The 144,179-nt window shown below is 35.5% G+C and overlaps 4 protein-coding genes and 1 long non-coding RNA gene across 13 annotated transcripts; 1 reads left to right on the forward strand and 4 right to left on the reverse strand.

Annotated features, from left to right (window-relative positions):
- Window positions 1-1,142: 1,142 nt before the first annotated feature.
- LOC142972399 (serine/threonine-protein phosphatase 2B catalytic subunit 3-like) lies at window positions 1,143-4,081 on the reverse strand. Its single transcript, XM_076113485.1, has one exon. The coding sequence runs from the start codon at window positions 3,849-3,851 to the stop codon at window positions 2,364-2,366; it is 1,488 nt and encodes a 495-aa protein (XP_075969600.1). The 5' UTR covers window positions 3,852-4,081; the 3' UTR covers window positions 1,143-2,363.
- Window positions 4,082-9,016: 4,935 nt separating this feature from the next.
- On the reverse strand, window positions 9,017-11,058 carry LOC142972401 (protein RER1). Its single transcript, XM_076113487.1, has 5 exons — window positions 10,749-11,058; window positions 10,338-10,442; window positions 9,992-10,088; window positions 9,351-9,574; window positions 9,017-9,259 (listed from the first exon to the last, which is right to left on the reverse strand). The coding sequence occupies exons 1-5, from the start codon at window positions 10,824-10,826 to the stop codon at window positions 9,176-9,178; spliced, it is 588 nt and encodes a 195-aa protein (XP_075969602.1). The 5' UTR covers window positions 10,827-11,058; the 3' UTR covers window positions 9,017-9,175.
- A 1,221-nt stretch (window positions 11,059-12,279) lies between these two features.
- On the reverse strand, window positions 12,280-37,651 carry LOC142972402 (uncharacterized). 9 transcript variants are annotated; one of them, XM_076113494.1, is made up of 16 exons: window positions 31,376-31,563; window positions 31,171-31,282; window positions 26,133-26,207; window positions 22,811-22,939; window positions 20,552-20,661; window positions 19,435-19,473; window positions 18,908-19,127; window positions 18,260-18,337; window positions 17,967-18,100; window positions 17,715-17,850; window positions 17,540-17,620; window positions 16,364-16,639; window positions 15,405-15,635; window positions 14,931-15,254; window positions 14,512-14,627; window positions 12,280-14,328 (listed from the first exon to the last, which is right to left on the reverse strand). In XM_076113494.1, the coding sequence occupies exons 2-16, from the start codon at window positions 31,171-31,173 to the stop codon at window positions 14,259-14,261; spliced, it is 2,022 nt and encodes a 673-aa protein (XP_075969609.1). In that variant the 5' UTR covers window positions 31,174-31,282; window positions 31,376-31,563; the 3' UTR covers window positions 12,280-14,258. The 9 variants fall into 9 exon arrangements, with proteins under 9 accessions (XP_075969609.1, XP_075969604.1, XP_075969603.1 ...); XM_076113489.1 differs by lacking the exons at window positions 31,171-31,282; window positions 31,376-31,563 and adding an exon at window positions 37,259-37,650 and having other exon boundaries at window positions 15,405-15,632; XM_076113488.1 differs by lacking the exons at window positions 31,171-31,282; window positions 31,376-31,563 and adding an exon at window positions 37,259-37,643.
- A 32,321-nt stretch (window positions 37,652-69,972) lies between these two features.
- Window positions 69,973-100,661, reverse strand: tnc (tenectin). Its single transcript, XM_076113498.1, has 7 exons — window positions 100,348-100,661; window positions 85,496-85,576; window positions 82,361-82,402; window positions 81,973-82,179; window positions 81,373-81,645; window positions 71,637-81,234; window positions 69,973-71,481 (listed from the first exon to the last, which is right to left on the reverse strand). Exons 2-7 carry the CDS (start codon window positions 85,560-85,562, stop codon window positions 71,376-71,378), a joined length of 10,293 nt encoding a protein of 3,430 aa, XP_075969613.1. The 5' UTR covers window positions 85,563-85,576; window positions 100,348-100,661; the 3' UTR covers window positions 69,973-71,375.
- A 3,147-nt stretch (window positions 100,662-103,808) lies between these two features.
- Window positions 103,809-108,670, forward strand: LOC142972683 (uncharacterized). Its single transcript, XR_012959467.1, has 3 exons — window positions 103,809-103,938; window positions 104,289-104,333; window positions 105,355-108,670. It is a non-coding gene; the product is annotated as an uncharacterized LOC142972683 (long non-coding RNA).
- Window positions 108,671-144,179: the final 35,509 nt, after the last annotated feature.

Consider the following 144,179-nt stretch of genomic DNA (forward strand, 5'->3'; position numbering starts at 1 on the left):
ATAATAACCCCAATACTTTTCAATAATTTTGATTCTGTCTTTCTATACACATTAAAAACAAAATCGTCTAAGTGCAAGCACCTGTTTAAATAGGTTGGGTCCCCAGTAGAGTAGACCTGTTGAGTAAATTTTTTTCGTCACGTAGGTAAATGTTAAAAATTGGACAAGTGGGTTTGGCTAGTCTATCAGCTAGCACAATATGGTTTGGTCACATAATGTGATCATTTAAGCACCTCAAAATTAACTCCTTGAAACAGTGTTAAAATAGGTCCTTGTTTGTAATCAGGTTTTTTGGTTGAAGTAGGTACCTACTCAATTTTAGGAACAGCAAATTTAAACAACCGTGCTAAGGCTAAGAGTGTGCTGCTGATAAGTTATGTAATTATATCAATATTTACTGTACTCTAACTACATATAGCTACCTACCTACGAGTATAATTAACCCATCGTTAAGGTAAACCAGACTGAATAAATTTCCCCCACTACAGGATACTCGCGTGCTACAATCGATTAAATTGGCTAACTAAATAATAATCACACATACTCTGGTTTATTAAACTAGCACAATTATTTAAATCGTAGGTACCTATTTGATATTTAAATAGCTCTACAATGTGCAGTATAGATGGGTACATCCAGCCGAAATTATACCTATGCAATATCCAAAGTTACTTCCAGAAGTGGCAATACCTCTGGTAATAAGCGTACGGCTATTAGATAGTATATGTTGGTAAAAATGACTAACATAATGTAAATTACTTCAAACGACGTTTAGCATAACAACAGTCTCCATCTACGTCAAGGTTACAACGTTAAGATATTCGCGTTTGCGTTTTAAGATCGTTATTTCTTCATAGCGACTTGCGCAAATGTTAAATATTTCTATCAATAAGAAACATTTCATTGCGCTATTGATTTAGCAATACATATAAAAACCGAAAAAATTGTCCTAATGAAATGCCGTTATTCGACCCAATAAGAAAATATTACTTATGTTGATATTTTAAGTATTTTTACTAAGCACTTTGACGTAGTATCTCACGAAGGACTTATTGAAACCATAATATTATGGAGCTCAATGTTAATATATTTTTAAGGATAAAACAACACTTCCCATGATTAGTACAAAATAAAATTAAATATATTGTTAGTTTTTTACATAGGTAAAATTTATTTAAAAGTACAGAACATATGAAGGACTACACACTGAATTGAGATAAAATACTTAGTTACTGACTTTGAAAATGATGTAAGCCACTTTTAGTATTCACAATATGAACTTATTGCATCAATTAATGATTATTTGGCAGACCAAAAGAGATTTTCCAACAGTGCATAGGTCATTAAACCTTATTATATTATATAGTGAAATTTGGAATAGAAGCTGTAAGAAAATCTGCAATTAGACCAGCCACTACACCTTATATACCGAAACATTAGGGCTAAGAAATTTTAATATGTGATGTTCCAGCATACAAGTTCAGCTGCATGCAGGCAACAAGGGGCCAGCATACACCCAAATATTATTATAAATTAATTTTAAGTAATATTTCATAGATAGTAATTTTAATATATTTTGTACAATAAAATACAATTAAGTACAACTTGTAGCAAAGATATTAAAGAGAGTAATATTTATCTCAAGTGTTAAAGCTGCAATAACGTGTGTGTACGCACAAGGCATATTTACACAGCACACACGCACGGCAACAACACACCATGTGCTGCACACTATAGTACATAATTAATTTTATTACTTAATAGAATATAAAGACACGCCCAAGCTGAGAACTTCTCCACTTATTTTACAGATTTCAATGCATGATTAGCCAATGAACATGCCTGTACTCCACTAGCAGATTGCTATTAAATAATACATTGATCGTCGCTTAATATCACAGCTAATTATGCTTTGAAAATTATAGACATGTCTAATTTTCACTAATGTAGATAACAATGTAGAGTATAAGTAGACAATCTGAATTAATTTACATTACAATATCATGTCTTTTCATATGAAAAATTTAAAATTACATTACCAAAAATTAAACAGTGCAGCGCATTATAAATAAATGTGCATACCTTAATATTTAATTGACTAAATAAATTTGTTGCCTGCAGATCTGACATATTTTAAATATCGAGAGGTAATATCTTAAGAGAAATTTTAACTTCAACTATTGAAAAAAAGTTAAATCCAAATTTAAAAATATTTTGTATCTATTACAATTCCCTTCAAATCCACCTAGTTATTATGAATGTGAAATATCATTCCAAAAGCTGAGTCTCCTTCACACATATTTCACTACCACTATAATCGTGGATCAAAATGTAAGGATCGAAGAGAAATAGAAGCTAGCACTTCACGAGTGTGCGTTGCTGTTTACATGCGGCTTCTTCTCCTGGGCATCGGGTGTACGTTGGCCATCGCGCCTTGGCGGCATACGCTCATTGATAGCATCCAACCCCTTAGCTTCAGCAAATGAAGTGATCTTGTGGTTAGGAGAGAAGCCCTGCAAGGCATTCTTAAGAGATGTTTTGCCACCAGAAAGTGCACCCAAAGGCAAAGCACCTGTGGGGGTGAGCCCTTTAAGTTGCAAAACAGATTCACTTTCCTCACGCAGCACAGAAAACACATGAGCCATCTTGCCAATAGCACGAATCTTGTTGCGAATGACTTCTTTTCTGAGATTTGCTTCCTCCAATGCATCATCTCCTTCAGACATCAGTTCATCATCAGAACAGATATTCAACACATTGACCAGCATTTCGGTAACCTTCTCACCAACAAATGGAAGAGACCAAGTGAAGACATCCATAAAGTTGGGCAGCCAGTACGGGTGCGGAGAACAGTTGAACTGTCTGATGTTCATGACATTGTTCTCATACTTCAGAACAGCAGCTTTGTTATTGTACACGTCCAAGTAGTTGGGTGCGGAGAAGATGGTGATCAGACTAGGAAAACCAGTAGTCTGGCTTTTGCGGTACATCCGGTAGCCAGCATCTTGAGCTTCATGAGCACGTATGATAGATAGTAAATTATTTCTTTGTAGAAAATCACAACAGGCTGCATAGCTATAGAAATATGAACAACCTCTGACTGAGTTGTGCGAGAAATGTTCTGCATTTTTTTCATTACCAAAATCTTCCAGTGGGTCCGACCAAAGCAGGTCACACATGGCTCCAAATGCAGGTGGTTCTTTGAATCTATCTAGTTTACGAATATCATCTAAGTTGTTGATCTCAGGCGAAAGACCACCATGCACACATAGGAACTGCTGGTTCATAAGAGCAGCAAGAGGTAAGCAGTCGAACGCATCCATACACGCATCATACACTTTCTCAGAATATTTGATTTTGCATTCTTGTTTGAAAGTGAAATACTCTGTCAAATGTCGGCATTCATGATTACCGCGTAATAGGAATAACGTCTTCGGATAACATAACTTCAAAGCCCATAGGTAAAGAACACATTCTATACTGAAATAACCTCGGTCGACATAATCACCTAAGAATAAATACTTGGTACAAGAGGGTGAGCCTCCCACCTCGAACAATTTCATCAAATCATAAAATTGGCCATGGACGTCTCCGCACACAGTCACCGGTGAATCGATCTCGATCATAGTTTTTTCTGATCGTAATAAGGTGGCACCATCTTGGATGATTCGTAAAGCTGCATTTTCCTCGATCCGACCTTCTAAGATAAAATGTTGCTTCAACACATCAGGTAGAGGCTTTCCAGATTTTTCATCGAATACTTCCGATACAGTGAGCTTGCGACTGGGAGGGAAAGCAACACTTTGGATCATACGCTGCGTAGTCGACACTTTATCATTGCTCCCGGACATATTTGTCACATAAAAAACACTAGGTCTAATCCATACACGCCACTATTTTCAAAATGGCAGAATAGATATAATACTAAAACAGAATCCCGATTTCACGACAGAGAAACTACTGCGCACTGGAAAACAATGCGCAAACATCTGGCGAGTGGTCAATAAAATAAACAGGGATATCGAGCGCGTTTTATTACCTACTTTTGAAAATATCATTAAATAGTAACACTGGCAATTTAAGGAACAGTTGCCAGTATTTTCTTTAAATAAACCATTGTATCAATTGTATGCAGATAAGGTACACGTATTTATGTAACAAAATAAAACCATCGAGATTACAATACAGTTGAATTCATTTTTAGGATTTTATAAAAATAGTATAATAAAGGTAGACTATCGCCATGGTTGGGACTAAACGGTAAAAATAAATTCGTATGTTTTCACTTTACGCCAAAGGGATAAAAATGAGCTACCAAAAGATACATTGCCTTTTTTTACCCTACCAAAGAATACTAGAAAGTTCCTACATAGGTACCTACTTCATGTTACTAGAAAGTAACAAATATATATATTATAATTCAGCAGTTTAAAAATAGAGGTGGATAAGTATATGAATTAATTTAATATTACAACATGTTTTTAACATTATTAATTGTAAAGTAACATTATATTTCTTAAACGTTTTAATAGGATATTCATAAACGCAAGATATATTCAACTCTGACACGAAACGACGTTCCCGCAAATTATATCTTTTACCATGAATTAGATATCATATTAAAATAAAATAACTTGGAATTATACTTTATAAGCAGATTTATAACTATTAGTCCGTTCAAATTCATCGCAATTGGTATTTGTCATTGGTATTTTGTTTAATTTTCAAATTCCCCGCTAATATTTTCGACATTGCACACCACTTTTCATTGATTTCATTTCAGAGTTATTTATATTTTCCTGTCAAAACTGTAAAACGTTGAAAAATATATTCATCACGGAAAATTATAAATGATTTGTATAAAAAATTTCGTGAGAAATAAGTAGGTATCATTTATAAAATTGTAGCATAGCAGTGGAGTTTTATGGGGTGTGTTTAACATAGCCTGGCAATCATTTTAAGTTTTGGCGCGAATCATAGTTTGTGATCTTCTCCTATTTCTCAATGTTATATTTATAACAGCTTTGTTCTATTTGTAATATTTCCATTCATAAATTATTCTTGAAACTTATAATATCTGATACGATTGTATTTAAATTGAAAAGACTAGGTATTTATTTATTAAATACATGCATCATTTATTTATGTCACTGTTTTCCTCTTTGGGTTTCCAAACCGATTTTGTAACTGGAACAAGTGCCTAATTTTACACATCATAATAGGTACATTTGCAGTTCAAAACATAAAAAAAAAAGATTGTTATATGAAGGCACTATGGGTCAGGGTGATTATGTTGAAAACTCCTACACAAATCATCTGTATTTGCATAATTATTTTATGCATTTTTGTTCAGTACCGTCTATTGTACCTATAAATAATCCAATGACTAATAGATAAGATATTGAAACCATTGACGGTTGACATTATTTTTAACACAGTTGGAATGGTATTAGCTTATTAGCTGGCATGGAAAGTAATTTTAATTTATATCTATCAACAATAGACGAGGTCTTTATAGAAAGGATTTTATGTAAAACGCAACATGTAACGACAACTAATTTATGCGACTAAATTAAAATGACCTACACCTACAATACACTATCAATGCTCATTTTACTAATGTGGGTCATTCGTGAGTACTTGTAGTTCACACTATAGTTAGATATCGGCCTGCTGGCCAAACAACAGCTAGGTACCTACCTACTTACTAGCATATTTTTATCGCTGTAGCGGCTATTTTTACACTTTATTTCAGGGATATATGTATGTATCTATCTATCTAACAATTGCTTTGTATTATTATCTCCTATATCTATTTTAGCAACGGGCAGTGGGGAAGATAATAAAAGTCGTCAAAACTTAACCTCGTTCTTTTTACTTGTAACTACCTACCTGCATAATAATATAGCCTGTGCTTTAGCCATGTACCTCCTTAAAAATTTGACTTAAAAGCCTGTTAAGCCAGTGTAGTACCAGCACAAGTGTCTAGATTATAATATAAAATATTTTTTGTGGTCAAGATCATCCCTGTCTTTTTTATAAAGGCAAGAAATGTTTTCCGACTCCCCGCAATACGAAACCTATCCTCGTAATGTAGAGATTCGGTAAATATTTTTACCGGTAACACTGTCGCCGTAAATTCAAGATAATTTTAATAGGATACTTGTTTTTAAATTATTATAGTAAATACGACCGAATAAGCTAGCTAGGTTAGCACGTAATTCAAGCGACTGCTTACAATTCTAAGCCTTGAATGGAAATATGTTTTATGGTCTGTAACCACCTCTTCGCGATATTTCCTGCATCTATATTTGATACAATCAATTTTAATCCATTACCCGATAAGGGTCCCGGAATAGGGAATGAGTTAGGTTGGGGTCTTTGTATTCCTTCAGGAACTGTGTCAAAGAAATCACAGGCATGCAATTAAGGTTTTATCATGATGTTTTCTTCAGATTTAAAACAAGCGATAACTATCTAGGTACATAATAATTAATACTTTATCAAACTCCGAAAGAAAAGTCAGTGGTATGTTGCCTCGCGTTGCGTGAGAGGCGCATGTATAACCACTCGGCAAGCATTGCATTGATACTTAATGAAATTAATTTCTCGGATCCCCGTAGGTAGCATGATAGCTTATAATCTTTGAACTGACCGGCATTTAAACCCGAGGTTCTACACTGATGCCGCATTTAATTCAATACCGCCGAGGCTGAGGTTAAGATATTTTTTCTTTGAATCTTCGAGGTTGATTTTTATTTTACCTGGACAGCGTCCGTGCGCAACCTTGGGTTGTTGACCGACTCCACACGTGAGAAAATTGAATGTGAGAACGATGAAAAATTTTCGAAGGCAAGCCGAAGTTTACTGTTAGGTGCGTACCCGTAACTACACCAAAGGCTTTTGCAAAATAGTTTAACCTCTTGTGATTCCTCGTGTTGTTGCCGTAAGCTGCAACTCCCAAATCATGCTGCATCTACATTATTATTATTTATCTAGTTTGACCAGCGAAAGCTGCGCCTGAAAAGCCGCAACATATCTTAAAAACAAAATAGCTACATAATGATAGCACGCCTGTATCACTCGAAGGGATAAACAGAGGTGTACGAAATACCCCCGTTTCGCTGTTAACAGTATTAGTACTATAGAGGAAGAGCCCATTACTTCGCACACGGGCGCGTCAATTGTCCTAACTCCATGCTACAACTAAATAAAATAATGATTTCTATTGTTAATACATATCAATTAGAAATAACCAATAGTACTTAGCTTAACCTGGGAATCGAACCAGAGACCTCATAACCAGCAGCCAGTTGCATTACCAACTGCGCCACAGAAGCTCTATATAAAAACGGTATAGTTATATGAACACCAAAAGTGCGGCAAATTAAAAAAAAAACTTGTTTTAAGAAAGCGTTCTAGAATATTACCACTGGTCTGAAACGGATTGACTTCACACGTTAGTGCTCATTCACGTTGACTCGCGGGCGCGGTGGCGGGCGCGGTCGCGAAATATCAAACATATGGCGATGTACCGAAGTGTTCACGTACAAACCGTTCGCGCGGTCTAAGTGCTCATTCACGTTGACTCGCGGGCGCGGTGGCGGGCGCGGTCGCGAAATATCAAACATATAGCGATGTACCGAAGTGTTCACGTACAAACCGTTCGCGCGGTCTAAGTCGCGGGCGAGCTAGCGGTGTCGCGCGCGGCCCGCGTGGCGCGCTCGCGCCAATATCAAACAAGTGAAGATGTTCGTGTGTGTTCACGTCGAACTAGCGGTGGCGGGCGCGATGTCAAGTAAGATCAACCAGTTTGAGCCAGTTTGAGCCAAACGCCCGCCTGGCGGCCAACGTGAACACAAATCGCCACGTCCCCGCGACCGCGCCCGCCACCGCGCCCGCGAGTTCCAACGTGAACAAGCACTAAGTCGCGGGCGAGCTAGCGGCGTCGCGCGCGGCCCGCGTGGCGCGCTCGCGCCAATATCAAACAAGTGAAGATGTTCGTGTGTGTTCACGTCGAACTCGCGGTGGCGGGCGCGATTCACTTGCGACGTCAAGTAAGTTCAACCAGTTTGAGCCAGTTTGAACCAAACGCCCGCCTGGCGGCCAACGTGAACACAAATCGCCACGTCCCCGCGCTCGAGACCGCCACCGCGCCCGCGAGTTCCAACGTGAACAAGCACTTAGACAGTTGTTAAGTTATCAAACAGAAGATCGTGTGTCCGTCGTTTTAATATCCGATGTTTGTCTGTCATTAATTTTTCCTTTTTTTTTTTAAGACATCTCCCGCACTAAGAATTACTGTTGTGTGCAGGGACTTTTACAAACATACAAACTACGGGCACAAAGTATAGCCAGACCCGAATTATTTGTGGATCGCACGAAATAATAATAATCGTTCCGTCCAAGAATGGAACCCACGACCTCCCGACGCAATGGTAGCGGCGTGGCGACCTAAACCACTGCGCCACAGAGGCAGTCAACCCCCACTAAATAGATATGCTAATAAAAACAGTCAATACTTAAGTTTAGGTGAAATAAAAAAACAAAAGAACACCTAGGTCACAGTGCAGTAAGCATTAAACATTTTCTTGTCTAATCTTACGAAAATGTTCCTTTACTACAAACTTCTAATATTGATGATGTTAGGCTCTAAATTGTGGAAGGGAGATTATGTACACCTGTGTATGTTTATCACCATTGTGAAGCACTATTTCTGCACACTAATACAGCTTTATGGTAATCTTAATTAAGTATTTTTTTTATATGTTTAAGATTTTTTTATCTTATTATCTTGCAATTGTGGTTTACTCTTGATTTACAATTTTATCCTGATCCATCAAAATATTGGACCACAAAATTGGTCTTAACATAATTTAGATAAATGTATACTGGAAACATATTTAGTATTTCAAATAAAACAAATACACAGAAACTAGATTGTTTTGTTCATCTGGACTATTGCATGATAATATTGTTTGTATAGTAAATAGCTTCATTTATAAAAAAATATATGCACATGTCACATCATTTACTTAAATTACGATAAAATAACTTAAACTTGAGGAAACATACAATAAAAACTGTATTTCTAGAAATATTTGCATACAACAGTTTTTAAGTTAATTAAACTAAGACTCTTCAAGGTTCTTAAAATATATATCAATGTATGTCGTCAGTTTACAGTAACAGCCGAATCAACAGTTTTGTACTTTGGTTTGCTATGAGTAAATGGTAGATACCGATACTTGATCATATGCTGTGAACAAAAAATAAGGTCATTAGTGATAATATTCTATGAATAGAAATATGGAGTAATGAATTGTGACATAATAATACAACTATCTTACCTTGATTTGTCTCTTCATAGTAATACAGAACAAGGTAATAAAATACATGACTAATATTGGCCAAAATACAGGAATATTGAAGGCATCAATGAATGTACAGAAAATTGCAACTAAAGTGCTCTTGGTAACAGAAAGCCAAAACTTAAATTCTGGCAGTCTTCTTATGAATGGCCTGAATTCCTCAGTAGCTCTCGTTGGCAAAGCAGGACCATTATCATCTTCACCTGAAACATCAGTGCCAAATTATCATTTACATTGATACTGCAAGATTAATAAGATTTTGCAACTGTTTTTTATAATTTATTACTTAAGGTAGGTTTACATTATTTTCAAATTTGACTCATGTAATTAAAAATTATATATTAGATTTTGATATCATAATGTTTGTTTGTAATTTCAGCTCCTCGAAAATAAAATAGGGTTAGCATACAGCAGGTAGCAAAAGCAGCTGGTGACTTGACACAAACTGCTGCAATTATTTTTTTGATGCAAACTCTAGGCATGCAAAATTTTCGAAAAATGAATCAGTGGAGTGCCTGATTAGAAACCTGTATTGCCTTGCATCATAGGTGAATGTCTCAACTCAACTGTTTAATTCAGATTATCTTCAATAAATATAAAACAGTATGAAAAATATTTACCATCAAAGTCCATAGCAGGATCGATTTTTGGTGTAAGGAATGCAATAAACAGGTTTAAATGGTATATACCCAATGCGTAAGTCACAATATACCATCCCTGAAACATAAAAACATATTGATTATTAAATAAATAAATTACTGTTTGACTAATTAGAAACTAATTAGCAATAGTGTACTTTTACAAGTTTTGAGAGAATTTAGGACAGGGATTGGGTATAATTAAATTATTTTAGTTACTATATTTGAGTCTGTATTCATTAAATGGTCCTGGTATAGTTGCCATATTAATCATATCCATTATTACTTCATATGCTGAAAAAACAGTCCCAGTGATGACAATACTCACTTGTTTCGTAAATATTCGAAGCATAAACAGTGCTAAAAGGACAAAACTCCCCACCCATCGGAACCTGGTGTGTGGTGTCCATCTATCTAATGTCCCTTGGTAAACCTGGCATAGGAATAAAAGAAAAGTTTATAGTAAAATATTGAGTAAATAACTTCCTGATAGGAAGCCTTATAACAGGAAGGACTGTTTGTCAGAATAGTGATATGTGTACCTACAGGATATCTGTAGCTGATTAAAGCTATGTTATTCTATGAATATATTTAGTTTTCAATGATATGAATTATAACACGAAACCATAATGCTAGGTTTCGCGGTATGAAAACATGACATGTCACGAAAAGATAGCGCTAAGGAAGTACTGTCATGATGATTACGATACAAGTAAGAATCAACTAGAGATGAAGGTACCTGAGAAATACGAGTCCAAGCTTGTGAAATAATACCCTTTCTTGATGGTTCAGACACTAAATCATTCCCGTCCATCATTTTATATTTCGATTCGTCAAATTGCTACAACGTGAACTGTCTCTAATACTTGAAGTACATTACTGTTACATTAGATTAAATCTGCGGGAGGTTATTATTTACACGTAATGATAAGTTACAAGCTATATTTACATTAGTTAAAACTTCTATTTTATCATATATTTCCCTTTTTCTAACAAACTTGAAAACGACTAGTTGGAACCTAGTTTTTTCTCTGTGGCCAATAGGAATAAGGATGGGACAGTGTTAGAATCGATACTATATGCCAAAAATATATAATTGTCATCGTTTTAGTTAATTCATGTTTTTAGAATTTACTGTAACTTGCTGATATATAAATCCAACGAATAGTAAAACTAGCTAATTAAATCCCACATAAGCCCCTATATAAATATTGTATAGCGTTAATAATTTATCAAATTTCATCAACAAATAATCTAAATATTATAACCCACTGTCATGTTTTGTTGAGTAAAATTCATAATATTTTATGCTTTCGGAAAATCTGCAATAATCAAGATTTTTTTTAGTAAAGTGTATCTACCTAAATAATGAAATAACTCAGTTTTTGTTAGTAGTTAGTAGCTATGAAAATTTGACACATGTGTACAGTAACAAATTGTGTTATCAGGTAAAGGATGAGTTTTACAATCGTATATATCTTTTATTTATCAATAAATAGGCCTCAATTTAAATGCATCATGAGTGTACATGTACAACACTATTGTAGACGTAGACAATAATCTATCCTTCTCTTTCTGTTTCTCGACATCAAGTTCACGGTAGAATTAGTGTTGCCATTTCATATTCTTATGATATGATTAATATAGGTCATTTATTGATAAAAAAGGCAAGGAATATTGTATATATTATATTCTTTTTCCCATTTTTTTATCATAACATTTGCTGGGATCCTCTCTAGCATCATTTTGATATTCATAGTAAACTTTTGGTATAAAATGTATTTTATTTCATGGTGTCGTTATAGTATACTACAGTGGTTTAGCCCAAAACGTGGCAAATCGGTCAAAATGCATAGCCTCTTGGCCACTCTGGCTGGCTGTATCCGCTGGGATCCCGACATGCGATAGATACATTCTTTACAGTGTACCTACTTTATGAAGGTACTACTTTTACTTGGTCTTGGTCTTAGTTCTCTGTGACCAGCACCCGGTAAGGTCAGTAACTGGTAATATAATAACTAGGACTTGGGTTCAATTTCTGGGTCGTGCAATGCAATGCTGTTGGTTATTTCTTTCAATAGTAATTGGCTTGAGTCGGGAGATGTGTCTGTCTGGAATAATATGGGTTGTGAACGACGTAACGTGAGTGTATATCATACTTTCATGTGCGAATACATTGGTAGCTGATGGGCAGACACTTTCTAAAAAATACATTCTATTTATTTGATTATGAAAAAAAATGCTTTTATAGACAAAAATTAAAAAAACCGTTTGCTGTTTAAGAAATTTAATGGAATCACTTTTCTAATTACAATTTATACATTGTTATATTTTACATTTTTTAAACGTAACTTTTATCTAAATAAGGTAGTTCTAATGAGACTACTAAATAAATAACATGAAATAAAAAAAATATGCCTTATGTAGTCTCTACCTCTACGACTATTATTGCGAGTGTTTATTTACAATTACATAACTATATATCATAAGGTATTGGACATACAATAAAACATATTTATCTTAAAATATTATCATCGCTTTGAATACAAAGAAAATTTTGGTCCAGCTAAATCCTATCATACTAAACGCAACTCCTAGAGAAATGGGTAGATATTGCTATTAGGTTCATAATTAGAAATTTACAATGCAATAAAGTGATAAATGTAACTTGCTAATAATAACCGTAATGTAATTACTAAGTTTACGAAAGATACAATACAATCGTAACTTTATCGTCAATATTCATATTAACAATATTATAACTCCACCTATGCGATAGTAGGTGCTAATATTCGAAACTACATCGACGCCCGCTCTATAGCCTCAACGACGAGTTTTATCATGACAATTGTCATTTAAACATTTTACAATTACAATAATAAATGGTACATTTAAAAAATAATAATTTAACATCAACAATACTGCAAAATAATAAACAACAAGTTTAACTCAGTAAAATGCATTGCCGTTCGGAATTCCAAATAGCTTACACTACATTAAGTATGAAATAAATGGAAGTATCCGTTAGCACTCATCAAATGACCATTATTGCATTTAGCATATTATACACTAGTCAAATATGCAAGAATAATTTCACAAATATTTCACCAAAATATGTTTCACAAGTACATCACACACATTTCAATTATATTTCTAAACTGTCGAACATGTTTTATTTAAAAAATGCCTAATATTATATTTCAATCATAATTCTCATCAAACAAAATAATTTCAAATAATGAAAAACAAGCAGTGTAGATAGTTTTACTACACAGCCATCATTTTGTCCCCAATTTTTAAGTATATTTTGAGAAAGTATACACTCACAAATTGTTTCATTTTGCAAATGTATTAATATTAAAATTTTGGCTAATGGATGTCGTAATTCAATCTTACCATGATTCAAAATTATACAACTGGGACACATAATACTATTATTTTGAGAGTTCAGCCTCAATATAATATAACTATATTTATAATATCACAGAATACCAGATAATTTTTGAAATAATATAAAAATGAATACTTTTTCTAAATGCAGGTTTTTAACTTCTCTTTAATATAATGTAAGGAAAAAGATATAAACTGTTAAATGTGAAACATTGTTTGGTGAAGAGAGAGGATACCGTAAGAGTATTATGATATCATAGTCTTATCTACCAGTCCATTATACATATCTCGGGCGATATTGTTGGTTTAAAAAAATAGTTTACTTGTATTCACTACATTATGCTTTTATAATTATAATCATGAGCAAGTACCCTGTTAAAATCAGATACCTATTAACACCAATTTATTCATTAAAAAAAAGTGGATAGCTTTAACATTTCTATCAAAACCCATCATTGATACAAGAAAAATTGTTACAACTATTGCAGCATCCTTCCTATCTTTCAACAAAGTACTGCCCATGGCCTTAAATGTTTATTTCAGTTAAATTACACTGAAGTCCTAAAATACATAGTTTTGAAGTAAAATTTTATTGAAATTAATATTACCTCTAACAAATTAGGCTGAGCCTTAAGAAACTAAATTAATTAGTTAAAAATATTTATACAATTAACATAACTTCTACAAATGAATATATTTAATAAAAACAGATTAATTTTACATTGGTGCCATGCCAATCAACAAGCTTACAACCAAGTAATTATATTTCTTGTTTCTTATTGCATAATATTCATTGGGAAGTTCATATTATATGAGTGGATTAATTCAATTTGATATGTACCTATATAGTTTATCAAGTTTATTTGACTGCCGAGAAGTTTTGAATTTGGTTACTGTTGTTTGATGCCACCCACGAACTGAAGACATCTCTGAAAAGATAATTAAAGTTAATTATCTAGTAAAAATGCAAAAAAAAAATATGAATAATGAAATTGATATCATAGAAAAGAGATTAATTTAACTATTGCAATCAGTAACAACAAATTTCCCTATGTGAATAATAATGATGTAATTAAATAGATAGTTTTTGCAGAAAGTATGAATTTATTTACCTGCAATGACTGACAACACATTCATTAGAGCAATATTCGTCTTCCCATTCACTGTTGGATATGGCAGGATTGGTGCACCCTTGCCTGATGCATGAAGGAACTTGATTTTCATTTTGCTGCAATCATACATTTTATTATATTACTTGTCATTTTTGTAATAGTCTAAACAGAAAGTGTTTTAAAATTTAAAAATACCAGAATGGCTTTGTTTTTTTTTTTTGATAATAGTAATTAGAATGTGTTCTCATTCTAGGTTAATGGTATTATAACATGAAGGATTATTAGAATATTTTTGTTCCTATAAATATTATACATACCATGTCAAGAGCTCCTAGTAAAAATTTGGATTATAAATATTCTGGATTTAAAAGACAAAAATTGTGGGATGATACTTAAGCATGAATAAAATTCATATTTACATCTGATGTTTGTGGTTGAACACCTGAATTTCCATTACTATTGGAAGAGTGTTGTTCAGGTTTTGGCATCTGATTTTGATTAGGTTGCTGTTGTGGTTGTTGTTGTTGTTGCTGCTGCTGCTGCTGTTGTTGTTGTTGTTGTTGTTGCTGCTGCTGTTGTTGTTGTTGTTGCTGTTGCTGTTGTTGCTGTTGCTGTTGTTGCTGCTGCTGTTGTTGTTGCTGTTGATGATGCATCTGTTGATGTTGCTGCTGCTGCTGTTGCTGCTGTTGATACTGCTGTACCTGATGAGCCTGTTGCATTTGCTGATGTGTTTGTTGCATGTGCTAAAATATTTTCCATAATTAAAAACGTGCACCAGGACATTCATTAATCACTACTAAAATGTACATTATTTACTTGAAGTCAGTACTTAGAAACATTGTTTTTTTATTTATCTATATTTTATATAAATTTTATTGTCAGTGTTGAGCTACCTGTTGTGGATGATGGTACTGCATAGCGGCATGTACGTTGTTCATCGGCGGCGACTGAGGCTGCACTTGTCTGTACCCGGGTGGCGACAGAGCTGAGTTAGCTGGGTAGTTGGTGGGAGACTGAGCTGGCTGGTAGTTCCTTGGCGACTGTGCAATAGCAGGCTGACAATTTTGAGGTGATGTAGCCGGATTAACTTGATACGTCTGCGGCGACTGATTGGGTACATTCTGCTAAAAATATATATTTTTTGTTAAATTTTTAAAAATATATTTAGTTGAAAGCTAAAAAAAATACATTTAGTTTTTTCTTTAAATATATTTAGTCGTATAGATAACGAAAAAGGTTACCATCAGGCTACTTACTACTAAGTTACTCAGATAAGTCTATTGAATTTTTATAAAACATGCACAATTAATTCTGGTTACATTATACTATTAGTTGTCTATATGTACCATGTGTAGAATCAAATACTTTAATAGCATAAAAGTAAATTTTAAGTTATTACTGGGTCCCAAGAATTGTCATAATTATTGCCCATTTGATTCTGAACATAACAATTTCAATACAGTATAAATCTATGTATTTCAATAATCTCCAAAGAAACAATTGCAGCATGAGAGTGCATACAAGTGACATTGATTAAATGATTGCAATGCAAGACACAAATAGCTTAATAGGAGAACTAGTTGATTCAATTCCTCACTCTGAGTTGTGAGACAATTTTACATTATGCAATACTTTAACTCTCTTGCTACTTGTACTGTTAAGAAATGAAATCATAAGCCATTATATTGGATTCAATGAGAATACATCTAAGTTCTACATTCAAATTTTTTTAAAAAATACCACTCACTATGTCTCACAGCTTTAGGTAAAGACCAAATATTTTTATTCCATAAACTAAAAAATAATGCAGGATTCCCAAAAGAGATGCATACTATATTTTTTTAAATCTTACCTGGTATGTTTGAGGTGTGAGATTCATATTGCCCTGATAGCTCTGAGGTGACTGCTGGGGGTTAGGTGGGTAACCCTGAGGGTTCTGGGCAGGGTATGAGCCTTGAGGCTGGGTCCCTGTGTAATTCTGTGGAGAGTACCCCTGTGGAGCTTGGTTTGGCACATAACCTTGAGGTGAATGGCCATTTCCATATGTTTGACCTTGGTAATAATTACCATAGGAGGGATTGGCACTATTGGTGTGGTTATACATTGGCTGGGTTTCTTGTTCTCCTCCCTATAAGAAAAAAAAAAGAATTAAAATATCAATATTTTACTTACATATTGATACAGTCTTGATGCTGCAACATATACGATGTGTAAAGAAATATTTGTAGAAGAATTTATACCTAAATTATCAAAATATATATTTAAAAAATATACTGTGTGTATCAATTATTTATTTATTTCATATAATATTTTGTTCCAAAAATAAGTTAAACAAATAATTGAGCATATTATATGTTATCCACAAATAAAATAAGATCATTATTCATGATTAATAACGTTTAAATGCTTAAAATCAACATGTAAACTATTTCCAAACTGTTTGACATTGTGTACAAATAAAGCTCAGTAGTTTATAACCTATAAATAGCCGAAGCTTTGTGCTTTCATACAATTCTTACCAAACTTGAAAAGAAATGTTCAGCCATTGCGAGTATTTTAATTATACACTAGATAAATACATTCTCTAATAAAAACTGTAAGAAACGGCGAAAATAATTTGAATTATAGAACAAAAGACACAGTCAACTGATGCGAAAAGCACAACTTTACCATCTGTCAAGCGGAGTAAATGCTTTAGAAAAGCGCCATCTACTGGTTTCGTGTTGCATTAGGCACGTGGGGCGCACTGGTTATATGGCCGTGCAAAGAGGTATGATATGATTCATCCGACTGAGTAGCAGTCAGAATATTATTTTAGTAATGGCTTTCATTGGATTTAATTCAGTTAACTTTATTTGACGGAACTTGAAAATAAATACGTTACGTCAAAAGATATGTATATATTTTTTCTAGCTGATATCAATTGTTTCAATAATTTTTGTTTGTAAATTCTAAATCATAATATATTATAACAAATTCAAAATCATAAAATATTACAAGCAAGAAGAAGAAACTGTTCATAAATTACCTTCGATACTAAGCTAGCTCTGTAGGCTGCGAGTGCTTTGAGATATTCCTTCTTGGCTACTTCTGTTTTTTGTTTGTATACCTGTTATAACAATAAAATATAGTTTATAGTTTCGATATAATTTATGATAGGGCAATAAAATAGCATTATTATTTTTGAAACTTAAAATACTTACACTTTTATGCTCAGAGTCTAATCCATCCCACATAGATGCTACGATTTTAGATACTTCGCCAAAACTTGCATTCGGGTTCTGGCCTTTGATGGCTGCTTGTGTGTCTCGGAAAAATAACGCGTATGCCGATACAGGTCTGTAACATACACATACATGAAACAAATCGTATAATTTTAAAAACACTATATGTACCAAAACCTTTATTATTTTTTAAAACTTGTCCCATTTTATTTCCTTTAATTTATTACTTACTTTTGGGGTTCATTAGGGTCCCGTTTTTTCTTTTTCTTTTGAACTTTAGGTTTTTTCTGCATTTGTCCTCTATTCATACCATTGTCCATAGGCTCAGGCGATGATCGTTTTACTCCCATATTCCCAACACCAATCTACAACAAATTGTCAGTTAATATTTCCCAAATCAGGAAACCTAGAGAAAATTATATTCTAAAAATACAGTTCATTGGCAACATAAATGTATTATAATAAAGGGTGAATATATTCCTAAAGATATGTAGGTTATGTAAAGCGATAAAATTTGCCTATACCTGATGAAGCGTAGTTTGTTGCTGCCGGCTCGCTGAGCAATAATGGATAGGCAGAAGGCTTTCCGCATCACCAGGCAACTACCAACAAACAACCAATTCATTAGAATTTTATACTAGTGTCACTACTGTTTGATCTTTTTATTTAACTACAAAATAAAAAATGTATGCCAATGAACTATATTTCTAAAAAGAGATATTATGTATAGCACTTAACATTCATTTCTTTTAAACAATAACTATGGAAAGGAAGAAAACAAAAAAAAACTATGTGAAAAAAAGCAATACAAAAAATATACAAACTGGTCTTTTATTTGTTTATTATCCAGATTAAAAAATGTTTAAGGACACAGAATTTTAAAGAACAGTATAAATAAGTTAAAAACTGAAAGGGTTAGACAAGACAAAAGATAATCCATGCAAATTATTAATTGAATCCTACTAAGATTTGAACATTAATGACTGTTGTAAACATTATTTATTTGGATACTGAAGCAACTAGCACAAGTATCTACGGCATACTAATCAAATATAAAAATGCATTGTATTATATTATTGAAATGTAAATATTAAAGCAAGTTGGTATGCTATTCATGCAATGTAATTGGACTGTTCTACAAATAAAATTACATTATAAAAGTAAGTAGTTACCTGTGAATGATGAGAGGGAACACTATCATCAGAGTCATCACTAGTGGTGCCAGGAGGTGATGCTCTTTGTGGTGACCCATACACAGGACCTGAGGGTTGTGTGGGAGTGCTAGGTGTTGGAGGGCCACTCATCACTTGAGTAGGTTGCATCATCAGCAGCCTCTGCTGACCTCCAGGCTGTTGTTGGATCATGTAATTACCAGCTGGTGCACCTGCTCCACTGTAAAACATACTTTTTGGTTATTTTTTTTACTAATTTATAAGGGGTCATTATATGTTTGTATCTGTGCCTTCATGGAATAGATAAAATAAGTTAATTTTATTTCATAAAATGTACATAAGTGGATAAACAATATAATAAATAGCATTAAATACAGTGCATTGTGCAATTTTATTCCACCATGTTTATGTGGTTTCAACCAGTGCTTTGGCACTTTTGTAACTGTTTTAATATCAAGGGGAGCGTGATGTGAAGTACCTATTTACACATATACCTATGTAGATTTTAGCAAAGTCTTTGAACTTACATTTTAATCATGACATTGTCTGTGTGTTTCCATGCTGATCTGAGAATGAAAGAAGAACAGAGTGTACCAGATGCAAACATAATCTGTTTCAGTAAATTACAAGAATTAAGAAGCTGTGGTTTAATTCATAATAGAGGAAGAAGAATTTGGAAAAGAAACACTTTATTCACAAGAAAAATAAAAAAAAAATTGTTTCACAATAAAAGAGTTGTTGTTGGCCCTGCATGGCAAAACATTTGTGAGGCAGAGTTTGTTAAGGCCCAAAAAGAGGGGCCCAAGAAAATACTAGTACAACTTTGCCAAAGCACAAGTTGAAATCACATTTGTTTTTATAAATTATTCATTAACTTTATAATTATACATAATCTTTAAATAGTTAAGGTGTTATTCACAAATATTTACAGGTTATCAATTTGCTAGCAGGGGAATAGAGTAGGTATGCTACATAAAAAGAAATTATAGGCTAAATAAATAAATCATAATTATAATAATATCTAGAAAGCACATAACTATAGCAATTGTTTATTTATTCTGAAGGTAATGAAGAGAGCTCTATAATATAAAATTTTCTTTGAGATGAGTAAATAATTTGATATAGAACATTTCATCATATTATATTATATTGCGTAATATTTTTTAATTAATCTAAGACAGGAATCTTAATCAAGCAATTCAAGAGTCAAGTTAAATTAAAAACTGTTTTAGAATGAACCTGTGACACAGTGTGTAGTTTATGTTTTTAAATACAAAAGACATGTAGAAAATATGCTTCAACATAAACTGCATGAAACTTAAAGTCAAAGACATATGTTAGGAATAGAGGACCATGCACCCAAGATAAAAATAATAGCAGAAGGAACAAAATCATTGTAACTTATCATGTTGCCTGTAAAGTTACAATATTGGATGTTCTTAACAAAAACAATGTGACACACAAATCCAATATATACAAGAAATATTGTAAATAGTTCATTACATATTTAATCCTACTAAAGTTATGTAGGTAGACAACATTAAAAATGTATAGTACTTGTGATCTTTGATCCTAATGATATCATATAAACTTCTCAAAACACTATGCAACTAAGAAATATTAAGATTAGAATAATAATCTTACCTGTGTGATGTGACGGGAGTGTGCGGTTCTTGCAAGTATAAAGGTTGTTGATAAGAGGGAGCGCCCCCGGGCGGTGATAAGCCATCTTGTGCGGGGTTCATCATACCAACCTATGGCCAACAATAATTATTATCATTTCATAGACGTCGTCAGATAAATTATGTAGCCATCATCCAAATTCATTCAATATTGTGAGTTCAACTTGTTTCGACGTCATTCAGTGTTTACAATTCGTACATCAGTTTTGTAGCAGCGTGTTGATGGTTTAAAAGTTTGAAACTTAATTTTTGAAATAATGAAACTACATCAACGAAGAAAAAGTATTTGAACTAAAATTGATAAAATTAGAAGTTACGAATAAATACAAATTTGATCAAGAGCACATTTCAGAATATACTAAGAAAATAAACTGAAAAAGAAATTATACAAAGAAAGACCCAAAGACTTATTCACATGTCAAACTGTCTTGTCATTGTCATTTGTCACTTTACGAGTTGACTAATAAATGTCAAAATGACATAATACCCTGTTTACACTATACAATTACAGTGCTTAATCTAGGCACAGTTATTTGTCTTTGGTAAGGTTGATTGGAAATTGGAATAAGTCGTATGATCGTATTCGTTTTCCATACACGACATATAGGTCTATGTTAACTCTATTCTAAAACTATTTGTTAACCCAAAGAACATTTACCACGTAGATAGATAGGGCTTTTCAGTTATTTTGTATTTCACGAATTTGTAGCTCAGAAATCGGATAGATTATCAATAACTTTATTATTTAGTTTCAAAAACGTCCCTTATGTCCATTAATATGCACTGTTAGTTATTTGGTATAGTCAGTTACTGGTATAAGAACATCAACAGTCCATAGTAATTTTTTTCGAAACCTTCTTATAGCTGATAAAAGTATTCAATTTTTTATTGACTAATAAAATTACATAAAAGGGTTCTGAAACTATTATTTTCTCTGTATAAACTGATCCTAACTTCTGTGGTATGTCTCTGGGTTTAGGTAGGGTTACGGTTCCACGCGAACTTTTAATATACGATGTAGGTATATTAAGGCTTGCTATCAGTTCAGAATTGGATTATCTGCTCGTTGATCGATCTGGTGGCGCCTATGGAGTGGTCAGGGAAATGTGGTTGTTGTCACAGTGCTAGTTGTCAAGGTTTATTCCCCAAATTACATTAATTACTTCATAATTTAGTCTTCCCTCCTTTTTGGTAGTTCACTGTACTCATATCATTTTGTTTCGAGCGATGTGTTGATGCAAGTGTTGTATGCGCTTAGATAAATTTCTAAGATCTACTTGTTAATCGTATTTTTGTATAGTAGTAGAAAAACAGTTATCAACATGTTTTTACTTTGCACTGCGTTAGTTTAAGGCACCTTGAATTTCGGTTGCTATTATTAATAAGTAGGCCCGAACGTGGGGCCCCCACGAGGTAGGATATGCTGTCCGAAAATAAAAATATCTAGGCAATAAAACCGTAGGTACTAGACCATTCTTTACGGCCGTTAGTATTAAATATGGTAATATTTTGATAAGTACCAACATATTATGTGCGTACCGTTTCTGGTATTTTGGACTTTCCCAATTGCACCTATAGGTGCAATTGCACCTACCAAGAGTAAAGATACCTGCTTAATTGCAATAAGTACACCTAATGTAAAAATTGTCTAAGCAGTTATTGATTTACGAGCCACCTCTACTTGGAAAATATGGAATGGAATTCATTGATAGGCAATTCAATTTCAATAAAAACCAATCTAAAAAGTAGGACAGATATCGAACGTTGTGTAACTTGCGGGTTCCGTTGGATACAAAAAATATATTAATATTTTTATTTTCTTTCAAGCCAGAGTTTTATTCGCGAAGACACAGTAGAGACAATTAATTCAATTATAAATAAGTACACGTTGTAGACTGATACATCTCAGTAATGGCCTACATGCCTAACATATTAAGCTTATTCATGATAAGTACAAGCATATGACAATTGAATCAAAGGCATTAATTCCTGTACGCCTATTTTTTGTAGTAGGTATTCCTTCATTCAAAAATAAGGATAACGTAACAATTCTATAAATATCGCAATAAAGACTTCACTGTTTCGGGGGAGCTACTTAAAAATGTTAATAGAATGTGTTTAGCTGTAACATTGTCTTCAGGTAACAAGTTGAAATGAGATGTTAATTTGGATAACGGCTACAAATTTTTGAGATTTTTTTTCAAAACAACATAATACAAACCTGGGGTGCAGAATGGTGTAATTGCGTATACTGTATATGAGAATTTTGCACACCGGCGTTTGTGGCATGTTGCCCGTGTAACAGGGGAATATCGAACTCTTCGTCGCCAAAAGATGGTGTGTGAAATGTCTGAAACAAATGAGAAATATGTTTATTATAATTGTTTTCAAATGATCTTATTACCAAAAATAACTAACTAGAGTTACTTCTGTTAAATCACATTTCAGGAAACCGTAAGAACATACTCGGAATAAAATGAGCTCCTCCGATTAATCTACCACTTAATGCTTCCGCAGGCCTAAAGGTTAGTAGTGCCTAGTTGTTCAGCAGAAACGCAATATCTGCGTAGATCAACAATGGCAAAGGTAGCATCTTAAAACTCGTAGATGAAAATCGCTGAGCATCATGATGAGTTTAGCTTTTGATGTTCAGCATCAAGATTTAAAAAAACCTATAACTTATTAATGTGAAAATGGTGAATACTATGTAACTATAAAGTTTAAAGAAAAGTCATAGAAAGTCTAAAATTACGGATAAACAGAAAATATCGGACTCAAGAGAAATACGAGATTTACCGTACTTCGAGCTTTTATAGTAAAGTGCACAAGGGGATTACTAGAAATACTTAGGTATTGTTAGGTTATATAATTAGTAATTACGGAGTATTTTCATATTGTATATTGGTGGTGTAAACAGAGCTTGACATAGGTACATAGATAGGTACGACTGACATAGTTAGAAGTTTAGAGCACTTAATAGCCGTTGTCACTATTATGATCTCAGATATTTACTAAAACGTTATGGCCCATAATCTAAAAACATGCAGTACTCGTAAGACTATTAGAAACAAGTAGACATGGCCCCATTTTACTGTGAAATTTCAATGTCGGTTGAACAGTAAGAAATACGTAAAGTGCGTGACGAGGGTTTTCTACACCTGTCCTTGAAATATTCGCGAACTTTATAGCCCTTTCTAAGGTGGATTAAAGATTATTGCCGTGTCTACGAGGCTACGGGCCAAATCGATGTAAATACAAACTTCTTTTATTATTTCACTCGTATCTGTATAAATTTTTCCTAAATATTTATTTAAAGTGATCTACGTGTATGAACATGAACATTTTAGAACTTAAATCCGTCTTCGTGCTTTAGTTCTCGGTTTCCAGTTGCTATTTATCTACTATTTATCTTTTTTTTTTTTTTATTTATTTATCTACTGATATACTTATACTACTAATGGTACCTATATACTAGCTATCCATGAACCAGTCTTACATTAAAGTTGAACATTATAAGAAAGTATCTCTGAGAATAACAGAATGTAACAAGAAGTATCCATACAATGTTAATGATTATAAAAAGCTCTCAGTATAATTGTACCATTGTATGAAGTTCTCTTGTCGTCGTGTTGTCTATTTTACTTACAATGCTATTAATTATACTATGAGTGTACCTGACTTGTTATATTCAACAAAGAATTTGTACTATTTGAATACTTATGTGACTTTAAAAGATTAATTGTGTGAGTTCTCATCGCTTTTAATAAAATTAATAGACGTGGATAAATTTCTACATAATGTTTGACTCTGCTTTTAACAAAAGCGATTTTGTGTAATCAGGCATTACCTTTAAATCAAATTATTAACAGCCAGTATTTTAGAGTCCCGCACTTACATAATTTAAAAAGTATAAGTACACGATTTTGTGAATAACGGTAACGTTGTATTAAGATATTCTTTTTTGCTTAAATGGTAAGGTAAATCAACATCTTTTTCATCGTAATGTTAAAAAAACTGAGTGATTATACAGCCCTTTGCCATGGTTTTGTGTGATAAAAACTGACCCGCGTTTCTTAGCTTCGACTTTTTTAACGATCTAACGGCCCTTGTGTTATTCTGAGGGGTAAACTGAATGTAAAGTTTAATGCAAAAGAGTAACAAACAAACAACTTACGTACTTTACAAACTTACTCGTTAATTAGTTTATAATATAAGTAAGCTCGGTAAGATCGAACGATGTTGAATTAATCTCTTTAACATTATTACAAAGGGCCACACAATTACCTGACCTAAAACCTAAACTGAATAAACTTGATCGTAGATCTAATCGAGTGTTTAAAAGTTAATAAATGGTAAAAATTCAATATGTAGCTCATGATTTATTTATTTTACACGTAAGTAGGTTACATTCCTGTGGTTTCTCGGCCAGAAATAGACTCTAATTCTTTATTGAAAGTTTATTAGTTCGTGATTGGTACGGAGTGTTCGCTGCCGAAGCAGCTATGACTGGATCATAACCGTACTATTTTGTTTATTAGACTTCGATAGTGACAACTAAATTCTATAAAATTAGTAAACGATAGATTTACACAAGCGTTGAAATCCATAAATTAAGGTCTAAACGATTTTTTTCAGAAAATAACGCTTATTGCCAAAAGTAGATTATTTTGAGCAGTTGCGTTGACGTTATGAATGATATTTTAATCAAAACATTGAAGTGTCCGTACATTTAGGTACACTTAAAATAATAAGCGTCGAATTAAATACACTCGTTTATTGTTAAGTTGCATAGAAAGCCAAATAAATTCTGCCTACACAGGTTTAAAGCTGGTAGTGAAAATGAACCATATTGTAGAGATTTTCTTCTTCTCGTTTCGTGTAGTCAAGCTAAAGTAAAAGTCTACCTCCAAGTCGCTTAGGATATTTTCATGATAGAATGACAGTTAACTTAACTGACAAACAATTCGGACAGACATATCAAACGCCCACCAAACCCATGGAGCAACAGTCGTCCACCCATGACTTATTCTCTACTTATTGAATGTTTATCAAAAAGTGACAAATGTCTATGAGTGCCCTGATTTGTAGAGATGTTTTGCATTTCTTTTTTCAGTTACTTGCCTAATTTATACCCAACTAATTTGTAATACACTTATTTCGGGCTCTATCAGCGTTAAAACCACATTATGCCGGCCCTTATATTCTCACAATGATTAAGTTTTGGGAGTACGTATCTGCTTGGTTATAATCACTTAATAAAACGCTAATAAATGATTTATAAAGTACGATTTAAACGTTTATTCAAATTATTTGTCACTATGACTAAAAAAAGCAATGTTCACGAAAAGTGATCGCTACAGATTATAAGCTTAACAACTTTAATAAGCTTTTATGTAGATATTTATCGTTCATACGAGACTTGCATAATTTCAAGTTTTCCCAGATGAAGGATAAAGACCATGTAATAACGTTCGTTTCTTTATTCTTTTTATCCCTGATTTCGTATGGGATAACAAAATGTTGTGTTGTTGCGTTAAACTGACCTGATCATTCATAGTGTACACGCTGTTCTTTGTGTCGCGAGGAACAGGCAGCGGAGATTCGAGGTTTTCTGGTCTCTGAAACAATAGAAAACACAATTGAGGGTTGGTTATCCAAAAAAATAAACTTGTTACATTACATTTTAGAACAACTTTCTGTTTTACGTTGATAACTTTCACATTTCTGTTAGATAATAAGATATTTCGTAAAGAATAGACCATAAATCGTTTTACAAAATAATTGAACAGAAAATTACTGCGTAAGTATCTTCATATTCAATATCTTTACTCAGAGCTTTCAGTTTACTTTAACGCTAAAAAAGTGGTTCTCTTTAAAAGGATAGTTTAAACAAGTAGAGACGAGAACATCTAATTTCTCATAATTATAATAGGCAAGTATGTTGTTAGACATGGCCTCGAGAGATGTTTCCTGTGCCAAGATGAGTGGGGCGGGTACAATTTCGCGATCACAAGTATAATACCAATAACCGCGGTACACAACAATCTCGTTAACTTCCCGACATGATAGTTACGATCAATTTTATTGCTTTTTACTTTTTACACAAAATTAACTTTCCTGCGGCTTGCATTGGGTAAATGGCTGATTATAATCTGTATGGGTTACAGGAAAGCAAATTATTCTAAGGCTTAGATTATAGTGTAGCTCAGTTGAAATACCTTGTAAGATATTATGTAACTAACGAAACACGATCTCAATTACTCTCAATAACCTTTTATGATAGCGTTTTACAAATTTGATCGTGCAAGTGTACTGTAGATTATTCAAACAAGTAATAACTAAATTCCTCTTAGAAAAATGGTATTAATATTTATTATTTCGTATTACTTATTGCAGGTCGGTGCGCCAATTCTCGATCCAGTTAGTATTTCTTAACATTGCGATATTGAATGGCGAGAGTTGCGCACACAAATGGCATTCTCTGTCTCGAAGTATTCGTTTAGCTGTGCCACCCATTTATTATAACTGTGATTTTATTTAATTGTAAAGTGTTCTTTGTTTCGCTTGCATTTGGGATATCGACCTTTTTGAAAGTAATAAATATGCCTTATTGCTTTTCGTACAGTTATTCAGAATGTTTGCATAATGTTATTAAGAGGAGGAATAAATTATGAGGTTCATTCGAAAATAGAGTCCTGAATTATTACGTACATTGTTACTTGATCATTATATTTCAAAAGTGTGGGTTGAAGAAAGTGTTATGCATTTTTCTAAATTCTAACTGATAATTTTTTTATTTAATTTATTAACTCAACCGTACTTAACTGATTATAAATGTTTTGTATTTAAAATCTTAATTTATTACGATGTTCAGGTAGAAATTCTCAGTAACAGTTTAAAAATTCAATCAATGAGGAAGAACGTTGTAATACTTATGTAGCCGCATGAAGCGATTGGAATTTCTTTTTGAAAAACTATTCCTTACCGTTTTAAACGTTGTTCCAAAATGCGATTGATCAACATTGTAATAGTACCTTGAGCCACAAGTCGGTCTCATGCCTCTCGGACCGGTTTCTGTAGCACACCGGCTGCGGTCCCATTGGGCCTTTATACACACACCACTATCAACAAGTAAGTGAAAGGACACGCCAATAATTGCTTTCTGTACGATTGGATTTTGTAACAAACCACTAGTTAGTGTTAATAAAATATTAATATGCTGCCGGTGTGTGACATTTCATTCAAATTTTCATCTACCGAGTATTTTCAACGTGCATTTGCGAATAAAGAGCGTTAACGGATAACCGCATCTCACCGCTACATTAATCGAATATTTAGGGATGAAACATAAACATTGATAAACAATCTTCCTAGCGATAATTTCTAAGTAATGGTTGACTATAATGTGGCATCCATAACGATACGATGTTTCTAATATGTTTTTAGAGCGTGGAAAGTAGAAAGTTTTAAAAGTAGGCAAGAAGTTAATACAGTTCGGAAAGTAACTATGTATATTTGTTTAAATAATTTTATAACTTTGCAGGATTTCATACTGAATTTAACGATGGTTATGGTTCTTTAAAGTCATAATTAAACACACATTACGAAATAATATTTAAGTATACGTGCGTGGGTTGCACTGAATTGTGTCAGGATGACAAAGCATCATTGTATTTCAATATTTGTTTTTCAATAGTCTTTTACTATATACATACATACTCCCTATACATTCATATTACTGTTATTACAAAAGCAAAATTATAGCTAGATTTAAATCTATTACTATTGTAGAGACAGACGAGTCTCTAGGAGGACGTAATTGCCGGTCACTGACCTCGTTTTGTTCCTTCCACTAAAATAGCGTTAAATCAATTGATGTTATTACAATTGGAACACAACTCTCATCATAACTTACAATTTGTAGGGACGATATTTTCCAAAATAAAAGAGCAGGTGGATATTTTTGTAAGTCTATTTAAAGAAGTATGTAGTCTTGAATACCGGTTATTTTATTCACACACATTGTTTATTCACGACAACATTTTAAGTTATTTAAACTATATATTATGTAAAAGGATATTACTTTCCAACCAGTTATTTTTTACGATATTCTCTATAAATAATACCTGTCAAAATCTAGATAATTTATTTGTTAGTGGCCGGGGCGAATAGCCGTTATTTGAGTTGTTGACGACGACGCCATCGTAAGGTTTCACCACCTTCGTACATCGGTCTGGTTTTTAGGGCAATGGCTTATATTTTTTGTATAAGGTTTTTAATATTAACATTTATTTTTAAATATGACAATCATCAACGAATTCTTAATAAGAAGTTAATCCCCGAGTCAAAAATCAGGTCTGATATTTCTATATATTCCACTATAAATTTCGAATAATTTTGATTTACTAAGTGTACCTTAGATGTGTTAAGATAATATTTGATAAGTGATAAACATATTCACCTGTCTTACATTTTATGGCTAATTCCAAATATTTGAATAGAAAGGCATAGTTTTGGAAATTTCTCTTTTTAGTTAAATAAATACCTACTTCGCACTATACACTTGTAGGTTTTTTCATTTTTGTACTTTACTTGTTTTTTCAATTTTCAGTTCTTTTACCTCAATTCATTTAGAAAATTCAGATCAGTAGCAGAAAGAATTTAAAATAGCGTTGCGCTACGCTTTTTGGTTGTGTAACGCGACTTTTTTTTGTTAATATGGGTAGTAATATTGATTAAAATGGTATAAAATAATTTGCTTTTTGAAGATTCATGTAGCTCCTGAACCAAAATATTTCGTAGACTAGAAAATATACCTCAACTCTAAATTTTTCCTTCGTTTTTTTTAAAAGGGTAAAAATATAGATGCTTCTTAGTTATAACTCACACACTCTTTCACAGTTTTTGACTTCTTAATTACCAAAAACTCAAATAGTATTAGATAAATGTTTTAGTGGTTTCAAAGATTAATTTTGGGGACATAAAATTAGTTCTTTTTAAATACGCTGAATTAATTCAATGTTTTAAAAATTATCGATTCAGTTGTAGCTTATAGTTGTATTCCAAATAGGTTAAGGCTATGTGCATCATAAGTTTGTTACACGAAGGCATCCAGATTCCAGCGTCTACTTACTACCCAATATTATTTCTTGTTCGTTCAAACATGGCGGCCTGCGGTGGGGCCGAAGAGTGATCTGTTTCAATTTAAAACGGGACATACCTATATTGTTTTGTCAATATCCAAGCATTTAAAATACTGCCTATGTTGCCTATTAGTTTTGTAATACTGGAATTTTAATGAAGATTTTATCGATTTTAATTAATCATAAATATTAATGGTTGTATGTAAGCATCGAGAATGACTTGCATTTAATGTTTTTTTATGCCACGTTTTGATATTGGTAGTTAATTGTAATTTGTAACGTAAATAAATATAAAAGTATGTAATGTTCGGTGTAAAAGTAGGTCGTAAGATCTATTGTTTTTCTATTTATATTGTTTATTAATGTAAGTATACGAATAGTGTAATGCAACACTTGAGTCTGTTGCCGGAAGTTATTTGTGTTGTTCCTTTACGTATTAGGCTAACTAATTGTATATAATTAGCCGAACTAAGTTTTTTATAAATATTACCGTTACGACGTTTAGTAAAATGTAAAGGGTCACTAAAACACACATCTTGTCCCTAAGTAAGTTCGATGTGGATAGCTCCTAGACTATATACAAAAAAGGGTTGTCCAAAATTTACCATATCTTATTTACGAATACAAGACGTAAGAAGTAGAGCTAAGTAAACGTAACCCGCGAGTCGCAACCCGTTTGTAAACTCTACAAAAATATGCGGAAATGCAAGCAGCTGACTCTACATTTCCAAGTTAGTCCGGGAGCCGGTGATCTGTTACTAAAAAATAATATAAATATAAAATACGAGTCATATAATCTAATAAATAGTCCGCATAAATAAATAAAGAATAAATAGCATAATTAAGAACGCCCTACAACTATCTTATCTTTATATCAATATCTACGCTCCAGTTTGCTCAGATAGTGATACCTTCTTTATCAACTACGTAAAATAATATCATAAATATTGTGATCTGCAACTCACCATTAATAACAGAGGTATTATTAATTACAATAATAAATAATGATCAGTTTAACATATAATTATAATACTATAAGATAAGATTACAATGATGAAACTTATCTAACAGTCATTTCACAAGATTAACGCGCACAGGCTAACAAATAAACAGTCTATTTTGTATTCAGGTAATTCTAAAACAGGCTTCGTTGAGTACGATTGTATCAGATTTGAAATTACTTCCGCAATCATTTAAATATGTAGGTCTGAACTACAAACGCACCAAGCGATGTGGCAATTTTAATTATCTTAAATAACTAGCTACAATTATTCAATATTTATTACAGAGACTTTTACAATAAAGCACTGCTACTAACACTAACTCTACATAAATACATGAATGCGACTACTGCAACTACTACTGTTAGAAGTTTCGGTCGTATCGTAACTTACAAATAACTTAAATATTTATACAAGTACACAAAGTTTGTACCTACCATTTAAAAATCTAATTAGCTGCCACAGACATATTCCATCCAGCGAAACGAATTAGGTTCAATAAACATACATTAATTTATACGTTCCGGTCCCATGTAAGATCTAATTAATCTACGGAGGAAATAGAAAATAATACAATTTCAACTTTAATTGATAGAGCACTGAAGTCATTCATTCATTACACTGTATGTACAAGTTAAGTACCGGAACGATGTATCGGACCAGTGTGGTCCTGCACGAAATAGAGACACAATCAATTTCTGTTAATATTAATTTGTTCCACTTGAATATAGAGCTATTTCGAGTTCGTACGGAAACGTTTAGAAGAAGCACGATAGAAAGGCACGCTAGACGCACGTGCGGACCGCGCGGGAAGACTGCGTGGCGGTCGTGGCGCGCGCTGCGGTGGGGCGCCGCGCCGCGCCTCGGCTCTCGCTAGTGCGCCGCACCGCCGCACCACGCCGGTGGCGCTATTGTTCATCCTAAAGCAACACTGCTTTTTTGCTTCTTACTGAAATACGGAACCACTAAATTATTGAGCCTGCTGTCAGCTTTTCATCATGGACTCAAAGAGCATGAAACATGAAACGATTGCATCTCTATACTACTTGTGTTCTCTGTTCCGGTAATATATGATAATGTATGCAATTATTTATTTAAATTTTCTACTCGTAAATATGGAACAAAGTATTCGTTGTAAATAGGAAATTAGTATCTAATTAATGTCTTTGTAGCACAAATCGTAGTCTCAGCACCATACATAAGTTAAGTATATAATTTTTGACGTGAGCGGAAACTATTTTTTGAAAATAACGGCTAAATCATTTCAAAAATCTGATATGCAGCCGTTGGAATTTCAAAACGTTTCGTACGAATTTGGAATTCACTTTAAATAACAGGGAGAATAAGCGCGCATACTTTCAGATTATCCTGTTGTTGAATTATTGTGGCGACTCTACATATATATATTATTATTTGTGGTTTAGTTGGTATTTTCTCATTTTAATTGTGTTTTATTGTAATAAAAACCAATAGAAAATTCTTAGTTTATTACAGATTCTTGTCTAGAAGTGGTTTGTTAGTTCTAACTTTTAATTATATTCGCAAAAACATGTTATAGGGAAACGGTATTTAGACAAAATATTCTCCAAGAGATTAATTAAAAAGCTTACTTTAAAATTGTCAAGTTTTAGTTGTATCTTCAGGCAAAACACTTATATCTTACATAAAATACCACTCCGAGGAAGATGATTTATAAACCCTGTATTTTAAGCGAAAAACTGATAACCAACAAGGGCATAAAACAACGAGCATGATCAACCGCACATTTTGTTTAAGCGTTGACAATATGTACGCGTGTGTCATTCACTAAGCCAAGACACCTCATAATGCATAATTCGGTTTGTATGAGTGTGGTCTTCTCGTCGTCAAATATTTAATTTCATTGGGAATAGTCAAAATCTAGAATGCATGCGGATCCAGACGATATAGTCCGAACCTGGACCTCCAGGAGAGGCTTTTTTTTTAGTAAATAATTGACATATTAGGTCGGGGAAAAAGTCTTTTCGCATTATAGTATTTATGAACTTGTAATAAATTATTTTCTCTACACAAAGAAGCTCGATATTTGGGTACCTCACGAACTCACTGAAGGAAACCTAATGAACCGTGTACTCATTTGTGATGCTTGAAGCCAAAGAGATTTTATTACAAGTTCATACATACTATATAAATGCGAAAAGACTGTTTCTCCGACCTAATATTTCGGCCCATTGTATGACACAGAATACACCTATCTATTATCCCTATTTAGTAATGATAACCAAAAATACTAATTTCAACAATACGCGACTTTATCGGGACGAGGAACATAAACGGATAGATGCGGAGGATAAAATATAATATATAAGCTTCAGGTTCGAACTTTCAATGAGCACAAATAGAATTAACTTTTAGTTTTTTCGATTATTTGCGGTAAATATTATTAATGTATTTAGGAAGGTTTCGCTAGGTAAAAAAAGGCGATCAGAAGAAAACAATTTTGTCTTCAATTTTTTTATTGCAATTTTAAGACACTTAGTCGCAGATACTCGACAAATATCTATAAAAGTGAAGCCAGTCTCTACTGTAATAAAAGTTTTCGAACATTATTTTGGATAAAAGATTTTTCTCATGTAAATTACATATGTCTACAGCTTCATTTATTTTAAAATTCTCTTATAGTATAGTGGTAAAAAAGAATAATTTGTTAATATAAATTTCCTCATTTATATTAAGATTGTACACTATATTAGTTTATTGGTTCTCTTTATGAAAACTGCTGTGTGAAAAACGGAAATTTTTCAACTTTTACCCCACCCTAGTCATATTTTCCGAACCTGCAGGCAAATACGTACGATTCTATAAATTCCTTCACCAATAGGAAACTCCCTTGTTCCAACTGAAAATTGGATACTTTGTATCATGGAAAATAGCCAGAAGAAAACGGTTATTCGTTTCACGTAGAAGTAGCTGTAGTTTTAAAGTTTTTCAACTATGTATGATTGTATATTTTTAGTAAACTTATACGTAAAATATAAAATTAAAAAAAACACGTACTATAATTTTTACACGGAAGCTCACGAAAAAAATTCTGTGGCGTAGAGGTTACCAGCCTAAATGGCATGTGGTTTCCTACAACAACGGTCATTTACTGAGCAATAATCAGTTAAACCATTATGACTGGTCCATGGTCAAACGTTTTTACTATGCAGTCTCAGTTTAAGGACCTTTACAAAGTTCCGTCCATCTTGGTGAACATCCTTATAATGGAGGAAGGTTTATCAAAAAAAGGTTTTTCAACTAAATGCTAAGGTTTTCAGTTTCGTCTTTAACTAGTTATTTCAATAAAGTTATCTTACAATTTTATAGGCTTATATTTTAGTCTTAAAATAATGTACAAGCTATTGCCCGCCTTGTATTTGTGAAATAGATTTCGATAATAGAGACATCGATACTGATAGGGAAAGTTACCGCCTCGACAGAAGTCACCGGTCGGTAAACCATCTATGGGTCAAGTAACGCTAATCGCGGTTGGTCCATAGATGGGTGGCCGCTTTGTAGTATTTGAACTAAGCGTTTCCGTGTTTCAGAGGGCGGGTTGTCGGCTTGAACAATTTTTAACATTAGGTGGACCACTAACCATACGATAAAATAATACTTGTGCTTTTCGTTCATACATACATATAAAGCTAAAGGTTATTTTATGACTTATTTCTTCAGATGTGTGTATGTTTCGTTACAATTTCGATGTTCGTGACGTATCTAAGTATTTTTAAAGATTTAGAAGATTCAAATTTTATTCAAAGCTTAGCAATTAATGAAATCGTGGTAACAAAAAAATTATGTGATGTTTAGTTTTTATTGAATTATCACAATAAACACCTCGTTTAAACTTTATTCTTAAATGAAAATATACTTCAAATTGATAAATAAATACCTATAACTAGAAGCATGTCTGTTGCTAATTATACAAGGACAGCACTAATGAGAAGCGATGTCCCCGTAACAGTCGAGCAAAAAAGAAATAGAATATATTTTACCGAAGAGCTTTAAAATGGCTTTTAATACATCAATGTTCGTAGTATTTTAATTAATTACTACTTCTATTGTATGCAATTGGCATAACTATGATTTAGTTTCATTGCTCTTGTTTAGAAAGTCAGATAATTTTTGTTTGACTGAGTAGGAGTATAAGGGTCAGTTTTACGCCTAATGGGAAAACGTCGGATAATTTATCTGACAGATAAAATAACAAAAAAAAAATCATGAAAACATGTGACAATTTCTTTTAAGCTAATCATTACTTAACGGGAAGTAGTAATGTTGGGCATAAGTTTGGTGGATTAATCCTTAAAATATAGGTTCGAATAGAGGACCGGGTGTATTTGTCTCTGTCTATTTACATCCATACTAATATTATAAATGCGAAAGTAACTCTGTCTGTCTGTCTGTCTGCCTGTCTGTCTGTCTGTCTGTTACTCAATCCCGACTAAACTACTAAACCAATTTGCATGAATTTTGGTATGGAGATATACTAGAAGATAAAAGGAAAGGACATAGGTTACGTTTTACCCCGGGAAAATGACGCATTCCTATAGGAAAATTCAGGTGGCGGACGAAGTCGCGGGTACAAGCTAGTACAAATATAAAATCACACATATGTTCCCATAGGGGCACCTAAGAACACCACTAGGTATGATCCTAACAAACTTCCTTTATTCACATCCACATATCTTGTCATACAGGACCGCCGGTTACGAGTATTCGCTTCTGTCTACTTTATTTCTTTACAAAAAAATAATTAAAATGATATTCAGAAAAAAGTGTTTTAATATAGTTAATGTTATGCTATTTAATTTAATTTAGTTTTAAAATAACAAGGTCACTTTTATGCAAAGCAAATGAGCACATTACACCCGGACCGAGTCTTTGTATAATTTAATTACTAATTTTATAATAGATCTAATTATTATTTTATTATGAAACTTAATCTGTATAATTGGATAAAATTAAAAAAATAATTTATTTATTAATCACGGCGTAATAAGTACAAATATACGGCTTGTGTGTTTTAAAACAAAATTTTAGATTTTTTTTAACAGAACAACTGGTTATTTCTGTTATCGTTCAAACCTGTTTAAATGAACCAAAATTATAATTCTATTTTTAATAAGTAACGAAATTAATTATGTTTTTAATTTAAACCATTTTTATTTTAGGCCAGCCTTATAAATATTTATAAATCTGTGTTTATTTTCTGGAAGATAAAACAAGCGACTGTTCACGAAGTCTCGGGTTTGATACCAGAGTAACTTTCAATAGCATTGTTCTTTGGGGTGACTTTTCAGTAGCATCCCGGAGTTGGGGAACAGTTATCGGCCTGACCTCTATTATGATATTTGAGAATTCAATAGGTAAATGTAGGCATTAACCCTTTCCTGCTTGGGCCAATGTGGTATTGCACTTTTGATATCGTATTACATATTTCTAATCAAAATATAACGTAACAATTATACCTATTTTTTATCGACTCTAAACAAAGTTAATAAATTTATAACAAGGAAAAATGCGTGATTTAATAATTTATAATATACATTTGTTAATAGGCGGGACTAAAGCGATTCCACTTTTTTATCAGTAAGCAAAAAACGTTTAAACTGGTTGTAGTTGTGTTGATTTACTTTGCGATAATGATAAATTAATAATACAACAATCGTTGAGGCCTGTTTAATAGGCTGGTCTACAATAATTAGTGCTGTGACGTCAGACATTATAGTCTTGTTTTAAAATCATTTCATTTTTATAACCTGCCAGTGACGTATCTAGAAGATATTTTTTATTTATAAATTATTATATTTCCTTTACGTCTTTTCTTATTTTAAAGAGATTTCTCGTTTTGGCGATGTGGATTCGTCGAGCGTATAAAATTGTGGTAGTCGCATAAATAATTCTTGGGTTCTATAATTGATATTACATTAAATTATGAAAAAATTACCGATGTTAAAAACGACCATATTTCGTTGAAATCTTTTGTTCGCGTAAAGTTATACAACGGATAAAATTATTAAAGCTAACGATGTATAATATATTTTATACATTAATCTAGACGATTACCGGTCATTGAACTCTCCGAACATCGTAAACGCCATCTAAGAATATTTATTTGATCGCTAAAATTGTATTACGTCGATAGATGCCGCTGTTCATCACCTGGAAAATTCTTTAGTAAAACCTCCACGGAGACTGTTGGGGTGGTTCTATTCTTAGCTCTAATCCTCACGGACATTACCCCTGTACACAAGTCAAATTTTAAACATTTCCTTCCGCTAATATATTCAAAGTAATAAGTAGATGGATTATACTTATCGATAATAAATACAATGTATATATAAAAAATTACGTAGACTGGCTTATGGACTCATTAAATGATGTAGCGATGACAGCTATTTAACATACCTGTTAAAAACATTTCAAATATGTATCGGTTAGCAACGAGTTACGAGCAAAGAGTTGCGATAATAAAACATTGAAGCAAAGCTATCTCACCTTGTACATGTTGTAGAGTTTGTAAGCTCTTTCTTGGTCGTCCGGCGAAGGTTGGACTGACTCCATTCTGTCTCATCGACGGCGGTATCGTGCACTATATCCAAAACGTTATAATGACGGTCCATTTACTGGCTCAAATAGATTACAGTTCGTTGCACAATTATCCTTTTCCTTCTGAGGTGCAACGTTCTTATGTAAATACATTAACTACACTTACAGTTCATTTATATTAATATCTCATTTAAATATCTACGAAATCCCACTACGACTACTTCGCTTTAATGTACGATAATTTAAGTTTAATGTAAAATGATCGTTCAATATTTCAAGAAGTATGGTTCATGTCCATAAAACTTTGTAACTTCCTATAAGTTAACCTTGTTACTTACCCTCCGAATTTTCCAATAATCGTTAATATTAATTCATATTTTCCTCCTTACAAGTTAATGGAAGTACTTAGAGTTAATGAAAGAAGCGTTTTAGGAAACATGTCTAGGAATCAACACACTTTCTTAAAATGTTGTTTTGCCGACGGCAACTTATGAGAACTTATGTCACTTGGAGTAATGTTTTTATTTAAAATAACTTAATCTACAAATCCATTAATTAATCCAGTAAGTATTTAGTTTTTACAGTATTGATTGAAACTAGAATATATTTCCGTTGACACCTCAAAAGTTGTTATAAAGTTTATTTACGGATAAGGTAGTAAGATAGTATGGATTAAAGTTTTTAATTAACAGTTCTACTTAACAATAAATAATTAAAACACTCTTACGCAATTCTATGATTACGCAATATAATTTTTTACTTTATAATCTTATATCAATTACATTTTTAGATAAAAAGTGCACTTAATAAGAAAAGTGTAGATTACTTTAATCGCCGATACTTAATTAGAAGTGTTTTATCAATGGAGTGCGCGTAAAAAAAGCGGGGTGTCGCCAGTAGGTGAGCGGAGGCCACGTGGCCGGCACGCGGGCCCGGCGCGGCGGGATACACTTGCGAATCCGCGAGGGAGCACCCGCCGGAAACCGAGGTGTACCGGGGCTCCTCGAGTACAGAGAAGTGGCGGGCCGCGGCGCGCCTGCCCCGCGCCCGCGCGCCCCGCGCACCCCCGCGCCACACACCCGCACATGCACTGACTCCGCAGCCTTCGTCTCCACACCACCACTCACCCCGCGCACTATGTTTGCCTTAATCGCGAATTAAGGTTCCAGTAATGTTTTCTGTTAAGCTTAGAGCTTAATTTGACGTCATTCATTAGAGATCCCGCTTGTGAAACAGACGAAGGGATTGCGGTACCTAAGGAATGTATGTTCCGACATTTTTCAAGGGTTTATCTACATTTTTATACTCCATCAGATATAGATGAAATGATTGACTTATATGGCTAATTAAAACTTAATTATTCTAATAAGCCTCAAGCGACGATCAAAAACTTGTACGTAATATTATCATGACATGTACGAGCCTCGCCTAGTCTAGAGACAGCAAGCGATCGAGGAGTCTGGAAGCCGAAGACTTAGCCCGGCAGTGGGATACTTACAAAGGCTAAATAACAAAATGAGCTAACATTGCATAGAAGTTTTAGGAAGATCTTAGCTCATAAAGAACCACTCTTAACGTACCAACATTTACTTCCGTTTAAATCATATTTTCTTTAGAGCGTTAGTATGAAGCAATTATCTTTTTATGGATTTTATTATTTCCTGAAGAATAAGTTTTTTCCGGCTTTTAACGTATTATTTTATCTTGGTTGTTAAATCAAGTTTCTTGAATTAACTCCAAGTGACTTAAAATTCGTTGGCCAGGAATTGATCGTTTGCTAAGTAAGTAGGATCTTCTGGATCTTAAGCTTTACTAAGTTTGTGTAGTTTGTAAACTAGCGTGTGAGTTTGCATAGCAGCTTCATACGATTAATCTATAGAACCCTTCATTTAAAGTATTTTGAAGGTCAGTATCGCTGAACAGTCAGAATCGTAACGTAGTTCTACGAGTAATCTAATCTAAGTTCATACATACTAGAACTAACATAACTATGATAATTATTAATAAGTTTAAGATGTACACTGAATCTCTTGTACAAACTACACTTTGTATTCCGAAGTGGCGTTCAATTATTAAAATTGTATTTAAACATCAAAAGAATATTACTGAAGAAAGTAATGAAACGTTGCAAACGTTAAGAGCACCGAAGAAAATTAATTTCCCACGGGCATCACGCAAGTAATTATATAGTAGCTTATCAAGAGTATAGGTAACCATCATATTTAAGTATTTGACGAATTACCGGACCGTTATAGTCGTTGGGTGCATAGTATAATGAAGAATTTAGTTGAAATAACGTCGGTCTTGTTACAGTTTTAGATACGAAGTTGAGCAACAATGAGTCTTGCCTTGCATAATTCTTAAGAAAAATAATTCGTGCTACAGCATCTAACAAAAGTTGAGCTATATATTAAGTTCATGTTTCCTTTTCCATTTCCGTCCATATTGTTAGGGAAGGTTGGAGCCCTGAAGTAGTGGTTTTGCCCATTTTAGTGACTCTAAGTTTTGTCTATCAAAGTATGTAGAGCAGGTACAGATATTATTATGATAATCACTGCTACACAAAACACACTTCGTTATTACTTCATCTCGTGTTACGCGCACTTATATAAACTGTGTAGGAAAATATAAGTATTGAGATTGATGTTGCGTAAAATTACCTTATGTAAGTACGTAAGTATGTATACTTAGCAGATCTACATGCCGCATACGTTTTGTCAGATGTTGAGAGTTGTATACGTACAAAAGGCAAGGCATTCGTAGCGTAGCATGAAAGATTTAAAAGGCAGCTTAATCACGTTGTAAAGAAGAACAGGTGATACCTGTCTCCTACGCCAAAAAAACTTGTCCGGCGCAGTGGCAGTGGTGTAGTGGGCTCGTGTCGAGTTGTTGCGGTAGATCACAGTGGTGTAGAGTAGGTCGGTCTATTTGTGGTGACAGGAGAGGCGTGGGTGCCGCGTGTACTGAGCTGGAGTGGCAATGACCTTGACACTAAGCGAGTGGCCTTGGGTAGCACGTGGCGGCTGACACCCGCTGTCTGTTGTCGGAACGCCGCCGCCGCCTTTCCCAGGGGAGCCTATTGTGGACATGCCCTGTAACAAATACCGTTATTTGGAGATAGTTTGCAATATATTTTTAGCACTATTTGAACGTCTTTTTTACTTGTTGCTATTTATAATTAAAATGAATATCAATTTCGCATAAATATCTATGGAAAGGGTTTGCATTTCTGAATTTTGAAGCGAACACTGTTCACATGGTAAAGACTTCTATTAGCTAATAACCCACAATTAAAAACAAATGTATTTTAGAGATTTTTTCTAATTGTTTTTATACATTTTACTCATTTATATCTTTTCATGCATAAAACATAATTTTAATTATTTCTAATGTAATAAAATCAATTTCGTTGTGTAAAATAATTGTTTTTTATCTATTGGTGCACTATGAATGGCTATCGTGAATCATTTAGCGTGTGAGAGCAACGTCCGCTACCAAGGTTACGGCGTGTAATTTGCAAATGATAAAATGCGGGTATATCCAGTGTAAGCTAATGTGTGAATGGGTGCGATTCAGAGCGTCGGCGACGTGCGGCAGCGTGTCGAGTGCGGTCGCCGCGGGGCGGCGGCGGCGGCGGCGGCGAGCGTTCAGTAGCCCCCGCCTGGCCGATACGTTTACGAGCCGACACTAACTTTAAGTGACCCCGCCCGCACTCGTGCGCCACAGTCTTGTTTATATCCCATCTCAATGAAAATAAAAGCGACGTCATTTCCTTGACTTTTCGCAACACGGCGAGAGATTTGACGACATCTATCAAGCTTTATCAACGTATGACTATGAAAGCGACGGGTTGTCTGCTTTTTTCTTAGGAACTTGTACAAGGGCTCTATTTTGATGAATGTAGGAACTGAGGCTTGTTTTTGTTTACCTTTATGATGGGTCTAAGTCCTGTATGCAACAGATAGCACGAGTCACCTGAAACAAAGCCTGACATCGAAAACCGCCGTAGTTTTACAACTTTTCATGGTTAGCAACAGTGCCCTAAAACAATTATGGACTAAATAGAGCGTTGTACTTTTGTTAGTTGTGCTTAAATCATGGTATACGTAACAAACTCAACATTGTAAAGATCTCAACAATTCAAACTTACGAGATTTCGTTCACACCGTGCAAATATTTCATTGGACACTGGTATTTATTGGAAAGAATGCAAAGGTAATCGTTGAGGCAGTAGTCTGTTGTCAAAGAATGCGTGTGACGTGACAGCGTGCCGGCGCGCGGCGTGCGAGGCGACGTGCGAGGCGGTGTTGGGCCGCACGCCGCACGCCGCACCCGCTCCCAGCATGAATGAACGCGCTAACTTGCTTTTTATCGCCATTTTCTCGTACCGAAAGTGACGGTTTAGCTACGGACACCTGTAATTTGCTTGTTTGTGTATGCCAATCATTTTGATTGACGACTTCTGTCGGTAATTAAGGCGTGCATCGTTTTGTTTACAAATAACTGAGACGAATGCGCCTACATGCAGGGGTGTCAGGTGCTACTTTATAATAGTTTGGCATCGAAAACATTCGCATTTTATTCTGTGAAAAGAAATATTTGATGCATAGTTTACGAGATGACCACTTGTTAGATTACATGCAATTACAGAAACTTAACATGGCAGCCATATGACTTTCGAAATCGAAGCGATGCATGCTCCTCGAAGTATGTGAAGCAAAGCTACTCTGATACAGTTTCAAGCATCGCACCGGCGTCGTCGGTCAAGAAACTATGCGTGTAACAAGTAACACCGTTTGAGTAGGCTTCCCCAGATGTTGGTAATATATAGCTAATATGATGACTTCTAATGAAATTGCTTCATTTATTTTCGAATTTACAAGTTTATTATGATGAAAATTCATTTTGGTACAGTAGTTACGAAATTAACACAACATTTGCAGAATTCCATGTTCGTAGCACCTTAAAGAGCAAGTGATTATAAAAAGTTTCAACAATTTCCATAATTTTATTAACAATTGGATAAAAAAACAAGGAATACAAAATAATTGTGCCATAAAATAAGATAACTATTATAGAGGATATTACAACAGCTACGTTTATTTGGCTCTACGCCGAGTGCTACGAAGTTGCTACGAGCTTGCAAAAATACTTGTACAAATATTTTTCATTTTCAATCAAAGAACTTATTATTCTGTAAATTGGTTATTTATTTTGTTACTTGTGTTAGACACGTAGCTTTTGAGTAGGAATTTAAATACTGACAGCAAGACCTTGGGCCTCCATAGGAATTGGAGCTGACAGAGCTTTGGTGTTTTAAGTTTTCAATTGACTATTTTTTATTATTTTTGTTAGTATGTGTAATACGTTAACTAGTGAAGAGCTTCATCAGAAATGATCAGTGGGTCAAGCAACCTTTACGAGGACTCTCCTACGATGGGTGGTCCAGTTAGAGATATTTCGTGGAACGTCTTAATTTCGGAAGGCAAGTTAATAGCATTCTGGTTGCGGAAAATTATGATACCAGACATTAAGTCATGTCAAATGCTTTGACGAGTTTTAACAATCTTGATATTAGGTTGACCAGAAACCTTATGAAAGAGAGAAAGAATATTTTGGTTAGTGTTTCCGTCCCCGGAGGGTTTGTGAGAGGTTGATAATGGTTGTCTCTAACTGTGATTTTATATTATAGAAAGATCTTTTCAAGACCTATGATTGGTAAGGTTATGACCACTTTAGCACAATGTTAACAAAACCTTCAGATTAATCCTCTAAATATAAATAAAAAAAACTAGCCAAATATGAAGTGAGGTTCGAATCTCGAGCAAAGTTTGACCAATTCGGATAATGTTGTCATAATATATAACATTTTTACGTTACGGAGGTTTTAACGGAGGGAAAAAACAGAAAGTACTGAATTATAGTAAAGCAAATGACAATTTAGCTAGTGCAATATAAATTGGATATGATTGGTTGATTGGGAATCAACCTTCAGAGAATCCAACCCAATTTAGTAACATTTCATGGAGAATTTTTCGGAAAATTAATTAAAATAAATAAATTACAGACCGTTGTTGAACAGTTAATTGAAACATATCATCTGTCAGTGGTGTTCACCTATGGGACTGCGTATGTATGGCCAAAGAATTAATTGAATTATTACTACCTATATGACACATAGTTTGCATCTTGGCAAGTGTGAGGAAGATTAAATGTAACACTAATGTCAGATTACGCATTTCTGGTTATAAATAACAATAAAAAAATACTTTTGTAGTTTACACTTGCGGTTACCGGCAACCTGCTATCGAAAAATGTTGAACGAAAAACTGGGGGCTTACACGTATCTCAGTAGACAACTATTTGAAAGCCACTATGCTGTACATTGTTTTCTCTCTTAGATTACAGTGATTACACGTTACATCAAAGCAGCAATGTACAGAGTAGTGACCATCAACTTGACGTACACTGGTTGTCAACTGAGATACGTGATAAGCCCGCTATTCGGCGCCTCTAACGGGCTACGTAGGAACTAAGTTGACAGTACATTTTAAATGTCAAGCTTTCGATACTCGACAGTACCGACTGTAGAGAATCGCGCTATTGGACAACTCACATAATAATATGTAGAACATGTGTGTTTATAAGGGCTTATTATGTTATAGCATAGTCCACAACTCGACAGTTATCAGGCGAAACCATTGTTGTAGATTTGATATTATAAGTTATCTAAGTCACAATCGCCCATTACCGATGGGCTTTTAATGAAAATGTCCGTCATTTCTATCTTCAGTCTGATAATAACGAAAGCACAATTTGTTATGGAAGATTACACTGAAAACTGAAGCCACTGCTATTTTATTTCGAACATTATTTTTTTATTTGTTGATTGTATATACTAATCGGTAATCGATAGAATGCCACGAGGTCATGAAAAAATTACTACTAATTTTAAGCATTACTATTTTCGCAATATACAGCAATTATATACTCGTAATTGATAATGTTTCACTGAAGCGTTAATTTGGCGAAAAACGAGAACTGCTGGAATTGTAATCGGTGACTTTACTATTGATAAACGACTTACTATTGACCACCAGAAATCTTAAAATTATAACTTTGCCTTCACTGTGTATTCTTTTTTTTTATATCGGAGTGAAGTCATAATTAGTTTCATCAGAATCAGCAACAGTGCTTTGCATTTGTGCCACCATGCTCATTGACATCAATCATTTATTACTAATAACCCTGACCCATAAAGTTCATAGCTTGGTGTATAATTTGTTTAATTTAAAGGTTAAGTTCATTAATTATTAATAAACGTATTAAAAACTTATTATAAAACATTATTTTATAGTTTTAAAAGAAATGAAAATCTTTTAAACCTTAACTATAAATACAAGTATAAAATTAATGCTAATAATGAATCACTATTATTTCTGAAATGAGTACCTAGAGAACATTCATTATTTAGCGAACAACGTGTGAACAACATAAGTAATTGCTGCTTGTTCGATAATAGCTAAAATTGCAATTTTAAATAATTACATATCGCGTGAATATAATAACTTTATTGAAGCTGAATTGTAGGTAGCGTTGGGAGACTCGCTCATCTCAAAGTTGACCGGTTTTATTATCGGGAACGTTTTATAGCCTGTCCCACTTGATGTTATTATGACAGCTTTTTCAATTCAGTTTCTCAGAAGAATATAAATTCGCTTTAGATTTATTCTATTTAGAGATCTTCGTAGAACTGAATTCATGAATTACTTGCACGACACTGAATAAATTCATGTAAGAGCCTTTCTGTTACAAAACTGAATATAAATATATTCTTGTACGGAAGTAAGCAAACACTTTATCTCTCTTTATGAAAGTAAGAATAGTATTATTATACTCGCCCTACATTTGAATAAAATGGCTGAAGTAACAAGGAGAGGGTAAACATTTCTATTAGAAATGTCTTGTAGCCGTAGTACTTAATTCAATACGCGGTTCTTGTGTTTAGGTATATTATTATGTTATTTGTTGCCAATATCGACCACGGCATATGTATATCCTTAACAGTCCATAATATATCACACAGCTCTGACACATTTTAAAAAAGATGTTTCATAAGTTTTATAAATATCTCTATTATTTAAATAACCAGCTACAAATATTTTATAGAAGCTGTACTTGAATAGTTAATTACTAAAGCCAATTTTGTAGCTTTAAGCATAAGAAATAACATTAAGGATGACAGTTGGCTAGAGTGAGAAGGAAAAATGAATTTTGTAAAAGTTCCTCTACCGACGGCGGTAGTGAAATTTTCACAAATATTTTGTGAACATTTCACATATACATGTGATTGAGTCTTTAGTTTATAAATTTTAGGATGCTATTTGTCTTTGAATTAAGATTATATAGAAGAGTATCATTTACACACAGAAACTACTAATGAATATAATTGTAGAGGGTATACACTAACAGCTATTTTTAACAAGCAATCATGTAATTTGTACATAATACTTAAGATTTAATTGCACATTGTGTGAATGCTTAATACATTTATTACGTAAGATAAGAATTCCGACAAAAAGCATGCAATTACAATGATTTAAGTAAAGAAAGAAATATACCACTGCGTTAAGGTTTTGTAAAACAATTAACTCTACTTTACTTTAACCTTGTATTTATAGTACTGTTCTGCTTTTGATATTATTTATTATTACGACTAGTTTTGTTTTAAGATATGTGACTGTTTTATTAACTGCACACAGTAAATCATCAATAGAAAATTTGTAATAATTATATTGACATTTTAAAAGAGCAAGCCGTGAGTTTCTTGCCGTTTCTTCTCACGAGCAACCAGCTTTCTCGAAACGGACAAAAAAACAAAAAATACAATATACTGACTGTTTCAAATGAAATAAAGAATATTTTGAATTGAATTTGAATTGAATTGATATTTATTGTATAGTGGTAACAGGAATACATTATTTGTGAAAATTTTATAGTTGTCGCGGTTCATGAGAAACATTGGTGACAGATAGTCGAACAGACTTAGCAATGAGGTCACGATTTTACCCTTTGGCTACGGACCTCTCAAAATTTACAAAAAAATCGTGATTGTCTTTCTACTGTTTTAACATGAAACTAAAATGATGAAATATACATTGTTCCAGGCTGTAGTTCATTTAATTCAATGAACTATGCAAAAATTTCAATTGTTCTAAGTAAGAGAATAAAGTTTCTAAGTAAAGACTGTTTTTACTCTACAAAGAACATTAGGATATTACCGTAGGGATCCTCCATCATAAACTGATCGTTCTAACAATAAATAAAAGAGCAACATACAATGTGTTATTACATAACGTCCTTAAAGTGGTTGCCGTAGCCTTTGACGTTCAATGTGTGTAGTTTAAAATATGAAGAGAAAGATTTTCCTTTTATATTTCTGCCACAAACTTATCTGTTATAACTTTTGACTTAAAAAGTTATATTTTGATATATGCAAAGTTTGACATCGTTACCATTAATTAGGCTAAAAGCACTTTAGACTAAAACTCAAACTCACAAGTCGCTCTTAATCTTAGTGATTTGAAAGTTTTGATGGATATTGACTTCCTCAAACTTCACCGTTATATTTTACACCAAGTTAGAAGTCAAAATATTTTGTAGTTCCATTACACCACACCACCACGGCTGTGACTTACGGCAGGTTGAGCAGATTCCCTATCGGTGTCAGAGTTCACTCACCCCATGTTTGATGTAAATTGAATCAGCTAAAAGTTGACGGACTTACTGTATCTAGTGATAGATTGCCGGCTTATATAGCAGTTACCTTTTCATAGACACGACTTTTATGATTTGCAAGGTAGTAGTTTCCGTCAGAAAAAGTTAAATCATGCTACAAAAATGGTTCCAGCTTATCCTCCATAGGAATTTTGTTCCATTTAATAATATTAGCAACAGATAATCAAAAAACTTATATAACCAACATATACGTTGTGTACTTTCTATTATAAAGATAAGAATATCTTGTGTACCAACTTCCTCCCGACTCTCGAAGTCGGAAAATTGTGATCTTTGCAATGCAATTGAGTTTAATATTATTCCCTTCTACGTTGAGAGCTTTAAATTTAATTACATGGGGACACAACAGCGATAACGCAGACTTGGCAGAAAGAGACAAAGTTCTGTAAATACTTAATAAAGATTTATGTTGAACATAATAGAGTGTAATAGGTAGCACTTAATATAAAATATATTAAAGTACGTAATCAATGTTAGGTACGCTAGAAGGAATTCAATTCAATATGAGCACGCAGACGCGTACTACGACAACGTGTTGATACAGCGATACACATACAGAGCACTCTAAATGTGATACAGATAATATAATAAAATAAAATTGCGATACGAATTCGTGAGAAAATTTAAATAAATGACTTTTCTGTTTGCACATAAAAAGAAATATATTGCGGCACAATGAATGTTGGGGGGTGGTGTGGGGGAGTGGGGACAGTCGCGAGGCGGACGAGAGACGGCGCCGGGGGTGGGGGCGGGGGCGCGGGGTGCTCGCGGGGGCTAGGGGGTGACCCACTTTAACGGGACAAGTAATATTACTTTTTACTTTTAGGCAACTATTTCATGTTTTATCGCGATAATAACATATATTACCTATTGTATAAACTTTACCCTTTTTACTGGAATTAATAATACTTATGTTTTTCATTCTATCTCTATCAATATTTAAGTTGCTTCATGCTTTTACAAGAATAGCAGACATTTTGATTACGAAATCTTAAAATAGGTTTTACGTCTAATCGTTGGGGCCTTTATAAAAAAGTAAGAAAAGGCTATAAATACCTGTCTCTGATTATGCTTCTAATGTAATTAAAAAAATACAGCCATACTCTAGTATCGGTGTCTTAAGCTTTAGAACTTATACTTTTTTTTATCAAATAATCTATTTTTTAAAGCATATTTCCTGATGACTTTAAAAACATTCTAAAAATATATTATGCCGTCTAGATACAGAATATCAGAGTTTATAATCGCTAGCGACTACCGGACAAGCAATATTAACCACGAGATTAAACTTGCAATTTATTGTACGAAGTAACAACTAGAAGTTATTTCAGTTATCAAAGCAAACAATCAAAAATCGAAACTACCAATGCACAGGAAAAATAAGAAAGCAATGAAAGCAATCGTACGTGTGATCTAAACGAACACACAATGCCTATACAAATTGTATGCTTACTTGTATGAGTTTATGTATTATTGACGTAGCTTGTTTTCATACAAGCCGATGTAGTATGTACGTATGTACGTAGGGCGTCTGATCGTTATTCCACACTCTCTTGTTTTGCGTAACAGGATGTATATTTGTTTGAATTAATTATATCAATTACTGAATATCGCCTACAGCTCCGCCCACAGAAATTTAATTTTAAACCTTACTTACGTTTGAATTGGATTCTTGGGTGCTTTCTAAAAATGTGTTAAGGTTTTTAAGGAGCTCTAGGAACCTTTACTTTGGTAAAGTTTATTATTTTTTTTAATTTTGGTAGCATAGTATTGATAAGCATGGCAAATTCTTTTTAGTTTATAATTCCTGCCTATACCTACTAACCTGCTTGCTATAACAGTTAAAATATTGTATAATACAAAATTTAAAGATTGATAAAAGCACCTATAGAATCAGGGGAAAGCGTTTACACTTCCAATATCAATTACGGCTCACAAATTCAGTTATTGTATAAAAAGGGCCTACCTATACATCGGCGTAATAGATTTGAGGAGGGCTCCCTTGCGTATAATTTCAAAGTCGGAACTTTAAAGTAGCTTTTAATTTCAAACATTTTTGACAAGCAAACTTTTCAAAGGGTCATGAGAATTTTTGTTTTTAATAATTTGATTTTTAATACATTATTTATTAATGAGAATATATTTTAGGAATATGTAGTTAATCGACTTTCAAGCTCAAAGAATTTAAAACACTAGTAAAATCATTCTGGGTTTTATAAAATTCTTAGTTTAGCTGCATTACCCTCTATCTGAAATAACGAAGATCAATAAAAAGAATTAAAACCGTTGCGGCATAGGTATACTTATGTAACGAATCTATTTAAAGTTTTATTAACATTATATATTATTATAACCTACCATGTGTTCCAGGATGTCAAGTATGGGGCAAAGACAATGTACAGACAGACTGACACTTGACACAGCCACCGCCCATTTCTGAACGAACGACATGTTTTAAACACGAATAAAAGTCTTAAGATCGAATCCATAGATTGTATTAAGGGTTCTAGAGAAGCATGAAGCTACTCTATACACTGACTGTTGTTTCTGGTGAAATTAATTAAAATAGAAATTTGATTAGAATTCGCGTGAAGAATTTCCAGGCACTCCCAAATGCAAAACACGTGGAAGAACTGTGCTCTACGTTTCTATGTAGCGCTAATATAATGTACCAGTAAAGGACAATAACGAAACACTTTCGAGAAATCTAAGGGGGAAATAATTGCGCTAATAGCATATTTTTAGGAACTAATTTCAACAAGTCATTTTAAATAACATACGATAAAAAGTATGGCGCTGCTTACACCTACTTACGATCAATCCTGAACTGAGAGTATCGTCAATAAAGTGTGTCAAAAAACAAATAGTTGATCAATATCAAAATATTATGCAACATTAGAAGCCCTATGTTATTAAGTCAAAATCAATGGCAACTTTAAAGAATGCTATTTTTAGATCAAAAGGGCTCTTGAGTAGAGTTCACAAATCCCTTGCAGTGTTGCTCGGTCGTTAAGTTTGTATGTTGGTTTTGTATACAAAAATTAATTATTATTACAAAAAATTACCTTCGAGTAAGCATATATATTTTTTAACTTGTCTATTCAAATTGGATATTTTTTAGGAACTCGTCTAGGAACTTCTGCACCTCGATTTGTGCTGGCGACTCTATTATTGAGTAGTAAAGATAGTGGCCCAAGAATTACAATAATTATTAAGTTTTGGACGAAAGTCGCGTACTCTACTGCTTCTCCTTTAAGTGAGTTTGCTTTCCGTTCTATAAAGAATTAGATTGCATTCATCTTTGCTAATTGCCTCTTAAGATACAATAAATATAATTTCGATTGATCAGAGAGATTCCGTTGTAAGGTACGCAATAAATTTCCAGTCGTGGTTACTTATATGTTTTTTTTACGTATATAATTTAAATGAAAACCTGAAACCCTGAACGTAAGCTTTATAAAGTTTATTTAGTTAGTTGTAATGCTATTAGACGATATTGTCAAAACTTAATAATCTTAGTTTAGAAATAATGTAGAACTTGCGTTACTTATATTCGACTTTTGAATAGAGAAAACTAAAAGAAAATTCTATAACTATTACATTGTACCTGTTTGTTTGTAATTCGAAGAAATCGACACCCTTTACACGATTCCAATGAAGGATATCATTTCGGAAAAGCGAACAGTTCGGAGAGAAGGGGATCTCTGTGACAAATCCAATACGATTTCGGTGAAGCCGCAGGCAGAAAGCCACTATAGACAACTATACCTATACTTAAAGGAATGTCGAATGATTAACCTACAAAAAGATAGTTTGTTGAAGGTATTTTGTTTGTAGACATAGTACATAATATTGTGGCTATATATACATTCGTTTGTCAAAGCTACGTGGGGTTCAGCAACAGCTTTTGTACTCAATCTCGAAGTTGACCTTTTTTAATTAATTCCACTCAGCTCGATTAATGAGATCAAAGGGTTCCTGCTATCAGATAATCGACACCTAAAGTAAAACAGTACATTTTGTTGGTATAACAATGTTTTATTTATTATGTACTATAATTGTTACTTTGAATGCTTTGATCTTTATCTCGCTAATAGAATTCTTGTAGACTGGGTCAATATCATTTTTCATTGCTGTATAATGGCCACAATTGAGCTTGGAAGGCACATGAATATTAAATATATTGAGCAGCTACGAGTATAGTTGCTTCTTTGAGGCGATTGGATTTCATTCCTTCTTTCTCTCGGATGTAAAGCGCATCGAAATATGTGATTTTAGAACAACAAATAAGTTTTATTTCAATATCTCTTACAAACGAGAAAGATAAAATTGTTTATTGAATTTGAATAAAAGTATTTTAAATTAAACCAAGACTATTGTCAAAAGGACCAAACACTAGAAATGTATTTTCTTATGATTCATTTCAATTTTTCTAGAGCTTCGGTTGAACTCAACGCAAGATTGGAATGTAACAGAGAACTTAGGTAAAAATAGATTTATAAAAAAAAACAGGACAAATTACAATAATACTCTGTAGAAATTAAAAAGCACACCGTACTTAATTGTGGATAAAAGTTGAATGACGTCAATAAAAGTCCAATAAAAAGGACTCTCGTTTAAAATCTTAACCAGAAAAATGTACTTATCAAAAAGTCAACAGTTACCCAAGGGGAAGAGTTTGCTCGTCGAGAAAAAAGGATTAACCTACTAAATGTCAGCATTCTAACGCCTCTAATTATTTTTTTAACCGTTTACTTATCAGCTTTTGTATAAATTCAGCTCCTTTTCTGGTTTATGTTTTTTTGTTCGATAGATGATTATATTGACGTTAAAATAAAACTATTTTTTGTAAAAGCGACTCTACCATTATACGAAAATTTCTTAAAACGTACACGCAAAATTTACTACAACTTATAATGACTAGCGTATCTTTTAAAAGACCTTCAGTAAGTAATGAATAGAACACAGTCATGGTTCGTGTAAACTATCAACAGTATCTATAACGCGTGTTCAGTTTTAACTCTTATGTTTTTGTCGCTCGTACACAGGAATTTTAATGAAAACTAAACTCGTATACTTGAGCAATTTCAGGAATGAAACGAAGACGAGTGCTCGTTTATAAGCGTGATTTAACAACTCCAGCATATTGATTTTTACGTCGCCGTGGGCCCACCCCCTCCCCCGCGGGAAGAGTTGTGCACGGGGGTAATGCTAAAATGCTTGTTCCCCTATTTGAGAGTACATGCTGGAGGGACGTTCAACTACGTCCGCGACGATGTTCCGTTTTACTTGCCTCTTTAACACTAACATTATATATTTTTTTTAGTTTATCGTGAATACTTTACGTAAGATTTACGACCGGATGCGTCTTCATTGGAACGTGAATGTGACACACTTTCTATCGTACACTCTTATCTGTATTGTATTTTAACAACTAGTTTAGTGGTACTATTGTTATGTTTTGTTTTTACAATAACTGTATTTTGAGAGAATACTCGAATCAGTGTTTGACATCATTATTATCTGACGTATTTGAATGTGTTTAATGGAAACGAACTATCAGACAGATATCTACATATTTAAGTAAATATCTAAGTAATAAGTTGTTTTAATTAATTACACATTTGTTTTAAATGGCCTTCATTATATTTATTCAATAGTACTGACTTATCTGCCATAAATATAGACTGCTTTAATGAAAAGGCAATGACAAATGTAATGAAACCATGATTGTGTAGTCAACATTTCGTAAATAGACTTTCTAATCAATTAATGAAACAATCTAATAGAGCGACTAAAAATAAAATGAAGTAAAAATAATATTTGTGTAAGGGTTGAAGATATTGAAAGGTAGCGGGCTCGAGTTGTATGTCCCCGCGAGTTTGTTCAGCCCCACCCGCGCACTTTTCAGTGGGCCGCCCCGCGCCGCACCCTTCACTGCACCCCATGTGTTATTCTCCACTCCGTCCCGCGCCGGGACGCTCCTTCATTTTACTCCAATTTACAACCAAAAAAATTCAAACAAACATTCCCTAAATTAAATTTAATATTAGGCCTGGGATTGAAATCGTCGAAAAACAGTAGGATGCTCAAACGTAGAGTCGAGTTCGAGTCTGGTACTCGTTTAAAACCTTATCTATAGTGTATCGAGCGTGACTAATTACTGACGCTGTCAAACAACATTTTGTTCGCCGGCATGCTTGAAATTTGTTAGCACATTTGCGACACTTGTGGGATTTATGTCAAGTTATAAAATTGTCCGGCGGTTTCTGGCCGCTCTTTTATTTAGTACTATTTCTGTGTTCTGTGTTTTACTGAAATTGTTACCGTTTACTTTTATAGTCATCGTCTTGTAAAACTGAACGGTTTTCACATTTTATTTTTAGTGCTCTGCATTTATTGAAGCTATCCTTTTATTATTTCATGAAGAGGTTAAACGGAGCACGCTTTTAATTTTCTCTATTTTAATTGAACATGTTGTTCAATTATTCATTTGTAAAATATAATCTATCGTATAACTACACACAGATTGTAACAGAAAACATACACTCAGAATGAATATAGTTTGGTAGGTATAATAATTGAGGGGCGCCACCCCAACCCTACTGAGTTTGAAAAGGAAAGCTTTTAAGAGCTTTTTGTTTCGTAATTAATTATATTTTTTATTTATTTGTAATGTTGTAGTTTATTTTTATTGGTATGAGATGCTAATGAAATAGTTGCGTAATATCAATTATGTTTTATGTTCACGGTTACTCTAAAACATGCAATATAAAAAAGTTGCAGTTTAAATATAATATTCCCAAAGATGCAATGTGCGAACGAGAATGACATTTATGAAACCAGTTATGAAGATATACTTAGGAAAGGTACAAAGGTTAAAAATTCTACTTGTATATTGAGAGGCACTCTATAAGTAATTCAATCGAGGTTTAGATCACTCTACATACTATAAAAAGATCGTTATCATTCAAAATAGATCACGCTAAATGCACGTACTTGAAGCATACACTTAAAAGCTCTGATTACAGCACGATCACATTCCATGACTGCGCAAAATATTTAGAATACAAGCTTAGTCATCATCGTGGTTCCATCAAATAGAAACATTAAAAAACACTGCGATTATGAACCACAATTCAAATCCTCGCGATGACACTGATGTACTAAAAACTATAATTAGGATTACTATTCGATTGGTAACTTGTCAATAAATATGAAACAAATTTTTGGTTACCTTTATTTTGTTATTTGAGTGTTTGAAGTGTAAAAAAATAAAATTACATTATTTATTAAACAAAACGACTTTGTATTTCGGGCGTGGCTCGTCATTAAAATCGTCATGGTACATTTTAAATATTTCTAGCAATAAACTATGATGATAGGAATATAGAACTTCATATTTGTATGTCTACTCTCAATTTTGCAGAGATTTTGTCTAGAATACTCGCATCGTTCAGAATTTTATCCGATAGATGGCAATGGTTTGCTTTCATTTCATTTTCATAACATGCGAAATCTAACTCTAATCGTTTGGCGGATATTTCTTTGTAAATATATGTATAAAATTGTTAAATTAATAGCAAATGTGCTTCTAAGATGTAGGTGTGTGACTTCATCAGTAGAAAATAAGAAATAAATTACGCACCATGAGAAAAAATATGACTATTTTGTAATCTCAGGCTTCACAATGTGCAAGTTAAGTTTAATGTTTTATTTTCTAGTGAAATCAAGGCTGTACAGCGATTCTTTCATAATATTATAGTAATATTTTCGATCAGCTAGTTATTTCGACCTCGCGGTGTTGTAAATAGCTATAATCATAGAGAATTTTCTATCAACCTCCTACAAATTAAGGGTGATTAATTTTGTACTAAACAACCTGAGTGATAAACTTTGATTATGTAATTGACCTTATCTGCAGCAAATTGTTTAAAACTCTATTTACATATATAACGCGTTGCTTACATTTTCAAGTGTCTATCTAAATGTATGAGTAGTATGCAAATAACTTGGGATAATAAACCTATTCCAAAACTACTTATCTTGCAAAATGATAATAATGGAATACACAAAATAATAACATTAAAAACTTCTAAAGGATTTTTTATGAAGGCGAGCAATAACTTTATAATAGCATAAGTACATTTCCATTCATCATGAATCGCTCATGGGCCGTTTAAAGAAAAGGTTTTAAATTGTTTCTCGATGTTAATAAATTTTAAACAGATAAACCTGTACATCTCGAGCTCGCGGCTTAAAAAACGAGTATCGTGAGTATAGAATCCAGACGAAAAAAGTAGTCGTGCAACATTTCACAAGGCACAACGGCCCGCTGCACTCGCATTGTGTGCCTTAACAATATCCACAGGCCCACAGAACACTATACAATAAATACAACACGTCTACGACGTCATTTCAACAAATCAAATACCCTACGCAAACAAACTCAAATCGACAATTCCAGCCAATTTAAATTTTATGCCCTCCCTATAAGCATGCACGAGGACGGGAATAACATGTTCATATCATCCGTACCTATAGATATACGCTGACATTCATATTGAAATATACCTATATTTAGTGTCTCGTTCCTATTGCTGTGTATAGGGTTACAATACCTCTATTAGGTCTGACATCAAGTAATGTAACAAGGACATGAGAACTTTCCACGAACTGGTTGTAGTTTAAATAAACTGTGTTGTGCCTTCTTATAGGTTTGTGTGCCTTTCTTTTGTATCCCTTCGTTTTATCCACCACTGTTGGCTTTTCAATTAATGTGTCTTTGCTCCATTTACTATTTTTCTTACGCAAATGATGTTCAGTTGGCTCGTTTTGTTATTCAGGGCTCATTTGTTAATTAGAATTTTTCTACAAAACATTAATCATTGATATTACAATGAGATTGGTACATTTAATAACAAACAAGCACTGCAAACAAGTAGATTATTGACAACATATGCGATATAACAAGATAAATTATTCGTTTAAAATTAGACATCAATTGGAGCTAAATATAAAAGAGTTTACAAGGAAATATTATTTTGATTGTTCACAAGCCGAGCTCGGGTCACTAGAGTACACGGAGCGCTCGCGGTCCCGCAGGGAGGGGTCGCAAACAGGTTATGACCCCGACAAGTTACTTGTTCGAAGCCTCGAATGTAGCCACGTTTGAAAACCTCCCGCGTCCGTGTAAACATCCCCGGCGGCGCCCGCGAACTAGGGGCAGCGCGGGGCGCGGCCGACCACCGCGCCCTGGCCGGAGCCGCCGAGACTCGATCCTCTCTGTCCCAAACCAGGATAAGATAAAAAATATCTTGACGTTGAGTGTGGATTTCAGTCACGCGTGCCTTTGATTAAACAATTAGTCACTTCGCCTATTTAATTGTGCTTACACTACGCACTGGGTACGTTCTTGTCAATAACACAAATGTGAACATGCAATCAGATATCTATATCGACGAGAGCCTGTTTTGGTATTGTGAAAAATGAATAATGATTTGAAACAAAGGTAGAGGTACTATAGGTAGACATGTATGCGGTCTCGACCCTGCATCGCGTATAACAATGCTGCGATTTGTTTAGATACTTTTTTTCCACGCATAAGCAAACGAATATATTTCTAATATTACCACATAATACTCCATTGTTCTCCAGTTCGTTGATATTTCTCCAACATTTCCAACGCTTGGACGCTATTTAAGTGATACACATACCTAGCGAAGCATGAATACCTTAAAACAATATTACAGTTCGCAATTAAATGTCTGCCCACCGTTTTTACTTACTTAGCATTTTTGTAGTTGAAATAATTACATAAGGATAATTATTATTTAACATTCATTTCAAGCCCCCGTTATACAAGTAAACATGTTATTTAGGATATTAAAAAACACAACTTTTAAACAAACTACTCTTTTAGTAGCCATAATAAAGTTTGTTATACAGCTTCTAAGTAACGTGTTTTATAAAGTCCAATAATATATTATTCAGCTATGTAGTAAAAGTGTTCTAATTCCAGTTATTTTATTGCGTTTTTCGATATTCCAGTTTAAGCTCTAATGCCGTTCGCCACCACGTTTTTTACTAACTGATAGTATCTATGTGGCTTATCTTGTCTTATCATTTTGCTAAAAAACGATAGAGTTGTGCATTATAATTATAGGATAGGGAAGAAAATAATGTACTCATTTTCATGAACCACTAGGCAAAATATATGAGGGCTATGCCATTAGTCAGTTGTCAAGATTACTGACGACTCTACTTTTTTTTTTACTTAACGGAGCAAAATCATTTGAATTAGTAGTAGTAGCTCCTAAATACTATAATGTTCAATAAACGCTAAATTAGAGCGCTTTTACACAAAGTAGTATTAAAATCGACTAAATGTCTAAATTAGTTAAAGATTTTTACAAAGTATATATTTACGGGCAAGAAATTCCTTTTTATTTATGGGGTAATTTCATAAAATATGTATGATTAGAGTTATTATAATATTATGTTATTATAAAAGTACAAAGTTGCAAGTACTAGTCTCTAATTTGCTACTGCAGGCATTATGTTAAATTATGCAAAAAGTGCAATTACTAAGTCCATGATTGGCGCGTTTCGTCGGGAAAACCCCACAACAATCTTAACAAGTACATTTGTGTAAATATGTGGAGCTATTTACAGTCTCTGTGTGTGTAAAAATTCCATAGCGAGAGACAGGGGTGCCATGTTTATAGCTGTTAAGAAATGAAACCATACAGTATCCATGCCGTGAACACTATACACACGCCATCTGGTGGCCATCAACTATTACACAAAAAATAAACTTTGAGTAAAAATAAATAAATCCTGTAGGTAACTATCAAAAATAGACAATGCTGTTGAATACCAAAAGAAATTATATATTATTCTTAAAATAAACAGTATTTTACGTAAGGTCCTCTTGTTTCTGTTAAACTTATTGTGTCCTACATTTAGTAAGTAACTATAATAGCACTATCATGACTTTGATCATTTGCATGTATTGGAAATAATAAATAAGCATCTCAATATTTTATAAGATTTGGAACAGATCGATCACTTCAATCTGAAGTGAGTGGTTATTAATATTCGTGTAGCATAGAGCTTATATGATATACTGTCGAGATATGATGAATAAAAATATCCTACACTGTTTATATCTACTTGGTGAGCAATAAAATGTATTTACATTTATATCTAATTTTAAACTCAATAACATATTAAAATTCATATTAAATTATTTCAGTTGACCACGCAGTAAAAGTTAATTCGATGCTGACTCGTATAAACATTGTTTAGTCTCAGCGTCGTGTATACAAAAATGAAAATAAAAAGAGACTAAAAATTGTAGAACCGGTCCCGGGTATCGTGGCTCGGAGAGCGTCGGAGGACTGACCTCACTTGGCCTTGACAGCTGCGCTCACTCCGTCCAACGTGAGCCTCTCGGCTGATTCAACCACTAATAACTTCACTATAACATTATAATGCTCTCGATGCAACTATGCGTTACATTATATTACATACGTTCACATCCTCATGCGCTGCGCTCGCCTTGTGCCGGCTCTGTGCCGGCTCTAGTAGTCTGCAGCTGCGGCTGTACCTCGGCGACCGGCGACCGGCGACCGAACACTCAGCCTCTCTTCTAAAACATGATTTGTTGATGTTCATTTGTCTTCACGATAAACTCTATGCTCTCTGTGCCTGTTGTATTGTGAGCTGCATTGACGTACATACTCTTATAAGTCTTTTATCTAACTTGTTAAAGCACGCTTTGTTGTTTATGTTATGGCCACTTATGGTACTACAAATAACACATATTATTATAATTATGTCATATATACAAGATGTAAACCTTAAATATATGAGTATCGTATACTTAACGAGGTTAGTAAACTGTTAAAATGGTTATACCTACTCGTTCTAGTTGCAATCAGATGTATCATAAATATTCATAAATAATGTTTAAAAATTCCCGAGCCTCTAAGAAGCCTTATGATTAGTGTATCGGTAAGAGACAACATCTGCGTGTACAGAAAAAAACGGATTACATTCTTCTTGAATTTGGGACGAAGCTTGATAAAATCTTGTAAGACATTTGTTTTTGTAATGACTATGAAATTATAAAAATGAATATCTTGAATTCCAGTGTTAAAATATGAGACGGTTTTAAATAGTTTTTATGAAACTTTTTACCTGTGTTGTGAAGTAGTAATTACAGCAGACATTTACAGCAATTATGTTTGGAAATGTGCAACAACGGTCTACATTACTGAAGCTCTCAAAATGATTTACTAGTGCGTGTTTACGCACTTGCAATTTTTTTACGTCTGTTGATTATAAATAATGTACTGTAATAAACTCATAACTGATGACAAGGAATAGTCGAATGCTTGGGGCGTTAAAAACGTTAAAATCTCTGGTCTCTCTCGGCTAAGATAAAATTGAACGATTTTGCCGGGAATATGTTGTGAATGACACAGATAAAAATCTCTACCGATTTTGTGTTAAAGTTGTGGACTTAACTTTAATTAAAAAAGACCACAATATTGCCTATTGGCTTCAGTGTGTTCCATTTGAATTCTCTTCTTCGTTATGAATAAATATAATTTTGTCCATTCGATATGTTTTTTCAAAGTCGAGTTCGAAATTCTAGCCGAGAGGGTTCGGAGGTTACTCTCAGGAATTTTACTAAAATAATAATACGATTTTGTTAAGAGCTAATGATAAAGCACTTAAAAAATATGGTGAAAAAAGTTAGTTAAACCTACATAAAGCCTTATTATTGCAGCTTATATTTAACAATAGCTTTTACTTACATAAATAAAAAAGAAGATTCTTTAAAGTTTAAAAAATCCTTAATATAACAATATAATAATATGCTAGATAAAGTTAAGGAATGTTAAAGTAGAATTAATAAATTTCATAGTTCCTCCAAACAAATGTAGCTATTGACATAAGTGGCTTGGCAATACTTGGCATAACATCATATCGACGGGACAATGGGCATTCCAGTGCGGGCGGGCAGCGGGGCCGTTGGCGGGGGGTGAGGCACGCCCGGGGGGAGAGGGATCGACGTGTCCCGTCCTATCCTATTGTGCAAGTCGACGTTTCCCGGACACCAACTTATTAATTAAGTACATAATGTTAATAACAACAATGTTTGCTTTGTTTCATCTGGACTCGTACTCATAATCGTGATGTTGGTTAAATTGATACCTTCACTCTTTAATCTATGTTTGTAATGGGTATTTACATTTATACTGCCTATAAAGCCGTAGAAAGAAGTTATATCAATTCGTAAACTATTTGTTCTCGATATTATAAAAATTCATATCGTTGTGATTAGAATTTAGAAATGGTAAAGCTTGATGTAGAAGATATGAGTACGTGTTCGTGTGTGTGTTCGACGTGCATGTATGCGTTTGTCTGCGGTTTTACATTCAAGCCCGTTCTCCCTCTGAAGTGATTCCGATATTTGTATTTGGTATCTATTCTTCCTCTTTTTGAATCGCAACAGTTTATTTAAACCTTAATGGTAAAATATGATCAGTATTACGTCCATTATTACGTGTCAGTTAATGAATTTAAGAATTTCACGACTAACTTAATATCGTTAGTAATTTTCTTAGAAACGAGAGTCATATTTTTATCTTTACAATAAATATATGCAGCTGAATCTTTTTGTTTTAAGTTTTTTAAATAAAATAACACATCCGTCGTCCATAACAATATTTTCAAAGCTTTTTCCAATCAAAACGCGCAGTTCTGTTATCTACACAGACTGAGGTTATGTTATACTGCGTGTATGTTCGTTCAAAAGTGTCTCTACTTTTACATGCAATGCTTTTTCAATGAAATTGAATGAGTAATTGAAGTGCAATGAGATCCTCTCGATGAATTGAGAATGTACCCGACTGGTTTATATGTCTTTATCATATACGCGGGTACTCAGTTTTATTACGTGTGATTTGAGATATACCACCAATTAAATAACATTCTCTTAGAAAAAAAACCTGAAACTATAATTCAAGTTGTTTTACATTTGATTCTATTTCATATGTTTGTAGCCTTACTAGAAGATCGGGTGAATACTATAATACTGAAATCAAAGTTGAACCTAAATCTCGTGCTGACTCTGTTTCTTTTAACCTCACTTAATATTTAAAGTTTTTTAAAATAGTAACCTTAAGCGTCGGTTTTCCATTTTCAGTTATGTGTCAAACTGAAAATCAATCTATTAACCTTACTATATGTCGTGAGCATTGCTTTATAGCTGTAGTATGACGGCGTTAGAAACACGGTGTAAGAGAATGATAATAATCGCAGTAGTAATAGAAGACTGAATCGGATTTTTATAAGTCAGATGAGTTCAGTGTTTTTAAAAATTCCCTCATAATTCGAAATACGCTCAGTTATATAATACTTGATCAAATAAGAAGTGGCTTTGTCTATCTGCTGCTATCCAAATACATGCTTTACAATTAATCTAAGCTTCTAGACATCATAATTTGATAATCCAGCTCATGAATGTGAGTATTTCAAATGTCATTTCAATGTAAACAAGCAAATTAAAATTTAGTTAAATGTATGCTGGCGATTGTAGTTATTACTTAAGTATTTTAATTTACCGTTATATATGCAGGACATTAAAGCATAATCACAAGCAAAAAATATTAAACGAATGAAAAACAGTAATTGTATCAAATAATAGGCGTGAAGAAATGTGTTGCATGTATTACTAACTAAATCACGACCAACAGTTATTCAATATTGATAATATAATTAACGTTAACCACGTCTTAATTTATAACTGCATAGAATTTCTATAATAAAACTGAGACTTATCGTTAAAACAAGCTCGGAGAATAGCAATAGTTTTAACATTGTAATAAACTGTTGTAGCATTGTTTTTACTTTTTGTATTTATTTTTATTCAACAAGCCGTAAAGTCCGTAACCATCGTCAGTATTATTTTAACACTGCTTGTTTTTAACCTTACACTTTGGTTTCACATTATTTGCGCCAAAATGTTAATAAAGCCAGCAAAAAACAACCTATGGGAAATTAAGATTTAAAAAATTCATGTGCCAATTATTATCAAAACCTGTTCAGTAATTTTTAGTGAAAATATTAAACAATAAACATACTAACAAACTTGAATGCTGTTATTACAACTATTACTATTGAAAAAGATTACTATTTGTATCTTTCGTTTCGTGTTCAAACGTATAAATAATTTATATTACTTTACACTGTCGCTACGGGGTAATTATTATTTCGTAATAACCAATCAACATTCAATGCACACGAAAAAACTTTTAAACGATAAAGGTAGGTCAACGAACATAATAATATCTTTATTACTTAAAAATAACCAGTCTCAAGTCATAAAGCGCACATAAGTAAGTTTGTTCAAACTTAACAACCGGTCCTTGGGAGAAATTGTTAACTGTACTTGATGACTTCGTAACTAAACACATATTACAGAATATTGTATAAACATTATACGTAGTTTTTATGTAGCCTTCTATTATTTACTTAATGTGAATTGTCTGTGCCAGTATTGTATCTGCAGATAGGGATAGGTTATCTAGATAAAAATTGTAGATGAAATTTAGTAACCAAATTGTGCTGCATATAGAAATTGATTAATTTTATCGAAATAACAGATGTTTCGTGCAAAGCAAAATAAAATCTTAACCACAAATTGATCTAAGAAAATGATATGGATACCGGCCGGATTGAAAATTTATAATTGCCAAGAAATGTGATTTACATCCTCTACCCCAATTGTTGCAAACTGCAAGGTTTTATAAATTCGTTGTTTCCATAAAAAGCTTATGTTATAAATGTGTAAAGATGTGTTGTTTATTGACGGTCTATATATTTCGCTTATGGTAGAATTATATGTATGTAATAATGCAGACTAGTGATTTAGTACAGGTTTTGCTCGCGAGGATCTATATTTCTTAGTTCGCATCGAGGGAAGACGTTATGACTGAAACTTAAATCGTTGGAATAGAGTTTTATACATTTATTTTATTATATTTATTTATAAGGAAATAGGTTGTTATTATTTTTGTGATAATAGAGGTTTATATTTCAGTCTTCTGTCACTCGAATAGTGTGTTTAAGTTGTTAACATACTAACAGAGAAACTATATTTAAGAAGTACTTTTTGTGTAACAAGTATGTAGAGCTTATGAATAAATGATCTTCACAGTCTTTATACTTTACTTAGCATATTAAACGTAATAAATAAAGGCACGGTACCTACACTTTTCAATCCAATATCTCAAAAAACATACCCGTACCTGTATGTTATTTTACGATCATAATAGCACATACATATGTGTATACAAAAATACTGTAAATTATGTTTGCAACATAAGCTTAAATTACCTATGGAATAAGTTCTGAGTCGTTTTATATTAATATTTCATGAATCTCCAAGGTTTCCCTGTTCTCTTTGCAAAAGTAGGTTTACTCACACTAGAGAAAATCCAATTCGCTGTGTCGTGCACACGCTCGCACACAGCGACGCGTGACTTGAGGGAAAAATAAAATTTCTCGCTAAGTTTATAATGGGAAAACTTTGAGAACCACTTAATTATGTTAATGTTTGAAACAAAATTTTAGAAGAGACGTTTAAACACGACAATGATTTAATTTTAAAATAGTAATATATTAATATATGTAGAATATTAATACATTTTTATAATACATATATTGTTTAGCTGAGTTACCATCATGTTGAGTGAACAGACATCTTACTTGTTAATTTGTATTAATTAGTTAATTTCGTTGTTGGCTTTTGGCGTTAAAAAGGGAATTTAGTTTTCGTAATGTCAGTTTACTTGGGTTTCGGTATTCATGAAATAAGATTATCGATTATCTAAATATTATAACTGCAAAGTGCAAGGTATCTCTAAAAGCAGAAATTGTTTTATGTTAGAAGCAAACATAATCTACACCAATTACACGTATAATATGTAAACTACAGCTGCGTTGGTAACATTGCACAGCTTTAATTGCATTTTAGTATAGGTGGGAAATTAATATCTCGAACTAATCAAAGTTTAGTTGGTGTTACCGAGCCACGAGCCGTGTCTAACTATAATAGTTTGTTTTCTTATTTCTAGCATGAAATACGCGCTGTATTTCTGTATGTTCTTAGCTAAATGTGTACAAATGCAACATTTGTTACATGTTTAGCTTACTTTTTCTTTTCATTAAAAAACATCGAGCATCATTCTGTTAAAAATGAAAATATGACAACAAAGCAGATCCTGTCTCTACATTTACGCTTGTATGGGATACATTTTCTTCAGAGCAAATAAATTATGGTTGGTTCATTAAAGCTGTATTCGAGGAAGCTTTAACCGCATATGTTTTAAAAGAAAAAAATCGTGGACCTCATTTTCATTTTAATGAAAATATCATTTCCTTCCAAGGAGGTATATCCAAAGTTTACATCCGTCATTTTGCATGGGCCAACGGTCGAGTGGCGGTGGCAGGGGTGCAAGGGGGTCGGCGCGGCGGGTGGAGCGGTGCCACCCCGCGAGCGCCCCCCGCCCCCTTCGCGGGATCGATACGTCATTTGAGCTGGTCGCCATGGAGACCGCGAACGGAGCGGGGCGGCGCCGCGGCTTCGGGATGGTGGGTGCACGGAACCCGCGAGCCCTCGCCAAATGAAAAAATAGATACAACCTTATTTGGGACAAATCCCTCTATAAAAATTTGCCATTTCGTAGATTCCTTTAAATTATATCTTGTGTTTGTATTATTTCATCTGGATGTTATTAGTGCTTTTGAGGAACATTATTTAGTAGACTTTATAATATTTTTGACTGTAATGAAACTCATTTATTTTTTAAAGCTATTACTGTAAAGGTTCTTTTTGTACTTGTGTACTACGTAGGTATATTGAATTGAAACTATTTTTTGTCGTCTCTTGAAAAGCGGTAGTCGTTTAATTTATTGAATTTATCTAACATTTTATGAATCGAATGAAATCCCAATTCCCGTATTTAGACACGCTTATTATTTTTTCCTAGCACCGAGTCAAATAGTTTAAATCCCACATGACAAACGTTTTGAATTCGTTATGTACCTGCCACTAGAGATTGCAGACGCGGTTGATTTCTTTCAGGTTGTGTCATTGCCCTATGGAAATATGTCAGGGGGAGTAATCGTCTACTCATAATGTTATTTGTTTTCAGTTGTTTATGGGATTGAAACTTGTAAAAGATTTGTACGACATAAGATGGGTGGTTCGATACATACAATGTATGTAGTTCGAACGGTTTATTGTGAAATATCAAGCCTCGGCTGTCATCTGTTTGTGTAAGAATCGTTTTTCGGTTTTCCTTAAGTGAAGTTTTACGCTTGTTTTCCTCTAGTGAAGCTAGAGTACACACAGTTACAGTTTATGAGTTAACGACATTCTTAGACGTCTATCGGGAGATTACATTTACCATTATACTAGATACAAACAATATTACACAGAGTTTATGTGGAGAAGACGTGCGAGTTAGTACACATTTAAAGCAAGACTAAGTTAAAATTGTTCAGAGCTTAGTTTTAATTAATAACTTGGTTCTCTACTCTGCAACTCTACGTATACAGTAACATTTTAAAACTTCGCTTTTCTTGTATATCTTACTATTGTAGTAGGTCTACTATCAATTTAATATTAGTTGTTAAACCTCTATTTCAAACCCTGTAGAAAAAAACCTAATCACAATATTAAAGTTGTTTAAAACTGCTAGACGAATCTAAGATAACTAAACTAACAGGCGCTTCTTCAAATAATATTTAGCGGTGTTAATTGAAAGCCAGTGTAAATGGTTATTTCTTGTAGGTGATATGTCGCGTGACTATCAATTTGCCATTACAAATGGTATCAATTAACCCGTTCGCTGTCATTTATACTTAGACAGAAAGGATTTAAAGTACAGACTTTGATTTGTAATAAAAGGGTTTGGATGTAATAGGTGGTTATTACAATCGATCGGTGGTTAAGCAGACCTGTGCGCGGTCAGTCTGGGGAACACTGGACGTTGTTTACGTATTGTAACCCCTCTGTCTGCGTTTCGAGAGGCACTCGCCTGTCTCTCTCACTATCATATTTGTACCGATAGTTATAACGGACAGTGCCGTGTTTAATTAAATTAACTTTGACGGCGTTCCTTCATACGTTGTCTGATACAATTGATTATTTACTATGAATACTCATGCATGTGTTTGTCATTTGCCATTGTTGTTGTTAAGTAAATTGGTTATCTTGTCTATTGAGAGGGATGCTATGTTTTCCATTTAGTTATTTATTAGAACAGTTTAAAATCAATCGTATCTAGTTATATTTTTTATTATTATTGTTACGACGCATTCTGAAGTACAATAATTATTCATACTCAAGCTCCTCTTACCATAAACAATCTGTGGGATACAAACTGACGTTTTTCTTTAAATTCCGCATCACCATAGAATGTAATCTGTAAGCTTTGCATTATTTATGGTTCTCCTCGTCATTTTCTTTCTGTTTGAACACAGGACTCAAATTTACTTTATTTATAAGTTATAACGTGATATTTAAGGCTTACTGAAAGATTAGACATGAGAAAATAAAACCCCATTCTCCGGTACTAAGTCGTCAATACTTAATGAGAGAACACAAAGCGAGGGAGAGCATTGAATTCTAAGATGCTTATTTTTCGTCAATAGATGGAAACAATTTAAAGGTAAGTAAGTATGTGTAATATGAATATTTTTCCTTATGCGCTAAGTATAAAAGGATTGCTTATACAAACTTGGAGCTTGACTGCAAATCTATTGAATTGACCTACATTTTCTTAAGTGCATCCATGTCATATTGTCACAAGTGACTCTATGTGTAATATAGCTACTAAGTACCAACTCATGTTTATTTTCGAATTTCGTTCTTAATGTTTCAAGAATTAATGATAATCGTATTCATCCAGGTGTAACTAAAATACTCATAGCACTTCGACAGGTATGCGACAAACATGAATGTAGTTTGTATCACGTCTTATAACTAGAAAGCAAATAAAACTAAATATACTAATAAAACATTGAAACCTTTAAAACAGAACGTACCGACATCTACTTATCATCGTACAATACAATCTACAAATATACAAACTTTCAAATACGTGTATTTGCTTATACAAACAAGAAAGTTAGCGAACAATATAAAAGTAATGGGATAGAGCGAGACGACATAGCCCAACAAACACTTGTGCGAGGGAGACGGAGTTATTCAAATTGAGGGTACATATTTCTACATAGGTAACAAATAGCTTGTTGAGAAAAATATGGATATTCCATTTGCAGACTCCTAGTATCTGGCAATGAATTATAAATAAAATAACCTACATATTATTTATAGCACACGGTGTAGTATAAACTGTGCTCTTTACGTGGGTTTTGACTGACATCTAAGTATGTGTTTATTGTATATTAAACAGGCAGCGTTCGATATTACTAAATAAGTTCACTTTAGTCTTTACAAGCAGGTATATGTGCAGGCATGGCGATCATTATTATTAGCTATTACAGACAATAAATATTTTTTCGATTCAACATTAACCATCGCATTAAAGCGGTTCGGAATAATAACCTATTATCACGCGGAATGAGCCCTCCCACCGACATCGCCTCTAAAGAAAATATTTATGCATCTACTTATACGGCCTTACTTGTATTAAATCGATCCTATTTGTTACAATGTTTTAGACTTGTTTACCGAGTGATTACGTAGTTTATACTAATAATTTGATAAAAGTGTATCTTACCTGGACTTTGTTACTTTAGTATTAAAACAAGTAAGTAGAGTAATCTAAAAATGATTGAAGTTCATAAAAAAATATGTCGCGATTGTATTAATTCTAATATAGTTATTATTTGTTGGCATAATTATAATAAACATACATAAATACTATCTATTGTGACACAGTTACTCTCTAAAGCAAACGAACTCTATCAAGTTCACAATTTCATCTCGTGGAACGTATTGCAATATTTTACTGAATTACTCTAAAAATGTATAAAGACAAATAATATAAAGCAAGAATTGTGTTACTTAAACAAAAATATTAAAAGTTGGGCACATCTAAGCCGCCAGAATGGTATTTCCACGTTATGATTATTGAACAAAAAGTAGAAAAGTTGAAGAGAGTTGCAGGAGCAACTTTAAGAACAGGTATTTACACTGTTTGAATATGTAGGTTGTGCAGGTAGTTTGAAATTATTTTCTATAAATTTGTCAAAGGAAAATGTTGCTCGTATTTTTCTTATGATTTGTGATGGACGCGTTACTTGGTATAGTGAAATGTAGAATGAGAACGACTCTACATACTCTACCTTTATTAATATAGCATGTCCATGCGAATTGGTGTTAAATCTGTACTTTTGGGGTTAAGTATGCATTTTTGTTAAATGTTAGTTTGTAATGTCTTAAAGATTTATAATGACTTGTAATAAATCCTATTTTGATTAAATTTAACTTGCATTGTTCTCGCAGTTCAGAATCTGTTTACGGAAATCTTAAATCCGAGATTTAAGTCAGATGTTTTTTTTATGGCACAAGGAGAAATATTAACCGTTATAGCAATTTGAAAATGGTTTGAAACAAACACGAGTGTAATGTAATAACTTTAAAAATAATGTCGGTAGAGCCCACTAAGGTCTCTGTGCTCTGTATTGTTATTATATTAAGCAAGTATGAGCATTTAATAAGAATATTCCTGTCTTAGTCCATGGAATAAATTATTGCTTTTTTATTTTCCTATAGTTTCGAAAAGTAACGGACTTCAAATTGTTTTAATTTGCATTACCTGCCTACATTGCCTACTCAGATGTTTTAACTCTATATTTAAAAAAATCTGTACATTCCAAAGAATCCCTTTAGTAATGTTAACTCAAAATTCAAAATCTTATAGCGCCATCTATCAGTGCATCTGTGCATCGTATGTAAGAGTCCGTATGCATGGTGCAGAGCCATCTATACTGTACGGCGTGAACTAAGTACAATTGTAGAGCGATGACCGGTTGGAGTATTTTGAAAGGGACTCTACATTTTGGGGTATGTTTAAGGACCGATTTCACGACTGACCGGTAAGTGTTTAATAGCGTATCTGATAGATAAAGTGATGAGACATTTGTCTATATTCCACTCGTTAAGCTAACCAATACTTTTCAAGGGTGGTGAAGTTGACCGTGAGTGCCATTTGCACTAGTTATGGATAAACTATTCCTATCCTATTGATAATGAGTAAACTTATGTAAAATCTGTCCATTTTCTGCTCATCTAGCTGATATTGGCGTAGTAAAATTGTTTAGAAATATCGTTTTCATACAAAACTTCATATTGTATCCTACCGCAAATCTACAATATTTTTATGCAATTTCGACTATTACAATTAAATGTAAATGTAAGATGTAAAAGTGTATTGTGTTTTATTTAAAAAATTAGGAAATATTATGATTGGTTACCTTTAAACTTGCTTGTCTAGTATAAAAGAGAGCTAAAGAAGGTTCGAAATGAGTGAAACTGTAAATTACTGTTTTACTAAGAAGCCAAACATAATATAAAGGTGTGACTAGTTGACTCCACGTTTTTAAACTTGAATATTACTCTTCAATGAATACACACCACACATAAATCTCTAGCCAAAGTACTAAAAACTTCTTAAAATGTTGGCATATAGCAAAGGTTCTTTTGGTTAGATATTAATGAACGTTGTTTAAGCACAAAGGTTTGTGTTCAAGACTAAGGAAAAGGATGGGCAAGGTGATACAGGTAAGCGTTGGATAAGAGAAAAATCCACAAATTCATTTGAAATATTTTATTTATAACTCATTCGCACAGTTGTATAGACAGCTAGGTCACTTCGCTAGTCTCGGTAAAATATCATAAACAAATAAAATATGATTTTATTATTGATATCATTTGTTGTGATTGAATGTATTCCTTTTTTAAAAACGGCAATTCAATTCACAATATAATTTTAGACCAATAATTCTATTGCTACGACTTTAAATAAATAAGAAGAAATATAACTACAACCTGCGTACAGATAAAGGTCGGTACGAATTAATGCGAACAATCGCTCCATGTACTAGTATGGTTACATAAACCGTCGCAATAGCTTTTACACTTTCGTACCCATCTCGATCTGAATTATTTAAAACTACCAGCACTTTAATATCAAAAGTTACAAAAGATCCTACAATATGTTTCTTCGTGTAATCATATTGTAAAGTTTTTTTTTACAAAACGATTTAAATATTGGCCACTATCACCATGTAAGTGCTAGCAAAAATCACGCACTTCCACGAGTTAAAGAAAACAAGGGTTTGTCACTTTCTGTAAAACGTGAAAGCAAGGAAAAGCATCGGCCAAGGTAAATACGTCGATCAATGCTTTTCTTATCTATCGTAAACGGCCTTTTACTTCTAAAATTATAATAGTCACTGGTCTCAAAACATGGCTTAAGTACTATACACCTAAAATATATAAATTATTACAAATTAAGTAAGGCATTTACAACATCAGGGATCCTTAAGATAACTTTATATTTACACGATACTAGATCGCTTACAGTAACATCGTGTAAAAACAAAGAAATTGACTAAGCTTATATCGGTAAAACAATTAAGTTTACATTTAAAATGGTCAAGATTTCGGCGATCTAAACTGACCTTTGAAGCTTGAACTTGGTCGACATTGATTATTATTTATATTATAATGTATATTTAAGAGAGTATGTAGCTTCGCTTTGGTCAATACGAATTTCTGTTGTGGGTGATACTTGATAATTTTGAACTTTTTATTATCATAAAGGCGTAGTCGTTACAACTTAGCACTATCGTTTGGCACTGACTTTTGTTAGAAAAAGATAAATAATAAAATAAATTAGCCCTAAATGAAGACTCAAAATTCGTAACAATTTCATTTTCAGAAATTAACATATAAATTTAATTTTAATCACAGTCATGAACAGTTAGTTATTTCCTTAATAAATGAGTTGTGCGTGCCACGACGTAATAAGAAAAGTAAAAAAATCAATAATATAGATTACTACATATGACACGAAATCTTAAACTACTCCATGGGGATAAAATTTGAGTTGAGCATTATTCTTGTGCATAGAAGAGTAGATGGAATTTATTATCACAAAGGCGATCCTTGTGATCACGCGTTCGAGACATTTTGGAATCTCTCGTAGGGATTTCACCTTCGTCGCTTAGCTGATACAGCTGCGGCTATCATTTGTCTGAGCATTGGTTCTGGAGTGCACGCCTTGGGATCGCACTTCATTTGACCGTCACCTCCACATCTGAAAAGTAACAAATATATTACTTAGATGACGCTCTATTCAAGATTACGTTTACAAAGTGCATTAAATTACTTCTTATCTTTTCTATCTTATCTTTCTAGATTATCTTTCTAGATTCTTATCTTTCTAGATTATCAATATGTTGCGATACTTACGTGCAGTGTAAACATGGTCCTGAAGATGAGCGTACGACTTCTCCTACTTTGTACGTGTGTCCCCTTATTTGACAGCCTGTTCTTTCCACCGCTCCACGCTTGTACGGATGGGTCGGGAAATGAGGAGGCAGGGTGGTCGTTGTGGTGGTTGTAGTAGTGGTGACATTGACGGTGGTTGCCATTGAAACAGGGCACTCATATCGAGGACAGCAGAAGCCTTGTATCGGTTCTTCGTGGCACCCGTGAATGGGAGGTGGACAACTCTGTTGCAGACAGATAATGTCACTTCTAAAGCAGAAGCAGAAGTCACATGGGTCGTCCCTCGGTATTTGTTGAGCAGAGACGTAAACCTTGCCACCATATCGACAAGTGCCGGGTCCGAATGCCTGATCCTCTTCACCGTAGTCTGTTTCACCGTATCCGGGACCGGTCGGACCGCTGGGCAGGAGATCCTCGTCGGGAGATGGTATGTCATGCGTGGGTTGTGGTTCAGTTGCTGGTTTCCTGGTGGTGCTGGGTGGTATAACTTCACTAGTGGGTTTCTCCTCGATTTTATCTTCAGAAATAGGTGATGGTATTTCTTCTTGTTTAAGAGTTGTGGCTTTCGTCGTAGAGAATATGAACTCTTCTTCTGGGACCATAGTTTCTTGAGTAGTGAGGTGTGGATGAGGATATAATGGCTTATCTGTACCTAAAGTCTCTTTTTCAGTTGGCAGTGCGGTATCTGAATCGGAAATCGGTGATTTTTCAGTGGATGTAGTGACTTCTTTGTGGTCAACATCGTGCTTGTCCAGATCAGCTGAAGGTACAACTGTCGTGTCCACACTGTGAACACCTTCTGTTGTAGCAAGGGATTCAGGATGCTTATCAGAAACTTGTTCAGGTGTGCTAGATTCAGGTATAGTAGAAGATTCATCATGTGGTCCAGCGGCGATTTCTGCTTGTTTTGTAGCTGTTTCCTCTTCAGGTATCTTTTCACTAGACACTTGAAGGTCACCTTCTGGTTGAGATGTCGACTCACCAATAGAAGGCGATGCAGTTGATGCATCTTCCGGTAGCTTATGAGTATAATCATCAACGGAAGGAGATGCAGTTGCAGGATGTACGGTAGTCTTTGAGATATGTTCTTCTTCGGAGAGAGAAGGTGTCGTATCTTCTTCGAAAGGTGATACTGAAGAAGCTTCATCTACAATTTTGTGAGTATGTTCTTCCAGTTCAATTAAGTATGGCGTTGTCTCCGAGAATTCAGCTGGTGAAGAAGTTACATCAGCAAGCTTGGTGACAGCTTCAGGTCCCTCAGTATGTATTTCTGGTTCTTGTTGCTCTGTCACCTTATCTCTTACTTCGTCAGATGGTTTATGCTCAGTTACTAGTGATAATGAAGCATCTGTTGTAGCCTTGGAATATGGCAATTCAGTGCGTATTTCATCCGAGCTAGTTGGCGTATCATATGATGACGTTGGTTTCGGTTGATGTGGCTCTGCCGTGGCAGAGTCTGACTCGGAAACTTCGCTAGTAGCTTGGTCTCCGGTAACAGTTACATCTTGAGCTAAGTCTGGAGTCTTCGTAGTTTTGTCCGCTGTCATCGGTAATTCTGTGACTTCTATCTCAGAAATACCTTTAGTTGTTTCTGGTTTAGTCAAATCTTGTGATTCAGTGGCCGTGAAGTCCATGGGCAGAATGGTACTTGCTTCTGGCTTAGGAGGGAGATAACCTATGGATGGCGTCGCCTCTCCCAACTCAGGTGCTTCTGTATGTCCGTCATGAGCTTCAGTGTATGATTCTTCTGGAGACTTTGTAATCTTAGCATCTGGTGCTACCGAACTTGATGGTAAGGTCTCTGAGGTTTCATCTGCCTTTGTTGATGCAGATGGTTGAACACGTTCAGTTGATTCGCCGTAATAATCAGTCGCAGATTCTTCTTGCCCAGTTACCGAGGAATCTTCTATTTCAGTGAAACCTTTCACTGGTTCAGTTACAGCCGAAACAACGGTACTAGTAATCATTTCTTCCTTTTCTGGTGTAAATACATCGGTTTGATCTGGTTTCATCTCAACATGTGACACGGTTTCTCCTGTTTTTTCTGTGATTGTCTCCTCAGGAATACCAGTAACTCTTCCTACATCAGGGTATGAAGCTGCGGATGTGCTTTCATATTCTGGCGCTTTTGTTGCGTGTGGTTCTAAAACATCTTCCTCTGGTTTATGTTCAGCGGGCTCAGTCACCCTATGATCGGTTACTTCTGGTGTAGTGACCTCGTGTACATTTGTGTGAGGTTCTTGGGAAGGAGTTACCGGTTCAGATGGATGAGGTATATCTTCTCCTTCTCCTACTCTGACTGGAGCTACAGTTTCTTCAGTCTCTGGTTGAGGTACTTCTGTAGCCTCTTCGTGTTTAATAAGAGACTCAGTAGCAATTTCATGAGCATGTTTGTCAGGTACTACAGTGCCACTGCCATCGGTCTGAATTTCTGAAGACTCTGTACTCTTATCACTAGGACCTTGCGTAATATTTTCTTCAGGTGAACTTACGTCTGGTATTCTAACGTCTATTTCATCCTCCGTTAAGGTTGTTTGTGAAACAGGGATAGGAGCCATAGTTACTTTCTCGATTTCAGCATCGGTGATGTCTTTGTGGTCGTCTACATAAGTTTCAGGGGCTTCAGTACCGGAGCCTTCTTCTACTGGAATGTGTGGAATTGTATCATATCCGTGGGTAGGCTGTGGTGAATCTGTTTGTACATCAATCACATCGGGCTTCTGTTGTTCCTCACCCATATCAGGTTTGTAATCTGTATCCGAAGTGTCTGGTGCTCTTGTGCCTTCTTCGATATCAGGTTCTCCTGGTTTACTTGAACTTTCTCCTTCAGTGATAACTGGTGATTCGGTACCTTGTTCTTCCTTATCGATCGGCGTTTCAGTTCCTTCATCAATAAGATGTGGTTTCTTTGTTTCGCTATCTACATCCATGACATCAGGAATTTCTGTGCCTTCTCCGTCACGAATGTGAGATTCGTCTTCCTCTGGTTTTGTTAGAGCAGGTTTCTCTGGAAGATCTTCTTCTACTAGTATTGGCTTATCATCAGAAGTTACAGGTTTTCCAGTGACCTTGTCAGTCGTTTCTTCGAAGTCCTTTTCATCCGATACTGTTACATCTGGAACAAATGTTGGTTTACCGGTATGTTCCTCTACTTTATCATCAGGATTTACTAAGTCTTCTTCAATTAAAATTGGTTTGTCGGTATGTTCTTTCAAATCTGGTATCTTTGTACCTGATTCGCCATCAACAATTGGTTCGTCAGTATGTTCTTCTTCAACCGGTCGACGCTCCTCGTCAACTAAAGCAGGTTTGCCAGTATGGTCATGCTCTTCACCGTAAGGAGTCTTCGTGCCTTCCTCGTCAACTAAAGCAGGTTTGCCAGTATGGTCTTCTTCAGTGCCGTGAGGAGCCTTTGTAATTTCTTCGTCTACAAGAGCTGGTTTGCCGGTGTGTTCCTCCTCAGTATCATAAGGAGTCTTTGATTCATCCTCGTCAACTAAAGCGGGTTTACCAGTGTGTTCTTCCTCTGCACCATGAGGAGTCTTTGTACCTTCTTCGTCAACAAGAGCAGGTTTATGAGTATGTTCTTCCTCATCGCCATAAGGAGCCCTTGTGCCTTCCTCATCGACTAAAACAGGTTTACCGGTGTGCTCGTCTTCTGTACCATAAGGAGCCTTTGTTCCTTCTTCGTCAGCTGAAGCAGGTTTGCTTGTGTGTTCCTCTTCGTCAACAAGAGGAGCCTTGGTGCCTTCCTCATCCACTAAAGCAGGTTTGCCAGTGTGCTCGTCTTCAGCGCCATATGGAGCCTTTGTTCCTTCCTCGTCGACTGAAGCAGGTTTGCCAGTATGCTCCTCGTCAGTACCATAAGGAGCCTTGGTGCCTTCCTCGTCAACAAGGGCTGGTTTGCCGGTGTGTTCCTCTTCAGCGCCATAAGGAGCCTTTGTGCCTTCCTCGTCAACTGAAACAGGTTTACCAGTATGTTCTTCCTCAGTATCATAAGGAGTCTTAGTACTTTCCTCATCAACCAAAGCTGGTTTACCGGTATGCTCGTCCTCATCGCCATAAGGCGCCTTTGTGCCTTCCTCATCGATTAATGCCGGTTTACCAGTGTGCTCGTCTTCGGTACCATAAGGAGCCTTTGTTCCTTCTTCGTCAACAAGGGCTGGTTTGCCGGTGTGTTCCTCTTCAATGCCATAAGGAGTCTTTGTTCCTTCTTCGTCAACAAGCGCTGGTTTGCGAGTATGTTCTTCTTCTACGCCATAAGGAGTCTTTGTAGCTTCCTCGTCAACAAGCGCTGGTTTACCAGTATGTTCTTCTTCAACACCATAAGGAGCCTTTGTTCCTTCCTCATCAATCAAAACAGGTTTACCGGTGTGTTCTTCTTCTACGCCATGAGGAGCCTTTGTAGCTTCCTCGTCAATTAAAGCAGGTTTACCGGTGTGTTCGTCCTCATCGCCAGAAGGAACCTTTGTGCCATCCTCATCGACTAAAGCCGGTTTACCAGTGTGATCCTCTTCAGTACCATAAGGAGCCTTTGTTCCTTCCTCGTCAACTATTGCAGGTTTACCAGTGTGTTCTTCTTCTACGCCATGAGGAGCCTTTGTAACGTCCTCGTCAATAAGCTCTGGTTTACTAGTATATTCTTCTTCACCACCATAAGGAGATTTTGTTCCTTCCTCGTCAACTAAAGCGGGCTTGCCGGTGTGTTCTTCTTCTACGCCATAAGAAGGCTTTGTACCTTCTTCTTCGACGAGCGTTGGTTTACGAGTATGTTCTTCCTCAGCGCCATAAGGAGCCTTTGTTCCTTCCTCGTCAACTAATGCAGGTTTACCAGTGTGTTCTTCTTCTACGCCATAAGGAGTCTTTGTTCCTTCTTCGTCAACTAAAGCAGGTTTGTCGGTATGTTCGTCCTCAACGCCATAAGGAGCCTTTGTGCCTTCCTCATCAACAAGGTCTGGTTTGCCGGTGTGTTCCTCTTCAGCGCCATAAGGAGCCTTTGTTCCTTCCTCATCAACAAGGTCTGGTTTGCCGGTGTGTTCCTCTTCAGCGCCATAAGGAGCCTTTGTTCCTTCCTCGACAGCTGAAGTAGGTTTGCTTATGTGTTCTTCTTCGTCGACATGAGGAGTCTTAGTATCTTCTTCTCCGACATCATGAGGAGCCTCTGTTCTTTCCTCGTCAACAAGGGCCGGTTTGCCGGTGTGTTCCTCTTCAGTGCCATAAGGAGCCTTTGTGCCTTCCTCATCGACTAAAGCGGGTTTACCAGTGTGCTCCTCTTCAGTACCGTAAGGAGCCTTTGTTCCTTCCTCGTCAACAAGTGCAGGTTTGCCAGTCTCATCTTCTTCTACGCCATGAGGAGCCTTAGTAGCTTCCTCGTCAACAAGGGCTGGTTTGCGGGTGTGTTCCTCTTCAGCGCCATAAGGAGCCTTTGTGCCTTCCTCATCAACAAGTGCAGGTTTACCAGTGTGCTCGTCTTCAGCGCCATAAGGAGCCTTGGTGCCTTCCTCATCCGCTAAAGCAGGTTTGCCAGTGTGCTCGTCTTCAGCGCCATAAGGAGTCTTTGTTCCTTCTTCGTCAACTAAAGCAGGTTTGTCGGTATGTTCGTCCTCAATGCCATAAGGAGCCTTTGTGCCTTCCTCATCAACAAGGTCTGGTTTGCCGGTGTGTTCCTCTTCAGCACCATAAGGAGCCTTTGTGCCTTCCTCGTCAACAAGTGCAGGTTTACCTGTGTGCTCGTCGTCAGTGCCATAAGGAGCCTTTGTGCCCTCCTCGTCAATCAGAACAGGTTTGCGGGTATGTTCCTCTTCAGCACCATAAGGAGCCTTTGTGCCTTCCTCGTCAACAAGTGCAGGTTTACCTGTGTGCTCGTCTTCAGTGCCATAAGGAGCCTTTGTGCCCTCCTCGTCAATCAGAACAGGTTTGCGGGTGTGTTCCTCTTCGGCGCCATAAGGAGCCTTTGTTCCTTCCTCGTCAACAAGTGCAGGTTTACCTGTGTGCTCGTCTTCAGTGCCATAAGGAGCCTTTGTGCCTTCCTCGTCAATCAGAATAGGTTTGCCGGTTTGTTCCTCTTCAGCATCATGAGGAGTCTTTGTTCCTTCTTCGTCGACTAAAGCAGGTTTACCAGTGTATTCGTCTTCGGTACCATAAGGCGCCTTTGTGCCTTCTTCGTCAACAAGGGCTGGTTTGCTGGTGTGTTCCTCTTCAATGCCATAAGGAGTCTTCGTTCCTTCCTCGTCAGCTGAAGCAGGTTTGCTGGTGTGTTCATCTTCGTCGACATGAGGAATCTTAGCATCTTCTTCGCCAACTAAAGCAGGTCTGTCTGTTTGTTCCTCTTCAATACCATAAGGCATCTTAGTGTGTTCTTCTGCAACTAAACCAGGTTTGCCAGTGTGTTCCTCCTCTACGACGTGAGGAGCCTTTGTTCCTTCATCGTCAACAAGAGCTGGTTTATGAGTTTGTTGTTCCTCAGAGTCATAAGGAGCCTTTGTTCCTTCCTCGTCAACTAAAGCCGGTTTACCAGTATGTTCTTCTTCCTCAGCCGTGGGTACCTTTGTAGCAGTCTCCTCTTCGGAAGGTGTATCGTCAGCTGGGTGAGGTTTGATTTTATCCCCATCTTCTACTGGAGCTGGTTTCTCTGTAATCTCTTGTTCAGCCAGGGTTGTTTGCTCTGGTTCAGATGGTTTAGTACTGCCAGATTGTTGAGTGCATTCATTACCCTCACATTTAGCTGGCAAGTATCCTGGAACAGGAGTATCTTTTCGTCGGCATGGTTCATCTCCAGTACAATCAGTTGGACTGATTTCTTGAGGCTTGCAACCACCTTCTTCTTTGCATTCATCAATACCGTGCGGAGGTGAAATAACATTAGAATCACAGTTGCCACTTTCACAGTCAACTTTAACACAAGAGGTTCCTTCGCATGGACCGGTTTCCGTAGCAGGTAATTCAACTTTCTTGCACTCTTCCTCATTTTCACAAAGCTGTGGTAAAGGTTTTTCTTCACTGGTAGCCTTACAATCGGGACCCTCGCAAGATTCAACAGGAATCTTATGGTCATGAGATGGTGTACCGTGACATTCACCGCCAGCACAGCTTTCAGTAGAAATAGAAGGTTCTTTTGTAGGGTGCTTACAACCCTCTGGTCCACAGTCACCAGTTTCTGGCTTGTGATCACAACTGCCAGAAGTACACAGTTCCGTTGGTTCTAAAGGTTGTTTTGTGGCTTCAGTCAATTCGCATTGGTCGCCTCTGCATTCTATCGTAGGTCGAGGCATTGGTGACTCTGTTCCGGACATCTGGTTGTCTGATTGAGGAGGAGCGGTTTTTCTGGGATCTTCGCATTTGTATGCAGGACAACAGGAATCAAGTGTATCATGTATTGGTTGGCAGTTGTCCATGTAATCTGGTGGTGGACTGCATATGATAGGATCACACTTAACAATACTGCTGGCGCATTTACAATTTGTTAGGCAATTATTAGTGCTGGGGACTGCTGTATTATTTCCATACGTCACGCCATTCACAAGACAGTCTCCTTCACCAGGAATACGGCTTGGCTCTTCATGAGTTTCTGGAGTTACCAAGTCTTCAGTCGATTTTTCCGTACTAGCTGATGTTAATCCAACTTGTTCTGAAGTGGTTTCAGCAGGTTTTTCAGCAATGTCTGAGTCGTCTGAAATTGTTTCCGTGGCGGGTTCCTTAGTTCCAACAGATTCTTCAAGTTCAGGGATAACAGTTGTTATCTCTTCGTCTACGGATGGCGCATCAGGACCTGAGCTACCTTTCTCGTCATGTGTCGATGTTGGAATAAATCCTTCATCTACAAATTCAGGCTTAATTGTTGTTGATCCGAATTCTTCTTTTAGTTTTTCAGTGGAGACACTGTATTCATCATCCTTTCTAGGCGAGGGCTCAGTAGTAATAGTATACTGGTCTACTTTAGTGATATGACTTTCTGATGTCGGCAATATAGATTCTGACGAACTTGGATATGTTGATTCATCACCGTGTGGCTCTTTCGTATCAATTATTACAGATGGCTCAGTTGTTTTGGTTTCAAGTACAGAAACTGTCCTGTCAATAAGAGATGGCTGAGAGCTAGATTCTTCGTCTTTTTCACTTGGAATAGTATTCAATCCCTTATCTGGTTCTGCAGTAGTTTGTTCACTGGGTTCAGACAAAGAAACTTGAGTTGTGCTTTGTTCATAAGGTCCAATATCTGCTTCAGTGGCCTTGTGGGTCACAGGAGCTTCAATATCAAAGGCGGTAGTCTTTTGTTCCTCTTCTGTATGCGGAACATGTGGATGGTGACTATCTTCATCAGCTACAGTATTTTGAGCATGATCAGGCTCAGTAGTTAATTTTCCAATATCTTCTACAGGAACGCTGGTACTGGTCGGGGCATATTCATGTAATTCCGGAATGTCTTTCTCTGTATAAGTGTCATGCGGTATTTCTGGTTCAACTGTTGTTTTATCTCCTAATTCAATAGCACTAGTTGTACCGGCAATGTCACTCTCAGGCTCTAAACTTTCTTTTTCGGTTATAGGCTCTGGAGCATGTTCCGATTTTTCAGTAGTTTGTTTTTCAATTTCATCAGAACTTGTACTTGCTAGTTCGGGCTTAGTAGTGCCTTCTGAGATCGGGCTCAAAGTGATTTCATCTTTGGTGTCAATTTCATATGGGATCGTGGCTCCACCTTCATCTACAAATGGCGTAGCAGTTGAAGTGCGATAGTCATGTGGCTCCTTATGTTCATGTTCATGGTCAATATCAGTAGCAGTCGTTAAAGTGTCATATTCATGTGGTTTGTGGTCACCTTCGGCTGCTTCTGGTGTAGATTTGTGCATGTCATCGCTTGCAGGAGCCTGAGTAGTTGGGAGGTAGGTATAAGGCTCAACAGTTTCTTTCTCTACCATATCCTCTGGGATGACGTTTCTATCAATTTCTTCAGTCGTTGATTCGCTTTCATAACTAGGAGATTTTGATGTTACAGGTATGTACTGATCAACTTCCTCCGGTTCTAGCGGCTTTTCTTGCTCATGCATATCCGTAGCCTTTGTTGGTTCCTGGTCTTCTCCGCTTCCTTCAATTTCAGGTTCCACAGTAGGCATTTCAGTATATGATGTAACTTCATTTGGTTCGATTCTATAACCACTACCTTCGACACCGCCTCTTCTCGGAGGCAATAATGTCGTAAGTTTGTCTAAGATCGAGTCTGTGGAGGGTTCAGTGCCAAGATTTTCACCTTCGCACATATACGTGTCTGGACAGCATTGACCTTCTCGCGGAGGCATGGAGGTACAGTTTTTGCCTTCATTTTCCATTGGTGCGCCGCATTCTTGTACGACACAAACAATATCTCCCTTCATACAATAGCAATGTTCACACGCCTTTTCAGTTGTTATTGAAGCCCCGTCAGCGATAATTTGATCATTATGAACACAATCTTGAGTCATTTGAGTGACCGGTGACAAAGTTGTAGTTGTTAGTAAAAATCCTGGGGTTGGGCGTACGGTGGTTGACATGTCGTCCAAAAGTGGCATCTCGTCTTCGGGATGATCTGAAAATATATAGTTATACCATGTTAGTGGAATAATTTATGAGCAAACCATTTTTAGTTGATAATAATAAATATTTAAATCGTTCAAAATATTAGCCTGCGTTATATATATGCAGAATAATAACAAAATAAACTCACCACATGAATATCGGACCGGACAGCAGACGTCTTTATGGTAAATGGGCGTACATCCATCCACATGCAGGGTACATTCTTGCATAACGCAAGTCGTCATGTTTCGAATACAATAACAATGTTCGCAAGGTTTGTTCGGAGTCGGAGGGACTTTGGACCCTTCAGGGAAATATTTTCCGTTGATACTGCAACCATATTTATCCAGTTTGCCGAGTCCAGTTGCTCCATATTCAGCTGGAGACGTAGTCGACGTAGATGTGAGCAGGTCAACTGGAACTATAAACACAAGCATTGTAGCGACCTTTGTACTAAGGAGCTTGGCATAAAACTAAAAAATTTAAAACCGTAACTTTAACTTTGCTTTTGCGTTATAGAAATACAATTGGAATTTGATTGTATGAACCAAAAAAGTAAATTACTAATACGATTAAAACTATTTTGATACCTACACTAATATAATATTTTACGAAACGATTTGTTTGTCGTAATCACTGAAAGTAACCTATTCTAAACAATATATTACTAATCATGTTTTAATTACAGGGTACTATTCTAATATTCAGAGACAAGTTAAAGGCAGAAGCAACCGTAGTGTAAACTTACCATCAGGGCAAGTGACTATAGGGCAGCATTGATCAGCACGTTTCTCAACAGTGCAGTCTTGTCCAATAGGCTTGGTGAAGGGACAAACCCTCAGGTAGCACATGAGCATCCGGTTGTGACAAGTGCAGTTCAAGCAAGGTTCGTTGGTCATGATCCTGTCTCCTTCGCCATAGTGTTGGAAGTTGTAGTAACAACCTTCTGGGGCACCTGCAATTACATGAATGCATACAATTTACTACCTGTGCGTACGCTTTTAATTATATGATAACTATAAAGTCAAAAATTAAGTAGGAAATTGTTAATATATTTATAAGTAATTAAATTATTTTTTAGTTGTAATATCGTCTCGACATAATTATTATGTGCTATTTTATAATGCTCAACTTACCATCGTATAAATCTAAACTTGTCTGATTGCTTGCTGTAGGAGCTGTAAAATAAATTAACATCATAATTAATGAGAGCTAGTTACTCGAACACTTATTCTAGGGAGATGTTTGTGTGAGACTATTAAAAGTATGGAAATGACTGAAATGTGTATGTCAAAGAGTGTTTTTTACTTTTCCATAGTTAATTATCATATTTATTTACTAGTTTCCAGTTTGCCGCGATTCTCTTATCGGAACTTGCGGTGGGGCAGCTCGTGTAAAACCGTTACGCTTGCATTTTACCGGATTATATATAAAATATATTTTCTTCAATCATTTTCAATGTCATACTAACTTGAGTGAAAAAAAACCAGTCATATTTATGTGTCCAATGTCAAGCCATAATCTTTAGATACAAATATAATGCGCGCAATTACCATCTAAATTGACTCACTATGAACAAAGACGAAAGTGACACTGACATTTTTTTTGTTAAAATATTATTATTTTAGCCGAGCATCGATTCCTTTTGAGAGAAAAATATCGATACAGGCATTAAAGCCAGTGCGTTCTGAGAATGTTTTACTGCTGTTTTTACGACTGACTTATTAAGCACGTTACAGCTGGGCAGGATATTAGCTGCAAATCGTTCGAGACCCGTGATCGGTCATCGTCTTAAAGTCGTTTTACATATCCGTTTTACTGCGTATAATTACTGAAGCTGAGCGGCGGCGAGGCGACAAAGCTGTAATTAAACTAACGGAGAGCGTCGTTAACATCGAAACCGCGACTTCTCTCTCCACTATATTAAGGGCAACACCGCAACACTGCGATAGAGGAAACGCTAATATATTCTTCCTCAGACGGATATCAAGAACACATCTATTACAATCTGAGCCGAACACCTGTGTAAATCCGTGTCTAATCTCAGACGTGACACAGTATTTCGCAACATCGGAATTATAGCCGATAAATGTGTAAAAACTGGATTTGCCAATTTCATATAAGTAATCTAAAATTTGTATAAACTATAAAAATCTGCGAGCCTTGACTAATTTCCCTTCGGACGGAAAATGGAATATTTAGACCTGCATGTTTTTCGCCAATAAATAGATTTCTAAAAGCAAAATTTTGGTTGAATAGTTGATGAGGGCGGGTAATGCAGTGTGTTGCGCTTATCAGTGCAGGCAGCGCGGCAGCGGCGCGGCGGCCGTGGGTAACGGTGCCGCGGTCTCGGCGCGCCTGTATATGGCGGGTGCGCTCGCGCTGGCGCCGCAGCCAGATCGTCCACCTAACGGTCGCCAGGAATGTCGTTAGCATCCAGTTTTTGCCAACCGTAATTTCAATTATACTATTTCCACTCTCACGATTAATTCGATCGTAAAAACAACGGAACTCAGATAATAACGGATTAAATCAAATATCCTGTTTTATTTGGGTTTCTATTATGAATGTAAATAATATTGGGCGAAATCTTAAAACGAACGAACTAAGTGGGTTACTCCCACGTAGAGCGAGTAGGTGTCGGTGCGCGACGAAATGTCCAAATTCCAAGTTAGCTGACTGAATAATAAGTACCGAATCATACTTGAGTTGTCGAGTACGTGACGTAGCATCTCTAATTCCCGAGATACCTAATGAATCGCTTTTACGTATATGTGTGACGTTATAAATGGGTTTGCACGAACAGAAAAAACTACTTAATGCAAAATCGTGCGCTTAGGAACACGGCTCGAGGCAATCGAAATGAGGAGCCAGCATGAATTTAAAATTTGCACTACATTAATATGGATTGTTGTTTCAATGAATGAATGTCGGCGTGGTCGCCATGCGTGATGAAGTTCACACGGGTACACCTAAACATTGTAGGCCGCATTTAAATATACTTCCTATGTATAACATAAATTCAATTCGAATTCTTTGAAGGGACCGTGCTGCGGATACTAAATCTGCGCGGACCGAAATAGCCTCATCTAATAACATGCATCGCGAAACAGACACGCGCAGTGTCGCACACTCGGACAGTCGCAATGTCGCAATGTCGCATAGTCGCACATCGTCACACCGCACTTTTATACTGTTATTTGCGAGTCAGGCTACATTTAGTGTAGTCACATGCAACCTTCTGAGTGACATAATACACCAATCTACATTATTTATTGTTATGTAGTCATTATTTATCTTAAACACGTAAAATAAGTAAATGGTTATAAATAAGTGCAAAGAACTGAAAATCTACCTTTGTGTGCGACTACGAATGTAAGCAATACAATAAATTACAAGGAAATCTTTTAAATAAATCAATACAGAGCAATAACCTTCGTATTGGTTAGACAGATCAGATAAAATAGATAATGTGATCGTACGATAGAGATGGACTTCAAAGCGAACGTGAAAGGCCTTAGCGTAAATTAGATAGGGTACATTGTACATGGCTAAATAACTTCATATTAAGTAGTTTTTTAAGAATTAAAGCTGAATCTTGAGTACTTTTCTCACAAATACACCGAGCGATGGTAATAAGCAACCGTAGATATTAGTTTTCTGACACCATCAAAATATATAACTAATAAATAAGAATTATACTGTAACACCACTACACTTGTATTACCATATCTAACCGGTGGAATGTGTATTCCTAGTAATACATTGTCATAATGAGGGCTTAATATAATTTATATGCCATTTACAATTCATATGTTTACAGGCTTATAAATAACTTGATGTACTAAAATACATACATATTAATGAATGATGAAGAAAACGAAGACTAAATAACGTCGTTGATTGCATAATAAGTGGTTGTATGTAGATGCGTGATGCCAATACAAGTCTTCGGTCAGTATTTTAATTAATTACGGCAGTCTAGTATATTTTTAGGTATAGTTTAACTGTGCTTTAAGTATCATTGTAGATACTATCTAGTATACATAATTTAGTTAACAGAACTTGATTGCTGAAAATTTGCATTCAGTCAGCGAATGAGAAGGAATCTTAACCTACGTAGGTACCCAAATGATGTGAGTACAATCGATTGTTAAAATAAGAGAGTAGTGCAAACACAATACGAGCGCCCCACTGTAGGCCGGTTGTCGTTACGTGGGAGGGCGTAAAGCGCAGGGCGCAGGGAAACAGGGAACAGGGAAGACACTTACCCGCAGCCGAGCACGCGATGCACGCGGCCAGCGCTAGCAGCGCTCCCGCCGCGCGCCGCCGATCCATCTGACCCCGTCCGTCTGCAACAATCACACAATCGAATCAATTACTGTCGCTTCCTATCATCGCCACCAACATATCGCTAATCCCTTCAAATAGGGGATTATTCTGCAGCTACATTTTCCCTGTTAGTCGTGAATATGCACAGTCTATAAATAAATAGCGTTCACTTAATGGAGTTATGCTAACTTATATTTAGTTAGAGTATATAAAATCGCTAAAAGATCTGATTCAACAAAAAGTGGCTTCCCATGGTTAAAAACATTTTATTTTGTAATACAACTGGGTAACAGCCGCAGCAAAGGCGCCTAATGATGCGGAAAAAAACAATTATTTTATCTCCATAACGCGGACTACCAATAAAAACGTCTGTGTAGCAAACAATTCCGACTGTAGATATATTTCATTTTCCTTTTGTTAAAGTGCTTTTCATTGTAGAGATATCGCGTATTGTTATTTAGGTAGTTGAAACGTGTATGTTCCAATCCATGTCTCGAATTCTAGAGATACGAAACGTAACAATAATACGAAGGCTGTTATTGGATTACATCGTCTGTAGCCGTATCTAACTCCTATTCGATTATAAGGATGACACTGTATTATCTATATAGGTGTAGCAAGATGCGTTCATGACAAATATTGATAAAATATACCAAATATTTCATATTGTTATAGCATAAGTGTGGAGTACTTGCTTCTTTGTTACAAGTCTAACTGTTTATCGTGAACTTATCTTAATGTGTATATGGTATTACAGGCACAACATAGTATTGTTGAATGGCTCTTAGTCAGAGCGCTAGCTAAGGAACGCGGAAACGTGAGGTTCGCACAAAAATGTGCCCATTTAGCTGTGAGTGAATGGGAACTTTAACTGTCCATTCAGAGTGGCTGGAACGACAGCAATTCAAAACAATGTTGGCTATGGGCTGTTTTAAAGGGTTTTCAATGAAACTGAACACACATGTACGTACATTATTTTTAGATACGGTTACGTGTATCAAATAAATACTAGCAAAGGGCGATTTAATTCGTGAACAATTTAATATGTTCAGTCTTTTATCTCTTCTTTTAAATTTTACCGATATCAGATTACACTTTTCTGTAAATTTAGAACATTGTTATAATAATTAGATTATTTGAAGTTTAAATCGACTCTACATAGCCACTACAGTACAAATTGCAGTAAAAACCTGAAAGAGGTTCAATTACAGCTAGTATTTTGAGAGTATACGTCGAGGAGTGAATAGTAGTAGAGCAAATCAGTGAGTCCGGGCTCGATGGAGAGGTGAGCGTTACCGTGGGAACGCATCGGCGGCGTCGAGTTCTGCACACACGCGTCCGCGGCGCCGAGCGTCATACACACGCCTACACCACTCCTCATTACACGCCTCGTACACCTCGCACGCATTTTTCAACAACCTCCCTTACTTTCCCCGCCACTCGTTGGGGATCCTTCTCTATTTTTCTTGTCATAAGAATGCCTCACAAATACGAACATCATATACAACGTCTACGCTTAAGCACCTCTCCCAGCCATTGTTACGTATATCTACCTCTTCCCACTTTTTTCCACAATATTCCTTTCAATAACATCACTTCCTCAAATTATTAAATACCCTCTGAGTGTAAGGTGCGCAAATATGTATACGTATAATGTATATGGTTATTGCAAGGGTCCCTCCGTCTAGACACTATGCAAGTCACCTCCGTCGAGAGGGTGAGGGTGCGGAGAATTCACCGCTATCTATTTATTTGCTCTACTAAAATACCACGTGTACAGGACGTTAAGAGCCATTCACAATGTCGCCTTGATAACTTATTTTTCGTCTATAAACATTCCAAACAAAACAAACATTTCGCTATGTATCGGTCACGTAATATATGCTAGTACCGAAATAATTAACATAAAAACGACGGATGTTTTGTGATTATAAACATTCAAGTCGGGGAGCTCCAATTCTTTCGTCGTACACAATAGGCGCCCACTTCTCAAGCATAATTTGGCATACCGTTTTTTCCACCAATGTGACGTCAAAAGTAACAGTTCATCCGATTAAAATAAACCTGAATTTGAAACGCACTCGAATGGAAAGCCACAAAATATGTGCCGCACTTAATTGTTTTTGTGAGCTCATAACTGTAGAGCTTGAGACGGCTCGTGTCGCTGTCATTGATCAAAAGCACTTATCTACACAAACGCGGAGAGCTACGAGGCGCTACGCACGTACGCTGTAGACAGGGGAACTCGTTATGTATTGCGTACTCTTGCTGTTCTTATATGTATATCTTTATTATGCGTATAACAGGTAATGTCATAATTCATAAGGTTTCAGTTGAAAAAAAGAACATATAGGTATTTAGTGTGAGGCACAAATAAGAAATGTTAAATATAATCAGGACAAATATTTGCAAAGATACGAGTACTATGGAATCGATGGTCCATTGTTATCTTAAAGAGTGAGTAAAATGATTGAGTTAGAAGGGCGTACTGGGCGCTGGGCGATCGGTCGCGGCGCTCGGCGGGTCGGTGGCCAGCGCGTGCGCCCGCGTAGCGGCGTGTCCGTGTTGCGATGTTGCCCAACACATAATTTCGGAACACTGTAACCGCAGCGAGCATTGACACCAATCTCTTCAACATTGAACAACTACTTTAAGATCGGAAAGCCTTCCTATGCCCTATAATTTGTAAAACGTAAATCGCTTACGTGTAAATTATTTTGGTATCTTCAATGCTGGAGCTGGAGCTTATAAATATTAGAATTAAGAGCCTGCCAAATATCGCTCAGAAAATAGGTATGGAAGTTTTCTTTTTGATATTGCTTACTATGATAGAGAAATATGAAACAGAAATTGATTGTTAGCGGCGTTGTTTGGTTTTCCCGTAAAAAACTTAACATGTTTTTATGTAGAGCGCTCTTTTTATGAAACCAAATTTCTAAACTTCCATTTTATTTGGTCATATAATAATTGTCCATAAAAGTACAAAGCTAGATCCGGATAGTATGCTAAGAGGCAGCGTACTAGATGTGAGCCGCGATGACCGGGGGGTCACCCGGCAGGAGGGCACGGAGTCACGGAGCACTCCCGCCTACTCCGCAAACGCTGCGCGCCTATATCTATAGTACTTATAATATATTTTGTGTTTAGATAGCAATCTAGAAGATTTACATGTAAATATATTGCAATGTGTGTAGGTATATCGATTGGTGAGTTGTCACACGAGGTTCTCACAGTGCTACGGTTGTAAGCGCAGCTACATATTCGCAAAGCAGTTTAGTTAAACAACACGCGCGCCGTTCGCACAATGCGCTCACGTACGCGTGTCGCGATTATCGGTCGTCGTAAATTACAAGTGATTAGCATAGAAGTCGTGGACATGGCGACGGTGCGACATTATTAGATTCGGCTACAAGGCGACACGACGTCGTTATTAGGCGATAATTGTCGCTGAAGTGTAGCGGTCGATTAACGGCAGACGCGGGCGAGCACGCACATACTAAGCAGCCACATGCACACGTCGCATACCACATATGTATGTAATGGAGACCAACTCGTTTATGGCAATTATTTTATGCCCACGGCGTAAGTATGCGCCCCGCTTCCGAGATTTGTTACGTTACAATACGTAATGTTCCGTATGACATAACAACGACGGCTTGATAATAATAATAGAAAAAGGATGGGTCAATCCTCTTCATAAAAGTGGAAGCACAGTGTGGAAGTAACTCGACGTGGCAGGGTTCGTGTGCCTCAAGGGAACGGGTAGGAAGATAGCAAATATTAGTTTCCTTCATGAGGTACCCGCGGTTCGTTGACCCGTGCAAATTTTGTGCCATGAGACACATATGCCTACGTAAGTATAAGCTATCAAGAGTGTTTCATCAACATATAACAGAGCTTGTTATATGTTGATGAAACACTCTTTAAATACCTAACCTTGTAAAAGTTAACATTCTTAGCTTGAGTTAGATGTGACTCTAATACCTGCCTAAAGAATGTTAAACACGTAAAAAACTAGATATTGTTATATTATGAGAATGGAATACTCGTAACATAAATATTTATATTAAAAGGATTCCATTTACCGAATAAAACATTATACGTATATGAAATATCTACTGGCGGGGTTAGAGACGCAAATAATTTTGAAAGAATATGGGATTGTGCGCGGAGGCACGCACACATTGCTAACGTAGTCCGAATATTTTAGGTAAATCCGCTCTAGACGTCTTCATCACCGTTACATGTCGAGTTAACATTCCACACCAGCACTCGTACGAATTATATTACATTAAGGCTATTCCGTGATTTGATTCGATCTACAAAAATATATACTAAACTAGATAGGAGTGGCTCTTCCTTTATTTCTCTATCCATAGGTCACCTGTCAACGGCCTCGTGATTTGCATCGGTGCGGCGCTAAACTGGTAAAATGTGACCGTAAACTTTATCTAACACATAAAGCTCAATTTTAATGTCGCTAAGACCATCAAAGCTCAAAACTCATATGAACTGCGTGTCTGTGTGCTCGAAGAAAGCCACCGTTAGTGTGAGTGCTGTTGCTAGGCATAGCTTGAATTCGCGATTGTTGGTCCGCGGCCGCGTCGCTCACACGATGAGCGTTGCCCCCGTACGTCGCCTGCTGCTAACTTAGCTATAACTCCGTACAGTATGTTCCAGGTTGCCGTTTACTGACACCTCTCACGATGCACTATATATGCTTTGTTTTTTAATTACTGCATATCCATTTATTTTAGTATTAAATGCGTTCGCCTTTTATAAAACGCCCTTTGTACGCAATTTTTTCGACATGCGAGGTTTTCATTCCGAAACTGAATGTCGAGTTGGCAATATTTATAACGAGGAATCAAATAAGAGCGATGTGAGTGATGGATGTAGATGCACCCTCGACGGTCGACGGTAGAGACGCATCGCCCCCGCGTGCTCGCGGCTCCTGCCCTGTGGGACGCACCACTCTCTGACACAAGCTATTAGGGCGACCGCTGACCCGTGCCACTCGCACACCCCTGACACGTACGAGGAAACCATGTGTGTCTCATTGCCCACTAAATCAGTGACCTTTGAGTCCCGTATCCTTTTTATGTGAAGGAATAATTAAATTCAGCAAAACTTTTATGACATCGCGGACCGTGTGGGCTCTATTGCCGTGTACAACATAACAGTTAGGTACTTTTACCAGGAAGTGAGCGCCCTCGGCATGATGTCTATTGACTTGTATTCGCAGCCATGTTCGAATGCTTCGTGTCGAACAGTGTTTACGAGCGCCTGGCCGATAACTGACCGACCGGCCAGTCATTACCGGCCATATCTCTATGTAAGGAATGAATAGTAAGCACTTACAACCCGACGTCAAAGTCTAGCTTTAAACGTGCAACCAAAGGCACGTAGCAAGGCTTTAACTCTTTAGCTAATTCCCGTTAACCATTTAATTGCTTAGAAGTTGATTTTCTTGATGAATCTTACTATTACTTACATATACTTACCTAACATGTATTAGAAATGTTGGAATTTCATATTTGTAATATTTGCTGAGATGAATTTACTCTGATATAAAGAATGTTCGCCCTAGGTTTATTAAGTGCCAAGAATGCACTTGCATAAACTTACTTAACGTGCACAGAGTTGACTACAAAAATAACAATAATAGCTATAGGGCTCCTGTTTTCTCTGTGGAACTGCATTGTGGAGAACTGGTTATTGCGCAAAAACGATAATAAAGAGCCCTAGACATGAAATATTTATACATCGCATTATCATATTACAGGGGAATCGTGGTCATCGTTTAGAAAATTATGCTGTTCGTTTTCACTTGGAAACGGCGGTGGGAGAAAAAACTCAGTTTACGTGAGTAAAAAATATCCGCTCAAGTGCACTAGGGGACCGTGACCCTCGTCCCTTTCTTGCGCTTGGATAATTGCCGTATACATGATAGCAAAAGCCAAACCACTCATTATGACGGCATGATAGCTGACTAGGGTTCTTGCTAACCTCAGTTACGTGTTACGTGTAATTAACATCGCATCATTTAAGTTCTTTGATGAAGTACAAATCTTGCCGTGACTTTGACCATGAACATAAAAACGCCAAATATTGAATACAAGCAATTCAACACACGCTTATTTGTTCCGTGACCTTATACATTATACGAGTGTTGATATTTCGAACTCTGCTAATGTTGAGGCGTATTGAGATGCTCGATCAATTTGAATGAATTACCCTTCAGCACAGCACGGCCGGGGTCAACCAATGCGTGCGGCATCGACCCACATTTGAAGGATTACAAGTAGCTGCCGAGAAAATTTACCGCTAACATTGCCATATAAGCTGTATGAATTTTAGGTCGGTACAAGCATAGCATGCTCTTGCGCCGACATCTGCGCAAATATTGATTTAGTAAGTGGGAGCCACAATGGCGGCGGCCGCCCGTTGGCCGGTCTCGCGCTCGGCGCTGGGCCCGCGACCCCGCGTCGTCGTCATCTCCTCATCGTCGTTCTTTCACGAACACACTACTCATATAATCAATGTTAAGTAAATAGTCACAGAACTTTCTCACGACTCGTCGTTTTTGGAATAACTTATTAATAAAAATATTTATTTAACAGTGACCATTTTACAGTACAAATGTAAACGCCAAAATAAGTAATCTATTTTTTATCGAATCCATTCTGGCCATTTTAATATAATTGTCACAAAACGAAGCGAAGTTGTAACATGAAAATCAGTACATTGACCGCGTCCCGAGACCACCGTGAGTATCGTGTTTACCACTCGATTATATAGTTGCAGGCATTTGCTTTGAGTCATCGTTTAACAATATATCGAATTTATTAACAAAAAGGAAGACAGCTTGTTGCTACATAATACATAAGCTAAAAAAATATGTACTTAATTCTAAAACTGTTTATTTAGTAAGTACTATTTAATTTTGTAGGGTCAACATAAAACATCGGCGCCACGAGATCGTTACAAAAACAAGATTATACAAAAAGTTGTATCAAAAAATTACGAGACTTACTTATAATAAGTAATATCTTAAGATCGAAACAAGACTGTGTGATGCAGGAAATTAGCTTGTTTTACTTACACATTATGCAGTGTACAGGTCCGAAATTGAGGTGGTTTTGTACCGTTACGGCAATGCCGCAGTTTTAAAATAACCACTTATTGAGCCAATGTGCATTTATGTGTAATAAGTGTTATTTTTCAGACACACTAACAAGAAACTGGTAATGAAATAAAATAAAATTGCTCACGCCAATACGTAAACATTTATAGAGTGTAAAGTTTTATAGCAACTTTCTTAGAAGACGCAAAAATGTGGTATCCTCTTGCTTACGGTAAAAAATTATGAAGAGACTTCATTACGAAGGTTTTTTTAAAATCCTTTATCACTCATACATAATATCTCTAACCGTTGCAATACAAATGATTGCTAAGTTGTAAAAAAATAATACCTAATTTGTGTTATTAGAGTGCAACATACAGTCTTGTACAGGTACATTGCCCCGTGGCTGTCCATCTCAATTGTTTGGAGATGAACTTTCGTTGACCTCTTGACATTTTAAGTGGCGAATAAATGTTATAAAGAATCTGTTTCCAAACGCATCCTCTTTGTCTCCATATCCAATGGCATTGGCCAAGGATTCAAAATGACGGTGTAAAACTGCACTATGAGGATTTTATCTCATGAAATTGTTTTTACTCAAAATTAACTACCCATTCCCAACATAACATCTATCATCCAGCAATAGCTATTTTGGCTATAATATCAAACCTAAACTTAACCAGAACTTGTTCTCACGTTTTTGTATTTTGCAGACTAAATACTGTAAGTGGTTAATGCCAATTTACTTTTAAGTTTTTGCTTTTAATGGGATATAACAAGTGTTTTTGTACCATCGCAGACACAAGCCATAAGTTATGGTTCAATTCCGCTACTGACTAATTAAAAATAGTAAATTTCTTTTAACACGAACGTTCATAAAATAAAGACGTGTATTAAGTTTACTCGTACATGTAAATCACTGTTAAAAATATTTAATTTATAAGCAATTAAAAAGAGCTTTTATGATATCCAATGTAATTTATAATAACAGCATTGCACGATAGACGTTGAAGTGATGGATTATCTTAAATATAAACAAAATCAAAGTAAGGAAGCGTATAAAAGATTACGTCAGTCCTATAGTTATCAAAGTTCCATAATCGCCATCAGGCACGATGTTTTTTTACACAAGTTGGAAGAACAGCGACGTTCGTGATTAGCTCCAGCATCAAGATATTGAATGAATACTTCTAAAAATTATCATTATTGGTATGGAAAAAACAGACGAGAAAAAACTGCCTATGTTCTTTCAAGGTGAAGATGTCGGCGCACGAATGTTTAAAAGTAAATTCAGGGAAGCGCCACGAACCAGGAAGTACTGCGCCACAAATTAATCCTAATAACCTAATGATCATCTTAACGCGTAGACACGGAGCTACGTAAATAAATAAACACGACAACTATTGTTACTACGACACCATTAACGTTCACTCGATGAATCATTCCGAGACTACAAACAGTTGCCTAGACAGACTATACCTATCTGGTGTACTATTGCACCTAAAGCATAAAAAGCGAAACAGTGAACTTCTCGCAAACTTATTGAACTAAATACCTATCTCCCTAAAAACAATTCCCGATGCAATTTTATTTTGGCGTATCTTTCATCTCGTGAATTTTATATTGATTTTTAGATATTCATTTCCTTTGGGCATTGTCCTAGTGTGAATAATTCATGTACGACCCCAGTTGACATATTACTTCCATCGAAAAGTTCTCAAGATTAAAGGAAAACAAAGAGCGCAAGTAGGTATTTCATGCTAATGGCGAGGGGGAGAACATTTCAATCTCAAGTATGTTTCCAGATATACATATTAAATTATATAGCCATTTTGTACCACAAAAACTACTCATTCGTTTAGGCGATCAATTTGAACACGGCTCAGACTACATAAACACATCACAAAAAGTGCTATATTAGTAAGATCATAAACTCTATGTGAAAAAGTTAAAAGTAATTCTGCATATAAATAATGATTACTCTATTCCGAGCAGAAGTGAACCGCGGGAAAATGTTGGTGCGCAATAAAAACGTAACGGCTCTATGCTGAACATATAAAAATGTGTAAAAGCTAAGGCGCTGAGAGGCGCTCGCGAGTCGACGCTGGTGGCGGCGAACCGCGGCGGAGGTGCATGCGCCTTACTCACTCGTAGGACAATGACATCGCACGTTCCGCACCATAAAACAACCTGGACATTATGAAGTGTTACCTAAGCCTTTTTATTAGCGTAAAAATGTAGACACTACTTATAAATGGCGTCATTAAAACTTTCATGCCTGTTTGCCGAACGCTGAACTGGTTCAGAACATTCACCGACACTCCGCAGGATTTGCGCGTCTATATCAATGACTCAAAGATAATAAAAAGATCAAAAACATTCTTGTTTGTTGGTCACGAAAAGAGGTAAAGGTTCTTTGAAATGTAAGACGTGAAGCAGCAATTTTTATTTTAAAGGCGAACGTACATCGAGCGCTCTCAAGATTTTCCTTACTATTCAATGCCGTGTAAACCTTAAACGTCTTCAAGAATATTTACAATTTAAAACATTTTTATAAGTCAGATCCTTCCCGAGTTCATTCAAAAGTCCAGAAAAATATTTAAACATAAAAAATGGTTGGTCGGCGAGACTTGATCTTACACTTTAGGAAGCATGTTCTCAGACACTATTGAATGAACGCGGCCGACAGACAAACCTCGGCCGAGTTCAACACGTATATATCGGTCGGTACAAATACTAATTGGTAAAAGACCTATTCAAACATAACATGGGAATTTTTACTCGGTAAATGGTAAAGTGGACATGTCTATTTGTCTTGTTATTTAGAGTGTGGGTGCCATGAGCGTGGGTACCGCGCAGACACTCTTTAGAGAAGGCAGCTAATGCACCGCTTTAACTGAGTCCCGCTCGGCAAATCGAAACTATAAATTTTAGTTCTAGTTATAAATGTTGTTGTTAGTATACGTTCACTCTATTCTTTATTGTTAACGTGAGTTTTACAGCGACACCTGAAGAGCGAAATGCGAATGAAATGGCCGAGTTGAACAGCACATGAATAAATATGGCAAAGCGCATAGATCATATAAAGCTCTTTTAAGTTGTTATAAATCATCGTTGCCACCCGTCGTATTTCTATATCAGACGTAAATATACCTTATTATAGCGAACCTACATATTAATATGTTATAATATATGAATGAGCTTATACTGAAAATAAGCTGCTCATCTTAATAGCAACATTTTAAAGGTCTTTAATTTACTAAGTATACAAGTTACTATTATATGTATGTACATGATATTGTACAAAATTATATTGGGTAGTCTATCTTCTGAATTATTGTAATGAAAGCTAAATTCCACAGCATAAAGAAAACATAAAGTATGTACATGGCGAAGCAAAGCCTTGTGTTAAATTTGACATAGTTGTACAATATCGTATACAAAGGTTTAATAAATTGAAGAGTGTAAAAGGCATGATCTCGTTAAAATAGCCTCAGGTAACATCACATCGAACAACACAAAATTTAGCACAGTGACGTCAATACTTTCACGCCTTATATGAGATTGATTGGCATGGAAAGAGATAACTATTACCTATTGTAAGTTATAAAAACTTGAGCCGGCAAAAAACTTGGGCTAAATAACATCATAACCTACATTCCGATTGGTGGTACCGAGCACCGAGCAAGGTGTTAATACTGAATGTGAATTTTAAACAGACTAGTGTAGGGCCATATTCGTGTGTTTCTCTTTTATCGGTCATTGTGACCGGCATCGCGGCTTGGTTATATTCTGATATTGATATTCAGACGGCGACCCGTCGCGAGGTTACTTACACACTTGCACCGACGCAAAGCTACATACATCGGAAACCAATAACGATCCTGTACTACAATGACGTTCAGTATATGTTCAAATGCTACCTTTAGGGGATTTATAATTGATCCTCGCTAAAATCAGTTCCACTGATTTAACTTAAACTAAAAATGTTCCTATAAAACTCACAAAAGGATCGGATCATGATTTACAATAAACATAATCACGAACTACACGCTTCGATCATTACATAATAGTACACGGCTGCTGTCTATTGTTAATAAATCTCATTAAATATACCATGAAATAAAGTCACGTCACAAAATTACAATATAACAAGTGAAACAGAAACGGTTTACGGGCTTTTTTGCGACATTTTTGTGGTCCGGTAACGGTTTCAGCTCCTACACCGACGACGGCAACTTGACGGACACATTGCACTTGCGCAGACAACCGACTTACGATCTCATCTACGAAACTACCGCGCTCTTAACAAACTACAATGCCTTACTTATTATACAGTTGTATCATTATTTGTCAAATCGGTCCGTTTAGCCAGGCATCCGAAGAGTAAACACAAGTCCTAAAACACGAAAACTTGGCTTATATGTGGATCGTTGTACAGAATCGATCCACCGCAGTCATTAAAACCATCGGCCATTCTGCTCCATTGTGGCTTTCGATTGTTACGAGTCTATAAACCTATATAAAGTGGAGGTATGTGGGTAAATATTAAATGTGAATGGCAACACATGTGCGTCGAGTGTGGCAGGTTGCGCGGGTCAATGGCACCTGTGAGGCCCAGATTCAGTTCCCCATAAGTTGCCATTTTCTCAGGAAGCGGCGGCGGCGCGTGGCACGCAGCTCTGCCGACGGACGCCGCCGCGCTGCGAGCGCATTCTGTCACGGCGGGACTGCGCGCGCGCATATTGACGCGCGCTTTCATTAATGCGGAGTCACTGGAGTCGCCGAAGACGACGCCAACTTTTAACGTTGCTTAATTTTATTGCTGCCATTTATATAACGGCTATGACTCGGCATGGTTCAGAAGAATTACCGTAACTCATATTCCACTGGCTTAGTTTTGGATTGTAACGTGATTAAATTCTCAGGCTATTATCTAGTGTTAGCATCTTCATTAAAACCCATGAACTTGAAGTGTAAAACATTTGTATTTTCATTGTCTTTTTTTCATCGACTAAAAAAGTGTAGTTAACATCACGGCCATTAGGTATATTTAAAGGAAGAACGTCATCCAGTCATTTAGTCCCCGTCAACTAGGCGTATTTCCGCGCTCTAAGTGTGAAGCACTTATAAACAAAAGAATCGGAAGCTCGGCGACCTTGCGAATTTACCATCATCAACGATTGCAGCTGTTTACTTTTGCTATTCGGATTTTTGGTTGCTAATACTTGTAAATGCTTACTTGTTTCTAAATCATCATAATATTTGAAGTTATTAATAGTTGTAACGTTTAGAAATAGGTAATTGACTTTATTCACTGTCATATTCAGTATCATTTATTATCTAGATAATGATCGTTGACTTTCATTTTTTAAGGTTTTTGTTGACAAGTTAAGTCTACAGTTGAATTATTCCCGACAGTATATATAATTTACGCCTCCCTAGGTAATGCATTACAGAAACATTTTTGTTTCTAAATTCACACTACATTTAATTTAAAATTTAAGTACAAAAGTAGAGTAAGAGTTTCGAACTGCACCGGACAATGGTTTTCTAAGCTTATAATTTTGTATGATACCCAAATAACAATCGGTTACCTATTATTAACATAAGCTACAAGTAAATTTTGCATCGACATAGTAAGGATTCTGCCACAGTCAAAATAACGAGCCTAATCGCACGAGAATTAGAAGTTTTTACTCGCTCGGCATCGGTGAACTGAAAAGTTTGCCATTTCACATTTGACCCGTTTTTTAGTGCTGCAAGACAGACTGAAGAACTGAAAGTACAGTTTGATGGCTATGTTGTTAACAATAGCGCGGATGCGGCCGGCGTGGCGGGCGGGCGGCGCGTCGGTAGCGGCGGCGGCGGCGGACAGCCAGCCGCGAAACCTTCACCCTGCACTTGAACTCGAGTGCGGGCGCGCCCGGCCCACCCGCGCCGCCCGCCAAGCGCAATCAACCGAACCGAAACCAACTATTCCCACATCATATTTACCAATACACCTCACCCTATCTCCTAATTACATACCACACCATCCCACAGAAGCAACAGATTATGACATTTTGCTCAAGGAGATGTGCCAGAGTACGCTTACGCAATTGAACTACCTATTTTACTGCATAAATTTATTAACGCGCCTATTTAATGCATAAAATTAACGAGCGCCTTGGAAAAGTCTTTATAGTCGTCCTAAAGCTGTTGATGTGGTTTTATTATTCCAGCCAGTGTAACTTCCGAGCGGAATTCGCAGAGGCAACACACTGACCCCGAATAATAAATTTCACTGGTAAATGAGCCCCGAGGGGCTACGAACCCGCAACGAATTCAACGCAAGATAAACACGAGCAATGGGAAACAGTCTTCCAAATTCTAAGACAGAGATAAAAGCATGAACGGTAAAAGTTTATTGCGATTTGAAAGTGGATCGGCGAATTTCAAATTCGAAAAGGAAAAACCGTAAGAGTATTTATGCAGTTTTTTGTTTACTGCTTAAAGATAGGATTTTGGCAGTTTAAGTTTTCAGTTGTAATTTCTAGTAATATAAAAGTGCCTAATAGACGCAAAAGCATCCCGCACCTTACGTTTTTGCGTTTCTTACTTCAAGTGTACGTGCAGCCGAGCACCGGAAATTTATTTTGCGACGGAGGAACATACTTTTTATAAATGACATTAAACCTCTTATTCTTTTATTTTCTGTAATAAACTGATAGGCATTTTTACATATTTAACGAACATTTAAAATATACAAAGTTTATTACAAGTAATTTTGAATTCGTAAAGGAGTTTTAAATAAATGTGGTATTTTTGTACATTTCAAATGTGTATGTACAATATCGTCAACATGCGAGTAATGCATCAACAGTTTGATTTGATTTCAATCTACTTTGTAAGTACAATCGTGAATGATTAGCGGTGGTGACTGTGAAATATTGAATCCGCCACGCTCGTTGTGGTGGCACGCGGCTGTATCCGATTCACTCACGCTATACTATTTCATCTTTATTAAATTTATGCCAATTCAGTTCTTATTAATCATATAATCATCTCAATCGGGTATACTTCACGAATTAACCTTTCGTTTCCTGAAATCCTAATGCTACATATCTCGGTATATATCAATGCAATTATTATTGAAAATCATGAATGCTGCAAATTATTTGAACCAACAATTTGTTAATGTTTCAATAATTTCTTCATTCTTATAATATAAAATATCATTACCTATGCAAAGTTATTATGTTACTGCGATGCTACTTCCTAATATTGAGTAATAAATAAATATTTAATAACATTTTTTTATAATAGCTATTTATAAATGTTAGTAATTTCTTCATACATTCGTTGACTATCTATTTTCAAATAAGACAAATTATGATTATTTATATTCTTGTTAAATTGTTACCAAACGACAAACATAGCATGTTTAATCACACAGTGTAAATATGCTCTTGTGCCTGAACAGCGGAAAAGCTCACAGACCGGCTTTTTCAGATGCCTCGCTTGTGCGCGCTTCCGATCAATGTATCATAGACTCTATATTTAACATTTCAATTAAATGGCTAATTTTATGAACAGAAAATCCTAAACATGTATATATTTTTTAATAAGTAATTTAAAAACATATTTGTTAATACAATTAAAAAAATACAAAAAAAAACTTACCACTCTTTCACAATGAATATATTCGCGTACACTAGGACGGGCCGCAGGTTATAATTGAAAGTTGTTGATACAGAGTGTGTATCAGTGTCCAAGTAGTTAACAGTTAGATTGTACGTCGAAGAGTCCGGAGCGTGGTGCTTTCGGCACGGCCGGGCCGGCACTGACGCGAGGCGGGCGCTCGCGCGATGCCGCCGGTCTCGGAGGCTTCGCGGCGCGAGCTTTCAGCGACACACGACCCGCACGCACTGCACACTGCACTCGCCCTCGTCTACCCACGCGTTGCGATTCTCTCGATCGTCTACTGTTCCGAGCGCCCGACGCACGTTTGAACTCTTAGCGGCGCCCGCTTTAGCGTATAAATATGAGGTCCGGTGGCGGGGGCTGGCGTCCGAGCCCGACGCATCGCGAATCCACATCGGCATAAATTGAAGATGCAGCCGATGTCCTCCCCATTGATTTTATTGCTTATCTATTAGATATAGCCAATTAGCAAAATTCTCACCGACCGATGCCGACGATGTCGTGACCGTTTCCCTAATCAATGCGCATGTTACGTATAAATTATTAGATAACAGATAACCAAAGTACACAACCAGCTACAATGAATTATGAATCAATGAGCTCAGTAATTGCGTATGACTAGCATCTAGATGCAACAGTGTAAGTTCTAAATGAAAAAGGCTCTACATTTTCCTTAAAATTGGTATGGTCGTTAAGGAAACCCAAACCACATTATTCTACAAAGCGTAATAATAATTCAGTGGTCCTTCGACTTCTGCGGTTTTTTCAGTAAGGAATAGGCCGCACTTGAAGGCCACTATGGTGGATCAAGCAATTCAGTACTCATCAAACACAGATAGTTAATAGTCAAAAAGTTTACGTTATCATTACATGCTCGTAGTGATCTAGTTCTATAGTTTATTTGCGACCAGTCATATTGTGTTAGCTTTTTACTTTTCTAGCTTTCAATACTTCTTCTCAGAGTAACTTTTTTACCGTTGTTATAGTGCTAACACAATATTTAACACAGATATGGGACCTATGGGAGTGAACATATATTATAGCTCTATGTTTTTAATTTTCTATTAGTAATTTTATAGAGTTGACCGTCTCTGCTTACGATGACAATTAGTTAATGATACCGGCTAGGTATGTTGAAAGTAGAAGGCTCTGTAAAAAAAGTAATATCAGTTTAGGAGACACATAAAAGAATCCAATCACTTGTACAATTATTGTATGTTTATCCACTCGTTTGTCTGCCGGAACACGCGTCAGTTAAACACTATTGAAAGGTTTTTGATGGGACTTTCACTGTTAACTGTACTTAATATGGTAAATATCATGCTCCGTAATCGATTTTTAGTCTTCATTTTTACATTTTGTTTCAAGAAAACAATTTGTTGATAATCCTTGACTTTTCATAAATATTATGCAGATTTATGATCAGGAATATTTTTCAAAACAATCCAATCAGAAAAGATCGTAAACGGTGTACTCATAAAACATTTCGTGTGCGATGTCGACGATAAGATGATATGATACGCGAGCAGGCAGAGGGCGGCCGAGACGCATACTTTGCGTACTCACACTCATGCAATACTGCATAATTCGTTACGCATGAACACGTCAACTACCAGTTACATTTTACTCTGTCATATAATTTCATAAAAGAACCTTTTCGAGTGTTCGCATCAAAAATGTAAATATAAGTTGTAAACGTATAATGAAAAGACTAAATCAATCAAAATAACAACTTTAGCATGTTAATTTGTTATTTTTAAATTATAATGTAATGATGTTATTAAATTTGTTTTGACCTACGTTTACTTGAGAATACATATACTTGCTATAAGTTGACAATAACCGTTAGAGAGAATAAATCATGATAAAACTGAAAGCGTAAGGTGACGTTGGCGTTATGGCGTACCTACGTAGAAGCCAGTCGGTAGGATGTCTAATGAAACACGTGTTCCGAATGCACCGTGACACAAGAACTAATTCATCTCATTATGCAATCAATTTTTGCTGATTATTTAACTTGTAACACTATTCACCCGTAGTATAAATAACTCGCTATTAATTACTGCATTTCAATGATTATTTATGTCGTTTACATTGTAATCAATGATTTCATCTGTTAAAATATTTCAACCTACACACAGTTTATAACTTAATCGCAGTGATTTTACACAAAGCAACGATGATTGTTCTTTAAATATAGTTTACTCAGGTGATAGTTTGGAGATCTGTCACCTTCAGGTAAATCACGTAACAGACGCGTCACGCAGTACATTTTTGTTCAATGTTATACAATTATCGTCGCGATTGTTTTACATAATACACTGTTTTTATACATGCAGAATTACGTTTTACATATATTGTTAGATACATAGGAGAATCATTTGGATCAAGTTGACAACGAGCTAGTTTACTTCATATAAGGTCGGGGAAAAAGTCTTTTCTTATTATAGTATGTATGAACTTGTAAAAAAATCTTTTCTCTACACAAAAAAGCTCGATATTTGGATCACCTCACGAGCCCACTGAAAGAGACCTAATGAACCGTGTACTCATTTGTTATTCTTGAAGCCAAAGAGATTTTATTACAAGTTCATACATACTATAATGCGAAAAGAGTTATTCCCCGACCTAATATTTTTAGTTTCAAAATACCTAAACAGTCAACCATGAACCGTAGATTAAAAAGCACGTTACCTGCCTGCTATGGTACTGGTTATTCTTCTTGATACTTATTAGCTACTGATAAATCTCGTTGAAATTGTTTCAGCAATTTAGCCTTGAATGCGTAGCAGACGTATAGACAAAGTTTTCTTCTCATTTGTTATAAAGTGGTATGTAAGTATATGAATAAGACCGTGTCCTTGATGAACTGAAGGCATTTTTAACAGTAATCTCAAATTTAAATATAAATAACGACCGTTACATGTCGAAAATGTTTCTTTAATTAATACATTTACATTTTCCGGAAGAACAGTAATTAATTTAAGACAAATTCCTCATTAAAGAGGTAACAACATTATTAAATTTGAATAACTCGTTTCATCCTTTCGCTTAACTGAGCGAAATAAAATAATATTTTATGATCGAACGTTTTGAACAACATCAAGTCTGTCATACTGTTACTAATGCTCAATGAAGTAGTTACACGGTTTTATTAATCAACTTGTTTGAGTAAGAAAACGATTTTAAATGTTGAAAAAATATAACTTAACATGATATGCGTGTTTTTCGAATATTATAAAATTGAATCAAATTAAACTCAGCGACTAGTTCCTAGTTTCCTTAATTAAAAATAAAAGGACTGTGTGGTGTATAATTTATTCATACCGCCTACGTAAACATCTTGCTTATCTAGAAATGAAACAGAAACATATGCCAATTACACAAAATATGTGAGTAATAAAAAGCAGAAACATGAAAGTAGTTAACGCAGAATCGCAGCCTTATTTGTTTCTACTCTCTGCCGTGTGTGTTGGCTATCTGAAATATTTAGTCAAAACGAATAGAACTGATCACTAGTTCGATTCAAGAATATAACCTGCCATAGTCTACCACAGAAGTTGGTCAGAGGTGAGACATTGAAACCGTACAAAAGTTGTTCAACATATATTTTCGTTTATTGTATTACGGTATCTATCAGATATTGATTATTCACTATTAAAACTTTTATAAAGTGTATTCTAAGTTGTATTTGTAGATTGATTAATATTCGTACACTTGTGTAGCAATCAAACAATTTTAGCGAAGGCTTAGTGAATAGTGTAACTTAGATTTTTTTATACGATTGTGGTATTATAAGATAGAGTTTCTGCTTTACCTAATTTCTACAGAGTATAATATATTCAGTTTTTATGTTTTTCTACTAATGGATTTAAAATGAATATACGAAAGTAATACTAAAAGTTTTTTCTTAATAACAGTTCAATACGAGATATGGTTAGTGTCGACTAAGGCCAGTGACATTGGTAAGCGCCACTTTTTATATTAATTAAAGCGGACTCAATCCTAACATAACGGCCTCAAACATTACTATGCTAATTTATTATTAGGGTATTTTCTTGGCATCCGCAATGTGACATACATTTTTTTAAGACGTAACTGTAGCGGAAATATGATTGATAGTTGACCGTTTAAGTACGCTTCAGTTGTCCGTATCTCTCCAAGCTCATTCTGTGTGCAAATCTTAATCTATGTGCCGAATCCGAGCGCAACAGTTGATCACTCCGAATATACATTTATTATGTGTCAACTACCAGTCTAGTCGAATCAAAACTCCCGTACGTCCAAAACAGGTAGCAATTATTCACAATTTATTCATCCTTTAAAATGCTAACACATAAAGTAAAATAATTTTCTAAATTGCATCAATTACGCGAGATGAATATCATCTTATGGGAATTTCCAGAGGCTCTCGTAAAACTCATACTTCATAAAGTGTGCATACGTATAATATATACGAGGCACAATATTAAGTGTATGAGAGCGCGGCGTCACCTGCTCGGGAGACAATAATGTTGGGCTTGTATTCGGCGGATATGCGGCACATATCAGCGGAATAAAGAATCACGATGTGTGCACATTTCACGGGTGTAGTGGTAGCTATTCGTAGGTAGCGACTATTGATTTTGTCCACCCCAGACCGCACACCCGCCGAACTGCATCCAGTTCCGCTGCCTAACACTTAATACTCATCTATTATTATCAATTTATTGACTGCTCTAACAATATTACACTCGGCTTTCTTAACTGTAAATCAATAAGTGGATAGTATTTTTAAAGATGGTAGAGTTATTTGTTGCGACAAATATTATTTCTGAAATAGACATCAGCATCTATAGTGAAGGTGGATATTCAGGAACAATAATCTTTGTTAACTTATTTGCCAGTGCATACTGATTAAAATTACATGTAAAGTATGTAAGTGTATGATGTATAGGCGTCAAGTACTTAGTAACTTAAGAGTTTCAAAATGATTTTTCCTTACAGGTCGCAAAAAGATGACGTGCGCTGAGAGAGTTGACCACTCGAACTCAGGAGGGTCGCCGCGAGCCTTCCACGAATTTCCCGATTATAAAACCGGTCAAGCTCGAGAATTGTTCCTCGATGTCTCGATAAAACGTGATAGGTGTTCGAACTCTGTTTCTGAAAACAATTGGAGTAATGTACAGTACAGTCGGCTAACTAAGTGGGTACTTATTACTCTACGAGAGCCCATTGTAAATAACTCACAACGTTGACAAAAAATGACTTGAATAATAACATAATATTCATCTTGACACGAAGCCAATTCGATGGCAGCGTGTTCCGTTAATCTCGAACGTCGTTATGTTTACTCTCTTCCAATCATATGGGCCAATTTCATCGACATTAATGCGAGACGTAATACATACGTCAAATGGAATTTAAATAATCCTAACCTAACCTAAGTGTTAATGTTAATAAGGTAGGAATATAATATATCAGTTGTTGTCCCGGTTGTTGTCTACTAAGATAACAGTCGTTAAGCCACGTCAAAGGCCTCTCGGGCGGCTTGAACAACTTTGACACTAGGTTGACCACTAACCATACGACAAACAAACAAAGTTGTGTCTCTTCATTTGTAATTTCCATTTTTACAATCGAATTAGTCACCAAAACATACCGTTTAAAACAAGTAATATTCTTGTTTGAAAACTAGACACTGTTCTACATAGAGCTAAATTATAACGGGTTCCATATTTTTGTAGCAAAAGTTAATTAGTGCGTAGACACCCAATTCGAAGAAAATTCTCACGCTTTGCATACGACGTAACTCGTAAAACTGGAATATTTTTATTATGACTCATTTACAGTGTAACACCAGTATATCGATCGACATAACTATTAATATGACGGCAAAGCCATTTATACATGAAAAATATACCTTTAAGAGATGTATATTAATTATCATAAAAAGACAGCGTCGCGTAACTGGTGAATAAGGGGTGCATGTCATAAATTGTTATATATGTAGTCATAGATAAGAATACTGAACAACAATGTATCGATAAGCATGTAAATTAATATTACTGTCTCCTCACAAGTTCTAATCTAACTAGTTTTGAAGAAACAACATAATTTCCTTAATGTGTAGCTGTATTTACCGTAAAATAGATATAATATCGTTTAGTTGGCGATTATTTTGCGTCAGATATAAATATATCTTTAATACGTTTTGTACCTATACTTTTAACTGCAATCCGTCTTGACAATAATAATATAAGTTAAGTATATAAGTCTTGAGTAGGCTAGTAGTTTATAATGATGACATTAAAATGATACTGATTATGACAGCCAGTGGTGCTAAGTAGATCTAAACAGTTTTTTACTTGACTGATGCGAGCCCAAAAGGAAGATTTATTGGCATTAAGATACACTTAATTATTTAAATAAATTCATGGCCCAATATTTATTCATTCATGAGCGAATACTGGTTCTACTACTGTAACAATAAAAAAGCAAAATTTTGACCTTCTAATAAGTATCAATAATATGCTTAATGTTAAATTTATAGTGGGTGACAGGTGCCTTCGCTACGAGTATACGACAAACAACGGTACATCATAACATATAGTTTATACCGATGGTAAAAGGTAAAATATTGTACCATAAACATATAGGTAAACAGCATTAAAACTCAAGTTGTTTATTTTGGATATTTATGTTAGGTTCTCGTATATTCGAGTCTCCTCACGTAGAGCATACGTATCTCATCTTATAAATAAACAATCGAGGAAAAATGCAGAAACTGCTCTATATTTAGTACCTACAAGGAGTTTCAAGAATTTAAAAATAAATGAAGGAGAATTTAGTTTTCTAAGAAATACGTCTAATAGGTATAGGAATGTTTCGTGCCTACAGTACCTTATACTGCCAAAGGATAAATATAATGTCATAATTTTTTATTACGGGTGCAGTTTGTATATTGCAGGCTGCAAACCGAACGAGCTGCGGCGCCGGCGACGATTCTCGTTTGCGCGATGGCTATCAGAAGCGCAATCCCCTATTCCTCGCAGTGCTAATCAATGAATAATTACTCTGTTTAAGGGGCACCTCTATAAATAGCCGGCTGGAGCGCTGACCTGGAGCGACGGGTTAGTCCGGCCTGACAGCCGCGGACACTCGCAGCAGCCTCGCTCGCTCCACCCCCCGCGCCTTGCGCCGCACCACCGCCTCCGTCGTTGCCGCGGAGCCGCCGGGACTAGGGCTGCCAGGACCACTATGCCGCCTACCTCCTTCTCTGGAAAACTGTTTACTTGATTCCGATATTTTCTTTACTTCTGTTCGAATACGAGCCAATGTCAATTAGTTACGGCCTATTCTCTCCGCCTGACGTTTATGTTTTATAACTCACATGTCGATAAGCTCGTATGCGACCCGATTAGTTTTCAGGCCACTGCTAATTGCACTCATCGTATCTTATACCGCAACAACCCTAAGCCGCCGCCGCTCTACTCGACACGCCTCCAACTTCGCATCCTGCCGTTTTTTGCAAAATTAACTACAAAGGAATCTTTGTTGGCAAATTGTGGATAAAGTTTTTCCTAAATAATTCCTACCAATCGTCACTGTACTTACTATATATCGTATCGAGCTATTAAGTCGACTTTTATTTAACACGGCTACATCTATAATTAGAAATAGAATTCCCGATGCATCGATAGGTGGCTGGTAAGCGCCGCAGCACAATGCTCGGAGGATTGTGCGTGTGATTTTACAAGTAACGGCAGTTCTAACCGAGCTATCGGCTCAGGTACCTTCGGTGCCAAGAGGTTATCGGTTATCGAGCTGTCTATACAGATAAACGCATATATGGTACCTATAAGAATTTCCGATTGAAATTGCTTATGGATAAACTTGGCGAAAATATTCTTCGTTATTGCCATACTTTGCGTATCCTGAACGACCGAACCCTATGACTTATTTTTAGTTACAAAACTAAATCATAGAGTTTGATCATGAACATTTTTCCTGTTCTACGCCTGAAAATAAACAAAAACGAACTGCTCATAACATCACTTTTGTATTAGTCACAACCGAATTTCCCAGAAACCGTTTGATATGTTTATTTGTTAAACCAATGTTGACACTCGACTCTCCTATTATATGAGTTCAGTTTAAGATTCACACAACTTGTGAGAACAAAGTATTTTTTACTGTACAGTAAAATAGCTTTTTAAAGGAAAATATAGAGTTCCACTGCCAGTGCGTTTCGTACTTATGTACCTTATAGTTTATTGCCTATAAGTAATGATAATTGCATAGGTACTCTTTTATACATAGAAAGTAGGAAAATGAAACACATAGAAATAGGTATATATGTAGTTTTAATAATTGTTATAACGTGTGATACCTTAAGTCGACACTTTTGTAAATACCATAAATAAAATACAATTTTGATCACAGCCTGAAAATGAGTTTATTATGTGCTTGGAAAAAGACTTTATTTTGTTGAGTAAATAAAGTAATAGCGACGAAACAAATGACAATGACATAGACATTGTCGAGTCGGCCACAAGGCTGAAGGCGCGCCGCCGCTGCCCGCCGCTGTGGAACAAATGCGGAGACGACGTCAATTTGCCACTCGTCTTGACAGACATTCGCCACCTTATTTGTATAACGTTAACATGCTCCACTAGAACCATATTTGTTTCTGTACCCAATACATAAGTTGGCATCTCAGTTTAATATAACACTTGAAGAAGTACTCGACGGAAACGATCCTAGGAGATAAGATACCTACATTAAATTTAATGTTTAACAGAATAAATGGTACGCTATTGTCAGTTGAAACTCTAAGCTGCAAGAAAGTTGATATCTTTTCAGGTACTTATCTAGCCGGTGATAAAATTATATACTTACTCAACGTGTAGAGCTCCAGACTGACCGTAATTAAGGTCGCCAAAGTGGCCTTGGATATAAGACGTGATAGAACCTGTAAGGGAGAAAAATGATAAAAATGACTCGACGGCGATTAAACTTGTTGTAATGAATTACGGCATTGCAAGGACGCGTTAAAGTTGAATATTGCATCAGAATGGTTACGAACACAGGGAGGCAACGATCGCATGGAATGTTGGCGCGCGGCTGCAGGCGGCTCCGGCGCAGCCGCAGGCCGCTGGCAGCCGCGCGGCGCCCGCCTCCTCTACCGCGCCCGCGCCCGCCTGTGACTCACATTCTCTTCACTATCTCACCATTCTTGCCACATGCAGATTGGGGAAATACGTGCTTAATTCGTGCCCAGATCTAAGCGATTCTTATGAACGAACCATTGAGCACAGTTTTGACGTCACGCTTAACGACGTAGATCACGAGAACAGGTACTTTCCGTCAATACATGATTCATAACGTGCAATAATTGTTGGGTCATTAAAAATATTTTGTCGTCATTACCGAAACCATGACGTCACTTTTAATGATTAAGTAGTTTTGAGTATGATAAATAAGTACATAAATGTCACACCCATCTGCTACAGCTCAGCTTTCTCGACTGGAATAGAATAAAGTTGAAAACAATACTGAGAGTTACTAATTTAAATAAAAACCTTGTAAGCATTTTGTTCCAGAAACCTTCTGGGTCCCAAGTTCCCAAGTTTTCATTCAAGTTGTCGTAATGTAACCGTTTTATTTTTAAATAAATTTAGTCAGAGAAGTATAAATCCTTATTTCCTTATCTTTACCCAAAAAAAGACAATGAGTTCATCTCATTCATTGGTGGGATCACATATTATGCTCGGATTCAAACACGACAGAGATTCGGTCATTTCGCTTACATGTCACGACTGAATTCGGCCAACTCACTCCCAAAAGTTAATCAAAGAAGTTTATGAGCCCCGGACCTGCCCTGAGTGGAGTGCTTAGAATTATTTACAAGCTTACATTGTAAATAATGTTATGGGAAAAGGTTAAACATTGACTTTAACAAGATTACCCAAAACAGCAAATACGTGGTTGTAACACATTTATAGCGCATTTTATTCAAACGTTGCCCAGATTTTAAATACCATTTGTGCAAGTCAGCGCATGTTTGAAATCATTGGCATCATGTGTGAGGTATATTTTTTTTTATGAAACCGACTTCAAAGCAAAATATTCAAACATTTTCAGAGACAGATTTTTTGTCTAGGCTAATCCTACCAGTGTTATAAGCCTTACACGTGACGAAATATAATAAAAATAAACTAAGGCTCGCATTTTAAAGGATTAAAAAAAATACCGATAAACTTCAAACGATTGAAAGCTTTCAAATAAAAAGAGACCAAAATAGTTTCGTTTTACCCAATAAAAATATTTGAGATAATAAACACAAAAAAATCTAGACAAAATAACCTTTTTGGAGACGGTTTAAAATTAGAGAATCTAGTCATTATATTTTATTTATAGAACATTGGATTATATGTACGTGTGACAACTACACGGTGTCGTGTCACCTCGTTAAACTATAAAATACCTATAGCATGCCCTAGAATCAGATTATACACGCTTGACGCATATCAGATATCGTTATTTAACAATTGACTTCGCATTTTATGATTTGTTTTACTCATAACCCTGAAATTCACCTTAACGTCACACCTAACATATTTATAAACGCACCCTAAAACATGCAAACAGTAAAAGTTCCAATAAAAATAAGTATAGATCTAGCACTCGTGCAAAAGCTCTTTCGAGGCAAATTTTTCGATTAGAGTATGAATTCACATTCAGTGAAATTGCACCGATTTTGAAATGATTCAAATAAATCAATGAATCACTTTGTGATGCAAGAAATCTAAATATGTTTTAGAAACTCTATTTTACTTAATAGAGCTAATTGAACAGTTTAAAAAAGCCCCTAAGCCAACACAAGAAAAAACCCAACGTCACAGAAAAATAAACTTTCAGAAACATGAATGGAATATTCTGAGTATCAAATGTGGTACGTCATTGATTGGAGCGATTTATTACAATCGCTGATTCACCACAAACAACACAAACAACGCTACAAGTGCCGGAGAGCGCAGGGCGCGGATGTGATTAGCCAAAACACCACACCGGCATCACCGATATCACTCGCTTGCTAAATAATATCGATTTTATGGCGCGGCAGATGGCCCGGCCTGGAGCCCGAGACCGCCGTCTGCGACCCTCCCGCTCGCTGCACCGCCGGCCTCTCTTCACCCCCGATTGAGATTTATCCTCCCAAAACATCCCCTGCACAAGAATGGATTATTCGATTTATATTAAGTTTCCGCAATTTCTATTTAGAGGGTTCCCAAAGCGAGGTAAGCATTTGCGCGCTGGATTTGGTGTTCCTTTGTAAATATATCGTAGGGCATGTCACCCAATGTCAGTCATTAATAATAACAATGGGAAATGTTAGTGGGCTAATTCTAATCGTCACTGGTGCCATCTGTTGTTGTTGTGTTTTATTTTATTTGTTTTGATATTGCTATAGAAATTATTGTAAGTCAATATAACTTAATATAACTTTAAGTATTATATTATGTTGGTAAATTAAACATAATATTCAATATGAAATACTACACACTGTACTTTTCTAAAACGGTCCAATTCATTTCGTTCATATTGTATCAAATATACAAGAACGAACTTCGTGCGTTTAAAAAGTGATAAACCGAAAAAAAGGACCGTATAAAAAAAGGAAAAGCTAAGGAAAACATTCTGAAACAGCTCTGTTATGATTCCAGTCCCAATATCGGCATCCAAACATCGTGACACAAACAGGGGTATTCAATATTAGCGAGCATAACTCTTTTCAGATATCCGAATAAAAATAAACGAGTGCCAATTTCAAAGTCCGTAATGCAAATTTGCTATTGCGATAAAGGGCCGTGAAAAACGAATAAGCTTATTCCATTTTACATAATCTCCGTCTAGACGGAAGCTGACCGCTCTGCTCCGACGGTTGGTGTTCTCTTATTGAGTGGCGAGTGTGCCGTGTGCCGAGTGTGCGGGCTCGCAGTTTGCGACTCGAGCCCGGGATTTGCATCCTACACGTTTGTTTGCGAACTACGGATGAGTTACGAGCGATTTTCACAGCTTCATAAGTACCTTCATCCAGGTGGGCTCACAGTGGACGATATTTATTTTTGTAAAGCATCTGAGCTCAGAGGTACATAGGAATAAAATGACTTAACTTTTCTTTTCTGACACAAATATTGAAATATTATAGGGTAAAAAGTCGGACAAGTTTGGACCGTTGATCAGTACCGGAGCGGCAGCAATGTATCATGTTTCGTTGTGTCAACGGACGCCTCTCTGTCCATTTCTCATTAATTCTAATTACGCTCAAATGTTTAGGGTTTCACAGGGATCGTTTAATAATAAACCCTTTGAGCTTAGAGACGTTAATTTTCATTAATTATTACAACTAAAAGTCTTTACAACAAAATCTTTTACGGTTCGTTACATTGTTGGCTAAGCAGTAACTAGATACTTGCGTAAATAATTGTGTTATGTATTTTGAAACGTACTTTAGACCTCACATTTATGATTAGCTATGTACCTAGTGGAAACTTATTAAATTATTACAAAAATAATATTTCAAATAAACTCACGGCAACGGGTTACGTTTATTATATTACCTCAGCTATTTTTATTTTAACGACGACTACTTTAATTGAGTAAAAGAATAAATAATTCATCGCAAGTTAAAGCATATCTATTTATTAAATAAGTATTAAGGCACTTGATAGCTTACAGGTGCAGTTCCCGAGGACATAACTACAGCAAGTTCAAAAGTGTTAGAGTTTGTTAACGAACTCGCATGTAGTGTGCTTTTAGGATAGTTTATTTTATGATCTCGTATATTACACGGTAGCAAATTATGGAGTATTTTATATCTTACAATCCCTCGTGTTATGGGGTATTTTCTAACGTACAAGTTGCACAGGCTGTGTACACTTTGAATCTTATAGTATTCATTATGATATTGTTTAATTATATAAGAGTCCATATATAAAGAAACATATAAGCTGGAACAATAAATTGCTTCTCAAAAAAGGGTTTTGACGGGGCGATCAAAACAAAGGCCGTCTTCTGAGAAGCACACGAACCACACATTTGGTAATGGTTTGTACTTCCGCTTGTTCCCATACGTTTTTTAGTCAGTCTTCATGCGCCGTATGGAGTTCAACGAATTAATTTAGCCAATGAAAAACGCTTCCAGCCTCAGTCAGCGGCGGCTCGTCTCATTAAATCGAACGACACAAGCGACCAGTGTACAACTTGTCACTTGCTGTACAAAACATTATTCAATGGACAAATATAGGCAGAAAAAACTGTACTTACTGTTTTCAATTACAAGGAAATTACACAATTAGGAAACACATATATCTGGTCTTTTGGAACTGGTAACATTATTGATCTTTTAAGCACAGTACTTTTCGTGATTTTAATATGCACCTATATAATCTGCTAGTCTAATTGATAAGGTGTTGTTATGTTTCCTATAACCACTCTACGGTTCCATTACGAGGCTTAAGATACCCTAAAAATATGTAGAGTCCATCAGCCTTTATTCGGTGGCGTTATTTATTATAAAGTTCTATTAACCAGTTTTTTAATTTGCAGCACAACAATTATAAAATTATATTGCCCTTTGATTAACTAGTGTAAGCGGTTGATATGCATGCTGCGAAATGGGACAGGTGAAACTCTGATCGAATAAGAAAAAACAAGAACATTTCTACATAATTTGGTATTTTTGTGCGTAGCGTTTATGGTTTTCCCCTAGACAATTATGCTAAACTCCAACCGGTACATTAAACCGTACATGGTATTTTGGTGAAGCGTGATCCACTTACGGAAAAGTTTCATTGGAAAGTATACTTCGAATAGTGTTAAATTTACGAATTTTATAAGCCTATCGCATACTAACAGTCGGCAAACCCAACATCAAGTGTAACTTTTTTAAGTTTATAACGTTTTCTTTTAGTATAAAATAAAATGCAATAAAGAAATGAATAAAGGGTTCGTTTTAATTAATAGTCGAGGCAGTTAACTTTTTCAGTTATATTAATAACAAAAAGTTATTGAATAACCTCGCTATATTCAAGAAGTTATGAAACAAGTTCTCATCGTTAGTTAATATTGTGAATAATATGTGAAGATAGTGAGTGGTCTGAGTGGTCCTCTATTGTCAGCTCACACACAGCTGTCACATAGTGCGTTAACCAAGAAGCGTGTAACCATCATGTCGTGTTTCCATTACCACGGTCACGCTTCGGAAATCGTGAAATCACTTGAGATAAAACTGCAATACATATCACGGGTATGAATAAAATCAATAACTCCGACAAAATTACTTTCTGTAAACTTAGATATCATATTATATCTACAGCTATATTTCTTTTATGACAAAATTCATATAGTTCAGAAGTTTGTGTGGAAGGATATCAATTACGTAGTATGTATCTTGGTTTTTATAGTCTAATAATTCACATCCGAGAAGTTTGTTCTCTACAATTTCTAAAAGCAATGTATCCTTGTCTTAACAAGGATACATTGCTATTTCTTTCTCAAATAAATTAAAATGCAATTGCCCGTTTGCGTCCATGTTTATGTACAAAATGTAATTACATAAGATAAAATCTCGTGAATTATAAAGCGCTTGATTGAATCACCTGTTGATTTGCGAGTGATACCTATAATAAAAGTCTTTGACAAATTGTCTTACAATGCAAGGACAAACAAGGGGATATTGTAGTTTTTGTTGGTGAGCTCAATGATTTGCGTTTAACTTGTGATGACATCATTGTTATCCGGTGAAGCGTGACGATTATTCTTAAGGTTCCATGCCGCTACATAGTATAGTAAATTAAATTAAAGCTAGGTAAAAAAGGAAACGTGTTTATTTCACCCTGTAGGTACCTACACGATTAGTTCCGTCGTATTGGGATCCCAAACAATGATAAATGGATGTCGCGGAGCTGGGACAAATCATTTGACACGTCATTCATCAGCATCGGCGAGTGCAGACGTTAAAACTACACGTACTTACATACATAGAATATTAAACATATTACTTACTCTGCATTCCAAAACATTCGCATACTCACCACTCGTTTGAATAAAATATATTACAAATTTATATTCACTCATGTTACTAAATAATTGTATCCATAATAATTACATTTACTTAAAGAGTTTATATTTGTTGGGACAAAGGCCTTTGTATTCGTTATAAGGTCAAAACTGTTTTGTCTAAATCGTAGCAGTGATCATTAAATATTTATTTACGTTACAATTACTTAAGCATCGTAAGAGTTGCAAAATATATGCAATTAGTAACACGACTGCATTTATTAAAATAACTAGATTAACTCTACAACTAGTACAACTATTAAAGTACAGGTCATTCTATGTGCTACTTTTTATTGAATAATAATGACTGTAGCGTGATGTTATATAGCCTATAGCCTTCCTCGATAAATGGGCTATCTAAAACTGAAAGAATTTTTCAAATCGGACCAGTAGTTCCTGAGATTAGCGCGTTCAAACAAACAAACAAACAAACAAATAAACAAACAAACAAACAAACTCTTCAGCTTTATAATATTAGTATAGATAATTTGAGCATTCGAAATAACCCAACATTTAAAGTATACGAAACAAATCCCACGATGGTTATTTCGCACTTGACTCGTTTTATTCTTAAGAATTCTAAGCCGATTTACATATCAAGCTTAAGATTCAAATCTGTTGAATAAGTTTAACCTGTGAATATAAATAAAGCACTAGGTATAACGCTCGCAGACTGCAAAGTCGTCAGCCATCGCACAACTAACTGTAATAGCCAGGTACCCAAATATTTAATGAGATTAAACGGTAATGCTCTGCAATCATTTATTGGTCTCTTCGTAATATCTGCCTCGTTTCAGAATTCGTGTGCACGTTTGAGACCGTTGCATGTTTTTAAATGACTCCAAACGAGAAAGTTGTCGATATAAATATCCCAGCCTGGGAAACGGACAACTTTAAATGTTTAATCTAAATAAAGACTCCGTTTACAGCGCTACATAAAATATGCAGATACGTAAGGGACTTGCCAAAAGGATAACAGAGGACGAGTTTTGTTGATAAATATTATGCCAATTAAACAAAGGTCAGCCTGCCATATCTCGAAGAGAGAACCTAGAACATATAATTGCATGAAGGATAGAGGTACATAACAAGTCTAAACACTTACATACCTGGCAAGTACCGTAAGCGACTATGGGTCGTTGGCTCATGAAGATGTCAAGAAAGCGATAAAATTTATTCTATCAACACGAAAGCATCGTTAAAATTAACAATGCTATATTAGAGTGTAGGCTATATAACGATTAACCCCGAGCTAGGCTGACATTCCGGCGTAGCGCGATGTGCGCGGGCGCAGTACACGCGGTGCATAAGGCATGTCGCGGGGAGCGCATGAGCGCATGGCGGCGGACAATGCACCAGCCCCGCAAAATGCCGCTGCCGCCAAACTGACTTGACCCCACCTAAACTACACATCTTTGAAGACTTTTTAATGTTTTGTTCTTCCGAATGATGGATGCTATTAGTTACATCGGTTAACTGAATGTAAATCACACATTAATGTTTTGTAGTCTAAAAACAATTAACAGAAGACAACTTTTTACAGTTTCGCTTAAATTTCTATGGCATCAAGTACTGAAATATATATAATGTAAAGTACATGTGCTTTTTCTTCTTTGGGAGTACTATTTTATAAAATCTCAGGCATAAAACTTTTCCACAAGACTCTGTGACGTAACACTTCTCTTTGGTCAGTTTACAAGTATCTTATTAAGTATCTTTACCATGCTAACAACAAATAAAAAAATAAACTGCAATGATATAGAAACTAACATTTTATTGTTCTAAATTCAGAATAAATATTTCATTTTGAAACATAATGATACGTCATTATTCGCATAACAATATGTGCGCACGCGATATGTAGAGCTTTTCATAAGATGTTGAAGAAGCGCTGGTCGTCAGTTTGATCCTCGGTGCGAATGATTTATCGCCGCTCAGGGACACGCTGTAGACATGCTTCTCCACACCGCCACTGATGAATTTCGCTTCCTCCATCCTTTAACCCATCACACTTAAAAGTTCACTAACACCCGGCAAACACTTAGTGTTATATCTCTAAACCTTCAAGTGTTAAACCCGGCATTACATTCTCTTGTCCGAGTCAAATAAACATCGTAGTTTATTAACTTTTAAAATAACTGATTTCCACATGTAGGTAAAGCAAGCACTAGCGATGTTTTGAATAGCCAACACGCTAGTTTATGCTTGTCTCGACATTCATAATATAATTGACTTTAATAGCTTTGAGATGATACTAGTCCATAATATAACTACTATTTATGAGTTCTCCTTTACTTAAAAACCTTTCAGGAATAGCGACCGCAGCCGTAAAAACCGAGTCAACATTCACCGGTAGCGTCGATAATAAAACGGTAGACATTATTATAATAGATCAGACCATCAATCTTGTAATGTTGTTTTAAACTACTGCTCATTACACTAATAAAGTAATTGATACATATAGGTAATAAATCTTACTCTACTGACCATCCGCCCACTAATGAATTTCTTCACAAAAAATATGCTAATATAACGCAAACATGTCTCAGTGTTATCTGTTCATGCACGGTAAACAAACTTAGACAACGACAGCCTCTCCACAAGTCTCAACGGTACTTGTCATAATACCTACATTTTGATCACGTTGCACTCCGCTTTCTTCTCTTTGCTTCCCATAACCCACACATGCATAATCCTAACTTACGGGCTGAAAGTGATTCGCCACAGAAAGTAAAACCACACCCACTGAATTTTTTACGTTAAAAATGTTAATTTTTAACAATAGCTTACGGATTACACAGATAAGTAGGTAAATGTGACTTTGTATAGTAAAAACTTCTATAACATCATAAAAAGGAAATCAATTAACTTCCTTTCACTAGTTACCTATTTAAGAAACTTTTTTTGTCAGTGTGTAGAGTAGACATTTCCTTAAAATTCGTTGCTACGAGCGAATAGAGCGCCACGCGAGAACAGTTAGGAAATAAAGGTACTTACATACTTACTTACAAGAATTCCGTATTTACCCTGTGTGATTATTTACATAGAAGTTCTCAGGAGGTTTGTGCTCGTATAGGTACTTGCTTACACTCATACATGGTCAAGTGAACGGAGGTCTGTGTCAGCGCCGGAACCTCTATTTGTCTTAACGCAATACCTGTCAATAACCGTCTTAAGTTCATTGGCACTCCCGCTTTGGCGCATGCGCATCCATTGCGTAGATTTGTGCATTGCGCTCGCGCACCACCATTTGCTCAATAGCCCATCAAACTGGTACCTCTTGTAACATGATCTCTGAAACGCCATTAGCATGTTGACAGATTAAACACTAAATACATAATTATTCTTAAAGCGAGTCTCATGCTGCTTAGCATATTTAAAAGATTAGTCTTGTGAGATGCAATCTTAAACCAACTAAACCTTACATAGTAGAAGTACCTACATTTATTTTTGCCAATCATAGAACTGGATCTCTATCAGGAAAACATATTTTTTAAATATTAGCTAATTACAGTAACTTTAGCCTGTGTCACCGGAACTGCTCAGAAACGTGTTTATTATTACCGTAATAATTGAGTAAATATCAATTAGTTTTGTATAAACAATCTCTATTAAGATACGAGTTCGTTTGATATCAATCTTAATTATGAAAGGATATGAAATATTTGAACATTTATTAAGATTTCGGTCGCATTTCAGAAAAAATGTTAGAAGACCGAAAGCAGTTTTGCTTACGAAAATATCATATCGAAATCAATGAACTTTTTAAACCTTCACACTAAATTGGGCTTTATGGTTTCAGAGGAAATTTTAGTTAAACCTGAAAAAATAATTCAGCTCCTCCTACATTATTTATTTATTTAGGAAATAACAACTTTAACGGGACAATATAATTTCATTAACGTGGATTGTTTTAACATAAAATCTTTAGACTGGTTAATCTGGTTATAGTTTGCATTTCAAAACATGAACTTGATTTTCCTTAACTTCCGAAATACCTACCAGTAACCGCAAAATTATACCTACATTATGCACCACTTACTGGTATTTATCATGCGTAACACTTTATCTTCTCCGTAATATTTTCTCAGAAGAATAATACACAGTGTTAATATATACGCTTGACTCTCGAGTTCTCCACTTATTAATTATGTACTTCCTGTGTCAACGATACAGGTAAATTACCTCGTACAAATTATCTGCGTAAGCTGGTTTACACGAACTCCAACTATTAAGTGACGTTTCGAAACCCCTTTTGGAACAAGACCGAAACGTCTAGCTGTCAATACATGTCATAAGCAATTTGAAAGTTGGTGTTAAATAAAACGGTGTTCAATATTTTGTAACAAAACAAGGAACACAAAGGGCGTTACACTCTTTATGCAAACAAAGTGAGCAATAAGCGCAAACGCAGACACACGTGTCTCACACCGCGGTGAGTATCACCAAATTATCACAACACTATCACACAAAAGAATAGAATTAGGTGCTAATATGCGATATAAACTGTCCAAATATAATTCACTTAATAGGCCAATTATAATGTTCTACGTTTTGCGGAATATTAGACCGCAAAATGTGTGAACTGTCTAAGCAATTTGGTCAATAGATATGTTTTTCTAATAGTAATATTTCTAGCGGAATTTGTGTATTCACACTGAGGTCTGAAGATAAATCAAACTCAACATTTAAATATTAATCGAGAGCATACAGTGTGTGTTAAATAAACAATGTGCTTGTTTTATTCTTGTAAATGTACACAGATAGTTATAGGCACTGACTAATACCCACATATTATGTCAACAGTTAATGTAACGGTGATAATACTGCGCAAGGAACTAAACTTTTCACACGTACTTAATGAGCAAAGAAAATACTAACGACGCGACGCCGCCCGACGACGCCTCTGCACTATTCTACTTGCGCGTACATACATAGATACATATTTTCTTCATTTTCAATTTGAAACATTATGAATATTATTATGTAGTTTTGTAGTTTGTCGTAGTTAATTATTCAGAAAGCTCTATGAGAAAATAAGTGAAGGCATTAATGAATAAACTAGTTGAATTACCTCCGGGCTAAATGTTCACAGATAAGTTTGATTTGGGATTTATTATTACGTTGTACAGAACAAATGAATCAGTAAATATTTTTTCTCTGTGGTTTTATAAAAACTTCAGAGCCTTCTTGGTACAAATAACAAATTATAGTTAAGGTATTAATTGCAACGATATTAGAATACTAATAATTGATTAGTCACAGTTATTCACGTTCGTATGCAAAATTGTTGGTATGTCATTTTTGTATAATGCGTTTCTACTTCAATACATAATAAATATACCTATGTATTAGTATTTTTATGGTCAAACAAATTATGGTAGATTAAGTATTTTGAAATAATTGTACCAATTTAACCTCGTTAGAGATGATGAACATGTCCTAATTATTTAATTATTCAAAGTATAATCAATAGATATTTTAGTGGCCAAGTTTACATACATAAGTAATATACCTATATTTTTTAATATAAAACATTCTGGAACAATCTTTGTCCGTTGCTATAATTTCGTTTGAACCTTGCAAAATCTTGTTACAAGTATTATTATCAAAAACAAAACATTTTAATGGATACCGCGAAAAGAACGCGGATAAACAATCTTCAGCGGTAATGTATAGGCAGAGATACTTTAATAAAAGCGGTCAAGTGTGAAACGATCTCCTTTGCTGTTTATGTATGAGATTAATTTATTTTTTTGTACAAAATTATATCTATACTAATATTATAAACCTGAAGAGTTTGTTTGTTTGAACGCGCTAATCTCAGGAACTACTGGCCCGATTTGAAAAATTCTTTGAGTGTTAGATAGCTCATTTATCGAGGAAGGCTATAGGCATATATCATCATCACGCTACGACCAATAGAAGCAGAGTACCAGTGAAAAATGTTACAAAAACGGGGAAAATTATGTGTCTCTTATGTGACGCAAGCGAAGTTGCGCGGGTCAGCTAGTTTTTATATAAAAAAATCGAGACGTTTTAAATTCTCTCTATTCGGAAACGCTATTTGTATATCATTTCTTAGCATGTATTATTGTACGTATTGTAAATATCTAGGCCGCTTTACAGTCATCACCAGACATCGCATTTCCCAAACAAAGTTACTGAACAAAAAATAAATTTATATATTAGCAAATGTCCAAATGAAAAATACCACTAAGTGTTAGTCTGGTAATTTTTTAACTAACCTATTAGGTCGGGGAAAAAGTCTTTTCGCATTATAGTATGTATGAACTTGTAATAAAATCTCTTTGGCTTCGAGAAACACAAATGAGTACACGGTTCATTAGGTTTCTTTCAGTGGGCTCGTGAGGTGACCCAAATATCGAGCTTTTTTGTATAGAGAACAGATTTTATTACAAGATCATACATACTATAATGCGAAAAGATTTTTCCCCACCTAATATAATGTCCTATTATTGGCCAAAGGTCGAAGCTCTCGTTCTCCACCATCGAAATTTCCTACCAACCATCCAGATAGGTGTCCAAGTCGTCACACCCACGTTGTCTAGACCAACCGCGTGATCGTCTTCGACTTAACTTTGAGTGGTTTTAGACATAAGATTTTTATTAAATACAATTGAACCCTAAAATTGAAGACATCCTTTACAACACCATCGGATGCGTCATATCTAAGGAATCAATCAGTCATGTGCTATTAAAATTTCTGCCACTTTTTTCCACCACCGATTTGATCGGATGATATCATATCAATTATTGTAATTCTCAGTTCCTTGGCCCTGGATGATTTGAGCAATTAACAGCTCAGGAATATAACATAAGACCACAATATTAATAGAAAAACGTCTATCTGAACCTATTACACATTTTGATACCTACAACGGCTACAAGTCTATACAATATTTTTTACTGGACCACAATGTTCTGGAAACTTTTGTTAGCTTAAAATTGAACAAAGACAATATACCTACAGTAACAAGACTTGATGCAAATGGAATGGTTTGGTTATTGATTAATATAAGGAATATTAAATAACATATATCAATCAAGTTGTGAAAATATCTCTAATATTCTCTATTGAGTAAACAAACTGAACAAAGAGTTCTCTTTTCATGTCATCATTTTAATTGTCTTTCCATCGCCACACAATTTGTTTTTCTTTTGATACTGGAAGGCATTGTTTGACGAATAATGTAAAGAAAAATGTTAATACCACCTAATAATGACACTTTGTACTTTTACAAATGTTTTTTTAACAAGAAAAAGAAGAAGCTATCGGTTTTTTTATTTATAAAGATAGGTACAGCATTTTTTATGGTCATGACTTCACCGTAATTTTAAAGTTTAAGTTAACTGAAAGTAAATTCTCATTGACACCATTTAACAAGGCAAGTCTTTCTGATAACTCCGTGGCCAATCTATAACCAAAAGTAATTTGAGTAACCTACTAATCTAATAGTAATCATTTATATCTTCGTACGTATCCAATTATCCATCCATACGTGCCTAAATATCTCTCAATACTTTGAGTAGAGACAACCGTTTCTTTGTTCGTCTTTATTCAATATTGCACTTTATCATCACGTGAAGACAACACCGCGTGGCGCTTTTCAAATTCGCAAAATCGCGTTGCGGATGCGGTCGCGCAACATACTTAATTAGTATACGAAATGGGCAGGTACTCGGCCGTCATTCGGCCAGTTGAGTGTGACGAAGCGCAATCCAAAGCTCCGGTCAATGATCGGCGCCCAGCATTTTGGAAGGTCGCCGCGCGGCCTTCTTTCGGCCAACCATCATCTGTAATGTGCCGCCCGCGACCGACACCCTGTATTTATTTCGATACACTAACAGTTATGAGTGCTCTTGCATGTTTATATGTAGGTTATTTATCTGTGTCGACGTGTATTTTGATTTTAACACGAATAACTTCAATAAAATGGATAATTGGCAGAATAGTCGCAGAGAATTTTAAATTGCACGAACGGATACCATGTCAAATCCTTCGTTTTCAAGTTCATTTAGATACTTTCAGATCTCACGGGGACATTATTGAGACAATCTAATGAGAGGCTCCTGCAAGTATTTTCGTAACAACGTCAGAGATAGAGGGCTTAGGGAGGGCTTGACTCACACAAGAGGCATTATACGCGAACCCTTTGTATTTTTACGAAACACTCAAGAGCTTATTCTGTGTATGTACCTACTACCAATGAATATCATATTGATTAGAAAAAATCTCCAAACATTTATTGTGAAAAATATTTAGTAAATATTTTTGAGGTGAAGGTGTCAGATGAATATAAGGTCAAATGAAGATTTATAATATCCATTCTATCTCTATCCTTGGACATTAACGTATTATATACGGAGCTAGATTGCTTAACAGTTAACTCCAGAGACATTTATAATTTATATTTTGTACTTAATTAAGTCTTATTCATACCGTATAACAAACATGAATGCTTATTATTCCAAATTGTCATTCCAACTGACACAGTATAAATAAGTAGATAGTTCATTTTTCTCGCAAAAAATATTCAAATCATGATCTACCTAAAAAGCATGTAACATGCTTTACAAAGAAATATAGTGACCTCGAAATGAAAATCATGCAGCGCTCCTACCGTTACAATAACGAGGCCATTTATCAGTGTGTATTTGTTTGTCTCTACGCATTAAGATACGGCCACAAATCTCTTGTGTATGTGTACTTAAGTATGTAGCTTGTAAGTACAAGTATAGTCGGTCGAATGTTTACCGTGCTATCGTGAATTGCAGCTACTTTAATAGGTATAATCACGATAATAAACATGCAAATCGATGTGTACATATGAAATCGAGCGATGCGGAGTGGCCGGGAGTCGACGATAAATCACGAACTCTCGACGATCCTTGCTAGAAGAGGAAGTGGCTGCAAGAATCTCCTCTTGTATCATGATTCCGCAATTGAACATTAATCAAGTCAACTCGTTAACATAAACACTGCCTTCACGTTTTTACTTAAGTGCCATTTTAAATTGCATATGATCGTAAAGCTGGTAGGAAGACACCTTAATGATGGCTAAAGGAAAATAAACGTAATAATATTCGTGCTAGATACAAAGACTGATTTCACAGTTTATTCAACCCCAATGTACGGAACACTAAATTGTAAGTCTCTTTATTTGGTGCTCGCAGTGTGTACCTTGTACCTACCTATAACTAATTTTGATGTTCCCAAAAAATATATAACAGTACTTTTCCGTCATTAATCATCCGTTTTCTTCTCCTACAGGTCATACATTACCTAAAACTGACAATTATTTTAATTATATGAGTCATTATCCATTTATGTTTTTTCCATAAACTCTTTTACCGAAATGGGGTGCCAACTCGTAACACAAATGTACTGTTTATTATTGATCCCTCTTTTCTTTGTTAAGCAGCTTAACGGAGAATGAGTGCTATATAAATATTATAGACGAATGAAATGAGATAAAGGAAACGTCGTTGTCTTATACATGTTACGTCATAACAATCGGATATGGGAAATAAGATCCATTGATTATTCCCGGCACGTAATGGACCCTTCTTGTGGATGTTGCGCTTGTTTTTGTGTTATCAACCTTGCCAATTACTGCAGTCAAACAAAAACATATTCGATTAAAAGTTTAATATCAACACGATGAAAGTTTTGAAAGGGGATTGTCTCAGATAAAATATTGTTAAAGAACACAAAGTTCAAAAAAGATCACAGAGACACGATCAAGGCTCTGAATGAGCTCTTGAGGGAAATGGGATTCAGGTAGTAAAAGTTTTTGGGAGTGTTGTGAGTGTTGTGGCCCACCGATGAGGGGGAGCCGAGCCAACGAGCGGCGAGGGAGCGTAATGAAATAGCCAGACGAGACGCAGTTAACAAGTGCTGCGGTGTAAATTGCTTTTTTAACAAGTTTATTTTACTTGAATTTGCAACCAATTACATAAATCACAATTAAAACAGTTTGATATGATAATTTGTTCACGCATTTGAATTTTGTTGAATCGAAAATATTGTAAACGACCTTTTATTGCGTCCTTGTGAAGGCCGATCGTTTGCCTATTATTTATAGTAAGTAAATTGTGTACAGCGTACAAAATCTAAACCGTAGATACGTGACGAGTCTCTCTATTACGCAAGCTCCAAGCACGAAGAACTAGGAAGTAACCTTTAACATCTGAAACCGTTCAAACAAATATAAGTATTACATTACCTGTTAGATATGCACGATTTTAGTAAATGAATAGACGATTAAGAAAAATACTTATCGGCTGTATTTGTTTATTATCCGGATAAAATACCGTGAACAATGTGATTCAACGACTGTAACTGTGTATTTAGTTACACTACCTACCGGCATAAACCTTTTGAGCTTTACACAATTATGATTTACCTAAAGCATTTGACTTAGGGATGACAGTTACAGATTCAAAATACTTTTTAATTGCCTACAGTTTAGGTGGAACCAACTTAAGACTAAAGTATAAGATAGCACATTAGGTAAGTCTGTAGCTTAGTTATAAATTACAAGTTTAATGAAGTGTCACAGAGCAGGCGGGCGCACGGGCGCGAGAGGGCGTGCAGCAGGCAACCGCGCGAAGCTCGGCGCCCAGCGTCTCACCGCACCGACCGATGATTGATGCTTGGCGCAGTGAAAGCACTTGCGTATGTACAAACATCTTGAACCTTAGCGGTATCAAATCTAACCACAAAAACAGCGTGCCCAAAACACGCGTTACAATTTTTCTCCTACATTGCACAATACGAATTTGTTAACGGGAACCGGCCATCTACATTCGACTTTTTTGTTTGTGCACGGGCGAGTATAAATTGATAATGTTGGTAATTTGGCGCCCGGCCCGAGTGCCGTTGCCCGCTACACTAATGAGTTTATAATGGACACAATAATACAGAATGATAATATATTTTCAGAATCAATGTCTAGGTCGAGTACGCACTGCACGATAATAGTCAGGTATTAAGATATCGCCAATATTTTAAATTTACATCCGGGAGATGCCTCTTATTAATTGTTGCACGTAGGAACAGAGTCATGTATTATATTAATATCAATTAGTATAGGAAGATAATTAATATTAACGGTGAACTATGCAAGCTGTAGCCTATGTAGCGATGGGAAATGTCCCAAAGATCCCAATTTTCATTAAGCATCTTCTGTTATATTTAACCCTCGAGTCATACTATCAGAAGTTTGGACATAAATAACTACTGAAACAGGAAACAGTCGTCGAAAACAATGATAGAGAAAACAAGGTACGTAGCGAATAGACGAGTAGGCGAGTACACGCACTACTGAACAACACAAACAAGTGTGAATTGTAGAAACAGAAAATATGGACGTCTAATGACCGAAAGAATTGTTGAAATATCGGTTCGTTACGGCCACGGCCGCTACCTCCTAGAAAGAACCAGTATTACAGCTCCTCACCTCCTATTTCTTAAATTATCACGTTTAAACCCTGCGTGAGGCGCTAGTGAGAAAATTTGGTATCGGTAACAAAAAATAATTGCGCACTTTAGTAACAGGAAATGTTTTGTATAGAAGTATAAAATTGTATGCAAAATAATATAAACAGTGTATTCTCTATAATTAATTGACTAAATGTTTATTTTAAAAACGTTTCTAAGAGGTGTGTGGATCTGTGTCACGCACGGATTTTAACGAGAAATAATCCTCGCCTGCGACCGTTTAGGACCCAAAATAATTTAAACATGACATCACAACCCGCACCAAACCGAAACACCATCTGCCACACCGCAATCCTTCCACTACTAGTTGTATTAATAGAGGTTCCTTCAAACCTCAGACCCGTGCGTAAGCACTTTTGCTGTCTGTATTCCTTGAATACACATAATGTTACACATTTCAAAACAGAATTCCCCTAAGTTAAATGTAGAGACAAAACAAATTAAATCTACGAGAAGTAACGATCTATTAGGTGTGGAAAACTGATTAATCAAATTCAAGACTAAAGTCAATGTTAAAATGTTGATAATAAAGATAATTAATGAATTAATATTCGTTATAAGCGGCAAAACGTGAGCATCGTCGGCAGCGGCGGCGGCGGCGGGCGGTGGTGCGCCACCTGATGACGCCATGGCTCCCGATCTTCCTTGTAAAGTGACTCATCTCCGAAGCGTTCATGACCTGCTTCGCGGATTTTGTTTTCTGGCCCCGACTAGGCTGTTAGCGAAATGACTTAACAATAAAAGTATTCGTAATCGTGTGTAGGTACTACTTATATTTTTTGTACCACTCTTAATTACGGAAATACCAAAATTGGCGGAACTAAAAAGGTGTTCTACTACTTGCACATCATAATAACATAATATAAGTATTAGATATCTTATTGCAACATGCAGATAGAGCCGTGTTGTATCATAGAGTGAAGAAAGGTATACTTAAAAATAAACGATTTGAAAATGACAAGTCTTACAACCTTATTTTCAAGACAAGGAACCTTAATGTAATGTAATGTTTGCTAACCAAAGTGGTATGAGTGTAAGAATCAATAGTTCAGGTTTATTAAGTGCTATTAATTATAGCGACTAGAGCAGCTCACTAACAGTTATTACAAGTGGGAATAAAAAATGTCTTAATATGAACCTGTAAGTTATCAAACGAGTTGTCATACACGTCGAAGGCTGAACATTAAGTCTATATTAGTTTTTGTAAAGAACCTTCTTCGAATTAATATCAGCTGTTTAGGGGTACTAAAATTGATCACTCTTAGGTTATAAAAAGAATTCACACAATCCCTGGGATTGGTGTTGGTATCTGGCTGTAAAATGCAAATGTTGTGGTTCACATCCGGCTGGGAATATCAGCAAGATATCATTTAATCTACGATTATGATAATGCCTGTATCACATCACTTCTTAGGTTCTTACCGGAGCAAGAGCTGAGTGTGATGACATTTTATCTTTTGCCCTTTAGTGCCTTTATGTGTAACTTGGCGTAGGTACGGTGCGATTTAGATATAAATAAAGATTACACCATCGTGTTATTCTCCATGTTCATTCATAGTGACCTTCCTTTCATTAGAGACGTATACGGTGACGAGTATCATCATCATACTATGTGTGATAGTGACATTACAAAGTTGAAGGTCTCCTCATTACTCTGATGTGTATTTGATAATCTTATAAAATCAAGCACCTCAGTTACTTTTAATATCGTTATCGCGATTAATAATATATCATCTGCACTTCAGTTTTCATAACTTAATTAAAAACGTACCCACGTTATTGACAGTGACGAATAGTTTATTAAATATTTTATAGTATTTGTACTCGTAGCTGCATTAACGTGGGATTCTTGATTATCGATTGGTATTCATAAAAAAAAAAGAAATATGACAGGAATCCGTATAAAACACGTAATTGGAAAGATATATGTATGAGTATGAATAGTATTATAAAAAGGGGTAATCCTTATTAGCACTTGGTTGTATATTATCGCCATACTACAAGAGTATTGTGTAGGATCATCACCATTTACCCACGTAACGTCTAAACTATGTACTTCCGCCATCAGTTTTTTTCGTAGTGTTCTAGTACGTACTTAAATTATATGTACCGTTACCACTTAAAACTTTCGTGAGAATGTTAAAACAATTAAATCAGTTTCGATTCAGTATGCGAATACACGCGGATTTAAGTGAATTGCATTGTAAATTTTACAGACAACGTTAGCTGTCCGTACTGCTAAGGGATCATTGGCGCAAGTTTACCGCTTTCAATAATACATGCAAGCTTTGAAAATTTATAATATAATGTCACTTCTATAATGTTTGTAAAATAAAGAAATGATAGACTTGTCTTTGTTTTATATAATGGTGAATACAAATATGTAGAGAGTACAACTGAATTTGTTTAAATAAATAGAGGGTCATGTTTCATGAAAACGAAATTTCGAAAAATATTGAAGGTGTTAGTTTATGATCTTTCTCTATTCTATTTTGCCACAGAGTAGGTAGTATCGGATAAACATGCCTTATATTCTTGTACAATAGTTCAACCGACATTTGAAAACGGAAAGGATTAGAATAAGAAACAAATTAAATTTCGATGAATATTTGTTTTTGTTAATAATAAACTAAAAGTAAGACACAAAATATGTTTTCTGCGACTGGATTCTGCAAAATTAACATCGCATTCGCTACATAGACATGGATAAAGAAAATAAAAGACAAAGCTAGAAAAAGTGAAATGGTGAAATTTCTACTAGGCAGTAATAAAAAATCTAAAATCTCTAGCAGCCAAAACTTCCATAAGAATTTGTAAAGGCCTATTAATGTAGTGTGTTCCACTTTTGGCGTATCGCTTTAAATTGTCGGCGGCGTGGAGTGCACTGCAGTTAGTGGCAATCTGGCGATGTGGGCCGACGGTGGCGATCGGATCGTGTTAAGTAACGGCACCTAACTAATTATCTATTAAAGGCAACAATGGTCTCACGTCGGCGGTGGCGGGCGCACGGTCACGTCGTGTCGCACGCAACCGCGCGGCGCCCGCGCACCACCCGCTCAACACCCGCGCGACCCCCGCCGCCGCCACGCCGCCACCACGATGCCGGCCACGATCCACCACCGAATACTTCAATGAACTTATTACTTACAACATGTCCACAAATTAGAACAAGCTGACAACAAATCTCTCGTGGAAAATAAAAATGAACTGTAACTTAGAGGTCTTTTAAGAAATTCTTATACATATTACATACCAATGCGTTTATAGACTCTATAATTCTTGAATTAACATAATTCGCTATTGTAACGGTTGATTTAAAACTTGGTATCAGAACCGCTAGATTGTATTTAAATTTTTTAGTTTTTTTATACTTTTTTAGCGTAAGCTTTGTACACATTCAGTGGGATGTTAAAAGCGATGACCGGGCGGGCGGCGGCTGCGGCCCGTCTCGCGTGTTAGGAACTCCAACTCATATTAATCAACTTAAATTATTTACTCTGACTTTCAAATCAGTCACTTAAGATCTAGAAGATTTATTATTTGTAAGCTGTACGTGAGTAAACAAAGCGCTTTTGCCATTACACAAATGTCCCGCTGTTGCCATTCGCCGATTCAGTAGAATATTATAATGGCGTAATTTTATTCGTATGTAAAACGTCGCCAGTTATTTAAAATGCACAGCTTCATTCGTAGTTGCAAAGCGTTCTGCTTAAAAACGCTAAGGATTTTCCGTTACAGAATGAGAGCATTATCTGTCTGAGCTATTCCCAGGCCGCATAAACAAATTCTGATCACACCGGAGCGCGGCGCGGCGCGCGGCATCGAGGCGTCGCGCGACGCGGACTGCTCACTTAACTCACTTGCCCACTTAGATACCTACATATTCACCTATCTTTCATCATCGCCAAAAACCCAACTTTGTCTACTAGCCGAAGCTCAAAATAGTTAAAATATACTAGGTATCAGTAAAAATTAAACAAACCTTATCGTTCAAATTAACAATTACCTACATCATTTTCCAACATAAACAACATAGCCTTAGCATTTATCTACAAATTATTAACTAAGAAATGATAATAATGTAGAGACTAACTCGTAGCAGTTATTTTCACCTCCTTATAGAATACGTGTCTGCACACAGGCAAAAATTCGCGTGTGAAAATCAAATAGACTGTTCGCGGCACTTGAATTGATCAATGTTTGCATTCACATTGTAAACTGTGTGTCATGACGTCATCTCATAGAGTTCATCACACATATCTGCATAGTGATTTTTCTTTATACCTATTTATTTAGTAAAGGAAAATAATAAATTTCCTTTATACATATTTATAAATGTATATTTGCTGTGCGTATCAATGATCGTCTATCACGTTTAGGAGTCTACATTATTAACGGTAGATTCATAGGTCGGTCAATCTTCGTTATGACCAGATATCCGGCTACTAATTTGCTTGACTGATACAGGAAACGGTGGACCAGTAAGTATCGGTATAATTAAACGAAAGTCTCATGTAGCCTCCCCAGACGGTATATCTGGTGGTATTGGTGAGTGGGCATAAGATTCAGGCGCTCGCCATAACGGTATCCCGCTGGCGGCTCTGCACACAAATTAATGGTTGCCGCTCAAGGCCGCCTACAAGCAATCGACATAGATACATCGTTTTGTCGACTATGAGAACACGGCGCCTTCCGACTCATGGTCAAGAATGGGGCCGAGAAAGCGGTCTCAACACAAGCACTCGGCGAGCGAACCACTCCCGGCACCGCTGCTGCCGCCGCAGTCGCCGCCATCGCCGCCATCGCCGACGTCGCCCTGCCAGAAACGAAAGTGCTCGTGATTGTTTGACTAATTCTATGATGACCAACACGCTAATTGGATTTCGACCAAATTGTAATTGAAATGCACGTCAATTCATCGCCTAGTTCCTTTTCAATCACGATCGACTCTCTCCATTACACAGAAAAAATAAACAGAAATATGTGTGTCCGATACAGATACTAGTAGGTACGTCGCGCGTCGTGCTAATGAAATCCTTATCATTGACTCGAGACATAAAGAACATGTATTTGTTTGGGTGTCCATTCACTACTCCGGTATCATTAAATCGAATAGCTGGTTCACAAAGGTGATAGCCGGTGTGAGTCGCTCTGGGTGCTCAGTTTTTGCGTGGGTGTACTGTTAGTGTTAGCCGAGTTTCGGCCGCCCCGCCATCGTCTAACCTTGATACTTTCAGTTACGACGTCTAAGTCTATTTCGCACTTCTCTTGTTACCGCTGTCATCTTATTGTGGCCGAGTTAGCTGACAAAAAATATCAATCAAAATTCTAGCACAAAAGCCCGCGGCGGCAGTCGCGCTGTATCTTGCTCAACATGTAAACGGTAAGAAAAATACCTTAACAACATCACTCTTATGATGTATAAGTATGGCCGCGATAGCTACGAATTGAGTGCTTTATTTGGATTTATGGTACACACGTGTTTTTGACTAGCATGCATATAATTGCTATGCAAGTACAACGTACTAATAAGTACCCGCGTTATAGATTGCTACTTCACTTGATGGTAACGGTTATTACGGACGCACAGCTAGATAAATTACTGTTTCTCAACATTTTTGTAGGTAGGTATATGCCACAGTAGGTTTAAGTAGGTGTGATACATGTTTAGAGAGCTGTATTTTATGGTCACTCTTAACAATACCGCTGTAGAATCAGTAATCATTGAAATTATATTAAGGTGTTGGGTTGCTCATTTATATGCAGGCATTTTTCTTTATTTTTTAACAAAAAGGAACTTATTATGACTGCATCATAGTGATGATTCACGGTTTCTTTGTTATTAGACACTATTGCCCAAAATATATTTCCCGGCGTAGCTGTCAGCTTAAACAAAAGTTGATCACTATATTCAAGTGCCTGATCTGTGTTCCAGGTACCTGGGTCATTAAAATACGAACTCAAAATTAGCTATAACGTGAAGTCTAGTTCACCAGATAGTTATTGTAATGATATGTTATGCTACATTTCATTTCCTGTCATCATACCGTAATACTAGAACATTCACGCACGCAATCTATCGTGGGGAGATCTACAAAAGATAGGTGAAATAGCAAAGGATTGGAATTAAGACGAATTAAAGTACGATACAGTCACAGATTCTAATTTTATTATGATGCCTAAGCACGTCTGTATTTATAAGATACAAAATCTTCGTAACTCAACCTAACATAAAATAATATATAATTTATACAACTCTTCTTTAACATTATGTTACTTACTCATGACGTTTAATTACGCCAATGTTATTATTCACCTTAGAAAATATTTCTCACATTCCAGATGCTTTACTACTTAAAACATTGTTGCAAAGTTATTAAGCGTTAAATATAACAACAATGTCTGAAAATATACACATGCCTAAATTCAGTCTAGAATTATCACATTACTACTGGTTAATGTTATTGTTTTTTTTTTTGCTGTAAAATAGTTTACATCATTTTATTACTTACTCTACTTTCCCACTAAAATGATGTTATAAAGCAGCCTTAAATTGAATAATTCACAATAATAATTCACTTAAACATTTACTAATAAGTATAATTTTCTGAAAATAAAATATTTCCTACGTTCCAAACCTGCCGTAAATCGAAAAGACATCATAGGTGTTTTGCTTGCTTTTGCAAATTCTCGTCTGCCTTTATAATAACAGCATAACAAAGATATTTTACAATCACAAGAACTATGAAGTAAGGAACGAGATGTAGCATGCGACGTGTAAGTTCAGTGACTTTACCTTCCCTTCGGGATTGGCAAGAAGCGGCATTCGCGCTCCCCGAACCTGTTTGTGTATCCCAATATCGGCGGCGTGGGGATTTCGGATGCCAATTAAGTACACTCGCAAGTACGTCCACGTAAATTGGCATGTACCGAATATTTGAATGCGTGGCGGTCGGTGCACGTAACTTTTCTCTGTTACATAACAATTAGCGAGCGAGCTGGGCCAGCGCGCGGCGCCCGCGCTTGCGTGCGGGGTCATTGGCAACGCGGCCGAGAGCTGCCACTTTAGGTTCAAGGGTATCTAGCGTAGGCCTACATGCCATCTTATACTTACTCGCTATATAGATTTAGTTACCTTCCTTCTTTTCAGTGTGGAACTCAGTAGTAACTAACGTCTGATACATTGTTAGTTAATTTCGATTAAATTATGAATACGTCAACTGCCTTAAATTTCGAAAGCCTTAAATATTTCTTGTTGTTTTTGTCTTCTAAAGCCTAATACAATACGTACACAATCCACACTACAAATATCACCACGACGCGTTTTACAGTGCACAATCCGAAATTACTAAAAAACACTTTCAAACGGTACTTATTAGTTTTTCTGGCATCCAAGCTTAATACTGATTAGTATATTATAACGTTGTAATCCGACTGAAACGAGTTCATAATGTTTCTGACATTATGAACATTTAAATTAAAAAATAAGTTGATATTTTATTTGATATAGTCAAGACAATAATAATGTCAGTAGTGGCGGCATGTAAGCCGAGCGTGTATTCGCTGTTCTTTGTCATTAGCGTGCTCTCACGTCTAGTGCATTAGCTAATTTGTCATCGCTGGGTGCGCTTCACTGATCGATTTTACATTATTACAATAACTGCTTTTGTTTTACACTACTCTTTAAAGGCCTGTTTTTAACATAAGATTTTTTTCTATTACTGTAGCATGCTACCCGATATTTTCCCTTAGGTTAATACTGAGTATACCTCTTACAGTAAGCTCAGATGTCTTGGGTATTGATATGGTATAATAAAAGGACGGAGTACTAACTTGCCTTAACAATTTACTTTGTCTTTGTATATTGCCATCAATCCAGTATTTGATTTCAGTTTTCCTAAGCACTGGTCGTGCGAGCGACACTCCCCTCCGCCACGGGCACTTGGTTCGGTTACATGCTACAGTATAATAAAATATTAATGACATAACTGACATGGGCTGTTTCTTGTCAAATGCAATTTTTATCGATAATAAATAGTAATTTATTGTGATGTAGCTATCACTCATTTCCCTATGATTGTCCATAAAATTCAAAATTACACAAACGGTAACATTATGCAAATTAAAACAATTTTCTAAGGTCCAATTCTGACATACTCACGTAGACACCGTATACGTACATAACTTGCATGCCTATGTATGTATCATACATGCATACAGTTTAAGTTAATTAAAAATACTGTAATAAAATCTTAAAAATGATAGAGTGTCGTTTCCGTTAACTTTTATTGAGCTAAACATACTCAGGCGAGAAATTGCAGGTTTTATTTTATAGATTCCTCAATTTATGTTAAGAGAATAACATGAATTTATACTCATAACTAATATTCCAAGTATTTTATTCTGGTTATATTGTATATAGACTTACATATTAGGTATTAAGTTCCTAATAAAATATTATCGCGTGTATTTTTCGTTTTTCACTTCCTTATTGAAGCAATAATTTGATTTTATTTATTTCGATTCGTTTTCTAACTTAAAATTAAAATTCCTGTTTCGTAAGACATTGAAATCAAACAAAAAAACGGTTGTGTAGAGTATCCATCTTTAGTTTTTTTTATTAAATATTGATTGTTGTTGTTTTTTTTACAATTTATAACACTTGAATATTTCCGTGCATCATGAATATTTGTACACTGCTATGAAAATAATACTGGCAATTATTTTGTTTTGATTATTTAGTCGATAACCAAGAAAACTTTTTTGAACTTAAATGGAAATTATTTCGCTCATACCATAAACTTTTACTTTATCTTTAATCCTAGGCCTTCAAAGAGTTGCGATATTTATGTAAATGCTAAAACAGGATGTAAGTGAAATCTACTTGATTAAAAAAAGCACTATACGATTTACATTGCTCACACATACACATTAGAGAAACAAAATAAAATGACCAGCGTACACACGAAATAAACATAAGCGTGATAGATGAAATATACATGCGAACATAGCTATTCACAATATTATAATATTATGCTCATTACTACTTCATGGTATCGCTAATGCATTACGGACAGCACAGCACACATGACGAACGTGGATTGCATCACTTAGCAAGCATTTTTGAAAACCTGAGAGCCCTTCTCGTTTATCAGAAGGTAAAGTAATTCTTGTAGGAATGATGCACGACTATGACGCATTGTCTGTGGACGTCCATCACGAACTATACTCGTGCTTTACAATTCTTTCAGTTTTACCTATAAATAACTATTAATAGATCCCGACCACGAAAAGCAATCTCGCAGGATGGCAGTTAAGAGCCCTCAGCTTATTTTACAACGAAGCTCATTAATGAGCGGCGCGGCGGGACACCTCGAATGTGCGCCGAGCTTCCTGCGCGCTAGAGTCTCTTCTCTGTTGTCGCGTGCGACACGCCTTGTCTCCACAACATTGTATAATTATTACTTAATTGTATAATCGATTGTAATACATAAGTAGACGTCTCGTTTGTTCGCTACGTATATCGGTAACTACCTAACAGTAAAACACAAACATTAAAAGTTTACTTCGACTAATAGCTATACTTACTTGATTGTCCGTATCTAAAAAGTAAATTTAAGTTGAGGTGGCGAAACAAGCAATTCTGGGGCAATTTTAAGCGCAAGCTCTACATACCTAGCACGAGTGCAGGTGTTGAATTCTAGATCCGACTATAAGGTCAGAGAAAATCACATGCAATCGATTTATAGTCCAGAGATCATTTTTAGAAACAAATAGGTAGGTAAATCAACTTATGAGCTCCCTAATACTGAGAAATAAACAACACATATCATTTTATAGCCATTTATCGAAAAGTTCCTCATTACAAGACAAGCGTGATGTTATAGGTAATAATAATAACTACTACTAATATGTATAAATAATAATGATGTAATATTTCTTTATAGTATGTATCGAACAACAAATTAATGACGCTGTGGTTGCGCTGCGCTAGCGTTGATGTCTAATATAAAGAACGTAATACGCGCACGCGTAATTCTCATTCAACTGTTAAACGTGACATTATGAGGATGTACATTGTACATACGTAAGGTAATTATCTTAACATTCAACGGTATGAATGAGTATCATGTCGCAAAAAGAACCTTCCATCTATTTGTAAGGTCGTTACCTCGTATTTATTTTGCGAGTTTTAAATAAACAAAGAATTAAACAATGTACAATCCTAAATGCTACATAACGGACGTCGTTAAGTAATGTAACAGAATATCCGATAATGTTATTATATTTATAAGATTTCACTAAATTGCACATAACCTTCCAATTCGCACCTAAGTGATCACGATGTAAACTTTATGATAGAGTAGTAGTTGCGTGTAACAAAAGCATCAGCATGAGCCGTGTGAATACACACTCAACTCACACACTCACTGGTAAAAGCGCCTCCTCAGTCAGAGTTCAACTATGCCGTCATTTGTTTTTAAAAATCGTGTCCGCCGAGGCCTTCCTCGCGCTGCTTCCATCACAAAAACCACCAAAACGTTTGCCGGATGAGCTAACCCGCCCCGTCCCAGCGCACGATTCATTGATTACCTTGTAAAAAATTCAATCATCGGCTAAAATTAATATTCCCAACGGAATTATCGAATTTTAACATTTCAACCTAGTAGCTTGACCATGCAAACTCATTCTGCGGAACTCGACGATCTCAGCTCAGAACTGCGTAGTTCACGTACCTATTAGTAATATACATTTTCCGTATATTTAAGTAATTCCTTATAATTTGCAGTTGATAAATCAGATTATATCTAAAAAAAGTTTTATCAATGTAATTCCGGGTTTGAATATTGAAGTTTTGTTGTAGAAGGTATTTCGTGTTTGGGTATCATCTTTTATACGTGCCTAGGCAGCCAACCATATTTTTTGTGGTAATTTTAACTTACAAATGGAACTCAATTGAATAGGGCAGATGATTCATAAATGTATTGCGGGACCATCATAGCAGACGTAAACCGGATACTGTACAGATAATATAATAAGCGTAAGCTGATGTCAACAGGATGACGACTTTGAGAAGTTAAATCCTCATGCAAAAAGCACGACTATCATGATAGCGCGATAGTTAGAATAAAAAACCTTAATGTGAACTTTTTATACATTTTATTAGTCACATATCGACACGTACTTTATAAAAGGTGTATTTTTTACGAATATAATATGCTTATGATATTGTTTAGTAGTATTTTATTATTGAACGTTTCCATTGAGTCATTGTTGTAGCGAGAAATGCTGTCGAATGATTGATAAAAATAAGGATAGCGCTTATTTATTTTCACTGGAATGATCGCTAGCCACGGCATACGTCCAAGGATACGTTGTAAATACGTACCTATGTGAGTACATAGGTAACATTATTAAGTTCTATGTTTAGCGTGGTTGCGAGTACTTGTAACTACTAATAACCAGTTGTCTACGTCTATTAATAACATGGGCTATTTTCAACATGGGACGATACGACGCAACTTACTGTCTGTACTTTAAACGTTCGTATTACATGTCCATGAAGAATGGAAAACTGCTGCTCTAACCCCCGGTTTCTGAAGTACATTTAGTGGTAGTTTATCTATTCAATACCGTCAAAACTCATATACATGCACATGCATTTTTTTTAAACGACTTACATTTTTTTAAAGTGCAATTAGTTTAGCAAGCTTTATTTTTATTAACATTTTGGGTGCTTTTCATCTATAGCCGTTGATGGACAGACTCGTAAACATGATCAAAGCATGTTTTTTGTTTATTCTAATGTACCTAGTATATATTCCAAAACCGTTAGAAGTAAGTAAATACCTGGTAATTTTGTTTGTATAAGAGTTGAAAAAAATTTTTTTTTGGCTTTAATAAAGCTGTCTGGAAATTTTACGTTTTCAGAGAAAAGTACATATATCTTTGCATCTCGGATAATATAGCATTTTGTCTCACAATATCGTACATAAGAGATTACTTTACCTTGTTGGAAAATAAACTGACCTGATACGAAGTATGATGAAACAAATATGACTTTTTTAAGAATTGGATCGAACGTACCAATGATGTCTTCCGAGATTTTTAGCAACAACGTTATTAGTTATCTATAAAAACTTAAAAAAAAAACTTAAACTTCGATTTAGGAATATACTGTACTTGAATAAACTTTATCGTAGTAAGTATAGTCTGTGCTCTGGCTTAAAATTATGATAAAATAAGCGCATCTTGTAACATTGTCAGGATACTGGTTTTTAATGCATCTCATCTTTCCTTTGCATCATTAGTGATAAATCGTTAGTGAGGCAATAACTTTTTACAGCGAGAGTTGATATGCGGGAAGTACTGAGTGTTGCCAATAAGAGATCTATCATTTAATCTACCTGATGTACGGTTATTCCGGCTATCCGAGTATCCATCCTATAAACTTCGTCTCAAACATTAAATAAATCTGTAAACTTGTCATCAATTAAACATCTTCACTGTCCTCGTGAACATAAGGAAAACCACTATACAGTTACAAGAACACATAAATTAACAATTGTCTTTAATTAAATTGATGCATTTAATAATTCATTAAAATGAATTGGTAATTATGAGCTTTTTGAACCAAAAACTATTATAGGTACGTAATATAAAACATTAATATGCATCAATTATTTCTTTAACACTATGTTATGTCAAATAACCGAGTAACGAGTTTTGATATCTGCACTAATGGAGAGTAAGCAAATTAATATGTGATAATAGCATTTCAAGTAATTTGGCACCGCCATTAAAAATAAAACTAATCTTAATTTAATATTTTTTCAAATTAGTTTTGCTTAAACAAAAATATTTTAGATTGCTAATCTTGATTCAACAATTCTAATTTATTGAAATATTGACTTTTCAATATGTAATGACAAACTAGGGTCATCGACTTGGGTAAATATTTAAAATCTCTCTGCCACTGTGTGAAACCTGATAGGATTATATGTATTAGTAAGTACATCGTGCGTAGAGCTGCCGCCATGCCGCTTGCACGCGCACACTCGGAAACGTCAAACGATGCTTTAAACAAAAGTGTGCGTTTACTGGTAATTAGGATGCGATGACAAACATTCATTAAGCACTAGACTAACACTTATTAACCACTCTAGTTTGAATACTTTATTTGTGAGATACGTACAAAATCTGTAAAGAGATATATTTTAAACGTAAACTGCTATCAACCTTTTCAATTAACCAATCCTTCTTCGATCTTTACTTTATTATTTCCTAACAACTATATAATAAACTTGTTAACTTTAATTGTCAAAATAATGTTTATTCGATTGTATGTTACGTCGTAGCTAAGTATAAAAAATTAAGATGTCTATCGATGATGTAAAATTTTTCGAAAAATCCGTTTACCATTTTTTATACTTTAACTATAAATAAAAAACAGAAAAACTAGAGTAATTTGATACAGGCTGTTTCTATAAGATGGGTACCATTATGTTGTTATAAATCTAAGTTTTAAATATCATCCAAGGAATTAATTGCCGTAACAATTATTTTATAAGACAGGCAAAGCACATCCTTTGGGTACATCGTTAATTTAAAATTCTCGCCAAAGGCCGCCTCATCTCAAGCTGAAATTAATTTTCTTCGAAACAATCTAACTAGGTAGAACAGGGTATGAATCTAGTCATAATGTTATATTAAATTTAACGAAGTATAATGTAAGCAATCTATGCATCATTCATATCTTCACATGAATTTATTTATGTTCACCAATATACCTACCTTCTTACTGTAACGAACTCTACATAAATGTACACATGAAACCCCGTTAATCCTGTAACACCGTGTTGTCCCGTTTTACAAATCGTAATATCCATGTCTTAAAATACTTCGACAACTTGACAGCAGTTATTTTATAAAGTAACGCTAACAAAACTTGACTCAAACAAGATTAACAAAGATTACATTTAAAACTGACACAAAAGCAAAGAGACTGCAACAATAACTTGAATGATAACATATACGTGTGCGTAAAGCATTATATAATACATATGTATCAGCATCAATGAGTCGTAGCTAACATTCACAACATGCAATTACAGATTTATCTTGAGCAGTATATCGTGTAATTTATACCTCGAACGTTTACAGGTACATATTGTTAACTCGAAATTAAATGATTCTAATCAAATAAATACTAGCTTATGGTTATGATTTACCTGTGGAAATGATTAACATGCGAATAACTGCTGCTTAATGCTGTTAATTATATCCAAATGGAATCATTACACGTATTATTTCATAATTGCTTACAATGGCTACTGATTAATACTAGTAAGCGTAAATTAGGGGTGTTTACAATTACACATGTTTAATAGCTAATAAGTACAAGTAATTAGCGTCACTATAATAGGGACATGACTTGAAACATGTGCATCTATGTCGTATATATTTTAAATAAGCCAAAGTAGCGCCTAAAGCAAGATGCGCACGGTAAATAAGTATAACGGTGCTTTTACAACCTCCGCACCGGTGCGCGCCTAGCCTCGCCTCGGAACATTGCCAATTCCCATTGCTCAAGTCTTAACATTGGAATTTCTCACCAGTAAAACATGAATAGATTTACTGTTTATTACATTATATATGAATAATATGAGTTTGCAAGTCTTCAGACGTTTATTTCATGATCAGGTCTTTTCATTCTTTGGTCATGATAGATTTGTTTGTAAGTGTTCTCAAACGGCATACAAACAATTCAATATCTCGTACATATGTAAATAACACATTTTTTTTCAAACACCATCATTATAGGTAGGTACTTATATTAATTATAACTTATTAAATATTAATGACTAATTGTGTACCTAACCTACATAGGTAACTACTTATTAATGTCTGAATTAATAGCAAAATATACTATCGTTCTTATAAAAAGACATCCTCTGAGATATGTATACTAATAATATCCTTTCCAGAGATATGAAATACTCAGAGCAACTCTTTGCGAAACAAATATCGTTCCATTTTCATCATGTTCTGCGCGGGAATGTTATTTTTTATGTAATAAATGGAAATGGAACGCCGTTACATATCCAAATGTGTAAGAGATGTAGCATATAAGCGGAGTTCATGGTATGGCCTCATAAACGAGGAAGTTTGTTTATTCTTACATAAAGGAAACGTCTTTTCATAAACCTACTATATACTTACTGCCTTATTTATATAATACACTTCGTGTAAGCTCTGATAAGTTATACAGCGATTTATCACTTTCAACTCATTTTGAAACTGTGTATGAGTGAAAAAGGCAAAACTGCGTATAACTAATCAGAGCATATACGACGTTTTTTGGTAAGGCTGTTAGGTCAGAAAGTTAAGAAAATTTCTTGGCCTTAAATTACATCCTATTTAATTTCCAGGCTCTTTTCTCCATAAAAGGTTGAGGACTTGTTATTTTCGAGATAAAACGACTGCTTCTTGTAGTGTTAAGGTAATTCATAAATGATGCGCGAACCAAAAGGGATGTCAGTGTGTAGACGTATCTAAAAGATGAATAAATAAATTAATTTTTCTTTTCGAAACGAAAGCTATATGAGTAATTACTGGTCTTCCCTTTCTTCAACACCAGTAGATCTAATCTTAAAAGTGTTTGAGATCCTGACTATTGCACGCTATCGAAGACATTTAAAAGTTAAAGCTTGCGTAACCTAAAGCTTAAAACGAAAACTAAGCTCTACTTTTGCGAATTGATGATAGGTACTATTAAGATTTCTCATACGGCATCGAATAAATAAAAGTATTAATGGTGGTTTTTACATAAGCACTTATTATTCTTTAATTTTAGATTACAAATGTTTTTATTTTATATGATCGGCAATTGCATCCTTTGACCAACGGGCCACAAAAACTCAATTGCAAACTAATAAACCTCAATTAACTATTGTTATAAATAAGTCTCTACTAGGGTAGACATGTGACTTCTTTGCTTTCATTCTACATTAATATATTTACTAGAAATACAACGACAACTCTATACACTGCAAATAAACAAACCGAACAAAACAGCCGAACGCGAAACACTTCTGTGAGTCACAAAAACAGTTATGTTGATCAGGACTCGAACCTGTTACCCGACGCGTCACAGGTGCACTCTGTAATTGTCAACATGTTTGAAACCACACAGGTTTTCACTGTAATTTCAGAATGAAATGGCAGCTCAATGGCAGGGATTGTACATTTACGATGCAAGGATTAATCAAGCGCCTTTGGATTGCTTCGTAACTAGGTAGCATCAATTACGGACTATTAATCTATACTAATATAATAAAGCTGAAGAGTTTGTTTGTTTGTTTGTTTGTTTGTTTGAACGCGCTAATCTCAGGAACTACTGGTCCGATTTTCAAAAATTCTTTCAGTGTTAGATAGCCCATTTATCGAGGAAGGCTATAGGCTATATAACATCACGCTACGGTCATTAGGAGCGGAGTAGCAACGAAAGATGTTACAAAAACGGGGAAAATTTTGACCCATTCTCTTAGGTGACGCAAGCGAAGTTGCGCGGGTCAGCTAGTAAAAAATATATTGGCAAACTTCGTTAAAAGACGATATCTGTTATGTCCATCTAGATCTGTTTTTTGAATATTGAGCGCGGACTTTTCAAAGCGAAATAAACATATTGCTACAAGTTTTAATAACAAAAACCTTATATTTATTCTGTGCAAAAACACAACGGCACTTGAACCGACCCAGGTAGGTAATCAGAAAATAAACAAACTACATAAACTACAGCTTCGACTCCTGAGACAATCGACTATCAATTTCAACAAAATAATAAAACATTACTATTTATTTTAACGGTGGCGGCAAACACTGAAGTTAAACAGTTCTAGAAGTAATACCAAGTCTCCAACACAAACTTATACGATATATATTACTTACAAGCGTAGAAAACTTGAGACCAAAGACCTAAGACCCTCATTTCGGAGTAGACTTCTTACTAAAATTTATTTTTCTATTGTAACTTATATTTTACTAGCTGACCCACGCAACTTCGCTTGCGTCACATAAGAGAATCATAATTTTCCCCGTTTTTGTAACATTTTTCGCTAGTACTCTGCTCCTATTGGTCGTAGCGTGATGATATATAGCCTATAACCTTCCTCGATAA

Source organism: Anticarsia gemmatalis, chromosome 4 (genome assembly GCF_050436995.1).
Source record: "Anticarsia gemmatalis isolate Benzon Research Colony breed Stoneville strain chromosome 4, ilAntGemm2 primary, whole genome shotgun sequence".
NCBI lineage: Eukaryota > Metazoa > Arthropoda > Insecta > Lepidoptera > Erebidae > Anticarsia > Anticarsia gemmatalis.

What these genes read in the sequence shown, in the direction of transcription:
- LOC142972399 (XM_076113485.1), bottom strand. Translation starts at nt 3,851, where the DNA reads ATGTCCGGGAGCAATGATAAAGTGTCGACTACGCAGCGTATGATCCAA.
- LOC142972401 (XM_076113487.1), bottom strand. Translation starts at nt 10,826, where the DNA reads ATGATGGACGGGAATGATTTAGTGTCTGAACCATCAAGAAAGGGTATT. An exon ending in CTTGGACTCGTATTTCTCAG is followed by an intron (nt 10,443 to 10,748) that starts GTACCTTCATCT and finishes TTCCTATGCCAG; the next exon opens with GTTTACCAAGGGACATTAGA. An exon ending in TTCGAATATTTACGAAACAA is followed by an intron (nt 10,089 to 10,337) that starts GTGAGTATTGTC and finishes TTTATGTTTCAG; the next exon opens with GGATGGTATATTGTGACTTA.
- LOC142972402 (XM_076113488.1), bottom strand. Translation starts at nt 37,324, where the DNA reads ATGGAGTCAGTCCAACCTTCGCCGGACGACCAAGAAAGAGCTTACAAA. An exon ending in GACCCTAATGAACCCCAAAA is followed by an intron (nt 17,851 to 17,966) that starts GTAAGTAATAAA and finishes TGTATGTTACAG; the next exon opens with ACCTGTATCGGCATACGCGT. An exon ending in GAGCTAGCTTAGTATCGAAG is followed by an intron (nt 16,640 to 17,539) that starts GTAATTTATGAA and finishes TTTTTCTTATAG; the next exon opens with GGAGGAGAACAAGAAACCCA.
- tnc (XM_076113498.1), bottom strand. Translation starts at nt 85,562, where the DNA reads ATGGATCGGCGGCGCGCGGCGGGAGCGCTGCTAGCGCTGGCCGCGTGC. An exon ending in TCCGGTCCGATATTCATGTG is followed by an intron (nt 81,235 to 81,372) that starts GTGAGTTTATTT and finishes ATATATTTTCAG; the next exon opens with ATCATCCCGAAGACGAGATG. An exon ending in GGACCATGTTTACACTGCAC is followed by an intron (nt 71,482 to 71,636) that starts GTAAGTATCGCA and finishes GTTACTTTTCAG; the next exon opens with ATGTGGAGGTGACGGTCAAA.